The sequence below is a fragment of the Halichoerus grypus genome, chromosome 2 (genome assembly GCF_964656455.1).
Source record: "Halichoerus grypus chromosome 2, mHalGry1.hap1.1, whole genome shotgun sequence".
Classification (NCBI taxonomy): Eukaryota; Metazoa; Chordata; class Mammalia; order Carnivora; family Phocidae; genus Halichoerus; species Halichoerus grypus.
In genome coordinates this window covers 188,319,935-188,433,168 of record NC_135713.1, presented here as the reverse complement: position 1 = coordinate 188,433,168, position 113,234 = coordinate 188,319,935, and the positions used below count along the sequence as shown (strand labels likewise).

At 39.8% G+C, this 113,234-nt stretch overlaps 4 protein-coding genes and 1 long non-coding RNA gene across 6 annotated transcripts; 4 read left to right on the top strand and 1 right to left on the bottom strand.

Moving 5' to 3' along the window:
* Positions 1–14,491: 14,491 nt before the first annotated feature.
* Positions 14,492–24,006, top strand: KRT20 (keratin 20). Its single transcript, XM_036091484.2, has 8 exons — positions 14,492–15,492; positions 17,689–17,771; positions 19,576–19,732; positions 20,011–20,172; positions 20,304–20,429; positions 21,400–21,620; positions 22,642–22,679; positions 23,200–24,006. Exons 1-8 carry the CDS (start codon positions 14,857–14,859, stop codon positions 23,292–23,294), a joined length of 1,518 nt encoding a protein of 505 aa, XP_035947377.1. The 5' UTR covers positions 14,492–14,856; the 3' UTR covers positions 23,295–24,006.
* A 14,870-nt stretch (positions 24,007–38,876) lies between these two features.
* Positions 38,877–43,942, top strand: KRT12 (keratin 12). The gene is made up of 8 exons (XM_036100645.2): positions 38,877–39,434; positions 39,820–39,902; positions 40,865–41,021; positions 41,899–42,060; positions 42,159–42,284; positions 42,423–42,643; positions 43,298–43,368; positions 43,851–43,942. The coding sequence occupies exons 1-8, from the start codon at positions 38,877–38,879 to the stop codon at positions 43,940–43,942; spliced, it is 1,470 nt and encodes a 489-aa protein (XP_035956538.1).
* An 11,834-nt stretch (positions 43,943–55,776) lies between these two features.
* Positions 55,777–93,923, bottom strand: LOC144381020 (uncharacterized). The gene is made up of 3 exons (XR_013445422.1): positions 93,641–93,923; positions 69,986–70,118; positions 55,777–55,947 (listed from the first exon to the last, which is right to left on the bottom strand). It is a non-coding gene; the product is annotated as an uncharacterized LOC144381020 (long non-coding RNA).
* On the top strand, positions 83,700–88,169 carry KRT10 (keratin 10). Of its 2 annotated transcripts, none has more exons than XM_078065712.1 (8): positions 83,700–84,368; positions 85,161–85,243; positions 85,612–85,768; positions 85,858–86,019; positions 86,110–86,235; positions 86,525–86,742; positions 87,102–87,452; positions 87,803–88,169. In XM_078065712.1, exons 1-8 carry the CDS (start codon positions 83,739–83,741, stop codon positions 87,807–87,809), a joined length of 1,734 nt encoding a protein of 577 aa, XP_077921838.1. In that variant the 5' UTR covers positions 83,700–83,738; the 3' UTR covers positions 87,810–88,169. The 2 variants fall into 2 exon arrangements, with proteins under 2 accessions (XP_077921838.1, XP_035937372.2); XM_036081479.2 differs by having other exon boundaries at positions 87,102–87,472.
* Positions 93,924–95,708: 1,785 nt separating the features above from the next.
* On the top strand, positions 95,709–103,947 carry KRT28 (keratin 28). The gene is made up of 8 exons (XM_036081476.2): positions 95,709–96,158; positions 96,599–96,681; positions 97,747–97,903; positions 98,637–98,798; positions 98,883–99,008; positions 101,967–102,184; positions 103,222–103,277; positions 103,549–103,947. The coding sequence occupies exons 1-8, from the start codon at positions 95,709–95,711 to the stop codon at positions 103,689–103,691; spliced, it is 1,395 nt and encodes a 464-aa protein (XP_035937369.1). The 3' UTR covers positions 103,692–103,947.
* Positions 103,948–113,234: the final 9,287 nt, after the last annotated feature.

The following is a 113,234-nucleotide window of genomic DNA, read 5'->3' as shown; positions in this document are numbered from 1 at the left end:
TCTGTAGCTTTATTTTAATTTCTTTGCAGTCAAATCTCTGTGTGTGTGTGTGTGTGTGTGTGTGTGTGTGTGTTACCACTGATGCTACTTTCTCCTCTCAAATGATTGCAAAGAAAAAGTGGTGTATTGTCTATTCTGTTCATTTAAAATCAGTATTTATAAAGTGAGGTCTATACGTCTCTTTTTAAAGATAATAGGGGATTACTCCACGGGCAAAGTTCACTGGCTGCCCGTATTACACAGAGGAAAACCAGAGTCCTTGCAGGACAAGGTTGTCTGCACACCATAGCCATTTACCTCTGGCCTCCTTTCCCCTGGTCTTGACCCTTCCATCCCTCAGCATCAGCTTGGGTTGTGAGGGGCCACTGCTCCACCCACACTGGAAGGTCCCTTCCCCAGATTTCTACACAGCTCATGTGGACATTGCTGCTATAAACATTGGGGTGCACGTGCCCCTTTGGATCCCTACATTTGTATCTTTGGGGTAAATACCCAGTAGTGCAATTGCTGCATTGTATGGTAGCTCTATTTTTAACTTTTTGAGGAACCTCCATACTGTTTTCCAGAGTGGCTGCACCAGCTTGCATTCCCACCAACAGTGTAGGAGGGTTCCCCTTTCTCCGCATCCTCGCCAACATCTGTTTCCTGACTTGTTAATTTTAGCCATTCTGACTGGTGTGAGGTGGTATCTCATTGTGGTTTTGATTTGTATTTCCCTGATGCTGAATGATGTTGAGCACTTTTTTCATGTGTCTGCTGACCATTTGGATGTCTTCTTTGGAGAAATGTCTGTTCATGTCTTCTGCCCATTTCTTGACTGGCTTATTGTTTTTTGGGTGTTGAGTTTGATAAGTTCTTTATAGATTCTGGATAATAGCCCTTTATCTGATAAGTCACTTACAAATATCTTCTCCCATTCCATAGGTTGCCTTTTAGTTTTTTATTTTTAAGATTTTATTTATTTATTTGAGAGAGAGAGAGAGAGCACAAGCAGGGGGAGCGGCAGAGGAAAAAGCAGGCTCCCCACTGAGCAGGGAGCCCGATGTGGGACTCAATCACAGGCCCCTGGGATCATGACCTGAGCTGAAGGCAGAAGCTTAACCATCTGAGCCACCCAGGCGTCCGGTTGCCTTTTAGTTTTATTGGCTGTTTACTTTGCTGTGCAAAAGCACTTTATCTTGATGAAGTCCCAATAGTTCATTTTTGTTTTGTTTCCCTGGCCTTTGGAGATGTGTCTAGCAAGAATTTGCTGTGGCCGAGGTCAAACGGATTGCTGCCTGTTTTCTCCTCTAGGATTTTAATAGATTCCTATCTTACATTTAGGAATCTTTCATTCATTTTGAGTCTATTTTTGTGTATGGTATAAAAAAGTGATCCAGTTTCATTCTTCGGCATGTGGCTGTCCAATGTTCCCAACATCACTTGTTAAAGAGACTATCTTTTTTCCATTGGATATTCTTTCCTGCTTTGTCAAAGATTAGTTGACCATAGAGTTGAGAGTTCATTTCTGGGCTCTCTGTTCTGTTCCATTGATCTATGTGTCTGTTTTTGTGCCAGTACCATACTGTCTTGATGATGACAACTTTGTAATAGAGCTTAAAGTCCAGAATTGTGATGCCTCCAGCTTTGGTTTTCTTTTTCAACATTACTTTGGCTATTCGGGGTCTTTTCTGGTTCCATACAGATTTTAGGATTGTTGGTTCCAGCTCTGTGAAAAATGCTGATGGTATTTTGATAGGGATTGCATTGAATGTGTAGATTGCTTTGGGTAGCATAGACATTTTAACAATATTTGTTCTTCCGATCCATGAGCATGGAATGTTTTTCCATTTCTTTGTGTCTTCCTCAATTCCTTTCATAAGTGCTCTATAGTTTTCAGAGTACAGATCCTTTACCTCTTTGGTTAGGTTTATTCCTAGGTATCTTATGGCCTTTGGTACAATTGTAAATGGGATCAATTCCTTAATTTCTCTTTCTTCTGCTTCATTGTTAGTGTATAGAAATGCAACTGACTTCTGTGCATTGATTTTATATCCTGCGACTTTGCTTGAAACCCTGTTATCAGTTCTAGCAATTTTTTGGAGGAGTCTTTTGGGTTTTCTACATTGAGTATCATGTCTGCCAAGAGTGAAAGCTTGACTTCTTTGCCAACTTGGATGCCTTTTATTTCTTTTTATGTCTGATTGCTGAGGCTAGGACTTCTAGTACTATGTTGAACAACATACAGTGGTGAGAGTGGACATCCCTGTCTTGTTCCTGACCTTAGGGGAAAAGATCTCAGTTCTTCCCCACTGGGGATAATATTCACTGTGGATCTTTCATATCCAGCTCCCAGGTGAGGCCAATGTTGCAGATCCATGGACCAAACTCTAAGTTTAAGCATTACAAATTATACCAAGTAGATTAGCATTAAAAATTGAATGAATTTCTTAGGTCTCAAAGTTTTGAGTTGGCTCAAAGCATCTGATTTTGGGTCTGAGCACTAAAACTACCAATATGTTTTTATACTTTATTATTTCACTTTATTGTTAAAATTCTGACAAAACAGAAGCAAGTCAGCCTTTTAACTTTCACCCATATACAACTTTCAACTCAGAGGAACCCAGCTGACTCACTGGCATGGCCCAGATGGACCTGAGCTCTGTACAAACAGTGTGGATGAATAATAGTAAACTTGGTGGAGATGGTTGGGAGGGTGGGGCTATTTATACATGTTGATTTAGGAACTTAATCTTTGTTCCATGGTGGTGTTTTGTTATATAGTCACAGCATTTAGCCTTCACTGACATCCAGTTCTAAAACATCATTATATCATGCATTATTGAGCCTAGTTCCCCCCAAGGCCTGGGTTCTCTCTTTTTATTTCTTGGGCTATAAAGAGACTGTGGTGATGGGGAAGTGAAAGAGATCATCAGCTCCTCCTAAACCCTACTTACTCTCTTACAGCTGCATACGGGTGAATATTAAGAACACATTTAAGGGAGAACAGAACAAGGTACATAATGTGCAGGGCCCAGTGCAAAATGAAAATTCAGGACTTCTTGTTCAAAATTATTAAGAATTTCCACACTGCAACAGCAGAGCATTAAAACAAGGGCCAGACAGCGGCACCAGAGAGTGGGTTAAGCATCTGCCTTCAGCTCAGGTCATGATCTCAGGGTCCTGGGATCTAGCCCCACTTCAGCCTTCATGCTTGGCAGGGAGTCTGCTTTTCCCTCTCCCTCTCCCCCACCCATGCATGCTCTCACATGCACGTGCACGCACACACACACTCTCTCTCTCTCTGTCTCAAACAAATAAATTAAATTAAAATTTTTAAAAAGCGCCAGACCCTTCTAAGGTCATATGCCCATGAAGCCAACCCTGGGGGAGAAGGACTCTGACATAATGAAAAACCCATGAATTAGGAAATTAACCAGACCCTCTCAATCCCTTTCCTCCTCTTTCTCCCTCTCAAAACATTTCATATTTCTGAAAAGAATAGCTATGATGATAATGGTAGCGTCATTGTTGAATAAAAAGTTGACCCTGTCTCATCTTTGGCCCTACCCTTCATTTTTCACTAAAATATCTCAACCTTCTGATTTAGATAAACCTAATGAGATGGCACTGATTCCAACAAGGGCTAAAATGAACCCTACCTTTGGTCTGGTTATGATAAGATAGTTTACCTAATCTCTGATAAGGAAATGTACAGCATGAATATGATTAGAGGTGAGGGTGTGTGTGATCTCAAATAATCAGCTTTTCAAGTCATCAGGCAGCACACACATCTCAAGCATCAGTGAATCACCAAGGATCTTGTTAAAACGTAGATCCTGATTCAGGAGGTAAGTATGGGACCCAGGGCACACCTATACTGTGAGACTGAGTAGCTGAGCTCTAGAACTGCCAGTAGGCAGCCATTAACCTCATGGACCTACTGAGGGCTTGTCTAAATGGAGATATGCTGTGAGTTTAAGTGGATACCACATCTCAAAGACGGTTCAAAAAGGGGGTGCCTGGGTGGCTCAGTCGGCTAAGCATCTGCCTTTGGCTCAGGTCATGACCCCCGCGGCCTGGGATCGAGCCCCACACCAGGCCCCCTGTTCAGCGGGGAGTGTTTCTCCCTCTCCCTCTGCCCCTCACCCTGCCGGCTTGTGCTCTGTCTCTCTCTCGAATAAATGAATTTTTTTTTTTTAAGTTCAAAAAAAAGTAAAGTATCTTGTTAATAATTTTATAGATTATATGTTTTGGATATACCGGCTTAAACAAAATAATTATTAAAATTAATCTCACCTTTTTTTTTTACCTTTTGAAATGTGGCCCTAGAAAATTTTAACTTAGATATGTGGTTGCTGTTGAGTAGCACTGTTCTAGGAGTGCTAATGGAGCTTACTTTATCTATCCTCTCCATTTGATTATAAACTCCCTGAGATGAGAACATGAGACCAGCCCTGGACATCATCCAAGGAGGGAACAACCTGATAGCTGAGTTTATCCCTCAACTTCTCACCACATTAAGTTTGCTTCTCTGGTTCCCTCCACCCCAACACACGCACACGCACACACATGCACACACACACACACACACACAACACACACACACCAGAGTGGAGCAGACTTGAGGACAGGACCTTTTCTTATGCATCTTTCTGTCCTCGGTGCCCAGCACAAGAATATCTGATGTGTTGATGCTCTATGTAAATCATTCATAGCTCCTCCCACTTATAATACTTCTGGGTCACTGTACATATTTCAAAGTTATCACATGCTGTCTCAATTACATTTTCATCCAGAAGGTTGTCCTTCAGCGTATCTAATACTAGCCACATGGGCTCAATCAGTATCAGTGACACAATGCTGCTAGTCTAGTGCACACTGAGTGGTAAATGTTAGCGGTCATTTTCTTGTTTCCATCACCAAGTTTACAACTATTGCACTTCTACTAGGCTCACTGCTGCTACTAGTAGCTACAACTCACTGAGAGCTTGCAACATGTCAGATGTTGTGCTAAGCATTTCAAATACGTCACTTCATTTAATTCTCACAACAATGCCATGCTAGGCGTCATTAACCATCCTGCACTTTACATAAGAGGAAAGTGAGGCTCAGAGAGGTTAAGAACCTTATCCACAGTCACACAGCAAGTAGGTGGCAGAGAGAGGATTCAAATCTAGATCTCCGAAGTCTGTGCTTTCAACCCTTGGTTATCTATAATACTAGCAGCAGGTTCTGGATCAGAGAGCAGTAAAAAGGCAAAAGTGATGTTGGATTGTTTTGAATAGTGCTTTTCAATATCCACACCAAGACAAAGATATTCTTTCTTTTTTTTAAGATTTTATTTATTTATTTGACAGAGAGAGACACAGCGAGAGAGGGAACACAAGCAAGGGGAGTGGGAGAGGGAGAAGCAGGCTCCCCGCTGAACAGGGAGCCTGATGTGGGGCTGGATCCCAGGACCCTGGGATCATGACCTGAGCCGAAGGCAGACACTTAACCAACTGAGCCACCCAGGCGCCTCTTCTTTAACTCTTTTACTGAGTCTATTTTTTAAATGTATGTTTCTCAGTAGAAAGCTGTCATCAACCTTTTATTCCTCCAAATCAGGGAATATGTAAATCTGACATTTCCTTTATAGCAGAATGTTGTAAGCACATGTGTATACACATTTATGAATTGTGTACGATATGTGTGTATACACATACACAGCATTTCAAGTTTTAATATGAGGCATAGCAGAGCAACACTGGATAAATAGGCTTATAAGGAAAAATATGGAAGAATAAACTCAAATTGATTATAATGAATTGTTTTATGATGAAGGCACAAGTTCTGGGATGATCTTTGAAAGATGGATTTAAAATTTTTGAGTCAATTTCAGGTTTGCAGCCATTTTTTTTTTTTTCTGACTTTATTCTTTCCTCATCAAGAGAGCTGGTTTGGGGCGCCTGGGTGGCTCAGTTGGTTAAGCGACTGCCTTCGGCTCAGGTCATGATCCTGGAGTCCCAGGATTGAGTCCTGCATCAGGCTCCCTGCTCAGCGGGGAGTCTGCTTCTCCCTCTGACCCTACCCCCTCTCATGCTCTCTCTCTCATTCTCTCTCAAATAAATAAATAAAATCTTTAAAAAAAAAAAAAAGAGAGAGAGAGCTGGTTCATCCCAAAAGGTAGATTTTATGATGGTAATTTTACCTTGGAGATTATCACCTGTGTATATAAATATCTTAGTACAATTTTAAAGACTTATTGATTTGAAAGAGAAAGCACATGGGGAAGGGGGAGAGGGGGAGTCTCATGACCCTGAGATCACGACCTAAGCTAAAACCAAGAGTTGGACACTTAACTGACTGCGCCACCCAGGCGCCCCTCTTAGTACAATTTTAAAGCTCTAAAGCTATGATATGCAAACTACCTGCTGAATCCATTTTGACAGAACTGTAAAAAGGACAAAGTCCTTAAAGATTTCTTATAGTTCTAACAAAAAATTTCGTTCAAGTGGTCACACTAAGAACGTGAGCTAAAATTTCTGGAATTCTACAATGCAAAACGATGGAGACAAAATGTAATCATCGTGACAAAGTGGATTAAGGATAGTGGCTCTAACATGAGAGCGTGGCAGGCCAGAATAATTTGTTTCCATTTTAATCTATGACTAATTGATCATTAGGCTTCCAGGGCCAATTTGCTGTCTGGTATTTCCATGTTGACAATGCGAAGGCCCTATGTTGGTGTGAATCTGGGGTGTTGGGGCAGAGGATGAGTTAGAGATTAAAAACCTGACCTCTGGCTGAATGTCATACTTATTATGTTCAATAAACATAACTGGTGACTGAACACAAACCACAGTAAATCCTGTGCTTTTAAAAAGCCACCAGGTAAATCTTTAATAAAGCCTCCAATGACTTAGGAACAAAATGAGTCCTGCAGTAGGGAACAAAATGAATTACTGCTACAGATCAAATTGCCCAGAAACCTCATGTGTCAACATTAACATCAGTTCCTCAGAACCAATATATTGCTCCTTAATTACTCCGGGCTTCCAAAACCCGTAGTCCTCCTGACAGCTCATTTCACAGAGACGCATTTATTTTGAAGAAGTGTGTGTAGCTACCAGCCTATCCACTCTATCAACATAAGACTTGGCCATAAAATCCTGTTATATTTTGCCCCGGATTGCAATTACTAACTATCCCTCAACATACGTGTCAAACACATAAGAAATTGCTCCAGGCTTTCCAATGCTTAAAAAAGTAGAAAACACCAAACAAGGAGGCCTTTGTGGAACATGAGACATCAAAAATATTAGTAGCGTTGTGAGAGCTGAATGGTGGCAACTCGTTCTTGGAAAAAAATAGGAATAAACCAGGTCTCCACTGACACCTAGGAAGCCCCCAGAAAGGTGTAAAGCCCCTGGTTTCAAGGCTAGGAACACAGCACAGGAACAAAACGCAAAACTGTAAAAAAGCTCTACTATGTGCACTGGGTATTGTCGCTAGTGAATCTTGTTGCAGTGATGGTGGTTCTCTGCCTTCACTTTTCTAAATCAGGTTAAAGGGTGGGGTTGTTTCCTCCTGACCCTCTGACGCCCAAGCAGGATTACCTAAGGATTTATTACCTTATCATATGCTAGCATCCTAACTCAACAATTAATATATAACCTGGACCCCAGAGCCTGAAAGCTGACTTAACTCATCCAATTCTTTATCTTCAGGGCCCCTCAGGTCTCTATGTTCTATTCTCCCATCCCACCCTTGTTCATCTTTCTTATCCACCCACATTAAAATTAAAATTAAAGTTAAAATTAAGGGGCACCTCGGTGGCTCAGTCAGGCAGCCGACTCTTGATTTCAGCTCAGGTCATGATCTCGGGGTCCTGGAATCGAGCCCTGCGTCTGGCACCCCGCTCAGCAGGGAGTCTGCTTGAGGATTCCCTTTCCCTCTCCTTCTGCCCCTCCCCCCTCTAAAAATAAATAAAGAAATCTTTTTTTTTTTAAGATTTATCTATTCATTTATTTGAGAGAGATCAAGAGAGCATGAGGAGAAGCAGACTCTCTGCTGAGCAGGGAGCCCAAGGCAGGGCTTGATCCGGGACTCCGGGATCATGGCCTGAGTGGAAAGCAGACACTTAACTGACTGAGCCACCCTGGTGTCCCTAAATAAATAAATCTTAAAAAAATTTAAAGTTAAAATTAAAATCCATGTCAGTATTTCCTCTGCTAGATGCATTCCTTGAGAGCAGTGTCTGACTAATTGATCATTGCTTCGAGGGCCAATTTTACTATATGGTACTTCCATTTTGACAATGCTAAGACCCTATGTCTATGGGGTCTAGGGAGGGAAAACGATCTGAACTAGAGATTAAAAACCTGACGTCTAGTCAAACGTCATATTTTTTACATTCAATAAACATAACTGGACCTTCGGCTCAGGTCATGATCCTGGAGTCCCGGGATCGAGTCCCACATCGGGCTCCCTGCTCAGCAGGGAGTCTGCTTCTCCCTCTGACCCCCCTCCCTCTCATGCTCTCTGTCTCTCATTGTCTCTCTCGCAAATAAATAAAAATCTAAAAAAAATAAAAAATAAAAAATAAAAATAAACATAACTGGAGACTGAATACACCCTTCATTTATTCAACAAAGAATAAATGATTTGATTAATTTCTTTTTCTATTTTCAAAAGCCATTTTCATGCTTTGCCAACTGCCTAGTTCACAAAATATTGATCTTTATAGACATTTTCCTAAAACCTGTTTACAAATCCTTCCAAAATTAGATGTTGAAACAGCTCACTCTTTCTCAATCTGCCTCTCTTGCTCTCTTGCTCTGTCTCTATTTCTCTCTCTCTCCCTCATTTCAAGTTCTATCCTATTCCTTACAACATATTTTCAATATAAGCACCTAGAGCTTCCCTTTTAATCAACAATCTGCTTTCTACAGTTTTTATTTTAATTTTAATTTTTTTATTATGTTATGTTAATCACCATACATTACATCGTTAGTTTTTGATGTAGTGTTCCATGATTCATTGTTTGTGCACAACACCCAGTGCTCCATGCAGAACGTGCCCTCTTTAATACCCATCACCAGGCTAACCCATCCTCCCACCCCCCTCCCCTCTAGAACCCTCAGTTTGTTTTTCAGAGTCCATCGTCTCTCATGGTTCGTCTCCCCCTCCGATTTCCCCCCCTTCATTCTTCCCCTCCTGCTATCCTCTTTTTTTTTTTTAACATATATTGTATATTTGTTTCAGAGGTACAGATCTGTGATTCAACAGTCTTGTACAATTCACAGCGCTCACCATAGCACATACCCTCCCCAATATAGTTTTTTTTTAACTTAAATTGTGTGCACATTAAAAAGTAATGACATACCCAACCAAGCTGAAATGTGAACACATATGCTGTTTGTGTTCCAAAAGACTAATTAATAATACATCTCCTCATCTGGTTTGATGTATCCATATTATATTGTGCCTTGTTTGAGGAATATTCTAGGGCCAGTGATCACTGCCACATCATAGAGCATCTACTTCAGCTTTGTGTTATTAGGAGCAAATGAAGGAAGATATTGAAAGAGCAGGTCTTTAGCCCCAGGGTGGAAACTAGAACATATGGGGCATATAACTTATATTACTGGCCTCTTAAGCAGTAATTCAATCGGTGAGAGTTTTGTTTATTTATCAGGATGCTGTTTGCAGGGCAGCTTTCTTGGGTCAGGCAAATTTACTGAAAACCAATTTAGAAGGCAAACATTATGTTGATTAAGTTGACCAACTTTCTATATTTGCATTGTTGCTATAGGCAACAGATGCCCCAACAATTAATCTATGAACACCCCAGCTTTTTTGTTTATAAAATGAGAAACATAGGGGCACCTGGGTGGCTCAGTCGTTAAGCGTCTGCCTTCGGCTTAGGTCATGATCCCAGGGCCCTGGGACTGAGCCCCACATCGGGCTCCCTGCTCAGCGGGAAGCCTACTTCTCCCTCTCCCACTCCCCCTGCGTGTGTTCCAGCTCTTGCTATCTCTCTCTCTGTCAAATAAATAAATAAAATCTTTAAAAAAAATGAGAAACATGACCTACACAATTTTCAAGGTCTCTTCCAGACATGAGAACCTACAGTTCTTTGTATTTAAAAATAAGCACCATGAAATAAATACATACATACATACATACATAAATTCATAAATACATACATAAATAAATAATCTATCTATCTGTACAGAGGTTTGACTCTGGAGTTCTGAAAAGACTAAGTGAACTAGAGTTACGGTGGTAATTTGTATATGAGGGATAATGTGAGAACCAACAGAGTGGAGAAACCTTTCCTACTACTTCATTATACACCACCAACCCAGTTCTTTCCAGATTGGAGCATTCAACAGTCATCTTCATAAATATGGAAATACTTTATTCCTTTCCATATCATTTCACTTGTAACTATTTCATCAAATACAACAGGTTTTAAACACAGAGGCCATGATTTTTTTCTGAATTAACTTTGTATGGCATCTAGAACCACAATGCCCACAAACACCCACAGTTCCTACATGCCATCCTCCTCAACCAATGAGAGCAATATACCCTAACTGAGATGTCTGGGCAAAATGACCCCCATGCCCCGCCAAAGACTGCAGATTCTGTATGTATCACATCGGTCCATGTTGGGGGGAAAAGAGTTGAAAATCCTCTGGCTATGTAGTGCTTATAATAACTTTCCAAATTACCGGCCATACTAAATATTAATCATTAACACCCTCAGCGGAGTCTGTCTCAGAGGTCAAAATGTACCTCCTATTAGCTATAAGGAAGTGGGAATCTAATAAATATTCATTTGAGATGCTGTCATCCAACAACCTGGAATAGCAGGGGCTCTAAATTCTAAATGACTTGTATATGAACAAGAGTCAACAGGATCGGTATCTAGTCCTCAGGTATAATTCAGAAAAATTAATAGCTATGAAATACCAGCCTGGTTTCCTCTGGTCACATTACAAGTTATAATAATCTACCAGAGCATAAAACTCAATGCAGCAGAGGAGCTGGGAAATTCTCCTGCCCTGAAAAAAACATGTGGAAATCTTCCCAAGAATTTTTCTAAATTGGATGACTGAACCCCATAATAACAGAAGTCTTGAATCATTATGTTGTACACCTGAAACTAATATAACACTGTATGTTAATTATACTTCAATTAAAATTAATAATAGCCTTACTATATCATATTTTAGTTTAAATTTGAAATCTCAAAAAACCTACAAATACCAGCTAAAAACTACTGGAATAACATAGCTATTTTTCCAAAAAGTTAAAAAATGATATTAATGATTTTAATGAGACTTTAACTGTTTCATTTCAACATAACTGGGTCCATCCAGAAGGAATAATTATGCTAAAGAAGAAAAGAAAAATTATCATGTTTAATAACTGCACTGATATTCCTAGCTCTTAGAAAGCTAACTCTTGATTTAAATAATGCTTCTACACATCTTGATCATATGTGTTAATGTATTAAACTCTTAGCTGAAACTAACTCACTGCAAAACTTGTGTAATTTAAACAGTACAATTTTCCAATGACTTTAATCAAAAGACTTCCTTCTCCACAATGAATCATGGAACACTACATCAAAAACTAATTAAGTACTGTATGGTGACTAACATAACTTAATAACAAAAAAAAAAAGACCTCCTTCTCCCCCATTAAGCAACAACAAAAGATATTAATTTTGTGGAAATACATACATAAAAGAACACAGTTCATGTGTTTATTATAAAAGGTTCATTGAAGATTTTAGCTGTGACGACTATTTACAAAGTAATTTAAAGCTTTGTAACAAATAGCAAGGTCTGCTTATTACATGCTCAGTTACTGGTGGTGAACACTCAGTGAGTATTGGCTGATGCGAATATGAATGGATGAAAACACAAGTAAGAGCTATCCACACATATATCATAAAGAGCATGAAGTAGGTTTAACTCTCCCAATTTTTACTTTTATAATATAACTGAAGCAAAGTCTAACACAAAGTATTATTTTAAAGTACACTGTTTATAAGAGAGAAATAATATAGTCACATTATTTTAGAAGAAAGATGTTTGTAAAAAAAAAAAAAGTAACCAAAAAAACTCAAACTCAAAAGTAAAAAGCCATTGGTTTTCAGTGGAAGAACGACAACAAATTGAGGCACTAAAAAAGTAAATTCCAAATTCTTCAGAAAGAATGTGCAGAGATTTTGGATATGCCTTGTTTTAGATTTCCTCTTCTTTATTTTTTTGTTTGTTTGCTTGCTTGCTTTAATCGTATACAAACCTCAATTAAAATATCAAAATGAAAATTAATTTGAGGTGTTTTCAATAACTTCTCCAATCCTTTGAAATATGTAACCTGATTAAGGAAACGATTTAAATGTTTCAGTGAATTTTTTGGCCAAGGGGTTTGAATGAGGAAGAACAAATGAATAGATTCCATTCCATCGGTTCGACAATGTTTATCAGAGCTCCACTGGTGAGGTCACACCCAGAGCTCACCATGTGTCCAGATGTCTACACACCTGCAGAGGCTTCCAGCCCAATCACGGAGGCTGGGTGTAGTCCCAAAGCACCACACACACACACCCTGCCTATACATTGCTCCGCCAAGGCCATGAGCCTGTGGACCCGTAGGGAAGATCAGGCTTCCGTGAAAACTTCCGCCAGGGAAATCCATTGAGATTCTAGAAGGGAGCAGCTGTAGTTTCAGAATGGATGGAGCAAGCAATCTGTCTCACGGTGGGTGCTGAGCTGACCTTATAACAGGGGAGAGAGACTCCTCCATGCACCAGGTCAGGTGCAAAGCACTATGCTATTTATTTCGTTTGCAGGGAACAAGACCTAAAGCCAGGTAGTGACTGAAAAATTTAAATGAATTATCTGGTCTTAAAACATTAAAATTAGGGGGGGAAAATTCAAAATCATCTATCTACCACTCACCTAAATTCACTTAATTCACTTCCCCAAACTACATCTCCAAATGTATAAATGTTTCATTCCTGTTTCAAATACCTGAGGCTTTGTGTTTGTACAAAATATTTTAATAGTTATATAAAATATAACCTCTAAATAGGGATAAACTTAAAAACAAAAAAAAAAAATAAAACAGATTCTGAAGAGTGATTATCCATACTTAAAAGCCACTGTTCTTATGCAAATCAAAACCACAATGAGATATTATCTCATTGTGTTAGAGTGGTCATCATCAAAAACACAAGAGATAACAAATATTGGTGAGGATGTGGAGAAAAGGGAACCCTTGTGCACTATTGGTGGGAATGTTAAGTGGTGCAGCCACTCTAGAAAATAATATGGAGGTTCCTCAAAAATTAAATATAGAATTACCCATGATCCAGCAATCCCACTTCTAGGTATATATCCAAAGGAGATAAAATCACTATCTCAAAGGTATCTGCACTGGAGATCAGAGCATCCGCATCTCGAACTCCAGACACATGATGAACTATGGGAGTGATCTCACCAAAGGAGACCTGTTTGTTGGTGATGGGAAGATGACCATGCAGAACCTAAATGAACGCCTAGCAAGCTACCTAGAAAAAGTGCAGTCCCTGGAACAGTCCAATTCCAAACTTGAATGGCAGATCAAGCAGTGGTATGAAACAAACACGCCCAGCACCAGGGACTACAGTGCATATTACCAACAAATAGAAGAGCTGCAAAATCAGGTAAGGGATGACATCTGTGTTTTCTACTCCACTGTTGAGCTGCAGGATATATACCAAGAGGGCATATATGTTAGGTGGGTCCAAACGGATGTTATAAAGCAATTAGGCTGAAATGCTACATCTATAAAATGGTACATTCTACCATCTATCCTTAGTGCTGGAGTAGCTGACTACATAATTAGATGACTGTAAATATTTTTTTCACTTTTAAAAATCTGATTACATTGTGGCATTATTCACAATAGCCAAGATATACAAACAAACTAAGGTTCCACAAAAGGACGAAAGGATAAAGATCTCTCTCTCTCTCTCTCTCACACACACACACACACACACACACACATACACACACAGAAATATTATTGTGTCACAAAAAAGAAGGGAACCCTGCCATTTGCAACAATATAGATAGATCCCCAGGGGCATTATGCTACATGAAATAAGCCAGACAGAGAAAGACAAATACTACATGATACCACTTACATGAGGAATCTTAAGATAAGAAAAAACATCAAACTCATAGAAACAGTGGTTGCCAGGGCCTGGGGGGTAGGAGAAATAGGGAGAGATAAAAGGATACAAACTTTCAGCTTTAAGATGAATAAGGTCTGAAGATCTAATGTAAAATATGGTGACTATAGTTGATAATGCTGTACTGTACACTAAGAATTTACTAGAAGAACAGAACTTAAATGTTCTCATCAAAAAGGAAAAGATAAACTAAAAAAGACTTTTAAAACACTGTTCTTGATCACCAGTGTAACTATTATGTACCCACGTCTATCTTTTTTTTTTTTTTTTTTTTTAAGATTTTATTTATTTGCGAGAGAGACAATGAGAGACAGAGCATGAGAGGGAGGAGGGTCAGAGGGAGAAGCAGACTCCCTGCTGAGCAGGGAGCCCGATGTGGGACTCGATCCCGGGACTCCAGGATCATGACCTGAGCCGAAGGCAGTCGCTTAACCAACTGAGCCACCCAGGCGCCCCATCTTTTTAGGTACCTAAATTATTCACGGCATTTGCCAATATTCTTTATGTGTATATTAGGATGAAAAAAAAAATCTGCCAAGGCAGGTGCAAGGGCTAAAAGAATACATCTTCCTGTTTCCTTTTGTTGCCTCTGTTTAAAAAAAGGAATCGCCCCTGAGAAAAGCCTCTTAGAAATGCCTCTAGTGGTAATTTCTGGAATGAAACTAAACAGACTGCTGTACAAACGGGAAAAAGAAAAAAACAAAGCAAGCCACAGTGGACAGTGGTGTCAATCCAAAGGTGAGATATCAGCAGAGGAGGTGTCTCTTTCCTACGAACTCTATAAAAGGTCAGCTCATCCACCACTGGGAGACGGACTGCTCCAGCCATCCAGAAGCTACAGGTGCTCCCTCCTAAAATCCCCAATGGAATTCACTCGCAGAAGCCTCCGTAGAGGCTTGAGTTCCTCCTCACAGGGCTCTGCACTCAGCATGAGTGGCTCCATGTATAGGAACGGGGGCACACAGCACTTCACGGCTGCACCCAGCGTCTATGGGGGAGCTGGAGGTCAGAGCATCCGCATCTCGAACTCCAGACACATGATGAACTATGGGAGTGATCTCACCAAAGGAGACCTGTTTGTTGGTGATGGGAAGATGACCATGCAGAACCTAAATGAACGCCTAGCAAGCTACCTAGAAAAAGTGCAGTCCCTGGAACAGTCCAATTCCAAACTTGAATGGCAGATCAAGCAGTGGTATGAAACAAACACGCCCAGCACCAGGGACTACAGTGCATATTACCAACAAATAGAAGAGCTGCAAAATCAGGTAAGGGATGACATCTGTGTTTTCTACTCCACTGTTGAGCTGCAGGATATATACCAAGAGGGCATATATGTTAGGTGGGTCCAAACGGATGTTATAAAGCAATTAGGCTGAAATGCTACATCTATAAAATGGTACATTCTACCATCTATCCTTAGTGCTGGAGTAGCTGACTACATAATTAGATGACTGTAAATATTTTTTTCACTTTTAAAAATCTAATTACATGGAAAATATGAAAATATAATTTGTATTTTTGTCAGTTTACCAGGACAAGTCTAACTGGATAGTAAATATTTTTTTCTCTGAAAAGAGCTAAAATTTTTATGTGATTATAAATCTCAGGTTTTTTTCACCTGGTTCTCATTAACTTTTGAATTCCCAGTCAACTTAGAGATGTTCCTCCTTTAATTTATGTAAACATTGTAATATAAGTATTAAGATACTATATCATAAATTTCAATGACAAAGTGAGTCAGCATGGAAATAAGGGGAAGGGATGTAAGTATTAATGGCATCCAGATTTTTTTAAAGATTTATTTATTTGAGGGGCACTTAGGTGGCTCAGTCGGTTAAGCATCTGCCTTCGGCTCAGGTCATGATCCCGGAGTCCTGGGATCAATCCCCACATCGGGCTCTCTGCTCAGCAGGGAGTCTGCTTCTTCCTCTCCCTCTGCCTGCCGCTCTGCCTACTTGTGAGAAAGAGAGAGAGAGAGAGCAGGAGGAGGGGCAAAGGAAGAGAGAGAATATCAAGAAGACTCTCTGCTGAGCTCGGATCCCTATGCAGGGCTCAATCCCAGGGCCCTGAGATCATGACCTGAGCCAAAATTAAAGAGTCAGCTGCTTAACCGAATGAGCCACCCACATGCCTGAACGACATCCAGATTTTTAAATGCCCTGTTTAATGATATCATCATCATCACAAGCAGTTCACAAACCACTTCTACAGCAGCAAAATGTTCTATTGCCCCCAATTCAAATTTGTTGCAATCATATCACAGCCCACTCCCACGGAAGGTGGAGTTCTGTTTTATCAATTGTGTGCAATAAAGGAAGTGGACTTTGCTCCTAACTGAAAAGTTCAGATATGACAGGAGCACTTGCTCTGCTTTCAAATTCTTATCTCATCAAGGAAAGAATCCCTTTCCAGCAAGTCTCTTTTCCTTGCGTTTTTATTAGACATCAGTGCAATTTGAACCAGATTCCACTGGAAGTTACTTTGGGGCTTTCAGGAACTATGGGGAGGTGAGGCAAAGGTGTCTAAATTGTCTTTCTGCCAAAAGGTCATCCTTCTCAGGCTCCCACTAAAAACATTCAAAATCAGCAAACCATTCTTCCCTACCTGTCTCATGATTCATGTTTCTGAGTCTACTTTGGATCAGCCCAAACACATAGACACAGCCATCTATTCCATTCAGCAGGGCAGACTCAGTATATGAAGGCAGCTCTCTCTGGGACTGGATCTGCTGAAAGAGACATGTCATTGTAACATCTTCTACAAGCAGAGAAGATCCACATACATCATAGAGAACTCACCCTTAGGTAACCCTGTTTTTAAGATCGAGAGCTTATCCATCCTGACAGCTCCAGTACCTAGCACAATTCTCACATAGCAGTTGTCCATTCATTCAGCCAATATTTAGTACATACCAAGTGCTGGGCCCCATGCTGGGCATTGGGGAATATGATGGTGAACATAATGTGATTTAGGGGGGAAATAGGCACAAAGGCAACATACCTCCCACACAGAGGGATAAATTCTAGCAAGGAGGGCTGTGTAGAGCACTGAAAACACAGGCAGTTCATCCAGTTCTGCCTTGAGGAATTCACTGAGGCTTCCTTGAAGCAGATATCTAAGGCAAAATGTGGAAGAGAAGTAGTTCACCAAGCGAGAAGGGCTAACAAGAATATTCTAAGCAGGAACATCAAAGGGAAGGCACTCAGTAGGGTTTGATGGCTCAAGTTGAATGAAATTTTCCTTTTGTAAAACCGTAAGAAAGCTCACCAAACCCTGGAGACCAGAGGTACATTTTATGACTCAATTATGTTAAATGGCCGTATCATCACTCTTCCTATTTTCATGTGGAAATTCTTGAAATAAACATCATCTTTGATAGAATAATGTTTGTATCTGATACACTCAATCATTTGAAACTCCTGTCCAGTTGAAAATGTCATTCTTTCTCATATATTTTCCAGATTAAAAACGCACAACTGGAAAATACACGTTGTTTCCTGCAAATTGATAATACCAAACTGGCTGCTATGGACTTCAGGCTGAAGTAGGTTCTAACACCATGGTAAACCTTCCTGAAAAGGGATTCCCTGTAGTAGTCCTTCATGACACTCAGCTTTCCACATTCTTGTTGGTAAAGGAGCTACCTTGAGTAATTTCAGAATCTGGGAGTTTGAAGGGTGTTAGGAGCTATCTGGTCTAGCCTAGCACTCAGGGCTACACTTTCCTCTCCCACATTCCTAAGATTTTGTCACCCAGCGTGTAACTGAACACCTCCAGTAACTACTACTGTTTTCGCTGGTTAGCTCTGGCTGCTAGACCACTCTTTTTTAGTAACCTCACATCTACCTTTTCGCCCACTGAACCTAATTCTGCCCTTTGGAGTAATACCAAAGTGATATACAACCCCCCCGTCTGCAGTAGTGCCCTTCTGTTATCTAAAGCGAGCCATGTGTCTACGTGTGGTGATTCTCCAAGTGAGTCATCCATGCTCCTTCAAGTGCCTGCCAAGGGTATGGCCCAAGTTCCAGGGGGCGACCTTTGATGCTTCTGAGTTTGCTGGTGTTTTATAATAGAGTCTGACAAACCAAAGAACTAAGACTATGATTAAACCAGCTCAGATTGTGTTCACTCTCTTGTAACCATATCACACCACATGTGATCACAGCTGTTCCTCATAAATGGCCCCTACGCTAGGGCTTTCTCATTCTGAATGTGTACAATGCGTTGGTACTAAAAAGTCTTTTGTGGTTTAGAAGGGTAGCATTTGAATGCTACGAGGGATCAAAAAGAAGGAAATAGGAAAGCAGATCTGAAGATTAAAGCAGTAAACATTCATCAATTCCAATTTTACTAAGTCAGCACCTGAATATTCCATTGCATTATCATTTTTTAAAGTTTTGCTACTTTAATAAAAATGAGAGTATGTAAGATTGTAGGGGAGAATCATGAATTCTTTACAATAATTCACTTTTGATGCATCTGCTTACAAAGTAATAAAAATAAATTGATCATGTGTATTCATTAAGTAAATATAACTGACCATTATTTAATATCTATAATGAGAATCCTTTGCTGACACATTAATTAAAGCAAAATATTTTTTATTTCTTTTAAAATATATTCTAGAATTTAGAAACATTTAAGAGTTATTTCAGATTGCTTTTTTACCAATCACTCCAAATTACAAAGATTATATTATGGAGCAAATTACCTGATTCCTAGGTTCTCATGAACATTTTTGGAATGTATAAAGAGGGACACATCATTAGTTTTTGATGTAGTGTTCAGTGATTCATTAATTACGTATAACACCCAGTGCTCATCACAACAGGTGCCCTCCTTAATACCCATCACCCTGTTACCCCCTCCCCTCTGAAACCCTCAGTTTATTTCCTGGGGTCCATAGTCTCTCACGGTTCATCTCCCTCTCTCATTTCTCTCCCTTCAGATTTCCCTCCCTTCCCCTATGGTCCTCCATGCTATTGCTTAAGCTCCACATATGAGTGAAACCATATGATAATTGTCTTTCTCTGCTTCACTTACTTGAATTAGCATAATCCCCTCCAGTTCCATCCATGTTGATGCAAATGATATGTATTCATCCTTCCTGACGGACACTACATCAAAAACTAATGAGGTACTATGCAGTGGCTAACTGAACATAATAAAAATAAATAAATAAATAAATAAATAAATATCCGGTAGAATTTAAAAAAAATAAAGAGGGACACAGTGTATTGAAATAGATCCTCATATACCACATAAAAACATCTCATTATATTAAGATTCTGTCTTCTATAATGGCTTCAAAAGGACTCAATTATCTCCGCATACCAATTAATTCACAGGTATGAGACTGAAAGGAAGCTACGCCTAACAGTGGAGAGTGACATCCAAGGCCTGAATAAGGTCTTGGGTGATGTATCCACGACTAGAACAGACTTGGAGGTTCAACTTAAAGAACTGAGTAAAGACCTGGATATCCTCAAAAAAGAACATCAGGAGGTGAGGAAATATTCAGAAGTGGTGTTGGGAATGACAGAATGACTCTAATAATGATAATGGTGGGGGGGGAGGCTGGTAAAGAAAATGACAATAATAATGGTGTGAGCGGTCAGGGTTCAATGACAGAGCAGTACCTAGACTAGAATAAGCCCTACCTAAGTTACTGTCTTTCTTTTTTACTCATCCCCAATGAAAGAAGCCATAAGACTTATGTCTTTTCTACTTAGCCTCATGTGAGAATGTGCTTCCGACTATAATCAGGATTTTCACTTTTGTAGGAAGTGGACAGCCTATACAGACACCTGGGCAATACTGTCACTGTAGAATTGGATGCTGCTCCAGGCCTGAACCTTGGCACCACCATGAATGAAATGAGGCAGAAGTATGAAGTGATAGCCCAGGAGAACCTTCAGAAGGCCAAAGAACAGTTTGAGAAACAGGTAATAACATAATTCTGACGGGTAAGCAAATGTGTAGAAGCTGTCCTTCAAAAAAAGATAACTCATTTTCTTTCCTTTCTCTTTCTCCTTACTCATTTATTTTTTTCATTTTTTCATTTTTGGAACCTTAGACTCAAACTCTGCAGCAACAAGTCACAGTGAGCAATGAAGAGTTAAAAGAAACTGAGGCTCAAGTAAAGGAGCTGAGACGCATCTACCAGAACCTGGAGATAGAACTCCAGTCCCTCCTCAGTCTGGTAAAACACGTCTAACTTCCTACTCTCAACGCAGTGTGGGTTTACTAAGTGCCTGTGTGAGGAATTCTGGAGATACAGAAACCTCTAGGAAATAACCCCTCTCCCTGCAGAGCTGGCAGGGAGACAGGCCAAGCCACTGACTATAATTGAAACACAGAAAGAAATCCAGGACAAGAGCAATGTGCTGCAAGGATGCAGAGGAACAAGTAGATCTGGAAGACTTCACACGGAAAGTCGCATTTCAACTAGATCGGAAAACTCGAGATGAATTTGTAGTTGGAGAATAGGGGTAAACAAATCAGTTTGCAGGCTAAACAAATCAGTCAGCTCCTGATAAAATTATGCTGTGTTAACAACACCCAAATTGCAGTGGCTTACAACAACACTACAACACTACATCCATCATCCATCCATCGGCTGCAGCTCTGCTCCATGACATTCCATTCCAGGGGTAAGGCTGAGGGAGGAGACCCTGGCCAGGGCATGCCAGTGTTATAGCAGAAAGAAAAGAGCAATAGCCGGACCATCTGATAGCTCCTAAAGCTTCTCCTCAGAAAAGGCACTTGTCAGTTTTACCTACCTTTCATTAGCCGAGGAAGTCACATGACCACATCTGATATCAGTGGGATGAGGAAATCTAATCCTCCCCTTGGAGGGGCACCACAAATCACAGGGAGAGGAGGTAAATACGGAGAACTAGAATACAATATACCACAGTAAGAGAACAGCGAGTGTGAAGCTAAAAACAAACAGAAGACCCTTAGAGGTCATAGCAGCTGGCTGGGGCTCAGGAGCTAGTGGTCCTAGCAGCTGGCTGAGGTCGCCTAGATGGAAAGAGTGGGAGATAAAGCTAGAAACATGAATTATGCCCACAGTGACTAGCTGTGGGAATTCTCCTCAAAAGAAATTAAAATTGAACCACCTCTTAAGTCTTCAACTAAGAAACATCCACTTTTTCTTGTGCTTATAGAAAGAAACTTTGGAGCGTACACTAGAGGACACCAAAGATCGTTACAGTGGCAAATTGGTCACCATCCAGGCAGTACTGGACAACCTAGAAGGCCAACTGAAACAGATTAGGACCGATACAGAACGCCAGAGCAACGAATACAATATCCTCCTTGACATAAAAACCCGACTTCAGCAGGAAATTGCGACTTACCACCGCCTTCTGGAAGGAGAAGATGTCGAGTAAGGCTCTTAGAATCAAGGAATATGTGCCGCCAGTGTCTACATGCTGTGCATTAAACCCTGTCACTCATTCCCCAGCACCAACGCAATCCCTAGCACGAAAGCAATTACACACACCAACCACCAACAACAAAACAAAAATATACCAAAAGTACCCCCATCCCCAAAATACCAGGTACAGCCTTTGTACTTGAGGTCATGTGTAGGGCTGACTTAGAAGATGGTTATACAGTAAACAGTACAGATTATGCTTTTGCTAATTTTTATGATTAATACATAATTGGAAGTACAATGACTTTTTTTTTTTTTTTTAAGATTTTATTTATTTATTTGAGAGAGAGAGAGAATGAGAGACAGAGAGCATGAGAGGGAGGAGGGTCAGAGGGAGAAGCGGACTCCCTGCCGAGCAGGGAGCCCAATGCGGGACTCGATCCCGGGACTCCAGGATCATGACCTGAGCCGAAGGCAGTCGCTTAACCAACTGAGCCACCCAGGCGCCCGGAAGTACAATGACTTTTAGAAATTCTCCTTGAGAGGTCATGAAATGAACAGGCCACAGAGGTCTGTGGGAACCAGTTTGAGAATCATCACTGTTGCCACAGAAACTGTCTTCAACTACCACACCCAAGAAACTCAATAAGAGAACACAAGATTTAAACTTCCACTGTAATTTTGTTATTTTAATTACAAAAGCTTCTAGTATAGTGTAAATAGGTCAGTTTTGAAGAAATAGATAGATAGATGATAGATAGATAGATAGATAGATGATAGATAGATGATAGATAGATAAATAGATAGATATAAAATAATATGTCAAGTTGAAAAGTAAGAAACTCAAGTTCAAAGTAACAAGCATGGTAAAAGCAGAAAAAATACAAACACAGCATTAAGACACACATCACACAGACTTTATTTTGAAACAGAAAATGCAGGACAGCCCTTCATTTTCAACATGGCAATAACACCTTTTCCTGTTTCTTTTTCTCTTCTTAAAAAAAAAAAAAAAAAAAAAAAAAACCAGAACTCCAGAACTTGCGATAAGCATCCCGGAGGAGAGAGGTAAGTGTTCTAATCTCACGTGTTTCCTGTGAGACTGACTCCTCACTCGGTAACTTACCACTTATTAAATGCCACTGATGAAAAGTAAATAGAGATCAGTTCTCAAGGGAGCAGATACTACCCTAGGGATTCTGAAAATCAGGCACATTACATAAAGAAACCCCCAACATGGAAAGTTTGTCACACTCCCACAACAGGGTGATTTTCTCGGCCCAAGCTATTGCAGTCCTGAGACATCCTGGGATCCTGAAAAGAAAAAAAATAAGATGAAAAAGTGCATTTGGCTTAATTCAATATTGTATATTTCTCTTTGGGGGTGGGCATAGAAAATTTGTGAATTTGGGGACAGTGGCATATTTTCTGCATTTGTTTATAAATTGGACAAGATTATTTAAGAAAAAGAATGGGTTTCTTTTTCTTTTAGGAAAAAAAAGTATAAAATAATGATTTAGAGTTGAATGTTATAGACCCGCAGAGTCATGTTCCTGAGTTAACATTTCATACTTAAATCTAAACTCAGATATAAAGAGAAAAAGGAAGATTATGACAGTCGTGGAAGAAGTGGACGGCAAGGTTGTGTCATGTAAAACCGAAGAGGTGGAAGAAGATTTGTAAACAGCTACCCAGAGATGCTGCTGAGGGTGTAAAAGAAATGTAGCTATAATTTTTGCTCCCTATAAGAAAGCAGCCATCAGACAGCACCATTAGTGCTTTGTGGTAATCAGAAGGGGACAAAAGCCCATTTATCAGTCTCTGTAACTGAATATAAATTGTTTTACTCAGAGGAGCTGCAAATCACCTACAAAAATGAAATCCAGTGAGCACTAGGACATTTAAAATATCATTACCACCATCTTTTTATGATGAAACACATTAATTATAAGCTAGAGACCACCTAATATCAATTCGTTAATGTTCCTGAAAATTACAGCACATTTGAATTACACTAAACCTCACGGAGCAGAAGAATCCCTGAAAATTGCAAATAAACTGCTCTCTCTAATTTTTCCTGTTTCTGAATTGCAAAATCTCCTTTCAGGGGCCCTTGGATTCTTAAATGAGCCAATTTCTTGGTTAATTTCATTGGATTTTTGATATTTGTATAATCCTGCCAGCTTTAAGTTATATCTGCATTTTTTCCATTGTTTTTTAAAACTCAACTCAGCTCTTCGAATAATTTGAGAGTCAGGCTCCACTCACAAATGCTGAGCAGAATAAGAATGAAGCACATTATGCTTGAAGCGGGAGTAGATGAAATGCAAAATTAGTGAAACCCTTCTCAAGGCAGAATGCCTCTCCTTATGACAATAAACTGCATAAATCATCAGGTGTTCTCTTTCTTTATGGGGTAAACGTGTTATGATATGTTTCTCACCTTTTAATAACAGCTTTAATGAGATATAATTCACACACCGTAAAATTCATCCTTGTAAAGTGCAAAATTCAGTGGTCTTCAACATATTCACAGGATTGGGCAACCATCACACTGTCTAGTTTTAGAATGTTTTCATCACTGAGAAAAGAAACCCAGCAGGAGTCATCCCCCCATTTCCCTTCCCCCTCGCCCAGCCCTGGCCACCACTAATCCACTTCTTCTCTCTATGAATTTGCCTACTCCAGACATTTCCTACAAATGGAATCATACAATATGTTCTTTTGTGCAGAAATGTTCATAGCAGCATTATTCATAATAGCCCCAAAGTGGAAACAACTCAAACGTCCATCAACTGATCAAAGGATAAACAAAATGGGGTATGTCCATACAATAGAATATTATCTGGCAATAGAAAGAACAAGGTACTGATACATAATGCAACAGGGATGAACCTTGAAAACACTATGCTTACTGCGGGAAGTCAGACACAAAAAGACACAGACTACAGACTGTATTCTCACCCATTTTGCATTTCAGTGTGCAGTAATGCCTTGCAAATGTTTACAAGAAAAAATCATTTTGCCCTCTCTCATTGTATTCTTGTAAATTAATAGCTTGGATTTAAATTTTGATATGTAAGTTTGTAAGTAAATAGGATTTTGAGTGTGATTATATTGAAAATAATAATGTGATTCGCTTAAGGATAATAATATCCACCATCTACTGAGCACTTACTATGAGCTAAGCAGTGTGCCAGGCATTTTATATGCATTTCTCATTTAATCCTCACAATAACCCCATGAAGTAGAAGCTATTAGGTTGAATCATATGAACTTGCCAATATGTAATCATTTTTTACCTTTAAAAAAATAGCAATTTCATCTGGTTTGACCTTATTCTATTCTCCCCATTTTACGAATGAGGATTATATATGAAGACATGAAATAGGTACTCTCCCAAAGTCACAGTTACCAAGTAATGGAGCAGGACTGAAACTTAGGACTGTTTGTCTGAAGTCATGACACTCTTTTAAGCAATTAATTACATGACAAACAATTGCAGAGTCACACCTGAAATGAGCATTTGCCTGTTCTTAGTTGTTTTGCTCTTTTCTGCCATTTTCACTAGCCAGACACTTACAACAGCCAAATGTCACAAATGTGGTCCAGCCAGCATCCCACATGACTGGATTTACCACAACTTTTGTCAGAAAAAAATATTATCAAAACTAATGATGTAATGTATGGGGATTAACATAACAATAAAAAAATTTAAAAAAAAAAAGAAAAAAATATTTTTTCTCATTTTTTCTTAATTTCCTTCCAAGTCACTCAAGTTAGTAAACTGCTTTTAAAGATGTTAAGAACTTTTAGAAGTAAATTCTTTTTCTCCTACTAAAATACATTCCAGAACAGTCTGTAACTTCAACATGCAAATGCCAGAGACTGAGTCTGATTAGTAAAAACCCCGCAGGAGGTGGGTTTGAAATTCACTAGGCATGGCCATCGTCAATATGACAATTATTGTCTCTTGCCATAGACAATAATGACACTTTGTTCAAAAGTAGGTTATTTTTAACTGAATTTCCTATCATAAAAAATGAAAACTAATCCTTGCCTTTTGGTCAATCTCTAGTTTCTTCCAAGTAATCATTCAAAGAAAGTAGGAGAAAACATATATACATGTGGAACCAGATGCTTCTACCACCGGTTCTACCAGTAGTGACCGTGTGAAAGTAAAGTGTTAATCTCCATATTTATATTTCTTATACGAGCTAGGAAACAGAACAGCATGATCCTATTTCTGGCAGGCATACAGATCCAGAGAAGATTCGTAGTCCTTAAATATAGGTCTCTTTATCACACATTGAATCATTATCAATAAATTTCATGACCTTATACAAAATCATCAGTGTCCAAGTGGACCCAACAAACTCAGAGAGAAACCCTAGAGGTGATGCTAGGTTGGAGAGAGCTACTTTTCCTGGCCTTGGGGAATTACATCTACACAGAGCTTTATAACATCTAAAAAGAATGCCATGGAATGATATAAAATCAAAACTTGACCAGTGGACACCCTCTGCTCTCACCCTCACTAAGTTGGGGGCAGTCTCAAATAACAATTCCAACTTAAAGCATTGGCTAGTGATTTCTATTTTTTTTAATTTCCCTTCAAACATTTGTTTTCTCTCCCCTAGACTCACTTCTAAGACTTGCCTTCCCACGAAAGGGAAGATTCCAAGATTCCTTCTCCTCTCTCTCACCATAGGCAACCCTCCCTGCCTTTGAGAACACTGAGCTCTGGAGTCCAGAACTCATCCTCAAGCATGACCACCAGGGTCTTTTTTCATCCTCATTTCAAAATCACAACATACAATGTCAGTAGCCCAATACTCTTTTACTCACTCACAGGATCTTCAAATGTTATTCAAAGCAAAAGTGAAAAGTGTTAGGGACCCAGTGATCAGTGAAATGCAGGAAGTGCAAGGTCTGTCTTTAATGGAAAGAACCCAGGTGGAAAACCCTGCAATCAAAGACCAGGAAACTAACCAATGTGACATGAGAAGATGGGCATAAGTTTTACTTAATAAATCAAAAGATTTACAAATACCACGTAAATAACTGTCTCTATCTTGAGTATTCCCTAAACTCTACAGAAAAGGAAGTCATGACTCTTTTGAGCAGTTCCCCCTTTCTCATCATTTTCCTCTGTGTCTCAACTTATATAATCACTTTGCCACCAAAGCCCAAGATTGTTTCTGTTTTCTATATTCCCACCCTCCTATATTTTCATAGCTGTCAGAGAAAATTATTTTTACTTCTAAAACCTCTAAAGTACATGCTTTATTATTTAACTTAGCCCTCCCTCCCAAAAAACAGCCACTGAAGAAGAAAGAACTCTCTTTTCAACTTCTGAAGTTCCTCCCCATTCATAATTGGATTCAGAATAAATCTTGGTCAAAGCATACCAGCAAATTAGAGCAAAGTCACTCTCAGATGAAATGAATTTTAAGTGACATATTCAAACATATTAAGGATTAAGTTCTTTCAAGTGAAATAAGTCCAGAAGTGCAAGGATGAAGCTTAGCCAAACACTAGGCTAAGACTCAGGATAAAAAATTAATTAGACATAGTCCCTAGCTGAGAAAATTGCAGTCTAGGATAATAAATAATATATATAGAAACACAAAGGTATAATATGTAAACATAATGTATAGACACTGAGCAAAATTATTTAAAATTTACATATAGGCATTCGAGATGGAAAATATACATTTCAGCACAAAATTCAGCATGGTTCCAAATCCAAGAATTCAAGTTAATCATATTCCCATATTATGTGATCATATCACTAAGCTACATCCCCTCAAGTCTGTAAGCAATTAACAGCCTGTTTCATTTCTATGGCAATAATAATGGAATCACCCTTGAAGGCAGGTGAAGGGGGGAAATGCTGCTTATAACTAATTATTAATGACCATAATGTCAAGTTCCTGTGTAGGAAGTACAAGTTGAACTAGTACTTCACATGATCTTTGACAATGTGGTTACATGTCAAAAGTATAACTAAAACTACATTTGTAAGGTGCTAAATGAGAAGAACATGCAGCCAAGAATGCTTTATCCAGCAAGGCTGTCACTTAGAATGGATGGAGAGATGCAGAGCTTCCAAGACCAGCAGAAACTGAAAGAATATGTGACCACTAAGCCGGTCCTGCAAGAAGTACTAAGGGGGTTTCTATAAAAGGAGAAAGACCCCAAGAGTGATATACAACAGAAATTTACAGAGACAATCAATAGAAACAAGACTTCACAGGCAACATGATGATAATAAATTCATATCTTTTAATAATCACTCTCAACATGAATGGCTTAAATGCTCCCATAAAATGGCACAGGGTTGCAGATTGGATAAAAAGACAGGACCCATCCAGATGCTGTCTACAAGAGACTCATTTTGAACATAAAGATACATCCAGACTGAAAGTAAAGGGATGGAGATCCATCTTCCATGCCAATGAACCTCAAAAGAAAGCTGGGGTAGCAATTCTTATATCAGACAAATTAGATTTTAAACTAAAGACTGTAGTTAGAGACACAGAAGGACACTGTATCATTCTTAAAGGGTCTATCCAACAAGAAGATCTAACAACTGTAAATATCTATGCCCCCAACATGGGAGCAGCCAACTACATAAGCCAACTGTTAACCAAAATAAAGAGTCACATTGATAACAATACGTTAATTGTAGGAGACCTCAATACTCCACTCTCAGCAATAGACAGATCATCTAAGCAGAAAATCAACAAAGAAACAAGAGCTTTGAATGACACACTGGACCAAATGGACCTCATAGATATACACAGAACATTCCACCCTAAAATAACGGAATATTCATTCTTCTTGAGTGCACATGGAACTTTCTCCAGAAGAGACCACATACTGGGTCACAAATCAGATCTCAACCGATACCAAAAGATTGAGATTATTCCCTGCATATTCTCAGACCATTATGCTTTAAAACTGGAACTCAATCACAAGAAAAAAATTTGGAAGAAATTCAAACACTTAGAAGCTAAAGACCACTCTGCTCAAGAATGTTTGGGTCAACCAGGAAATCAAAGAAGAACTTAAACAATTCATGGAAACCAATTAGAACAAAAACACATTGGTCCAAAACCTATGGGATACTGCAAAGGCGGTCCTAAGGGGGAAATACACAGCCATCCAAGCCTCACTCAAAAAAATAGAAATATCCCAAATTCATCAACTACCTTTACACCTTAAAGAACTAGAGAAAAAGCAACAAATGATGCCTAAGCCATGCATTAGAAGAGAAATAATTAAGATTAGAGCAGAGATCCCCCCGGCTTCAGGTCTTTTCTGATCTGTTTAGAGTATATTTTCTGGGGACGTTGTTACCCTGTTAGCATTTTGTTCTCTCATTCATCTGTTCTCCTCTGGACAAAATGACAAGACAGAAAAAAATCACCTCAACAAAAAGAACAAGAGGTAGTACCAACTGCCAGGGACCTACTCAATATGGACATTAGTACGATGTTGGATCTAGAGTTCAGAATCATCACTTTAAAGATACTAGCTGGGCTTGAAAAAAGCATGGAAGTTATTAGAGAAACCCTTTCTGGAGAAATAAAAGAACTAAAATCTAACCAAGTCGAAATCAAAAAGGCTATTAATGAGGTGCAATAAAAAATGGGGGCACTAACTGCGAGGATAAATGAGGCAGAAGAGAGAATCAGTGATATAGAACACCAAATGATGGAAAATAAAGAAGCTGAGAAAAAGAGAGATAAACAACTACTGGATCACGAGGGCAGAATTCAAGAGATAAGCGATACCATAAGACGAAACAACATTAGAATAATTGGGATCCCAGAAGAAGAAGAAAGAGAGAGAGGGGCAGACTGTATATTGGAGCAAATTATAGCGAGAACTTCCTTAATTTGGGGAAGGAAACAGGCATCAAAATCCAGGAGGCACAGAGAACCCCTTTCAAAATCAATAAAAATAGGTCAACACCCCAACATCTAACAATAAAACTTACGAGTCTCAGAGACAAAGAGAAAATCCTGAAAGCAGCTCGGGAGAAGAGATATGTAACCTACAATGGTAGAAACATTAGATTGGCAACAGACCTATCCACAGAGACCTGGCAGGCCAGAAAGGACTGGCATGATATATTCAGAGCACTAAACGAGAAAAATATGCAGCCAAGAATACTATATCCAGCTAGGCTGTCATTGAAAATAGAAGGAGAGATAAAAAGCTTCCAGGACAAACAAAAACTAAAGGAATTTGCAAACACGAAACCAGCCCTACAAGAAATATTGAAAGGGGTCCTCTAAGCAAAGACAGAGGCTAAAAGCAACATAGACCAGAAAGGAACTCAGACAATATACAGTAACAGTCACCTTACAGGCAATACAATGGCACTAAATTCCTATCTTTCAATAGTTACCCTAAATGTAAATGGGCTAAATGCCCCAATCAAAAGACACAGGCTATCAGATTGGATTAAAAAACAAGACCCATCGATATGCTGTCTGCAAGAGACTCATTTTAGACCCAAAGACACCCCCAGATTGAAAGTGAGGGGGTGGAAAACCATTTACCATGCTAATGGACACCAAAAGAAAGCTGGGGTGGCAATCCTTATATCAGACAAATTAGATTTTAAACCAAAGACTGTAATAAGAGATGAGGAAGGACACTATATCCTACTTAAAGGGTCTATCCAACAAGAAGATCTAACAATTGTAAATATCTATGCCCCTAACATGGGAGCAGCCAATTATATAAGGCAATTAATAACAAAAGCAAAGAAACACATTGACAACAATACAATAATAGTGGGGGACTTTAACACCCCCCTCACTGAAATGGACAGATCGTCTAAGCAAAAGATCAACAAGGAAATAAAGACTTTAAATGACACACTGGACCAAATGGACTTCACAGACATATTCAGAACATTCCATCCCAAAGCAACGGAATACACATTCTTCTCTAGTGCCCGTGGAACATTCTCCAGAACAGATCACATCCTAGGTCACAAATCAGGTCTCAATCGGTAGCAAAAGATTGGGATCATTCCCTGCCTATTTTCAGACCACAATGCTTTGAAACTAGAACTCAATCACAAGAGGAAAGTCAGAAAGAACTCAAATACATGGAGGCTAAAGAGCATCCTACTAAAGCATGAATGGGTCAACCAGGAAATTAAAGAAGAATTAAAAAAATTCATGGAAACCAATGAAAATGAAAACACAACTGTTCAAAATCTTTGGGATGCAGCAAAGGCAGTCCTAAGAGGAAAGTATATAGCAATACAAGCCTTTCTCAAGAAACAAGAAAGGTCTCAAGTACACAACCTAACCCTACACCTAAAGGAGCTGGAGAAAGAAGAACAAATAAAGCCTAAACCCAGCAGGAGAAGAGAAATAATAAAGATCAGAGCAGAAATCAATGAAATAGAAACCAAAAGAACAGTAGAACAGATCAATGAAACTAGGAGCTGGTTCTTTGAAAGAATTAACAAGATTGATAAACCCCTGGCCAGACTTATCAAAAAGAAAAGAGAAATGACCCAAATCAACAAAATCATGAATGAAAGAGGAGAGATCACAACCAATACCAAAGAAATACATACAATTATAAGAACATATTATGAGCAACTCTATGCCAGCAAATTAGACAACCTGGAAGAAATGGATGCATTCCTAGAGATGTATCAACTACCAAAACTGAACCAGGAAGAAATAGAAAACCTGAACAGACCTATACCCACTAAGGAAATTGAAGCAGTCATCAAAAATCTCCCAACAAACAAAAGCCCAGGGCCAGATAGATGGCTTCCCAGGGGAATTCTACCAAACATTTCAAGAAGAATTAATACCTATTCTTCTGAAACTGTTCCAAAAAATAGAAATGGAAGGAAAACTTCCAAACTCGTTTTATGAGGCCACCATTACCTTGATCCCAAAACCAGACAAAGACCCCATCAAAAAGGAGAATTACAGACCAATATCCTTGATGAACATGGATGCAAAAATTCTCACCACTATACAGCCAATAGGATCCAACAGTACATTAAAAGGATTATTCACCACGACCAAGTGGGATTTATCCCTGGGCTGCAAGGTTGGTTCAACATCCGCAAATCAATCAACATGATACATTAACAAAAGAAAGAACATGAATCATATGATCCTCTCAATAGATGCAGAAAAAGCATTTGACAAAGTACAGCACCCTTTCTTGATCAAAACTCTTCAGAGTATAGGGATAGAGGGTGCATACCTCAATATCATAAAAGCCATCTATGAAAAACCTACAGCGAATATCATTCTCAATGGGGAAAAACTGAGAGCTTTCCCCCTAAGGTCAGGAATGCGGCAGGGATGTCCACTATCACCACTGCTATTCAACATAGTATTACAAGTCCTAGCCACAGGAATCAGACAACAAAAAGAAATCAAAGGCATCCAAATCGGCAAAGAAGAAGTCAAACTCTCACTCTTTGCAGATGATATGATACTTTCTATGGAAAACCCAAAAGACTCCACCCCAAAACTGCTAGAACTCATACAGGAATTCAGTAAAGTGGCAGGATATAAAATCAATGCACAGAAATCAGTGGCATTCCTATACACCAACAACAAGACAGAAGAAAGAGAAATTAAGGAATCAATCCCATTTACAATTACACCCAAAACCATAAGATACCTAGGAATAAATCTAACCAAAGAAGCAAAGGATCTGTACTCAGAAAACTATAAAATACTCATGAAAGAAATTGAGGAAGACACAAAGAAATGGAAAAATGTTCCATGCTCATGGATTGGAAGAACAAATATTGTGAAGATGTCAATGCTACCGAGAGCAATCTACACATTCAATGCAATCCCCATCAAAATACCATCCACTTTTTTCAAAGAAATGGAACAAATAATCCTAAAATTTGTATGGAACCAGAAAAGAACCCGAATAGACAGAGGAATGTTGAAAAAGAAAAGCAAAGCTGGCGGCATCACAATTCTGGACTTCCAGCTCTATTACAAAGCTGTCATCATCAAGACAGTATGGTACTGGCACAAAAACAGACACATAGATCAATGGAACAGAATAGAGAGCCCAGAAATGGACCCTCAACTCTATGGTCAACTAATCTTCGACAAACCAGGAAATAATGTCCAATGGAAAAAAGACAGTCTCTTCAACAAATGGTGTTGGCAAAATTGGACAGCCACATGCAGAAGAATGAAACTGGACCATTTCCTTACACCACACACAAAAATAGACTCAAGATGGTTGAAAGACCTCAATGTGAGACAGGAGTCCATCAAAATCCTAAAGGAGAACACAGGCAGCAACCTCTTCGACCTCAGCCACAGCAACTTCTTAATAGAAACATCGCCAAAGGCAAGGGAAGCAAGGGCAAAAATGAACTCTCGGGACTTCATCAAGATAAAAAGCTTTTGCACAGCAAATGAAACAGTCAACAAAACCAAAAGACAACCGACAGAATGGGAGAAGATATTTGCAAATGACATATCAGATAAAGGGCTAGTATCCAAAATCTATAAAGAACTTATCAAACTCAACACCCAAAGAACAAAGAATCCAATCAAGAAATGGGCAGAAGACATGAACAGACATTTCTCCAAAGAAGACATCCAAATGGCCAACAGACACATGAAGAAGTGCTCAACATCACTCGGCCTCAGGGAAATCCAAAACAAAATCTCAATGAGATACCACCTCACACCAGTCAGAATGGCTAAAATTAACAAGTCAGGAAACCACAGATGTTGGTGGGGATGCGGAGAAAGGGGAACCCTCCTACACTGTTGGTGGGAATGCAAGCTGGTGCAACCACTCTGGAAAACAGTATGGAGGTTCCTCAAAAAGTTGAAAATAGAGCTACCATACGATCCAGCAATTGGACTACTGGGTATTTACCCCAAAGATACAAATGTAGGGATCCTAAGGGGTACATACACCCCGATGTTTATAGCACCAATGTCCACAATAGCCAAACTGTGGAAAGAGCCAAGATGTCCATTGACAGATGAATGGATAAAGAAGAGGTGGTATATATATACAATGGAATATTATGCAGCCATCAAAAGGAATGAGATCTTGCCATTTGCAACGACATGGATGGAACTGGAGGGTGTTATGCTGAACGAAATAAGTCAATCAGAGAAAGACATGTATCATATGACCTCACTGATATGAGGAATTCTTAATCTCAGGAAACAAACTGAGGTTTGCTGGAGTGGGGGGTGGGGTGGGAGGGATGGGGTGGCTGGGTGATAGACATTGGGTAGGGTATGTGCTATGGTGAGTGCTATGAATTGTGCAAGACTGTTGAATCACATATCTGTTCCTCTGAAACAAATAATGCAATATATGTTAAGAAAAAAAAAAGAAGATAGTAGGAGGGGAAGAATGAAGGGGGGGAAATCGGAGGGGGAGACGAACCATGAGAGATGATGGACTCTGAAAAACAAACTGAGGGTTCTAGAGGGGAGGGGGGTGGGGGGATGGGTTAGCCTGGTGATGGGTATTAAAGAGGGCACGTTCTGCATGGAGCACTGGGTGTTATGCACAAACAATGAATCATGGAACACTACATCAAAAACTAATGATGTAATGTATGGTGATTAACATAACAATAAAAAATTTTTTAAAAAAAGATTAGAGCAGAGATCAATGGATTAGAAACCAGAAACACAGTAGATCAGATCAACAAAACTAGAAGCTGGTTCTTTGAAAGAATTAATAAGATTGGTAAACCACTGGCCAGACTTATCCAAAAGAAAAGAGAAAGGACCCAAACTAATAAAATTATGAATGAAAGGGGAGAGATCACGACTAACACCAAGGAAATAGAAACAATTATTAGAAATTATTATCAACAACCTGTGCCAATAAATTAAGCAACCTGGAAGAAATGGATGCCTTCCTGGAAACCTGAAACAGGAAGAAATTGACAACCTGAATAGGCCAATAATCAGTAACGAGATTGAAGCAGTGATCAAAAACCTCCCAAAAAAACAAGAGTCCAGGGCCTGATGGATTCCCTGAGGAGTTCTACCAAACATTCAAAGAAGAAATAATACCTATTCTCCTGAAGCTGTTTCAAAAAATAGAAACAGAAGGAAAGCTTCCAGACTCATTCTATGAGGCCAGTATTACCTTAATCCCCAAACCAGGCAAAGACCCCATCAAAAAGGAGAATTTCAGACTGATATCCCTGAAGAACATGGAGTCCAAAATTCTCAACAAAATCCTAGCTAATAGGATCCGACAATACATTAAAAGGATCATCCACCACGACCAAGTGGGATTTATCCCTGGGATGCAAGGGTGGTTCAACATTTGCAAATCAATGTGATAGAACACATTAATAAGAGGAGAGAGAAGAACCATATGGTCCTCTCAATTGATGCAGAAAAAGCATTTGACAAAATACAGCATCCTTTCCCAATTAAAACTCTTCAGAGTATAGGGATAGAGGGAACATTCCTCAAGTTCATAAAATCCATCTATGAAAAACCCACAGCGAATACCATCCTCAGAAACAAAAATGAACTTTTGGGACTTCATCAAGATAAAAAGCTTCTGCACAGCAAAGGAAACAGTCAACAAAACAAAGAGGCAACCCACAGAATGGGAGAAGCTATTTGCAAATGACACTACAGAAAAAGGGCTGATATCCAAGACCTATAAAGAACTTCTCAAACTCAACACCCAAAAAGCAAATAATCAAGTCAAAAAATGGGCAGAAGACATGAACAGACACTTCTCTGAAGAAGATATGCAAATGGCTAACAGACACATGAAAAAATGTTCATCATCATTAGCCATCAGGGAAATTCAAATCAAAACCACATTGAGATACCACCTTACACCAGTTAGAATGGCAAAAATTGACAGGGCAAGAAACAACAAATGTAGGCGAGGATGTAGAGAAAAGGGAACCCTCTTACACTGTTGGTGGGAATGCAAGTTGGTACAGCCACTTTGGAAAACAGTGTGGAGGTTCCTCAAAAAATTAAAAATAGAGCTACTCTATGACCCAGCAATTGTACTCCTGGGTATTTACCCCAAAGACACAGATGTAGTGAAAAGAAGGGCCATATGTACCCCAATGTTCATAGCAGCCATGTCAGCAATAGCCAAATTGTGGAAAGAGCCGAGATGCCCTTCAATAGATGAATGGATAAAGAAGATGTGGTCCATATATACAATGGAATATTACTCAGCCATCAGAAAGGATGAATACCCAACTTTTACATCAACTTGGATGGGACTGGAGGAGATTATGCTAAGTGAAATAAGTCAAGCAGAGAAGTCAATTATCATATGGTTTCACTTATTTGTGGAACATAAGGAATAGCATGGAGGACATTAGGAGAAGGAAGGGAAAAATGAAGGGGGGAAGTCAGAGGGGGAGACGAACCATGAGAGACTACAGATTCCGAGAAACAAACTAAGGGTTTTAGAGGGGAGGGGGATGGGGGGATGGGTTAGCCTGGTGATGGGTATTAAGGAGGGCATGTACTGCATGGAGCACTGGGTGTTATACAAAAACAATGAATCATGGAACACTACATCAAAAACTAATGACATACTGTTTGGTGACTAACATAACATAATAAAATAAAATTAAGTTTTAAAAAATAATAATAAAACTACATTTGTCCATGTGTCTGCAAGATTTCATGTGTGGTGTCATTCTCTGGGTCTCAGCCTGTATACTGAGAAATGAAATTCAAGGAGAAAAGCTAAAGCTCCTGGTTGATGTGTAGGGCAGAAACCCAGTCTCACCACTGGGGAGTCAGAGTGACGCTCTGCCCTTTCTGTTTTCACTGTAAGAAGCAGGGTTGTGTTCCATGAGAGACGATGGACTCTGAAAAACAAACTGAGGGTTCTAGAGGGGAGGGGGGGTGGGAGGATGGGTTAGCCTGGTGATGGGTATTGAGGAGGGCACGTTCTGCATGGAGCACTGGGTGTTATGCACAAACAATGAATCATGGAACACTACATCAAAAACTAATTATGTAATGTATGGTGATTAACATAACAATAAAAAATTTTTTTAAAAAGCAGGGTTGTGTTGTCTGTAAAAGGCACTGCAACCTGAATCCTATCTTTGCCACTTCCCAGCTGTGTGGTCTTGTATAAGTCACTTAACCTTGTGACCCCCAGGTTGCTCATTTGGAAAAATGGGACAAAAGTATCCAACTTAAGAGGTTGCCACAAGGGTTAAAAATAATGTCTGCAGTTTATCTGACCCGGTGTCTACAACATAGTAAGCACACTATCACTATCAACGATTCAAACAAGGACAAGCTCAGACAAAATGCTTGTAATATACATTAAAGGAATCCTTGCTAAAAATTTCCATATGAGGCCAAGGTCCCTGGCATTTCCACTTAACACATCTCCACCCTCTCAAGAAATGAAACAAATGGATTATGGCATCTCTCATCAAGCTGAGTCTGCATTTGATTGCTGCATCCTTTCTATAGCTATTGTGAGTGAGAATACAGTTTCTGTAAATGTCTTGCTTAAGACCCCTTTATTTAGAATTCCCATTGGTGGGGCACTTGGGTGGCTCAGTCGTTGGGCATCTGCCTTCGGCTCAGGTCGTGATCCCGGGGCCCTGGGATCGAGCCCCACATCAGGCTCCCTGCTCAGGGGGAAGCCTGCTTCTCCCTCTCCCACTCCCCCTGCTTGTGTTCCCTCTCTCACTGTGTCTCCCTCTGTCAAATAAATAAATAAAAAATCTTTAAAAAAAAAAAAAAAAGAAAAGGAATCCCATTGGCCTGCTCCTTGTGACATGTATAGGCTGGGGAAAAATATGTCCCTTCACATGTGTCCCTTCTACAGTAAGGTAAAAGGAAGCTGGAATTGGATTTCACCCTGGGTTCATCATTCCTGTCCCTGGGAAAGTAAAGAAATAAATAAATAAAAAGGGTCACACAGTCCTTCTCCTTGCCAGAACTGACACTGAGTATTCCCTATAGAGGCCTGACATGGGCTTCGGGTGAAGTCCTCCGCATTTGCCCCCACATCACCCGGGGCACTGCTGGCTCCAGCTCAAGGACCGTGCACAGGCTTAGAGAACCTCACTTTCTGGGAAGCTAGAGTCAAGGCAGAGAATATCTGGATATTAGAGTGGGGGGCAGGGGTTGAGAGTGCAAGCAGTGACAGAATTTTAATATACAAAAAATCAATTGTATTTTGATACATTAGCAATGCTGGAGGTTGAGCAGCAAGCAATCAGACAAGGCTCCTGATTCCACAGAGTTTACTAAGAAGGTAATTCTTATGTAAAGGAAGAGCTGCTGAAAATACTGTAATACTCTACTCAAAAATAGCATTTTTCAATGTTTAAGGGGTCCTCTTTCTGAATTAGAAAGAAAGAAACCATGTAACATCCCAATCCTAATCTGAGATTTTAAAATCCTTGAGAGTTCAAATTCCTGTATCAATCTGGAAAACGCATTTTTTTTTTAATTTTAAAGATTTTATTTATTTATTTGACAGAGACAGAGAGATAGAGAGCGCACAAGCAGAGGGAGCGGGAGAGGGAGAAGCAGGCTCCCCACTGAGCAGGGAGCCCAATGCGGGGCTCAATCCCAGGACCCTGGGATCATGACCTGACCCAAAGACAGACACTTAACTGACTGAGCCACCCAGGCGCCCCCTGGAAAATGCATTTATTCCCCACCTTCCACCAGTGCATTTCACAACTGCTTTGAAACTATATTCCACTAGAAGATAGACTAGATCGTGGTCAGATGGTTTACATTTAGTTTTCTAAAGGAAACAAGTAGGAAATATAAGTGAAGAACTTTAAGAAGCTCAAGGCTGAGGGTGACGAACGATTAATTTATCCACTCAACAATCACTCATTGCTTTCCTACAGTGCATAAAACACTGGACAGTGCAGAGAATCCAAGCAATGGAATAATCTGGAAGAGAAAATATCTTGTGACAACCTATCTCCACTCCACCCCGATTTCTTTTTCGTATAACAAATATGTAATGGGCACAATTATTCAATTATTTCTATACTAATGAGTTTTCAGTATGCATAAATCATTTACTGGTTGAGCTGGTCAAAAAAGGGGGGGGCATGATATTTTGAGTGAAGAGAGTGAACTTTTCAACTGCAACACCCATTTCATGACCTATAAAAGGCCAGCCTTTTTGCCTTACTGACACTGCTTCTTCTCAGGTTGTGGCCCCCATCCCAGGGCTGTGGATCTTTCCAGCAACACCATGTCTCTCTCAGTGCACACCTCTGGGCTGTCCCGGCGGCTGTCTTCCCAGAGCAGAGCCAGGGGCACGTCTGCTTCCATTGTTGGCAGTAGCTATGGGGGGAGCACCTTTGGCTTTGGAGACAGCTGTGGGGGAGGCTTTTCTACTGCTTCCATGTTTGGTTCTAGTTCTGGCTTTGGTGGTGGCTCTGGAATTTCCCTTGCAGGAGGACTGGGCACTGCTTACGGGGGAGCCCTGGGAGGTGGCTTTGGAGGTCTTGGAGGTGGCTTTGGTGGCCTGGGAATTGGATTTGGGGGAAGCCCAGGAGGTGGCTTTGGAGGTATTCTCTCTGGCAATGATGGAGGCCTTCTTTCCGGATCAGAAAAGGAAACCATGCAAAATCTTAATGACAGATTGGCTTCCTATCTGGATAAGGTTCGAGCTCTAGAAGAGGCTAATACTGAGCTAGAAAACAAAATTAGAGAATGGTATGAAACACGAGAATCTGGGACTGGAGACCCCGGGTCACAGAGTGATTACAGTAAATATTATCCATTGATCGAAGACCTCAGGAATGAGGTAAGAATATGGTTTTTGAAGGGGCTTTGGGGATTATTTTTTATTTTTCTTTTTTGCTATTATAATATTTTACAATGACAAACTGCCTAAAACTTAAGGTATTTCTCAATTTGACTGTATTGGGAGCAATTTCTCATCTCAAGATACTTAGTTTCATTTTATCATTTATCATAAAAAGTGTATTTCCACTACCTTTCTGCAAAAAAATGTTTCTCAATTTTTAAATAAAATGTTATAAATATGTTTTCTTTTAAAAAGTTAAACTGTCTTAAACTCTTAATAAAATAGCATGTTAACATCACCTAAAAATTTCTTTTCAGAAATGCACTCACATAATACTAGTATTTTACAACTTCATCTTTTGTGTTTTCCCCTATTTTGCCAGATCATTTCTGCCAGCATCGGAAATGCCCAGGTCATCTTGCAGATCGACAATGCAAGACTGGCTGCCGAAGACTTCAGAATGAAGTGAGTACAACAAAAGAAAGACTAATGATAATTGATATGTCTCATCATTTCTTCTTATTCCCTATTTTCCTGCCTTTGTTGATGGCAAATGTTTCAAACCCTCTGCAGTACTCATGCTCCACACATTTGTTGTTTTGGTAAATTTACACTGGGCATTCTAGGAAGAAAGCAGATTCAAACACAATTCACATTCACGTGCTTAATTATAAGCTACTTAAACCTAGGGCTACAATCACCACCATGCTTGTAATTTGCTTTTGGCTCATAATGCAACATGATATTTACACCAATGTCCTAAACCTCAATCTTCCATGTATCAAAATGAATTAATAATGTTTTTACCTGCAAGTGAAATTATCTTTTTCCTAATGACACATACCACAAAAATATTAACCACACACCTATTTTTATATTCTTTCCTCTTCTCCCATATTCCACCCTCCCACACATAAGAGAGAAACACTAACGCTTGTTTTGCTCCATGAAATCTCCATGCAGGATGTTGCAGTGGTGAATGATCCTGATAAAAGCTATTAGAGAAGTACCAATGTCCTAAATTAAATCATGAATAAAAGTTAAGCAAAAAAAATTACTTTTTTATTTTCAACTGCTTTTAGGATTCCATCAGAAACTCCACCTGGAGACGGGCTACTACTGTTTATAGCCAGGGCAGCCAGCCAAAAGGGGAAACTGTTCCCTCGGATGCAGGGCTACTGAGGTTCATTGCTGGGAGAAAAGTCTCACCTCACAATTTTCTCGCTTCTTTCCAACTGAGCAGTAAACTATTATGAAAAAAAAGGAAAGAAAAATGTTAAAAAGTAAACAGAGCATCATACGTTACAATGCTACCACCTCTACATAATCACTTCCACCAGGACACAAAACAGCCCTGAAGATGATGGCAGAGGCCTTATTCAAATGGGTACGTTGACTCCAGAAACTGTTTTGCGCTTGGTTTTCAGGTATGAGACTGAGCAGGCCCTGCGCCAGAGTGTGGAGGCCGACATCAACGGCCTGCGCCGGGTGCTGGACGAGCTGACCCTGGCCAGAGCTGACCTGGAGATGCAGATCGAGAGCCTAACAGAAGAACTGGCCTACCTGAAAAAGAACCATGAAGAGGTAGGCAGATTTCTAAGCTGCTTTTTTTCCTCCCGAATCCAAAAATTACAATTTCAAATTTACAATCCAGAGTTAGAACAGATATGGATGATACATGATACCCCTGTTAAATTGGCTATTTGTTTTGAATTTCAGGGTGTATGTGTATGTGTGGTGGTGGTGGTGGGATTGATGGTGGTTCCTGTTGAAGTTTAACAGATTAGAGGTGCTTTCTGATTTTGTCATTTTCATCATTAGATAAGGACAACCAGAATTTTAATTGTCCTAATTTAGTGATTTTTAAAAATATAGTATTTTTGAAGTTCAAAAACAAAAGTCTGCCAATAATACATAATGCTATATACGTTTGAGAAACTGGTTATGCCCAGTGTAAAACACACAATAAACTCTAGTATGCCGCATAGTATATCAAAAGCTGGTGTATAAACAGACATTAATCAGGACCCCGGCAATGGCTTCCAAAGAGCCTTCTATTGAAAATCAATGACTATGGTACAAACAGTGTGCAAGCCTTGGCCCTGTCTGCAGCCCCAGTTTGGCAGCTGTGGTTGAAACCCCGCTATAACTTTTCCACCAGGCCTTCCCTTCTTTGTAAAGGCCCTGGACCCCCAAGAAGCAGGGCCAACTCATCCATTTGCCATGGTAGGCACAGCCCCTAGGGCCCATGGTAAGTTTAGGGACCCAAGACAAGGTCTTAAGTTCTTTCAAGTTAAAAGAAAAATATGAATTTGTAGGTTAAAAAAAAAGTTTTAATATATTGTATTATTTCGGTCGCCAACATGGTCATAAAATATACGTTTAATGTCTTCTCTGTTGGAAGAGCCCCACGAAAGTTGTAACGGGCCTCTGCGCCCCTCTTCTCATTCGCTGTCCCCAGGAGCTCCAAAGCTTCCGGGCAGGTGGCCCAGGGGAGATCAGCGTGGAAATGGACGCTGCTCCGGCGGTGGACCTCACCAAGCTCCTCAACAACATGAGGGCGCAGTATGAAGCCATCGCTGAGCAGAATCGTAAGGATGCAGAGACCTGGTTCATTGAAAAGGTACCACAAACAAAAACAAAAGGCTTTGCCACATTTGCAGAAAAGATCCACGGGAGCAGCGCGCGCTCACGTCCCTTCGCCCCTCTTTGCCGTGGCAGAGTGGGGAGCTCAGGAAGGAGATCAGCACCAACACCGAGCAGCTTCGGTCCAGCAAGAGCGAGGTCACCGACCTAAGGCGCGCAGTTCAAAACCTGGAGATCGAGCTCCAGTCCCAGCTGGCCACGGTAGGGCGTGCACACGCAGCATCATTTCTACTTCCAAAGAAAACGTGGCATCCGCGTTGGTAAGGTCATTGGCCGGCTGCCTTCCTCTGAACGGTCCCCTCCATTGTTCTGTCTCTGCCATTTCCCTCCCACGTGCAGAAGAAATCCCTGGAGGTCTCGCTGGCCCAAGTGGAGGGCGACTACTGCGGCCAGCTGTCCCAGGTGCAGCAGCTCATCGGCAGCCTGGAGGAGCAGCTGCTCCAGGTGCGCGCCGACACCGAGCACCAGGACGCCGACCACCAGCGGCTGCTGAACGCCAAGGCCCGCCTGGAGCTGGAGATCGAGACCTACCGCCGCCTCCTGGATGGCGAGGCCCAAGGGTGAATAGACAGGTTCAAATAGGTTGAAAATAACTTCAGTGGCTGACCAACAGTGGCCACCTGATGTGTTTGGGGCGATAGAAGGAAGGGTTCTTTCGTTGATGGGAAACACCACATCTCCTAACAGTGTGCCTTGGATTTATTCAATGTTCTACACTTTGCAAAGTGTTGTCACGAGTTATCTTATTTGATCATTCATAAAATCCTGGGATAATGGCACCACAGACAGAGGCATACCGAAAACGAGCACTAGAGAAGTCACCCAGTAGAGTTCTGATATCAATGCCCCAATGCAAAGAATGACACATCAAACAACAGCCACCCAAATCACCTCACAACGCTACTGCAGTGAACTTTCCAAAAGCAGCAGCCTGGACTAGTGGGAAGAGCCCAAGGCTGTAAATCAGGAAATCTAAGTTCTGCCAGTTTGCTTCACTTTGAGAGCCCGTTTTAGGCAGGGTTTGAAGATAAAAGTCCACGGCACTAACTGATTACTCTCAGGGTGCATTATTCAATCGTTGTTCATCAAGAAATTTAGACTACCTTCTCTATTTAACCATAGTTTTATGTACATTTTCAGCTTAAATAGCTAACTCTTTATTTCTCCTCCTCCCAGAAAGCATCATGTGGTATCATCTCTTGTTTTCTTTACAGTGATGGTTTCGATGAAACTTTAGATGTGACAGACTCCAAACCTCAAACACAATCGGTCGACTCCTCTAAAGGTATGTAGATTCCCTAAGAATCACTTAGAATAAGTCAGAATCACACTTATGAATGACTAAAATGATAAGATCTCTTGAATATTGCAGTATTATTAATTTAAACTATATTTGCATTCTGAGCCAAGGAAAAATATTTATGCATTCCTGCAGAAAAATGAGTAGATTATACTGTATTAAAACTTCTGGCAAGCCCAGAAGGAAAACAATCTACTCTACAAAGAAGTGTTATGAACATTATAACCACTTTTTAAATTTTTAAAAAGAAAAATATTTTCATTTGTGCATAAGACGACACTATTGAATACATTTCATTTTCACTGAATAAAATGCATTGCTTGAATGCAAAAGTCACTTTTGAAAGTTTAAATTAGATGGACTCTATCTGCCAATATCTCATTTAAGGTTTAAGTTAAACAACGACCAGCTTTGGTTGAATATGTGAAACACTAACTCTTGCCCCTTTATTTCATTTTTATCTTTAGACCAAACTAAATCCCGGAAAATCAAGACAATTGTGCAGGAAGTGGTGAACGGTGAAGTGGTCTCATCTCAAGTTCAGGAAGAACTAATGTAAAATTTCACAAGATCTGCCCCATAGTTGTTCCTCAGGAACAGGAAATTTACAAGTAGAAATTATCCCTTTCTGAGTAAGATACTATATTAGTTCAATTCTACTTTAGTCTGTTTCATTCTCCTTGGATTCCCTATTCACTTTGAGTCCCTTTTGCTCTTTAATTACAAGTCACTGTGGCCATGTTGGTCTTCATAACAAGCCAAAATCGCCTTATATCTTTCTGGACCTGGTATAGTCTTCTAATAAACTTTCTTTTGGTGACCTGGAACATATTTTAATCACAGGATTTTGATCAAGTAGTATTGTTTTAATAGAGTTAAATAAAAGATAAATGGTAATAATGTGAAATATGTACCTTCTTGATTACAACAATAACGTCAAGAGCATAGAGAGAGGTTTGTAAAATACTACTAGTAAAGTAGACAAACACTGAGATGAAGATGTGGAGGTTGGAAATTAAGTTAAGAAGGTTCTTTTAGAAGTTCTGTCCTTTTTACATCAGCCCATCAAGGTTATAGCAAAATTACATTGTCCACTATGGGGGATAACAGTTGTCCTGTTCATTTCCTAGGACCTTCTTTCATTCAGTCAAGAAACACTTATGGAACCCCTACAGTGTGCAAGACTGGAGACTCAAAGACGAATAAGATAGGGTCTCTCCCTGGAGGAGCTCACAATTGAGGGCAGAGATAGATATCTACTAGGAATGGTGATACAGAGATATAGGGCACATAGAAGTTCAAAGGACACATGGAGGAAGAAGTGAACAATTTGTCAGGGGGCAACTAATTGTTTCATACAACAATCAACCATACAACAATTTGTCAGGGGGCAACTAATTGTTTCATACAACAATCAAACTGGGTGGCTTAGTAGGTTGGTCATCCGACTCTTGATTTTGACTCAGGTTGTGATCTCGGGGTCTTGGAATCGAGCCCCGAATTGGACTCTGTGCTCAGAGCGGAGTCTACTTGAGATTCTCTTTTTCCTTCTCATTCTGCCCCTCCCCCCACTCTCTCTCTCTCTCTCTCTCAAATTAATTAATTAATCTTTAAAAAGAAAATAAATCAACCAGGCAGAGAAGGGAAAAAGGGAACAGAGGAACACATGTAAAAAAACACAAGGGTATAAACAAACATTGCTTCGATGTCCTTTCTCCTATCTGGCACTGGTGAGGCCCAGGGTGGGGTTTCTTTTGGGGCGGATCAGACCCACAAGTCAATAACAGATATCATGTTCTGGGTTGTGGCAGGAGGTGGCCAAAGTCTAAGCCTGAGTAGATGGGGGTTCAATCTGGATTGCCAAATTCAAAACCCTAAAAGGAAAAATAAGAGCAGGATTTAATGATTAAGAGCCTGGGCTCTGAAGCCAGACTGGCTCTGCCACTTCATAACAAGTAACCTAATCTCTGTGTGATTCAGTTTCCTGATCTTTGAAGTGGGTGGGTTTTGTGGAGATTAAATGAGATAACATACATAAAGCACTAGGAGCACTCTCTGGCACCTAACAAGTACTCAGTATTTGCATTCTATTATTATTAGTGTATGGAACCAAAATGGGATGCAGAAACCAGGGGAACTGATGAGCAAGGAGTGTCAAGGGGAGCAGAAGGGAGAGGGAAGAGTCATGCAAGCCTGGAGGAATTCCCTCGCTGAGTGCAAAAGCCCATGGAAGGTTATTATGCCATTTTAGCTGACTTGCTTCAGCATGCAGCTTTCTGAAGTCACACTTCCTTTTAATATTTGCTAGTGGTTTCCAGTGCTCCATTTATCTCCCTGTATTGTGCACAGCAATTCAACTCTCTGCCTAGCTCTCCCCTTCTAGAACATGTCATAGGAAAACTTTACCTTTTAGACCCAAAGAGATTATCAAGGTCTTTTCCTCAACAAGGTCCACAGCCCCACATAATACAGGATGCCCCTTTTCTGGTCCTCAAAAGTGGCTGTAATAGTTACTATTCAAATAACATCTGTTTTCCTTATAACTACATTTGAATTGTGTGAGACTCAAAGGAGAAAGGGGTTTTGCACAAGGATAAACCCAGTTTATTGGTTCTTAGCTACTATCCTAGTTTCTCAGCATTCCTTTCTTTTGGAAGCATTTCTCCACTGGGCTCCCTTAGACAATACCTCACTTGCCACTTTTCTCAGACTCTTCTTTGTGACCTCTGAATGTTGGCCCAATCTTCCTGTCCTCTCTCTCTATACTCGTTCCCTAGGTGATCTTAACTAATCCTGTCGTTCTAAAATAACCATCTATAGCCTTATTGTGGTGATCATTTCACAATATACACAAATATTGATTCATTACGTTGTACACTTGAAACTAATAAACATTATGCTTCAATTATACCTCAATAAAAAAACAAAGTAACCTATGCATTACTGCTTGTGGTAGCATCCAAGATGGTCCCAGGGATCCCCACCTCCTGGTACTCATGCCCTCAGCTATAGTCCCCTCCCACAATGAATGATCTACTGAAGAAGTGACCATGTGTGATTTCCAAGGTTAGGTCACAAAAAGCATTTCAATCGTGGGGTGCCTGGGTGACTCAGTCGATTAAACGTCTGACTCTTGATTTCAGCTCAGGTCATGATCTCAGGGTGGTGAGATCAAGCCCCATGTTGGGGTCTACGCTCAGGGTGGAGTCTGCTTGAGAGTCTCTTTCCCTTCTCCTCCTCACCCCATCCACACCTGTGCACTCTCTCTCAAAATAAATAAATCTTTAAAAAAAAAGAAGAAGAAGAAGAAGAAGAAGGGGAGCCTGGGTGGCTCAGTCAGTGAAGCATCTGCCTTCAGCTCAGGTCATGATCCCAGGGTCCTGGGATCAAGCCCTGCATTGGGCTCCTTGCTCAGCAGGGAGCCTGCTTCTCCCTCTACCTCTGCCTGCCGCTCCCCCTGCTTGTGCTCTCTCTCTCGCTTGCTATCTTTCTCTGTGTGTGTCAAATAAAGAAAGAAAATCTTAAAAAAAAAAAAAAAAGCATTTCAATTCTGGCTTGGTCTCTTGGATTGCTCACTCTGGGGGAAGTCAGCTGGCCTTAAAGTTATATTATGGGGGGGAAAAACTACCTGAAAAAAATCAGTGATATCACAAAATTTCCCACTTAAGCTCCAGTGGCGAGGATCTCATGGAACAGCCATCAAATCCAAAATTGCAGTCCTTTTCTGGTAATATCTCAGAATACTCTATAGTCTTCAGTTGGCAAAGGACACATTAGGTTTATTATTCACTCTGCCCTATTCTCACTGCTAAGAAATCCAATTAGCACAGCATCCTTATCATGAGATTCCAGCCCTCATTCACTAGACCACAAGCCCTAATTCAACACAGACATAAAAGGTCCTTTTGGACTCAGGAATTAATGAACTGAAGAAGTGAAAGGTCTATCTTTAGAGAAAATAACTTATAAGAAAAATTCCAAGTACAGGATCAGACAACAAAAGACAAGCATATTGTTCATGATTATTTTAAAATCTAAACCTTCACAAATTAAAATGTTTACTTTTTATATGCATTTGTTGTATGTACAGGCCACAGAAAGATCTGGAAAATATTGTACATACTAAGTTGTTACAGTGGTAATCTGGAAATTACCAACAACTCTGAAGACTATTTTATTTTTTCTTGTGTACATTTCTTAAAACGCTTAACAAAGAACATGTATAACTCTGATATTAGGGAAACCATGAATTTTAGTTATCCAGAACAAATGGGTTTGCAAGCATGTCTGAGCAGGAAGGAAACCATCCAGAAGACATCCTAGGTTGCCAAAGCAGTCACTTCTTTAGGCTTTGTAAGAGTGCCACCTACTGGAATCTCAGGAACTGAACTTTTAAAAAAAATTAACCCTGCTTTTCAAGCCCCTTGAGGTATGTTTGATACTAGAAAGTTTTTGTTTTTGTTGTTGTTGTTGTTTAAGGGGGGAGGAAGGACAGAGCGAGAGAAGAGAGAGAATCTCAAGCAGGTTCCATGGTCAGCACAGAGCCCAACACAGTGTTAGATCTCACAACCCTGAGATCATGACCTGAGCTGAAACCAAGAGTTGGATGCTTAACCTACTGAGCCACCCAGGGGTCCCTAGGAATTTCACTTTTAAAAAAAATAGAGAGCTAGAGAAAAGACAAAAAAGCAAACTTTTTTTACAAGCATCAACTTAATAAATTAAAACGTTCTTACTTAAATAACGAGTGGCTTTAGTTTCCAGAAAGTCCACCAGTAAGGAGGCAAGTTGTCTCAAGGCATAAAGAAGAAAGGTTGTGATTATTCAGAACCAGACAGACAATCTGAACTACTCAAGCTTTTAAAAATATACTCAAACATCAACTGAAAAATATACTCACATAGCTGAGAAAATGACTTTTTAATGGGCTAATAAATGTTTCTTAAGACTTGGAGCTGGACCTAAGATTTAAATGTCATTTAATATTAGTATCATAAACTCAAAATCAAACTAAAAAATATTAGTGTCCTAACTGAATATATCCTCTTCATCCCACGCCACTTCCCTGGCTGAACTTGGCTGGTCAGAATATGTGCATTTAAGGTGTCAACTTGGAACGTACCTCCTAAAGTTATATACACATTAAGTTTCTGCTAAGTGTATCCATCTGGGGATATTTCATTTATTTGCAAATACCATGGGATTTTTTTTTTTAATCATTAAGGCTGCAATTTCATATTTCAAATGAACAGAGCTGCAAATACAACTTTTTTAACCAGTTGTATAATTTTTAATTTTTTAAACAATGATCAGTTGGTATATTTATGTATACATGCAAGGAATCACATATTTTTATTTGTATGTTCATTCATTCAACCAATATTTATTTAGCACCAATTATATGTAAGTCTTAATATATTGAAAATAACCAGCTTTTATGAACTAAAGGTAAATACATGATAAAGTTTCATACATTATTCTCCTTGGTCGCACTGGTGCAAACAGAATAAGGCAAGTTGCCTTCAACTTAACTGGCAAGAGTGTCATTGCTCCATACACAGTAAATGTGATTATTTAACAGAAGTATGAAGAGACTTAGTCAATTCCTGTTGGAAGATAGGACACCTCTTCATTCATTTTTAGGAGTTTTATACGTTTTTTAAGGGGCAGCTTACACTGTTAAACAGGTATTTTCAGGGTATTTTTTAAATTTTTATATTTTAAGTAATCTCTACACCCAAGACGTGGGGCTTGAACTTACAACCCCAAGATCAAGAGTCGTATGCTCTACCAACTGAGCCAGCCAGGCGTCGGGGCATATTTTTAAATTATGATACTCTTAAATATTTAATTATATTCTACATTACATTTTTCATTATTTTAAGCACTTTCAAGGTACTTTAAGATGTTTTCACCAGACACCCATTTTACACAACCTCATGTGCTGATTCTGGAATGACAGAGTAATTTTAATGTTAAACTTCCCTATCTTATCTGATAAGTAACTCAGTAGGTTGATAAATAATAAGGTAAATTTTCATCATTGTTTTAAAAAACAAACAAACATATATAATAGCATCTAATCAAGAGAGAATCCTGGAACAAATACTGCAGAACTAGATCCAGACTAACACAGAATTCACCGTCAGTGTGCTATAGATAAAGCAGAACAATGAAGTCCAGTTTCCCTATCTCATTAATCAGAGGTTGGGGGTAAGGAAAAGTCACCCAAGGGATGAGGACGGTGGGAGAATCTGACTCGGTTCCCCAGCCGAGTCTTCAGTAGTAGCTTCCTCTACGTGACTCTGGAAGGTGGTGTGTGTGTGTGTGTGTGTGTGTGTGTGTGTGTGTGTGTTGGGGGTTTTTTTGTTTTGTTTTTTATTTACAGCTTGCAGAGCTGGAAGGAGCAAGAACTGAATGCTAACCAGTGGGAAGATGAGAATCGCTCTAGGGGAAGGTAGGTCTCAGCAGGGAGGAGAGCCCTATGAACATTTTAGTCATCATTATCATCATCATCTGTCACCTCCAGGGTACACAGCAAACGTGCATGTCAGAGGAGATAATTTCTGAGGAGTTAAAGAACAATATAACATTGCAATTGCCCAGATAAAAAGCTAAAGCAGCAGGTTACACAATTCTTTCCCGATTTCTCCGGACAGAGATTGTTTAGCTGCATTTTCCAATGTATCAGCATTCGGAAAACCTAATCATATAAAACCACATTCCAAAACTTCATGCTATGTGTCACAAAACACTTGCTGTACAAAAATATATCCAAACACCTTACATCATCATAACTTGTCTATGTTTAGAATGTTTGTGGGTCATTTATGTTTGGTTTAGTCAGAAAAATCATGAAATAAGGGTTATTTTAACAAGTTTATACATTTAAGTCAAACTGTACTTTGGCTAAAGTGTACAAGCCAAGAAAAGTTATTCCATCAATATTGGTCTAAAAATCCTTCCATTATAACTTCTTAACTAGGTCAAGCTCCGTGTCTCCTGGGTCCATCGATTTATTTATTCATTCAACAAATATTCTAAGCACATCCTGGCCACGTCTGGCATTCTTCCTCCTAAATATCTATGATCCAGTTACTTTCCTCCATCCCCACCACCACCGTCCCGGTCCAGGCCACCACTCATCGCCCCTTGCCTGAAAACCACACAGCTTCCACATGCACCTCCCTCCCTTCTATTCCTCCCGCCACAGTCAGGGAGAGATTGTTTTGAAAAGACAAACCTGACCCTGTCACCCTATTGCTTAAAACCCTTTGAAGGCTTCCTATACTCGTTGGACCAAAATCTAGCAAGGTCTGGCCTGGCCCCCTTTCCCTTCTCTCAAATTGTGTGCCTCCCCCTGCCTTCACCTCCCCCTGCTGGCCTAGTTCAGCTTTTCTACACCCTGCTCCTTCCCACTGGCTTTCCCCTCATTGCCTAGAATGTGCTTCCTCTCCATTTTGGCCTGGCTAACTCCTACTCACCTTGCCAGGTTTGAATTCAGATATCACCTCCTCTGAGAAGCCTTGAAAGTCTCTATCCCTCCCCCTCCCCCCACCATGATAACCACATTAGGCTCTCCTATTGTGTACTCTCATAATACACTGTAGTCTTCTTTTGCATGACTACTCAATTAATGCCTGCCTCTCCCACTGTAAGATCTCTAAGCTCTCTACTGTTTTGCCTTCTACTGTAGCCCGGGTGTCGAGCCCAGTACATAAAACAGCAATCTAGCCCATTGTATAGGAAAAAATCAGTATTTGTTGAATATGTGTGCACGGAATTGTGTACAAGTGCTAGACTATTCACTCAATAAAAGTTGGAACAACACTACTGTGGAATCCGCAGGACTTAGCATTGGACTACCACATAAGAGGCACTCAATAAACATTTGTTGCATGAATACTGAAAAGTGTTGATATGTTTTGTCTATTATTTTCTTGAAACATTCAACAGATTTTTCTCTATTTATTAACTCTAAAATTTATTTATTAACTCTAAAATTTATTTATTAACTCAAATTTTCCACAACTTATCTTTGGTAAGACTGAATAAACAAACCCAAATTTATCAATGCACAGCAGCTAAGCAGTATCCATCATATGGGGGGCATTAAGAGAATGCTTTGCTGGATTATTTACAATAGCCAAGATATGGAAGCAACCCAAGTGTCCATCAACAGATGAATGGATAACCATGAGAGACAATGGACTCTGAAAAACAAACTGAGGGTTCTAGAGGGGAGGGGGGGAGGATGGGTTAGCCTGGTGATGGGTATTAAAGAGGGCATGTTCTGCATGGAGCACTGGGTGTTATGCACAAACAATGAATCATGGAACACTACATCAAAAACTAACGATGTAATGTATGGTGATTAACATAACAATAAAAAATTAATTAAAAAAAGATGTAGTATATATCTACACTGGAATATCCCTCAGCCACCAAAAAAAAAAAAAAAAAAGAATGCAATCTTGCAATTTGCAACGTCCCCTCTAACATGGACCTAGAGGGCACAATGCTAAATGAAATAAGTCAGTCAGAGAAAGACAAATACCAGATGATTTCACTCATATGTGGGGTTTAAGAAACAAACAAGCAAACAAACAAAAAAAGAGATAAACAAAAAAAAAAAAAAGACTCAAAGACAGAGAACAATCTAGTGGTTGCCAGAGGGGAGGTGAATAGGGGGAAATAGATATAGGGGATTATCTTGATGAACATTGAAAAATATACAGAATTGTTGAATCATTATATTGTATACCTGAAACTAATAGAACACCATGTATTAATTATACTTGAATAAATAAATAAAGAGGATGCTTTGAATATATTTAATTTGAATCTACTGATTTTGGTTATTTTTTAATAATGTATGAGTCACATGGAAAGGAATTCCACTTACTTTATTCTCCTTAAACCTTAATAAAAAAAAATTAGGCTGTCAGGGACTAAAACACCATGAAGAAGTTGTCTGCATTTTACTGAGAAATTTGGTGAATTCAATTAATATTTTCAGAAAACCTTCAGGATACTTGTCACTTTGTGGAGACATAACTTTTTTATCTAGAATACACAAATTCCCACTCAGTAATTTCACAAGGCATATTGATATAAATCATATTGCTCAACACAGTATCTGATGACTCAGTAGAAAGTGATCTTCAGTTTCAATAAGCAGTCTTTACATTAATGATGCTGTTTTTGTTTTTTTATTTTTTTGTTTTCGTTTTTGGGGTTTTTTGTTTAGGAAATTAACCTGAGGACTTCTTCCCATATATCTGAAGAGTGCCAGGAGTTGTTTTCACAAAATACGGTCTCGTCTCTATGAAGTCTTCATAAGAAAAAAAACAAAAACTGTATCCATTAAAGTTCACTTATGAAGCAACCCCAGAGTCCTCTTACTCATCATTAGAGTGTGCTTTGTATACAGGCAATCAACTCACTATGGATACAAAACTGAGTTCTCCACCGAAAACTAATGATGTAATGTATGGTGATTAAAATAACAATAAAAAAAGTAAAAAACACAAAAACAAAACAAAACTGAGTTCTCTTAAAGCAACTGATGGAAGACAGATTGGCTTTCCATGTAAAAACTGAGTCTGAAACCTTAATACTCCTGGCAATCTAGACCAAAATAGAACTTGTTCCTCCTTCGTTAACCAGGGTGGTCTAACTAAAATAGATTTTTCTCTCAAATATTTACTGGCCATTACAGAAGCAACTGTGAGCAAACATAGACATATATGCAAATAACATTACCTTGACGTATAAAGACACCTGCCTAGACCAGGAAGAAAATGCAGATGAGGTGCCACAGAAGTTGGTAGAGGGAGAGAATATATAGGGCTGGGGCATGAAAACCAGGGGCACTCTTATGGCAGAAAAGCATTTGAGGATATAAAAATCTCAACGTATGGTGTTAAATGGAAATGGGTAGGCAGGAACAGAACCAAAAAGCATCTCCCTCGGAATGCTTTCCCACAAGACTAAGTGACCTTCTTCTGAGAATCCTATGTTCTTTGACCATGCTAGTCTGAACTTTATATTATAGATGAGTTTGTGTGTCTGATTCCTCTTCAAAGGCAGGACTATGTATTATTGACCATCCAGAAATACCTTCCCAGCACTTAATGCAGCATCTGGCAGAATGTAGGTATGTCAAACATGTTGGTTGGAGTGAGGTTTAGGAACATCACAGTCAGTATATACCTTGTCAAAATGATTGAAAAATTTAGGGGAAAAGATTGGCTGAAATCCAAAGAAAACTATTTGTTAAGCCCATCATTTAGCACAGTTTAAAATAAAGCATATGTTGACTGAATTTTTCATTTTGGCACCAATCATGCTGTCACGCAGGTATGGTTCTATTATGAGTCACTCAAAATTCTGTAATCTGGGAATAATAATCAGTGTATTTTAATCACTATATTACAGCAAGTGAGGACACAGGAAAACAAAATCAACAATACTGCAAAGTGCCCACTGATCAATTTGTTTTAGGAAGAATGTCCTACTCAGCAGTGCTATAACAGTAACACCTAACAGCTAAACAACCTGGAAGAAAAAATATGTATTGTCAGGGAAAGTCTGCTTAGAGTGAAATAAAAATCCAATGTGTATCATGAGATTTTGCAATAGCTCATGTTGTAATATAGAAATATGATTTTAACTAAAGGAGGAAGATAATTATAGCTTAGGAGCCAACTAGCTAATCAACACTGTAATCAGAAATGTCTGAGTGACAAGCCTTGGCCTCACACCCAAGAGGGTGAACCCAAAATGTTAGTGAAACAAGTTTCCATTGCAAATGTGTTCAAGACACCTGAGCCATCCTGAAACCAAGATGGGGGCAGGGGTGGGGAAGGCAAGGGTGTTAGGTTACTAATGACTAATTATTAAATTTAAATAATTTCTCTAAGAGGAAAACAAGAAATTCTGTGCTGTATTCTATCTCTGGAAGTACTATTATGCTGGAGACTGATTGCAATTTAATAAAACACAGCATGCATTCCTTAAAAAAAAAATAGTCCTTTAACTAACACTGCGAGACAGAAAAAAAGAAGGTCAATCGATCCTACGTATTTAGAAGTGATCCAAGTAATGGTAACCTAGATGATAATGGAAGTGAAAACCATGTCCTCCAAGGAGCAATTGAATGAACTGACGACCCCTTAGCTTAGGAAAGAAACAATTTTGGAGGGTAGAGTAACACTCTTTAAATATCCAAAAGACTCCAAAGCTAAGTTTTATGTGGCAGAGAGCACACTATATTCTGTGTGGCAGATTTCAGTTCAATGTCATGAGAGAGTTTTTAGTAGTTAGAGCAGCTCAGAAATGGAATGCCCAATAAGATAATGAGCTTCTCTTTACTAGAAATATTTAAGGAGAGATGGGAGATATTTGATTAAGGCAGTTCTGCTTGGTGTTGAATATCATCAACAAGAGAAGCAAGAAGGGAACTAGCATCTGTAGGTACCTACCATTTGCAAGACACTTTACATGTGTTATCCAAATGGGCAGTCTCTACCTAATTAATTTTTTGTATTATTTCCCAGATGAGGATACTAGGGCTCAGAGATGTTAAGTAACTTACCACACACCCAGGAAGAGGGAGAGCTAGGATTTGCAACCTGGGAACATCTAAGGTCCCTCGCAAATTGTGTCTTGGTTGACACCATGACAGTCAATGTGTTAGTGGCCTAGATGATTCTATTCTGATCATTTCTATCAATCTTTCTAGTCTGGTATTATTTCTGTCAGAATATCTAGAGGCTTTTGGTCAAAAGGCATAGTAGTTTCCCCATGACATCAAACTCAAAAGATAAACCATCCTTTAGGTCCTTTCCAGATGAATTCTGTAATTTTGATGACCAATCCCTAACAACGCATCTAAACTAGAAAGGGCAGAGAGTTTTAGCTCACACGGATCCAATCTAGGCAACTGGTTGGGGCTTCTTGGATTAAGATTATTAATAAGAGTTCCACAGCCAGTCTAGAGTCAGCAGGAAAGAGTGTCATTATCAATTAGTAATGTCTGCTATGAGTACAGGACAGAAGAGTAGCAGCATGAATGTTTCATTTTTGTCATTTCTAATCTACACATTTCTTAAACTATTTTCTATTTTCCATCCTCAATTCTTGAATGGATACAAGCTCCACTTTTTTTAGTAATGCTTCCTGCTATTATTCCTAAAACCATTAATGGAGGGTATAGGAATATATAATGAGGCAGACAGAAAGCAGCCCACAAGACTGACTATCAAAGTACTTTTTTAAAAATATAAATTAGAATTATGGAAAGCTTACCCTGGTCCAGAATCTGTTCCTCTCAGCCTTTCATGTCCAGAGACTGGACTTTACCAGTATATTCAGACGTGACGTGGAACTTCATGACGACTTAAAATGACTGTATTCACACAACACTAATGTACAGATTAGAATGCCAGCTAATTAATTAACAATAAGGGACATGTCTTTCCAGGTATTCAAGGCCACTCAGAACACTGACTTTCCTGTTGTACATGTACTTGCCAGGATGAATTAGGAATCAGGAAGTTGCTGCAGATGAACAGAATTTGAACAGAAGTTAACAGAAAGACTTGAGGGACATTTCCTCCAGATCCCCCCGAGGCCAGGTACGATATCCCTACCACACGTTAGCAGCTCCCCTCTAGTGGCTGGACTGACCAGGTACCCAAATTCAGCATCTCTCTCCTTAAGATGAGGCCAAAGGAAGCTTCCCAGACTCCCCTTTTGATATCCCCTGCTGACCACACTCCTTACCCAGTTGTTGGCCCTGGGAGATAGATTATATTTTGGTTTTATTAGTTCAGTTAGGAAGGCAACTATATTTCCTTTTCTCCCAAGTTCATGGGGATACCTCACTGTCACATCCATATTTATAGCTGAGACTACCTCTTTCAAGTAGCAAAGGGCAGCCCCTTGGTTCACTGTACATAAGAATGAAGCCTTATCATTTTAAAAGTACAAAAGAGATTGATACCTTATAGGCTCCATGCATGTTTACCACCGTGACTCTCCTAAAATGTAGAATTTTTCCAGTCATTTTTTTAATACCATGTGTCTGTTCTTTAAAAGTTCCCTGTGATGAAGCTGAAATTAGTCATCCAACATGTCATTTCCTACATCACTGAGGCTTCACTGTGTCTTGGATCACTATTATTTCTTTATTAACTTTTAAATTTTAGGGGCACCTGGGTAGCTCAGTTGGTTAAGCATACAACTCCTGGTTTTGGCTCAGGTCATGATATTGGGGGTCATGGGATCAAGACCCAAGTCAGGCTCTGTGCTCAGTGGGGAGTCTGCCTGAATATTTTCTCCCTCTGCCCGCCCCCCTGCTTTCTCTCTCTCTCTCCACCCCCCAAATAAATCTTTTTTAGAATAGTTTTAAATCTTAATTCCAATATAGTTAACATACAATGTTACATTAGTTACAGGTGTACAATACAGTGATTCAACAGGATCACTATTGTTTCTGATCACTCTTTCCTTCCAGATACCTAAGTGCTATTTCACTTCTTGGTTCTTTGCATGTTCCCCTTTTCTTGCTTTCCCAAAAGCCCTAAGGAGCTACGAAATTCTACTTGCTTCTGTTCTCAAGTGCATTCCATACCCAATAATCTTCACTCCACCCTTGCTTCCCTCCTCACAATTCTTTTGTCTTCTATGCCCACTCAGGATGCTGCAGCAATACAAGACACGATGGCTTCATTCCATCTCCATCCTTTCTTCCTGATGACAGACGGTCTGGCTTCTGTGCCCTACATTGTCCAGAAAATTCTGGCTTTCAGATCTCCAAGGATCTAGTGGCAATATCATGGACATTGTTGTAGCCCTCACCTCCCTGATCTCTCTTGCAGATTTTGAAACTCAAGACTTGGAAGAACCCCTGGGAGGTTCTAGAAACCCCAGCAGGTGAATCATTCATGCTTCAATCCATGATGTGACTTCCGGGGGCTCTTCTAGCTTTCCAGATCACTCCTTATTCACTCCCTTTACCAGGTACTTACTTTTCCCTCTATGCTAAGCCTAACTTTGAGGGTTTCCTCATCAGTCTTAACCTTCTACTCTTCTCTCCCTTAAAAAACTCAGTTGTTCTCAAGGCTTTGACTATCACCCTGATATGGATGACACCTAGCCTTATGCACTCTCCTAAATTCTTCTATTAATTTTCTTTTTAAAGGGAATTTAAATTTTCCTTTAATTTGAGCAAATGGTCAGGTTATATAATCGACAAACTATAAAGACTGAGAATATGTATGTATTTTAGTTAGTAGCTTTCAGAGAGCTCACTCCCCAATACTTATATGATCTTTTCAGCAGCCAAACTGAAAAGTGACTTTGCAGTCCTAGTCCTACTTGCCATCTCTGAACTACTGAAATCTTCCAATTTGCTGATCACTCCACCTTCTTGAAATTCTCCTCTCCCTTGGCTTTCTTGAAACTTCTGTCTCCTAGCTCTCTCCTTTTTCCTTTGAGTGTTACCTTTCAACCTCTTTTGTTTCTCCTTAAATGTTACAGTTCCTCAAGGTTTTATCCTTGGTCCTCATCTCTACCAATTCTCCGTGCAAAATCTCATCCAGGTTCATGGTTGCTCTTTGCCAGTAACTTCCAAATCTAGCCACAATTTCTGAATCCCAGACCCACACTGCAACTGCCTTTGGAATATCTATACTTGGATGTTGACAGGTGTTTCACCTCCAATCTTCCCTATCCTGAACTAATTATTTTTCCTACAAAACCTGTTCCTCCTTTGCATTCCCACATCAGTTAATGATACTTCTCAAAGTCCAAAATTAACACTCCCTCCTTCTCCTTCATCAACCCAAAACTAAGCAATAATCAAATGCAACCATTCCTATCTTCTATCTTCCCCTTCCTTCCACTCCCTGCTACTTTCTTGAAGTTCTCATTGTCTCTTCCCCTCCCCCCAAACTCTTGCAAATCCTCCTATCTCATCTCCCGGCCTCCAGTTTCCCTGTGATCCATCTAGTATGCTGGCAACAATGTTATCTTTCTAAAAATTAGGGTCATGTTCATCCTCTGCTTAGCAACCTTTATTGGTCCACCCCCTGATTATAGGACCAAGTCCAAATTCCTTAAGATGGTATTAAAGGCCCTTCCCCAACTTGTTCCAACCTATTTTTCCAGTCTTATCTCTTGGAAGTCACTCATACAAACTTTATACCTCAGCCAAACCAAACTTTTCAGTTCTTCAAATATGACATGCATATTTACACCTCCTTTATACACACCGGTCCCTCTGCCTCGAAATTTTCTCCCCACTCATTTTTTTAAGATATCATTCAAATGGCATCTCCTATGTCCTCCAGAGACTGGTTTCTCTTTCTTGGTGTTTCATATACTTACATAAATCTGTATTATTAAAATCATCCTATTCTGTAATTATTTGTGTCTTATCCCCTACCCTCCACCCCCTAAGATATGGTTTCTTTGAAAGCAAGGACCACATCTTACTTATCTTTGCATCTTCAGAACCCCATAAAGGGTTTCTGGTATATAATATATATTCAGTGAGTGACTTGTATAAAAATGGGGAAATCAGAGCCAAAGTGCCTGACCTTTCCCTACAGAAGGTGAAGGGAAAGGCCTAGAGACAAAAAAAGAACTCTCTTTACCCTCTTTTCTGCTTCACCTGATATAATAGTCAGTTGTACTAACTGAAAGAATACAGAAAAGTCCTTCCTGCAAAATTTTTATCACCACAATGCCTGAAATTCCACTTAGGTAAAAGATACATTTTTTAAACGTAAATAGCTTTGGTGAACACCTCTCCGCCCCTACCCACCTTTGTCAGTAAGTCACACCTTAGATGAATTAGACTAACCAGATGGTCATTCTCCTAGTACCTATTCCCAGAGCAGGCTGAAAAGTACCTATTACCTATTCCCAGAGCAGGCTGAAATGGAGCATATCAGGGGAGGACAAACTAAACTGGGACATGGCTTTAGCATGCTGGGGAGCCCCTCCAAAGCATGGGACACTGGAGAGCTGGAGGCGGAGGGCTGCTGAGAAGAAGAGAGCAGCAAAACAAAAATTCGAATTCAGTGATGGAAACTTTGGTAGGTACTCGTTCTTCTACTCCTCCCCAGAGATGGGGGAAACACCCTCTCTCACACTCAGCAAAAGCAGCCCCACCTCTGAATGCAGGTTTGGCTCTTCAGGGAAAGAACTCACCTTCCATTGTTACTTCACTCCTGCTAACTCTTGTAACCGCAGTATTATTCCCACCTACTGCCCGCCTTATCTTGCCTTTCATCTAGGGAGGAGGAGAGGAAGAGAGGGGTGAGCCGGTTTCTGTAGTCCCAGGACATAGGCTGCCACAGGGGATCGGATCTCATCTGATTCTCTGACCTGAGACCTTCTCTTTGTTCCTCCCTTACCTGCAGCACCAAGCAGGGTTTCTGAGAGGAAGGTTGGAAGGACGAAGCCCAGAATGTTTCCATACAGCAAACGTAACAAGTAACCAGGACCATTTTCAGTCCTGTGTAACATGTGGCAACATACCTTAAAGAAACTAGAAGTCAAGAGCTGTCTGGAAGGATGCCCAATTCATACTGAATGTAGACTTATGTTGGGGTTTCAGTAAACTAGCCTTCCAGAGCACCCCAGTTCCTATCCTCCAAGCCCTGTTCTCTGCCTTCCTTTGATTCTAGAAGCCATTGATATTCTTCCAGTGAATTCCCTTGCTTGATGCGACCAGTCTTTTTCTGATTGCCACAATTAGCTACACTGTGAAGCCTACCTGGATCCTCCTGGAACAGATGCTCAGCTCCATCCTCCGTTCCCCATACTCTAGGCGTAAACCTACCACCCTGTTCTCTACCTAGAATTATGCTAAGTGTCAGGAAAGAAACATGAATAATATAGGGTCTCTGCCTTCAAAGAGCCTGTACTCTGATAAGCGTGTATTTCATGGTATTGCAATCATTCACTTTCCTATTAACCTCCTGGCCTGACATACAGTAGAACCCAAGCAGGAAACAGCAGGCACACTGGCGTTAGGAAAAACTAAGGAGACTCTAATACATGGACTGTTTGCAAAAGTGTGGGCATGGTGTAGGGAAACCACCAGTAGCTATTATTAAGCTATTATTACCCCCATGCCCAAAAAGACAAAGGAAAGGCATTCAGAATGGGAAAGTCAAATAAAGAGGGTCATCTCGAAAGGAGCTGTGGCTCTTAATGAAGGGCCACACCCAACTGGTAGGGGCCAGGGGAATAAAGACCCCAAACTCATTCTCCTCCCTCTCTTCCTCCCATTTACTGATTGGGTCCCCACTGGGCAAACCTAATGAAAGCCTGAGAGCAGCTATCTTCCTGGAGCAGGAGAGCAGGAGGAAAAAGGGAGAAGGCGGATCTAGAGAGGCAAATGGCTTTGCAGGGCTGGCACTCGGTACACGTTTGCTGAATTAGATGATTACTACTACATGTATGCAGACAGTTTCTAGGTTCGCTTTTCTCTTATTAGTTCTCAAGTAGCTACATTAGTGTCTTACTTGACAGTTTTCCTGATACACACAAGTTTAATTCTCTTCTTCCTCCCTGCTACAGAAATATATATACCTACATTAAAAAGACAATTGTAAAAAAAAAAAAAAAAAAAAAAAAAAGACAATTGCCTTGAATCTAACTTCCCAATAATCAGCATCCATTCTTGAAACCCTGATGAAGGCTCAGACTCTTCTGTCTTTCCCTGCATTCTCACCCCCTCCCTCCTGTGCACCTAAGTGTAACAAAATCACGGGCCCTTAGGGGAAGACATGAGAAGGCAGAACAATCCCCATGCTCTGGGGAGGGGGTGCAATAGACAGACGTGGAGATCACGGCATGAGGGAGTGGGCTGGCACAGAGCTGCCCCTTGCTGACATTTGGGATGCTTAGGACAGACCAGGAGATAAGGAAGGAAGAAGTGCCAGAGAGAAAGTCGGAAGAAGAGGTGACTTCCAGAAATTAGGAGCAGACATCTGGAACAGAACTCTGAGAAATGGGCATGGAAGCAGGAAGAGACCTGTGCATAGATTAAGAAATAAGAAAGTTTGTGCCTTCTCATCAGCCTATTCCCCCACACACATCTTGACAGATTAAATCACATTTTTGCTTAAGGCTGCCCTTTTAAGTGCAAAACTGTGCTTTCAACAGATTTCTGCCAAAATAACCTCTCTTCTCCTTAGCAAGAACTGAAAATCCTATCATGGGGAACAATTTCTCATTTCTCAATTGAAGAACAAGCTCAAAATGCAAATGCTTGGGTATCTGGAATAGCACAGTGAATAAGGCTCTATTTCTACTTGTGTAAATGAACACTATCATATCTTTTCCTTAGACAGAAAAGGGGGTTAAAACACAAGAAAGCCCATGGCTGGGCGCCTGGGTGGCTCAATCCGTTAAGCATCTGCCTTTGGCTCAGGTCATGATCCCAGGGCCCTGGGATGGAGCCCCGCGTCGGGTTCCCTGCTCGGCGGGAAGCCTGCTTCTCCTCTGCCTGCCGCTCCCCCTGCTTGTGTGCTCTCTCTCTCTCTCTCTCTCTCTGAAATAAATAAATAACATCTTTTTAAAATTTTTTTAAAAGAAAGAAAGAAAGCCCTTGGCTTCAGATGAAGGGCAGAGAGATTTCAACCCAGAGAAGAAAGGGTGAAGAAGAAAGAGAGCCAATGACAAAATTTAACAACTCCACAGTTCTGTCCAAAGGAGTTTGAGATATGCATGGATATCTGGAATCAGCACATGCTCAGTTGCTGAACTTAGGAGGAACTCTGGTCAAGAGGCATGCACAACAACTGTCAAAAATCTAAGGCCCATAACTGTCCCGTGAGGGCCCCTGGCACATACTTCAGCATTCAATAAGTATGTCTTGAGTAAATGTATGATATAATTAGGGTTATGAGTTTTAAAGACCACTCTGGATTAAAGTGGGGGAGTAGGGAGAAGAGGGTAAGGGAGAGAACAAGCACTTACTGAGTGCCTACCATGTGCCAGGCATTAATACTTGTTTCTCATTTGTTTTCCCAACATCTTTTAGAAGTTATACAGATGAGGAAACTGAGACAAACTCATAAGTAACTTTTATCCAGGTTGGAAAACAGTGAACGCACATCTGTTTGATTCCTAAGTATATACACTACCCCGCACAGACTCCCTGGAAAGAGACTGGTAGTTGGCTTGCAAAGCTACACAAAGAAGAAAGAAAACTGAGCCAGGCTCAAGAGCATGAGAATGTTATGAATACAGGGGTCAGAAGGAAACAAAGTGTTTCTGTGAGAGGCAGGCCTGCAGGGTTTCAATAAAAAATGATCATTTATCATGGTTCAAAACCAAAGTCATGAAATGATCTCTGTTTTTTCCAGCCTCACATAGTTTCCCGTCATACATAACCAACACCCTGGGGAGGCATCATTTGAGCATATATGGCCCATCAATCTCTAAATTAAGTAGAGAAATTAAGCTGATGCCTAAAACTAGATATTTTTTACAAACTGTTCTGTAAAGATGATGCAATGTTACACCGTTACATATATAAAGCTCTACAACATCTCCACCGAGCACTGACTTGGAGGCTATATACTTCGACCTTAGACCTCTGCTACATTTGCACACAATGGCTTAAGGCTCCGGGTTCTGACAGCATAGCAGTGCTGGAAGTGGCTATGGATCTGTTAAGGCCTTGGGGGAAGCTATGACATTGTAGGGGGCTCAGAGAATTAGAGGGCAGTAGGCTCTCTTTTCAGCAGGGAGTCTGCTTCTCCCTCTCTCACTGTGCTCTCTCTCTCTCAAATAAATAAATAAAATCTTTTTTTAAAAAAGTATTCATTGTTTATCTGAAATTTAAATTTACTTAGGCATTCTGTATCTTTATTTACTAAATCTGATGACACTGGTAATTTTGTAATCTCCTGGAAATTTTTTAAAACCTTAACAATGATTTCTAAAATCTACATTTCCAGTTTTATCTTTTTAATCTATTTGCATTATCATATTCCAGATGCAAAAACCAAGTAACCTGGGGCGCCTGGGTGGCTCAGTCGTTAAGTGTCTGCCTTCGGCTCAGGTCATGATCCCAGGGTCCTGGGATCGAGCCCCGCATCGGGCTCCCTGCTCCGCGGGAAGCCTGCTTCTCCCTCTCCCACTCCCCCTGCTTGTGTTCCCTCTCTCGCTGTGTCTCTCTCTGTCAAATAAATAAAATCTTTAAAAAAAAAAACAAGTAACCTGTGACATTTCAAATTATTTTATTTTGGATCAGTACATGAAGGGTACCATGAAAAGTACCTCATGTTGAAGTTAATGTAGAAATCAGTGTGTCCCAGGAGTGGACATGACTGCCCTGCTGGACCAGATGATGAGGCAGTATGAGGTCTTGGCAGGACAAAGCCATAGAAAGGCTGAGGCCTGGTTTATGGAAAGGTTAGCCAATCAACATGAAAAAAAAATAATCCAGCACTAAGCTGATACCAAGTGTTTATATTTTTATTCCACTCTCAGGCTTCAGAGTAAAGAACTGAATGGGCATGCATTTGCTTCTGCTGACAAGTACCAGCAGGAATAAGATGGCTGAGTTGCAGCAAACTCTCCAGACACTGGAATTAAAGCTTCAGGCCCAACCATCCCTGGTAAGAATGTTGCAATGTGTTCCGAAAGTCCAAATTGTTCTCCACATATGACAGTTACAAGACTGATCACAGATTTCTCAAACCATTTTAGGTCTCCATAGAATAATCTCTTCACTGTAAAAACTAACAGCGATTCTGTTTAAGGTTAAACAATAGAGGAACAGTAAATCAGAAAAAGAGAGGAAGGCACGGTGCCAAGAACAGTTTATTTAAAATTACAAATCAAGTTCTGTCTGGTAGTAGTTTTAGATTATGTTCTGTTTTTCTACATTGCTCTGTTTTTCTACAATGCTCTGTTTTTCTCCACTGTAATTTTTAGTGAATCATCTTTTCACTTTTATTGTCCATTCCTGCAGGACCAATCTTTTGAATCCAGTTTGACAAAAACTGAAAGTAACCAACTACCATGGTCAACTTTCACAAATGCAAGAACTGATGAGCAATCTGGAGGGTCAAGTTCAACAAATCAGGACTCGAGTAGAGAGCCAGATGTTGACTATGAACAACTCCTGAGATTTAACTGGTGAATGAGATTGAAAAGTACCATAAACTAATGAATGGAATGTCTAGGTAAGTGATAAAATAATCCACTAAAACCCTAGCCCTCTATTAAATACTCAGTTCTTAAATTGCTTGTGTATATATGCTAAAACCTAAAATATCAGGCCAAACAGCCCTTGCCATGAAATAATTTACCACTGTGACTGACCCACTCCTACATAATCAAATCCATTACCCTCAAAACATACCCACATCACAAGGTGTTTGCAGAACACCTGTGAAAATAATATTTTAAAATCACCTAAACAAAAAGGAATATTCTTCAAATCTGCTTACTTTTTAAAAATTCCATTTAGCTCATTTACAAGTAGGAAATGTAAGCCCATCCTAAAACAGGCCTGCTTATAATAAAAAGGTCCCCTCCTCACCACTGTTTCTGGGACGGTCTTTGAAACCACAAAGCAAAGTTTAATTGAATATCTGACAGTGAAAGGTAGGGGTTAAGAGTGTAGGATCTAGACTGTTGAATCACAGATCTGTACCTCTGAAACAAATAATGCAATATATGTTAAGAAAAAAAAAAAAGAAGAAGATAGCAGGAGGGGAAGAATGAAGGGGGGGAAATCGGAGGGAGAGACGAACCATGAGAGATGATGGACTCTGAAAAACAAACTGAGGGTTCTAGAGGGGAGGGGGGTGGGAGGATGGGTTAGCCTGGTGACGGGTATTAAGGAGGGCACATTCTGCATGGAGCACTGAGTGTTATGCACAAACAATGAATCATGGAACACTACATCAAAAAATAAATAAATAAATAAATAAATAAATAAATAAAAATAAAAATCATTGCCTCGGGGCGCCTGGGTGGCTCAGTCGTTAAGCATCTGCCTTCGGCTCAGGTCGTGATCCCAGGGTCCTGGGATCGAGCCCCACATTGGGCTCCCTGCCCCGCGGAAAGCCTGCTTCTCCCTCACGCACTCCCCCTGCTTGTGTTCCCTCTCTCGCAGTGTCTCTCTCTGTCAATAAATAAATAAAATCTTTAAAAAAATAAAAATTAAATTAAAAAATTAAAAAAAAAAAAGAGTGTAGGATCTAGAGAAGACAGAGTTGATTTCAAATCTGGCTCAGATACTAATAACTGTATCACCCTGTGCCCGAACATGTAAGCACTATACATATGTTTCAGTTTCCTCCTCTGTTAAAAAGGGTCTAAAAATAGTATCTGCCATACAGGGTTGTTCCATGAGAAAATGTACATAGAGCACTTAACAGTGTCTGGCACAGAGTAAATGTTAAATAAATGTTAGTGATGAAAGTTCTTGCTATTCATAATATTCTTATGCTTAGCAGCTTAATGGCTATCAGTGTGACTGACTATTATAGCAGTTATCCCCATAGGGTTACAGAGTCCATGTCACTGGATAGTTCATGTATGTTTTTGTTTTTGTTTTTTTAAAGCAATTCTACTAGATTATATTTAGATTGTAGCATTTATATTCCAAATGTCAAAGAAAAAAAAAATACATCTTATGGTTCTATAAATATCCACTCATTTATATGTAAGCTCTAGGACTAAAAAAATTCTAACCTTAGCTCCACATTTTAATCAAAATGATCAATATAGGAAATATTAGTGAGTCACCAAAAAATTTGGTACCTTTTGGATTATGGAAGTTGGAAAATCCCAAAGCAACAGAATCCCTTCATGGCACAGTTTACTTTCAAATTAATTTAGATAATACACCACTTGCTCAAGACTTAGAGTAAAAACCTTATTAAAAGCAGTTAATCTCCATAATGGGTGTTAGCTGTCCAGAAAAGCCAGCGTAATAAAAGGATTAGCACTGCAATTATGCATGGTAGCTAATTGCTCTGATTTGTTATTTTAATGACTGGTCTGGCGCTGAGGACAATCCTGCAAAAGAAGTAGGAACCTCCAGAAACCCAAGAGGAAGGACCCTCAGAAAGTTAAGGCTGAGTCTAGCCAGGGTACAAGACAAGTCTGACCCTTCAAGAGCAGAATTCTTGCCCCATTAATTCTTTATTAGTCTGTTTTTTCCATCACAAATGAAATGATATTAAAGAAGGCTTATCTAATCTGAGAAAGAAAATAGAATCCCTATATTCTTGTTAATTTTCTAAGTTACAAGACTGGAAAATACAATTCTAGGTCACCTCCAGAGTTTTAAGTTACATGCTACGTTAAAGTAAAAGCTCTAAAGATAGATCTGTATTCAAATCCCAGCTGAGTCCTTTCACTGAACAATTTTGGGCAAGCTACTTAATTTTTCAGTTAAAATAAAAGCTACCTCATACAATTGCTGTCAGGATTTGATGAGACAAAAATTCAGGTCAAGTGCTTGGCATGGGTTCTGGAACCTAGAGTAAGTCTCAATAAGCTTTAATTATCTGAGGACTGACTTTACAAATGTTACTTACATATTTATTTAATTATTTTAATCCAAGAAATTAAAAGTTCTTTGGGCGTTATTTCTCATCAACCTTGTAGAGGGAGGCCACAGAGTGGTCATGGTAAATTTTCTCCATTGCTATTATGTGTTACATTTAAATAATAATTTAAATCTATCCCTTACCATTCCCACCACACACACACACACACACACAAGTGATTTGGACAAAGAGCTATTCTCAATTTGTTATGAAACTGACAAACTGTTCGATTTTTTTTTTTTAAAGATTTTTTTTATTTATTTGACAGAGAGAGACAAAGCGAGAGAAGGAACACAAGCAGGGGGAGTGGGAGAGGGAGAAGCAGGCTTCCCACTGAGCAGGGAGCCCAATGCGGGGCTCGATCCCAGGACCCCGGGATTATGACCTGAGCCGAAGGCAGATGCTTAACGACTGAGCCACCCAGGCGCCCCAAACTGTTCGATTCTTTAAAGTATTTTAGGGGCACCTGGGTGGCTCAGATGGTTAAGCGTCTGCCTTCCGCTCAGGTCATGATCTCCAGGTTCTGGGATCGAGCCCCGCATCGGGCTCCCCACATCGGGCTCCCCGCATCTGGCTCCCTGCTTGGCGGGGAGCCTGCTTCTCCCTCTCCCTCTACTGTTCCCCCTGCTTGTGCTCTCGCTCTCTCTGTCAAATAAATAAATAAAATCTTTAAAAAAAATAAAGTATTTTTAAAATCTCTAAGCAATAAAATTAAGAGATTAACTTCATAAGATTTTTTAAATTTAAGCACACTACATATATTCATTTAAAATTACTAGAGTGGGGGATTACTGCTTATTATATTTTTAACCTCTTTGTGTACCATTTTGAATTCAAAATGTTCTCTATTTTTTCAGGATCTGCCCAGATTCCCTAAGTAAAAATTAACAAGATTTGATAATAAAGTTACTTTCCCTCATTACCAGCCATCTTTGAGATGATCAATTTTGATAAACTACCACAACTGGACCTAAAGGAATTTTCTTGGATTTAGGAATGAGGAAAAAAACAGCCACTGTATTTTTTACAGTGTTCAGTTTCGATATCTTCAGACTGGAGCCTGTAGAGGTTGGTTGGTTTGTTGGTTGGCTTGGTACTTTCATCTTTACTACTTTTTATGAAAACCAAAAGGGATATTATGTTTCTGTTTTCTGTTCTACATTGGTAAATTCTCCTCCTAATGCAGGTAATTCATAGTGACCAATTGTCTTTCATGGAATGAAGTCAAAAGGAAGAAACCTATGCCATGCTAACAAAACATAAAAGCTAAGTCACATAACATTTAATCCTTACATAACATCAAATTCATGGGCTATCTAACTAGAAAACCAACTAAAATAGCCAATTCTCCTCATAAAAAGTTTGAAATTTTAGACTAAAAGTACAAATATATTTTTAGCAGTTTGCCAATGTCAAGATCATCTCAACAGATCCAAAACCAAAAAGGGGCTCTTTAATGAAGAGGAAAAAGTGAGGACCAAAATGTTTTCTTAATATATATTAAATATATATACAATCTAAGATATATATCTTTATATGTTTTAAGATATCTTAAAATTCCTATGCAGAATATTGAAGTTCTTATCATTCTTATGCAACATTCTCACATCTAAAAGTATTATAAATTACTTTAAAGAAAAATTAGTTGTCTTCAACTAGCCTTTATTTTATTGTGAACTTGCACCATTGCCAAAACATACGGAAAGAGTTTAAAGAACAAAATGAAGTCAAAGAAAAGAAAGCAGAAAAAGGCACTGGGGTGATATGAAAACATTCAGAGAACAGTAAGTATCTGCCAGGTACCGACCTTCTCTAAAGGGACTTAAATGCCTTATCTCATTGGGAACAATAATAACATAGCATATTATAAAATACTAGGTTACACACACAGGAAATGAAAGAGACAGGCATGACTATATTAATGGTGAGAAACCTCATGAAAGAGAGGGCATTTAAGTCAGAGCTTAGAGTTGAGGTAGAATGTTTGAATAAGCAGTCAAGTGGAAGAAAGACATTCCAAACCAAGAGCAAGAAAGGAAGGCCTTCAATTTATGGATTAAAGCATGGTATCTTGGCCAAGATTAAAAAGAAAGGCTTGCTTATAATTAAAGAATTTTTTAATGGAAATGCTTTTCATTGGATCATGGATTATTATAACTATTTTAATATTTACTAGTACAGGCATCCCCTGCTTTTTGAAAGTTCACCTTTATGCAATTTTGCCTTTTTTTTAAGGTCTTATTTATTTACTTACTTATTTATTTTAGAGAGAGAGAGAACAGGGGGAGGAGCAGAGGAGGAGAGAGAGGGAGAGTGAATCTCAAGCAGACTCTACACTGAGTGCAGAGCCTGACTGGGGGCTTAATCTCACAACCCTGAGATCATGACCTGAGCTGAAACCAAGACTCAGACACTTAACCAACTGACCACCCAGGCAGCTCTCTGTGATTTTGCTTTTACAAAAGATCTACATTAGTACCCATTTTCCTTAACTGACAAAAATCCGAAGAGGATTTTCACTTTTACAAAAAAAGGCACAAAGTAAAAATAGCAGTCAGTGTTTCCTGCAGTGAGCCATTATTGTGGTAGCAAGAATGGTACCACCAAGCTCCTTCCCTGAGAACTACATTCAGCATTTCAGCATCTCAGCATCAAGCCGCCATAGTTTTGAACTGGATCTATGAGCACCTGTGCTTTATCTCAATCTGTTTTGTGTACCCATTAGCAAGATGTGTCCCCCAGTATCAGAAAAGTCTATGAGAGATTATTTTGGGGATCTGGGGATGCTCAAATTTTTTTTCATATAAATTAACAGTAATTGCTTCTTCGCTTCACAGGAACACTCTACTTTCAAATAGCAGGGAAACCTACATTATTACCCATATTTTATAGGGTAGTAAAATGAGACACAGAGAGGCTGAGTGTCTTGCCCAAGACCACATAATTACATCATGAGGAGAATGCAGCTCTCCTTCCACGCCACCATCCTTACTCACCACAGGGAGCATGAAGTTGGACAGAGTCAGGCAAGGCTGTTGAGAAGACTTAATCCATCCACAAGAGAAATCCATCATAGGTGCTTGAGTACGTTGATGAAGTCATGACAATACTTTTTCAAGAACATTAATCCTGCAGCAGTAAACAGGAAAGATCTTAAGTGACACAGCACTAAGCCAAGAAAATGTCATCAAAAGCTGGTGATGTAATATCCATGACAGAAGTGCTGAAAGCCTGGACAAGGGCAGCTGCAGTGGGACCAGACAGAAAGAAACAAATACATCAGCTATGATAAAAGAAAGAGTGACAAAACGTGATATGGTGGGTGTAGGAAGTAAAGAAAAGAACGAAGTTAAAGACGAAAGCACGTATCCTGTAGAGAAAAACAGACGACATAGTTTATCACGAAGTTATCAATAAAACACACCTTTCCAAATAGTCTTTGACAAAGCAGGAAAAAATATGCAATGGAAAAAAGACAGTCTCTTCAATAAATGGTGCTGGGAAAATTGGACAGCCACATGCAGAAGAATGAAACTTGACCATTCTCTAACACCATACACAAAGATAAACTCAAAATGGATGTAAGAGATGGGGGGGGCAGAGCAAGATGGCAGAGGAGTAGGAGACCTGGATTTCGTCTGGTCTCAGGAATTCAGCTGGATAGGGATCAAACCATTCTGAACACCTACAAACTCAACAGGAGATCGAAGAAAAGAATGGCAACAACTCTCTGAACAGAAAAGCGACCACTTTCTGGAAGGTCTTTTCTGATTTGTTTAGAGTATATTTTCTGGGGAGGTTGTTACCCTGTTAGCATTTTGTTCTCTCATTAATCTATTCTCCTCTGGACAAAATGACAAGATGGAAAAAAATCACCTCAACAAAAAGAACAAGAGGTAGTACCAACTGCCAGGGACCTACTCAATACGGACATTAGTACAATGTCGGATCTAGAGTTCAGAATCATCACTTTAAAAATACTAGCTGGGCTTGAAAAAAGCATGGAAGTTATTAGAGAAACCCTTTCTGGAGAAATAAAAGAACTAAAATCTAACCAAGTCAAAATCAAAAAGGCTATTAATGAGGTGCAATCAAATATGGGGGCGCTAACTGCTAGGATAAATGAGGCAGAAGAGAGAATCAGTGATATAGAACACCAAATGATGGAAAATAAAGAAGCTGAGAAAAAGAGAGATAAACAACTACTGGATCACGAGGGCAGAATTCAAGAGATAAGCGATACCATAAGACAAAACAACATTAGAATAATTGGGATCCCAGAAGAAGAAGTCTGCCCCTCTCTCAAGATCTCTCTCTTGAGAGAGGGGCAGACTGTATATTGGAGCAAATTATAGCAGAGAACTTCCTTAATTTGGGGAAGGAAACAGGCATCAAAATCCAGGAAGCACAGAGAACCCCTCTCAAAATCAATAAAAATAGGTCAACACCCCGACATCTAATAGTAAAACTTACGAGTCTCAGAGACAAAGAGAAAATCCTGAAAGCAGCTCGGGAGAAGAGATATGTAACCTACAATGGTAGAAACATTAGATTGGCAACAGACCTATCCACAGAGACCTGGCAGGCCAGAAAGGACTGGCATAATATATTCAGAGCACTAAACGAGAAAAATATGCAGCCAAGAATACTATATCCAGCTAGGCTGTCATTGAAAATAGAAGGAGAGATAAAAAGCTTCCAGGACAAACAAAAACTAAAGGAATTTGCAAACACGAAACCAGCCCTACAAGAAATATTGAAAGGGGTCCTCTAAGCAAAGACAGAGCCTAAAAGCAACATAGACCAGAAAGGAACACAGACAATATACAGTAACAGTCACCTTACAGGCAATACAATGGCACTAAATTCCTATCTTTCAATAGTTACCCTGAATGTAAATGGGCTAAATGCCCCAATCAAAAGACACAGACTATCAGATTGGATAAAAAACAAGACCCATCGATATGCTGTCTGCAAGAGACTCATTTTAGACCCAAAGACACCCCCAGATTGAAAGTGAGAGGGTGGAAAACGATTTACCATGCTAATGGACACCAAAAGAAAGCTGGGGTGGCAATCCTTATATCAGACAAATTAGATTTTAAACCAAAGACTGTAATAAGAGATGAGGAAGGACACTATATCCTACTTAAAGGGTCTATCCAACAAGAAGATCTAACAATTGTAAATATCTATGCCCCTAACATGGGAGCAGCCAATTATATAAGGCAATTAATAACAAAAGCAAAGAAACACATTGACAACAATACAATAATAGTGGGGGACTTTAACACCCCCCTCACTGAAATGGACAGATCGTCTAAGCAAAAGATCAACAAGGAAATAAAGACTTTAAATGACACACTGGACCAAATGGACTTCACAGACATATTCAGAACATTCCATCCCAAAGCAACGGAATACACATTCTTCTCTAGTGCCCGTGGAACATTCTCCAGAACAGATCACATCCTAGGTCACAAATCAGGTCTCAATTGGTAGCAAAAGATTGGGATCATTCCCTGCCTATTTTCAGACCACAATGCTTTGAAACTAGAACTCAATCACAAGAGGAAAGTCAGAAAGAACTCAAATACATGGAGGCTAAAGAGCATCCTACTAAAGCATGAATGGGTCAACCAGGAAATTAAAGAAGAATTTTAAAAATTCATGGAAACCAATGAAAATGAAAACACAACTGTTCAAAATCTTTGGGATGCAGCAAAGGCAGTCCTAAGAGGAAAGTATATAGCAATACAAGCCTTTCCCAAGAAACAAGAAAGGTCTCAAGTACACAACCTAACCCTACACCTAAAGGAGCTGGAGAAAGAACAGCAAATAAAGCCTAAACCCAGCAGGAGAAGAGAAATAATAAAGATCAGAGCAGAAATCAATGAAATAGAAACCAAAAGAACAGTAGAACAGATCAACGAAACTAGGAACTGGTTCTTTGAAAGAATTAACAAGATTGATAAACCCCTGGCCAGACTTATCAAAAAGAAAAGAGAAAAAAAGAGAAATGACCCAAATCAACAAAATCATGAATGAAAGAGGAGAGATCACAACCAACACCAAAGAAATACAAACAATTATAAGAACATATTATGAGCAACTCTATGCCAGCAAATTGGATAACCTGGAAGAAATGGATGCATTCCTAGAGATGTATCAACTACCAAAACTGAACCAGGAAGAAATAGAAAACCTGAACAGACCTATAACCACTAAGGAAATTGAAGCAGTCATCAAAAATCTCCCATCAAACAAAAGCCCACGGCCAGATGGCTTCCCAGGGGAATTCTACCAAACATTTCAAGAAGAATTAATACCTATTCTTCTGAAACTGTTCCAAAAAATAGAAATGGAAGGAAAACTTCCAAACTCGTTTTATGAGGCCACCATTACCTTGATCCCAAAACCAGACAAAGACCCCATCAAAAAGGAGAATTACAGACCAATATCCCTGATGAACATGGATGCAAAAATTCTCACCAAAATACTAGCCAATAGGATCCAACAGTACATTAAAAGGATTATTCACCACGACCAAGTGGGATTTATCCCTGGGCTGCAAGGTTGGTTCAACATCCGCAAATCAATCAATGTGATACAATACATTAACAAAAGAAAGAACAAGAATCAAATGATCCTCTCAATAGATGTAGAAAAAGCATTTGACAAAGTACAGCACGCTTTCTTGATCAAAACTCTTCAGAGTATAGGGATAGAGGGTGCATACCTCAATATCATAAAAGCCATCTATGAAAAACCTACAGCGAATATCATTCTCAATGGGGAAAAACTGAGAGCTTTCCCCCTCAGGTCAGGAACGCGGCAGGGATGTCCACCATCACCACTGCTATTCAACATAGTATTAGAAGTCCTAGCCACAGGAATCAGACAACAAAAAGAAATCAAAGGCATCCAAATCGGCAAAAAGAAGTCAAACTCTCACTCTTTGCAGATGATATGATACTTTATGTGGAAAACCCAAAAGACTCTACCCCAAAACTGCTAGAACTCATACAGGAATTCAGTAAAGTGGCAGGATATAAAATCAATGCACAGAAATCAGTGGCATTCCTATACACCAACAACAAGACAGAAGAAAGAGAAATTAAGGAGTCGATCCCATTTACAATTGCACCCAAAACCATAAGATACCTAGGAATAAATTTAATCAAAGAAGCAAAGGACCTGTACTCAGAAAACTATAAAATACTCATGAAAGAAACTGAGGAAGACACAAAGAAATGGAAAAACGTTCCATGCTCATGGATTGGAAGAACAAATATTGTGAAGATGTCAATGCTACCGAGAGCAATCTACACATTCAATGCAATCCCCATCAAAATACCATCCACTTTCTTCAAAGAAATGGAACAAATAATCCTAAAATTTGTATGGAACCAGAAAAGAACCCGAATAGACAGAGGAATGTTGAAAAAGAAAAGCAAAGCTGGCGGCATCACAATTCTGGACTTCCAGCTCTCTTACAAAGCTGTCATCATCAAGACAGTATGGTACTGGCACAAAAACAGACACATAGATCAATGGAACAGAATAGAGAGCCCAGAAATGGACCCTCAACTCTATGGTCAACTAATCTTCGACAAACCAGGAAATAATGTCCAATGGAAAAAAGACAGTCTCTTCAACAAATGGTGTTGGCAAAATTGGACAGCCACATGCAGAAGAATGAAACTGGACCGTTTCCTTACACCACACACAAAAATAGACTCAAGATGGTTGAAAGACCTCAATGTGAGACAGGAGTCCATCAAAATCCTAAAGGAGAACACAGGCAGCAACCTCTTCGACCTCAGCCGCAGCAACTTCTTCCTAGAAATATCGCCAAAGGCAAAGGAAGCAAGGGCAAAAATGAACTATCGGGACTTCATCAAGATAAAAAGCTTTTGCACAGCAAATGAAACAGTCAACAAAACCAAAAGACAACCGACAGAATGGGAGAAGATATTTGCAAATGACATATCAGATAAAGGGCTAGTATCCAAAATCTATAAAGAACTTATCAAACTCAACACCAAAAGAACAAAGAATCCAATCAATAAATGGGCAGAAGACATGAACAGACATTTTTCCAAAGAAGACATCCAAAGGGCCAACAGACACATGAAAAAGTGCTCAACATCGCTCAGCCTCAGGGAAATCCAAATCAAAACCTCAATGAGATACCACCTCAAACCAGTCAGAATGGCTAAAATTAACAAGTCAGGAAACGACAGATGTTGGCGGGGATGTGGAGAAAGGGGAACCCTCCTACACTGTTGGTGGGAATGCAAGCTGGTGCAACCACTCTGGAAAACAGTATGGAGGTTCCTCAAAAAGCTGAAAATAGAGCTACCATACGATCCAGCAATTGCACTACTGGGTATTTACCCCAAAGATACAAATGTAGGGATCCAAAGGGGTACCTGCACCCCGATGTCTATAGCACCAATGTCCACAATAGCCAAACTGTGGAAAGAGCCAAGATGTCCACTGACAGATGAATGGATAAAGAAGAGGTGGTATATATATACAATGGAATATTATGCAGCCATCAAAAAGGAATGAGATCTTGCCATTTGCAACGACATGGATAGAACTGGAGGGTATTATGCTGAGTGAAATAAGTCAAACAGAGAAAAACATGTATCATATGACCTCACTGATATGAGGAATTCTTAATCTCAGGAAACAAACTGAGGGTTGCTGGAGTGGGGGGTGGGTGGGAGGGATGGGGTGACTGGGTGATAGACACTGGGGAGGGTATGTGCTCTGGTAAGCGCTGTGAATTGTGCAAGACTGTTGAATCTCAGATCTGTACCTCTGAAACAAATAATGCAACATATGTTAAGAAAAAAAAAAAAGAAGAAGATAGCAGGAGGGGAATAATGAAGGGGGGGAAATCGGAGGGGGAGACGAACCGTGAGAGACAATGGACTCTGAAAAACAAACTGAGGGTTCTAGAGGGGAGGGGGGTGGGAGGATGGGTTAGCCTGGTGATGGGTATTAAAGAGGGCATGTTCTGCATGGAGCACTGGGTGTTATGCACAAACAATGAATCATGGAACACTACATCTAAAACTAGTGATGTAATGTATGGTGATTAACATAACAATAAAAATTTTTTTAAAATGGATGAAAGACCTCAATGTGAGACAGGAATCCATCAAAATCCTAGAGGAGAACATAGGCAGTAACCTCTTTGACATCGGCCACAGCAACTTCTTTCAAGATACATCTCCAAAAGCTAGTGAAACAAAAGCAAAAATGAACATTTGGGACTTCATCAAGATAAAAAGCTTCTGCACAGCAAAGAAAACTGGCAACAAAACAAAGAGGCAACCCACAGAATGGGAGAAGATATTTACAAATGACACTACAGATAAAGGGCTGGTATCCAACATCTACAAAGAACTTCTCAAACTCAACACCCAAAAAACAAATAAGTCAAAAAATGGGCAGAAGACATGAAAAGACACTTCTCTGAAGAAGACATACAAATGGCTAACAGACACATGAAAAAATATACATCATCATTAGCCATCAGGGAAATTCAAATCAAAACTACATTGAGATACCACCTTACACCAGTTAGAATGGCAAAAATGGACAGGGCAAGAAACAACAAATGTTGGAGAGGTTGTGGAGAAAGGGGAACCCTCTTACACTGTTGGTGGGAATGCAAGTTGGTACAGCCATTTTGGAAAACAGTGTGGAGGTTCCTCAAAAAATTAAAAATAGAGCTACCCTATGACCCAGCAATTGTACTCCTGGGTATTTAACCCAAAGACACAGATGTAGTGAAAAGAAGGGCCATATGTACCCCAATGTTCATAGCAGCTATGTCCACAATAGCCAAAGTGTGGAAAGAGCTGAGATGCCCTTCAATAGATGAATGGATAAAGAAGATGTGGTCCAGGGGCGCCTGGGTGGCTCAGTCGTTAAGCGTCTGCCTTCGGCTCAGGTCATGATCCCAGGGTCCTGGGATCGAGCCCCGCATTGGGCTCCCTGCTCGGCGGGAAGCCTGCTTCTCCTTCTCCCACTTCCCCTCTCTCGCTGTCTCTCTCTCTGTCAAATAAATAAATAAAATCTTTAAAAAAAAAAAAAAAGAAGAAGATGTGGTCCATATATACAATGAAATATTACTCAGCCATCAGAAAGGATGAATAACCAACTTTTACATCAACATGGATGGGACTGGAGGAGAATATGCTAAGTGAAAAAAGTCAAGCAGGCATCCAAATGGCCAACAGACACATGAAAAAGTGTTCAATATCGCTCGGCATCAGGGAAATCCAAATCAAAACCTCAATGAGATACCACCTCACACCAGTCAGAATGGCTAAAATTAACAAGTCAGGAAATGACAGATGTTGGCGGGGATGCGGAGAAAGGGGAACCCTCCTACACTGTTGGTGGGAATGCAAGCTGGTGCAGCCACTCTGGAAAACAGTATGGAGGTTCCTCAAAAAGTTGAAAATAGAGCTACCATATGATCCAGCAATTGCACTACTGGGTATTTACCCCAAAGATACAAAAGTAGGGACCTGAAAGGCTACGTGCACCCCGATGTTTATAGCAGCAATGTCCACAATAGCCAAACTGTGGAAAGAGCCAAGATGTCCATCAACAGATGAATGGATAAAGAAGAGGTGGTATATATATACAATGGAATATTATGCAGCCATCAAAAAGGAATGAGATCTTGCCATTTGCAACGACGTGGATGGAACTGAAGGGTATTATGCTGAGTGAAATAAGTCAAACAGAGAAAGACATGTATCATATGACCTCACTGATATGAGGAATTCTTAATCTCAGGAAACAAACTGAGGGTTGTTGGAGTGGGGGTGGGGTGGGAGGGATGGGGTGACTGGGTGATGGACACTGGGGAGGGTATGTGCTCTGGTAAGCGCTGTGAATTGTGCAAGACTGTTGAATCTCAGATCTGTACCTCTGAAACAAATAATGCAATATATGTTAAGAAAGAAAAAAAGAAGAAGAAGAAAGTAGCAGGAGGGGAAGAACAAAGGGGGGGAAATCGGAGGGGGAGAAGAACCATGAGAGACGATGGACTCTGAAAAACAAACTGAGGGTTCTAGAGGGGAGGGGGGTGGGAGGATGGGTTAGCCTGGTGATGGGTATTGAGGAGGGCATGTTCTGCATGGAGCACTGGGTGTTATGCACAAACAATGAATCAGGGAACACTATATCTAAAACTAATGATGTAATGTATGGGGATTAACAACAATAAAAAAAATTAAAAAAAAAATAAAATGAAAGAAGTCAAGCAGAGAAAGTCAATTATCATATGGTTTCACTTACTTGTGGAACATAAGGAATAGCATGGAGGACATTAGGAGAAGGAAGGGAAAAATGAAGGGGGGGAAATCGGAGGGAGATGAACCATGAGAGACTATGGACTCTGAGAAACAAAGAAGGTTTTAGAGGGGAGGGGAGTGGGGGCATGGGTTAGCCCGGTGATGGGTATTAAGGAGGGCACGTATTAGGGAGGGCATGTACTGCATGGAGCACTGGGTGTTATACGAAAACAATGGATCGTGGATCACCACATCAAAAACTAATGATGTATTGTATGATGACTAACATAACATAATAAAAAACAAAAAACAACAAACAAAAAAACACCTTTCCTTTGTCCACACCCTCCCTGGCCATTTCTTTCCTCTTCGGTATACATTTTCCAACTTCTAACCATCCTTTCATTCTCTCATGTTTTGCTGGCCTACTGTGGGTTAGACAGCAGCTTAGGCTCTGAGAAGCAGATCACAGTAACAGTAATCAAAACACACATGTCTTAAGCACTTATTCTATGGCTATCAAACACTGTTCTAAATGCTTTACATTTTTTAACTCATTTAACTCCCACTACAACACTGCAGGGTAAGCAAAATTATCATTCCTTCTTTAGAAATGAAGAAACCGACATAAAGCCACACAGTGAGTTGTGGGGCGTGGGTTATAACCCCAGCAGTCTGGCTCCAGAGCCCACCCACTTAACCACTCTGCTACATTCACTGAAAAGCCTGCATGCAGTGGCCATATTTTTGTGGCTTCCATCACAGTGCAGTCCCAGAAGTTTCAGGAAAATTGTGTGACATGGGAGTGTCTGCAGATTTTAGAGCCCTGAATTTCAGATGTTTTCCAATGAGAAGCCATGGGCTTTACCAATATCTTAGCTAATTACTAATTACTGCCTAGTTACTTGGCTCTCTGGGAGGAGGGTACCAAATCCACCAGACAGTTGTACAACTTTCCACTTGGCTTTGACTCTGTGGGTGGTAATCACAAAGGCACATTCAGCAATTTACACAAAGTCACAGATCATTCAAGCAAAATATGTCTAACTTTCAAACTTTATGTGATAAACAGTAGAAAATTCTAAACATTTAGGTCATCAATCCTGCCATCTTGAGACATAACCTGCATTACCAGAGTCATCTTTCTGTAACTACCTAAATTACTCATTATATCTCAATTAATCAGAGAAAGAAACTTGCAAATCGAATTTTCAACTAGAAACTTCTAAAGAGAATTTTACTTGAAGCAAAATAAGGAAGAAACAGGAAAGATCCAAATCCCAACAGTGAGACAAGTCAAGCTGGTAACAAAGCTGAATCAACAACATGCTTTAAGAGCCCCAACCAAATTAACCCCATGAGCATAGCATTTATACCCGCCGTAACCATGATCCCAAATCCAGAAGCAATTAAAGAAGAAATTAATACACTGGATTACATGAAAACAAAATACAATAAGCAAAGTGGTCAATTCTAACATTGGGTATACATTGTGGACTACCCCCACCAAACTCCACTAAACCTCCCCCATGGAAGGATGCCAGTAGTTCCTAACTGCCAAATCAAGTCTTTCTTCAATCTCCTTTCTCCTTGACCACTCTGCAGACCAGCCCACTTATCTGGGTTCCCTCCTCCCTTGGCTTCCATGATCCTTCTTCGTCTTTCCCTATTACAGGTGCCCTCCTTCTCAGTATTATTCTCTAGCTCTTCTTCCCAGCCCCTAAAGTGGCCATCCCTCAAAGTTCAGGCTTAGACCTTCTGCTCATTTCTTTCTAAATTCCTTCCTACCTATCCTGAAGTCTGCTCTGATCTCTCTCCTGAACTGTAGTCCTATGAGCCTAACTGCTGAAAGACATTTTTACATGAATATCCTGGTATTAATTCAAATTCCCATCTTAAAACTAACTTCTCAAACTTCACTCTTCTTTCATTACGCCCTCACATACATCACACATCACACACACACACACACACACACACACACACCCCACAAGACTGCTGGAACCCCTCCTTACACTACTTCAACATCCTATCCATGCCTCAAGTGTAGCCCAGATTACCCTAGATTATAATCTCTGATTTGTGGGTATGTTTGCTTCCCTCTCCAAGTAGACTGCAAACTCCTTAAGGGGCAGGAAATGTATCTTAATCACCTGTGTATCCCCAGGGAATATTGCAGGTGCTCAATAAAATCTGTTAAGAGAAATTAATAAATATAGATGATCTGTTCCGGCCAAACTGGTCCATTAAGAGTCTCCACCTGTTTGGCATTTTCATAGTCCCCACTCCCCAGAAGTGTCCTCTCTCTGCTGCTGCACCCATGGAAAAATCCTATCAATCCTTTACAAGACTCAGCTTAAATTCCACTGGCACCATGAAATCTCATCAGATGACCCTATTCCAATAAGACTCCTTGCTCATCAGTCTTAAAACGACAGCTCAGTGTCATGAAAACAGGATCTTTGAAGCTACATAGGTCTGGTTCAAAACCAGCCTCTAGCATATGCTACTCTGGGCAAATTCCTAAAGCTTTCTAAAGCTTAATTTTTTTCAGCTATAAAATGAGGTAAATGATACCTATCATAGAGAATTTGGGGAGGATTAAAGAAGAGTAAACCATCTCAAACACAGGAGATGTTCAGGAAATGTTAACTCCTTTTCTCCACCCCACCTCCCTTTCACTTCATTTACCATTCACATGGTGTTTAGGTTGATAATGTATGTTTTGTCTCCTCAATTAGATTGTAAGGATTAGCAAAATCCTTAAGGGTAAGAGCTGAATCTCACTCATCTCTCTGTCTTCTAACTACCTATCAATGTGCCTTACAGAGACAAAATAAAAATCAACAGCAACAAAATTACAGTTACAGTGGATTATGGCAATCAAGTATAAATGGTGCCAAGACTAGAACTGACAGTCATAAATTTTCACCCAATTTAGCTGTAGAATTGTTACATGGCACCTCTGTAATTTTCACTCCTGCCAAGGGCAGATTTCAACAAATGACGGTACAAATTAAAACAGATCATTTTCTAGAGTATGCAGGTTAGTAAGTAATCTTCGATAATAACCTTAAAGGTGATTTAAATTAAATATTACAGTCAGTATTAAAAGAGTCTCTATACATGTATTTATCCCCATGTACTTTCATGCAACTGTTTCCTTTTACATACTCTTTAATATGATTGTAACAGATTTCTTCATACCACTTGTTAAATAACTGAAAATAGATTGAAATTCTGTCCTACCAAGGTTAAAAAAAAAAAAAGTAAAAGCTAATACTCAAGCAAAACTGGTAAGATCAAGATCCAAAATTTGTGATAATTGCAGGTAAAATCTATCAAAATCTCTCTTTAATTAAAATGGTTTCTTTCTGAATTGCTTTCATTAATATCAAGGCTTCAACATCCTTTCTGAACTTACTGGAATGCTTTTTTTTCTATCCTGATTCTTCCTCTACTACATGCTATCTTCGACAGGCATCAATTCCCATGGTTGGGTTTCATTATTTCTTTTAACCACTGCCCCACTTGCATGTGCTAACAAGTTGGAAGAGCTGCAGTGTGCTGGGTAGTAACCTCTAACAATCGGCTCTTCATTAACACTCCCAACCACATTCCCTTTCCCTGAAGAAACTATTTCTACAGTTTTCATAGACTGTGCAACTATAAATCTAATACAAAAAAGCAATTAGTAAGAGAAGAGCATGTGCCAAATACTACACAATTTCAATATTTTCTTGCTTCCAAGTACTTTTTGTTTTGTTTTGTTTTTTGCCCTATGGAGAAGCTTATGATAAGAAACAGAGGCATTCAATTCCATCAGATCAAATCCACCAGAGTAGAGTATATAGACACTTTGGTAGAGGAGGAAAGAGCCAAAAGCCAGGCATCAAAAGACCAAGTTTCTAATCTCAGTTCAACCACCTATTTTATATTATTAGGCAAAACCATAACCTCTCGCAGCTTCAACATCCTCTTTTATATACTAGAGATAATAATCACCATCCCTATTTCAGCAGCTTGTTTCAGAGATTATAAAATCACAGGATCACAAATGGCACTGTGTAATTATAAAATGTGTATATGATATACATGAACATATTTTTGAATAATAGCAATGTCATAGCCTATGGGTAGATAAAAAATAATTTTATATCATGTATTAAAGTCCTAATTAAATACTTCACTAGACAAACTGTTACACCAAATTCTACATACGGTGCATCCAAGGAAATTTTTTTTTTTTTTTTTGAGAAACAGAATCTAGCTTGGATATATATGTTCACAGTCCAGATCATAATTGTTGGAGCAAGTATCATAGTATCATTCTCCAATCTGATGGGCATTGAGGAGGGCACTTGATGTAATGAGCACTGGGTGTTATCTGCAACTGATAAATCACTAAACTCGACCCCTGAAACTAACACACTAATTTAAATTTTTAAAAATCTGGATTTACATTCTTGCAAGCAAATTTTTAATCACAATCATAACATACCTAAACTCTCCCTTCTGGGATCAATCAAACTGAGAGTAAAGAAAGTACTGGAGGTTAGTTTTTCATGCTAAGAATTTCTGCATTATGGTCTTCAAATAAGCCTTCACTATGATGAACTTAAAAGTTAAAAAAAATCCGGAATAACTTCATGATTTTAGATTTTTTTTTAAGGTTAAAAAGAATAGCACCATTAAATTAGCGGATTCCTAAATCATTACTCACTTCCAACTCCCTAAGCAAAGTATCAATATACTTCCATTCTCCAAATAAATTAAAAGATTCCTTATAAATATATACACACACATTTCCTAATTGTGTTTTTATGGCTTTAACTTTTTATATGTGGCAACTTTTGAACTTTTGAAATTGTTTAGCATACGTTTTTTTCTTTTCTTTTTGGTTGCTTGCAATTTTCTACAAGATCTCCATTAGAGCATGATTCTGGCAGACTTTATGTTAATTGCTGTTCCAATTCATGAAAACTGTTTAAAACATGAATTTGAAAAAAAAAAATCTTATTTCAACTATAATTCTGTAGCTAAAATTCTTTTTCTAAACTTTGCAAACATTCTGTGCAATCTAGGTTAGTGCTGAGAAAAAAACTGGATTTAAGTTGCTCAATGTTCTTCAAAAGGTGAAAAAGCATAATGAAACATAAGCTCATCTGAACAACACCCATTTTCAATTTCAACATAGTAAAACTCCTGTTTGTTCTTAGGGCAAATTCAAAACCATACATATTGGAATTGGTTATTACTGAAGATAATGTATGCAATCATAAGTAAAGATGCTAAATTGGCAAAAAGAAAACCATGCAAGTAAGCAAACCCTAACAACATGTGGGACACACCCTCTCAGTATATAAAGGCTTGTCACTGTCCTTGGTAGCAAGCATTCCCTGGGCTAAACAGCATCACCATGTCTGTTCGATACAGCTCAAGCAAGCAATACTCTTCCTCCCACAGTGGGGGAGGAGGAGGTGGAGGAGGAGGATCATCCCACAAAATTTCGAGCAGCAAAGGCTCCATTGGTGGAGGATTTAGCTCAGGGGGGTTCAGCGGTGGCTCTTTTAGTCGTGGGAGCTCTGGTGGAGGCTGCTTTGGTGGCTATGGAGGATTAGGAGGAGGTTATGGTGGAGGTAACTTTGGTGGAGGCTATGGAAGCAGCAGCTTTGGTGGGGGCTGTGGAGGAGGCAGCTTTGGAGGGGGCAGCTTTGGAGGTGGCAGCTTTGGAGGTGGCAGCTTTGGTGGGGGCAGTTTTGGTGGGGGCGGCTTCGGTGGAGGCGGCTTCGGTGGAGGCAGCTTTGGAGGCTATGGGGGTGGATTTGGAGGAGATGGTGGACTTCTCTCCGGAAATGAAAAAGTAACCATGCAGAATCTGAATGACCGCCTGGCTTCCTACTTGGACAAAGTTCGGGCTCTGGAAGAATCAAACTACGAGCTAGAACGCAAAATCAAGGAGTGGTATGAAAAGTATGGCAACTCAAGCCAGAGAGAGCGCCGTGACTACAGCAAATACTACCAAATCATGGAAGATCTTAGACATCAGGTAAGGTTCATATTAAAAATCCAATTTTAAGCCTATTTTTTATCCATGTAATTCAAACAGATGAATCTAAATTAACCACAATGTAGCTATTCACTGTGTTTGCCTATGTTACTTTCTTGCTTCCAAAAACAATCCAGTCTTATCAAAGGTAAATATTTGTGATGAGATGGTCATTGAAATCTTCAGCACATGTGTTGCATATCTTACAGGATGGCGGATTACTGAGAATTTTTTAGGTTTTAATGAGTATATGAGTCCATAGCTAAAATACTAGATCATTTACAAATTCAGGAACTAAAAGAATTATTAAGTGAATCAAAACAAAATATTATTCAGATTGATAACAAAAAAAATATTCATTACCAATGACAAGTAACATGAATTCTCCAGGATGGAAATGGGATAGTTTGCCCCTAGAGAATTTGTGAGTTGTACCTACTGTGAGCCAGCCCAGAGTGTATTCCTTTAGAATATGTATTTAAAACAAATTAAACCGAAAGGTATGAGTCAGTCAAAAGTTGGCTGAAATACATGGAAATCACCCAGGATAAAAGTAGGGGAACACACATGCAGGAACACAGCTTATAATTGCAGTTAGTTTTCAGAAAAGGACAATACAGAAATAGCAAAGTATAGAAACTTCAAGAGAACGAATGACTCAAATTTAAGTATCTGGGTAATCCTGCAATATTTTATATTTTGTAAGATTTTGTAAGAGAACATAAAAATGCAGGTCATCTCTGCCACCATAAAAGCCATATCTGTATCTGATTTCTTTGCCTCTCCCTCCAGATCTTCCAGCTAACAAATGATAATGCCAATATCCTGCTTCAGATCGACAACGCCAGGCTGGCAGCTGATGACTTCCGATTAAAGTAAGCTAAGTGAACACGGCACAACACTGCTGTAACAGATACATGAGTTGCTTTTAACAATGACTTTGGACGCCCACAACAGCATTTACATTTTCTTGAGTTCATGCAAAGTTAAACGGTACTGGAGTCGTCAGAAAATGTTTCAATCTCAATATTACCTTTTGGGCAATATTAAAAGAAAAAAATGCATTTTAAAGTAACTGCTAAGCTTCTTTGCATTAAACCACTAATATCCCTATGTGAATTGGTATACAATAAATGTTGCCATGATAGGAACTCAACTCTATATTTGCTTCTTAAACAGTCTCAGCCCAAGTATACCTCCCATATGTAAGTTATATCCAGTATTTGTACTATGCGTTTTTCAGGTATGAGAACGAGGTAGCCCTGCGCCAGAGCGTGGAGGCCGACATCAACGGCCTGCGCAGGGTGCTGGACGAGCTGACCCTGTCCAAGACCGACCTGGAGATGCAGATCGAGAGCCTGACTGAAGAGCTGGCCTACCTGAAGAAGAACCATGAAGAGGTGATGCAAAAAGTTATACTTCCCCCAGCCAAGAAAAGGGTTCATTGTGGTCATGGTGCAGTCATTAAATTTTTCTGTTCCTCAAACAGGAAATGAAAGACCTTCAATATGTGTCCACTGGTGATGTAAACGTAGAAATGAATGCTGCCCCAGGTATTGATCTGACTGAACTTCTGAATAACATGAGAAACCAATATGAACAACTTGCTGAACAAAATCGCAAAGATGCTGAAGCCTGGTTCAATGAAAAGGTAATTCATCTTCCTTCATAATGAGGCCAGTGGACGTTTGGTTATCATTTCAGATTTTTCTCATCTTTTCCCCTGTTTTTAATACTCTAGAGCAAGGAACTGACTACAGAAATCAATAGTAACATTGAACAAATGTCCAGCTACAAATCTGAGATTACTGAATTGAGACGAACGGTTCAAGGTCTGGAAATCGAACTACAGTCCCAACTAGCCCTGGTATGTTAATAATTCTCTCTCTTGAAATAACTTCTATGCAACTCAAGAGAAAAGAGGGGGTAAGAAAGTAGAAATAAAATTGGAGCTCTTTGTTAACAGGAGAGAAGTCTTAGCGGCCCTGCTCTAAACATGCTTAAGTTAAAATGTTGCCATTGAACATAAAACACAAATTCTATTAATTTTCTTTATTCTTCTATTTGATGTCTTATTAAATGATTAAATAATCTTCACTGTATTTAATTGAAGAGTGAGGTCGCTAAGTCACCATCTATGCTCTCCTCTTTTTCAGAAACAATCCCTGGAATCCTCCTTGGCAGAAACAGAAGGTCGCTACTGTGCGCAGCTCGCCCAGATTCAGTGCCAGATCTCCTCTCTGGAGGAACAACTCCAACAGATTCGAGGTGAAACCGAGTGCCAGAATGCTGAGTACCAACAACTCCTGGACATTAAGATCCGACTGGAGAATGAAATTCAAACCTACCGCAGCCTGCTAGAAGGAGAAGGAAGGTGAATCATTAACATGTTTAAATTATCCCAATTGGTTTTATTGAATGTTCTAAATCGCCAGGTTTTTCCAAGACCCAAAGAAGTGCCAGAGGATGGGAGAAAGGGAGGAGAAGGGAGAAAGCAAGAAAAGGGCGTATGAAGCCACAGCTTCCACCCCCCATGGATATGATTCTTAGGGTCATGTGCAACATAAAACTGTTTTTAAGTAATGGGTTTTAGAATCCATACTTGACAGGGTTTTGGGGTTTTTTTCCCTCTCGAAACACGTTTTGCTTATTTTTAAAGTAACAATAACATGGAAAGCGACCCACCCTTTTTCAAAAAGTTAGTTAACCGAACGGGACCCTTCCTCCTGGTAGTTCTGGGCCCGGCGGCAAAGGCGGTCACGGCGGCCAGATCCCCGGCGGTCACGGCGGCCAGTTCCCCGGCGGCCAGTTCCCCGGCGGCCAGTTCCCCGGCGGTCAGATTCCCGGCGGCCAGATGCCCGGCGGCCAGATCCCCGGCGGCGGCAAGGGCCCCGGCCACGGCGGTCACGGCGGCCACGGCGGCCACGGAGGCCACGGCGGCGGCCAGAGCCCCGGCGGCGGCCAGAGCCCCGGCGGCAGCAAGGGCTCCAGCGGCGGCCAGAACTACGGCGGCGGCATCGCCAACGGAAGTTACAAATCCTCGTCTTCTGGGTCGGTTGGAGAATTCTCTTCTAAGGCACCAAGGTCAGCAGAAACTAGCTGGGGTAATCAGAATTAGTTTTAACTTTCGGTGATGGTTTTGTTGCTTTTTTACGCTCTAGAGCTTTCTAAAAAATTAAAATCTCAAAGAAGATTCCCACTTGCATTTTTTAGCAAACTGTACTCTTGACATCCATCTTGAAGGAAAAATGTCATAGTCCAAGATGCTGTTGCTTAAACGTTGTTCGGAATTTTTTTTTAAGAACGTAAAAAATGAACTTTCTTTTTTTTAATGTAGTTGTTTTGTTTTGTTTTTTTTAGAAATTTTGATTAATTAGTAAGGACCCCACAAATCGCTTAGTGTAAATTCTTTTTTTTTCATGATTCACATACAGATACTAACAAACCCAGAGTAATCAAGACAATTATTGAAGAGGTGGCACCTGATGGTAGAGTCCTTTCATCTATGGTTGAATCGGAAACCAGGAAACACTACTATTAAGCCGCATCAAGAGGAAAGAGTCTCCCTTTACACAGATCATTATGTACAGATGCATGAAAAAATCACCAAAACACTTCAGTCTTAATGGTCTATGGAAATAGGTTCACTCCTTGAAAATAAGGTGTCTAAAAGGTGTTTTGTGGTTTCTGTATTTCTTCTTTTCTCTTTACCAGAAAGTGTTCTTTAATGAAAAAAAAAAAAAACTTTCCTATTCTCATTCACTAATGAATTTCAATAAACTTTCTTACTGATGCAAGCTATCCAATCTGGTCAGAATTGTCTTTATTTAAATTAATTGATATTTTTAACCTTAAAGATTGATGAGCTATAGCCTTTGAAATTTGACTTATCCAGAAATTCTGAAGACAGAATTATTATCATTATGATTTCTCTATTAAATGTTTTAATCTTGTGGGTATGTTGGATCAATGTCAGTAATCTCACAGAGTGGAAAGTCTCTGAGACAGTCTTACTGTTTCTTAAAGATACACAATATATGGAAAACTCCCAGTGCTCTGGCTTTGAATTATTTCAATCCTGAAAATTCTAAAATATCTCAGACCCCAAAGGCAGTTATCGGAAGTTTCACATTTTCTGATTACTTGGCTTCTCACATTTACCTACCCTCATTTTCTTCCCATTCATTTCTGCCCAATGGCTATATAGCTTAAGAGATATCATCCACCACTTACCAGGCCAGTAAAATCGTATCACCCCAACAAAATTATTTGGTGTATATCAGATGAGCAGGAGAAACACTGTCAAGACATGATGATGCTAGTTTTACCAAAGGGACAACTAAGGTCCCTGCCTTCGCCAAACTCTGTCTAGTGATAAGGGCCAAAGACCTGGTACTTGTCAACCCAATCACATCCTTCAGCCACTAAGAACCCAACTGACATTACTTAGTACTCTGCTAGTATATGGAGTAGATGGATTTATTAAAGGCTGGATTTATTTGTTGCCCCTAAGATTACCTTGTGTTCCCTGGTAAATTCCTAGATTACCCATGTCTACCAAATAGCAGCCTTCCTCTGTATCCTTACTGATTTGAGCTTGTTTCCCCCAAGACCTGAGCCTTGGTCCCCAGGTCATTTACTTGGGACTCCCGCTGGGTAAACCCTACCCTCTACTCCAGACTGATGACCAGAGCCATATTTCAAAATGAATGGACTTCCGTATAGTCAAGGCTCCATGACCTGTCTAGCACCAAATATTACCGTAGTTTAGAAACTGTCCACTGTAGTTGGCATGTCTTTTTATGTGGATACCAGCCTCCCTTCTTGGGAGCCAGTCTCCTAAGCTTCACTGTTGGAAGTCCCAACATGCCACACTGCAAAACCCTAAAACAGAGATGATGCTGGGTAAGGCCTCTGGGCTGCCACTGTGTATATACTGACTGCTCTTCAGAAACACTACCTTTTCAAAATATCTAACAAAGTTAGCCAAGTCCTAGGATTTAGAGTAGCATTAATAATCTGAGATGGCCATTCTCCTTATTCTGAAGAAATAAGTGGTTACATATTCAATGATAAATATAAATATGTTACTGTGAGATAGTTGTGTTTGTTATTAAACTTTGTCTTTTTTCACCCATTCCCACCACCACCACCTGCCTAGCCCCCCACCCCAAGCCACGATCTCAGCTGGTCACAGTTTTTCATCTGGTTGGGTGGTAACCCAAACCTTCATTTCTGAAAGGTCTAAATCATGGTAGTCCTGCTTCTTACCTTTCCGTCTTCCAATACCTTCTTAAACAATTATTTATATTACATTTTCTCTGATAAAGAACTACTTTTGGGGCACCTGGGTGGCTCAGTTGGTTAAGCAACTGCCTTTGGCTCAGGTCATGATCCCGGAGTCCCAGGATCAAGTCCTACAACAGGCTCCCTGCTCAGCGGGGAGTCTGCTTCTCCCTCTGACCCTTTCCCTCTCATGCTTTCTCTCACTCTCTCAAGTAAATAAATAAAATCTTTAAAAAAAAAGAAGAAGAAGAAGAACTACTATATGAATGTAAACTTATTGCAGTAATCATTTCTCTGTATAGGTAAGTCATTATACACCTTAGTGTGATATGTCAATTATATCTCAATAGAACTGAAAAAAATTTTAAATAGAACTTTCTGAACCGGACTCAAACTATAGTTTAATAAAGACAGTCTGTCTAAACAAGTTTAATTTTAACAAGGACATTGGTATTTATAGTTTAAAAAAATTATTGTTATAACTATACAGATCACTATTCTTACAACATGGATTTATCATGTAGCTGCTTAAAAAATCCTGTACACATTCTTACAAATTCTAAAGTTGTTACAGAGTCCCGCTGTTTAAGCAGGACAGCGTCCAGTGAGACTAGCAGAGCCAATTCTGGTACTCATGTGGAATCCTACTAAACAGCAAAAGTTTGTCTCACCAGAAGGATTTGCATCATGCTGCTTAAAGCTTTGCACAATGAGTCTGATGTCTGTGATGGCTCAATTTTGCTAGGGCATGGCGAAGTAACTTAGTTACGGTCAGGTTTATAAGGGAAATAGCTTGAGTAAGGTTAACTAAATAAGGTCCACCTAGTATCCCATCTACATTGCATCTGGAGAGTGAGAATTAGGGAAAGAGGTCATTTCTGGCTTTAAGCATCCATTTCAAAATCAACGGTTCCTGTTCTTCATATCCTGGCACTGGCATTTACAAATCATGTAATGTTTGGACAAGTTACTTCAACCCTTCTGAGTCTCAGTTTTCTTATCTATACAATAGGGACAACAGCTACTTAGAGATTATTGTGGGGATAAAATGAGTTAATGCCTATAAAACCCTTAAAAAATGCTCACCATGGAGTAGACACTGAAGAAACAGTATGCTATTTTCCACAGCGAAGAAAACCATCAACAAAATGAAAAGGCAACCTACCAAGTGGAGAAGATATTTGCAAATGATATATCTAATGGGAGCTAATGTCCAAAATAGATAAAGAACTTACACAACTCAAAACACAAAAAATCCAACTAAAAGTGAGAGAAGACATGAATAGACCGTTCTCCAAAGACATATGAGAAGATGCTTGACATCACTAATTATCAAGGAAATACAAATCAAAACCATAGTGAGATAGCATTTTACACCTGACAGAATGGCTAGAATGACAAAGAGAAATAATCAGTGTTGGCAAGGGTGTGGGGAAAAAGAACCCTTGTGCACCATTTGCAGGAATGTAAATTGGTACAATCACTGTGGAAAACAGTATGGAGTTTCCTCAAAAAATAAAAAATAGGAAAACCATATGATCCCGTAATTCCACTACTGGAATATTACTTGGCCATAAAAAAGGATGAGCTACCTTGCCATTTGCAACAACATTGATGGACCTAGAGGGTATTATGCTAAGTGAATAAGTCAGACAGAAATACAAATACCATATGGTTTCACTTATATGTGGAATCTAAAAAACAAAAAGCAGAAACACACCCATAAATACAGAGAACAAATTGATGGTTGCCAGAGGGGAGGGCAGTGGGGAGATGGGTATACTGAGTGAAGGGGAATAGGAGATACAGGCTTCCCAGTTATGGAATGAATAAGTCACAGGGATGAAAGGTACAGCATAGGGAATATAGTCAATGCTATTGTAATGGCATGGCATGGTGTCAGATGGTAGCTACACTTACGAGCACAGCCTAAGTATTGAGTTGTCAAATTGCTACGTTGTATACTTGAAACTAACATAATATTGTGTGCCAACTATACTTCAATTAAAAAACAAAAAATACTATATATTTTGAAAAATATTTTCAAAATATTATCAAAAAAACTGAAAAAGACAGTCCTGAAATTTGGTAATTGCTATAAATTTTTAATTGTGTTCCTTCAATGTATCTGCTTTTATTCTGCCTTTATAATGTGTGCTTCTGGTATGTATTAAATAAACCCAAATAAATGAGGGTTTTATAAAGAAAAAAAAAACCAACAGTATTCTGTTCATCCTCAGAGAAATATGTTTATTGACTAAATAATCTAGTTTCTCCAAAGATGGACATGAGCATCACAATAGGTTGTCAGAGTAGGTGATCATTAACATGGTCTGCCACAGGGTAGAAATCAAGGTCAGGTTGCTGTCCTGGGGCTGCAAAACAAAATTCCAGACAGCAGGAATAGTGGCGAGAGTGTGTCACAAAGGATTAGGACAAATGTAGTCCTACGAACCTGAGGTTCAATAAAACAGAGCCAGAGGTGGAGGTAAGTAGGAAGGACCAGATAATTGTCCCAAAGGTTTGAGAGAGTTGACCATCCCTAAAAGCTACAGCTGTGGTCACCCTCATCATGAGGCAAATGACCCATGCTGCATCTTTGAGTGACAAAGAGAAACAAGTTATCACAACAAAAATAAATCCAGTCTGGAAACCAGGTATGAAGTGTATATATATATATATATATATATATATATATATATATATATACATATACATATACATATATATATATATATATATATATATATTTTTTTTTTAAGGATACTTTTTGAACCAGATTGTCCCACAGAAATTCTGGCCAAAGGAGGAAGGACTCTGAGTTGTCACATTGCTTTTCAGTGTCTCTAAAAATAAAACATCATCTCACACCCCAACACTGAATAAAAGATCTTTGCAGCCTAGTACCAGTTAGAAAGGGAATTATTGTGAGTTAGTACAAATATTAGACATTACCTAGGGGAAGAATTTGAGTAGTGCTCTGAAAATAGGTTTGTCCTTCAGGATTTTAGCAAAGAAAAAAAATCTCATACTTAAGCTTCTAATTTCCTACTCTGAATAAGTTACCTCAGGAGAAAGGCTTAAAAAGCATGAATAAATAGGTTCACAGGCTAGCTGAGCCATGACAAAGCTAATGACCTTTTTGGAAGAAGAACTCTCATTCAAGTTTTGATCTATAGAGCCTCTGGAAGGTTTTCTAAAGTAAGAAATTTGAAGAGAAGACTAGAAAACAAAATGGTACCAAATGCATCTCAGTAGATTGAAAACAGTTGTAAAGATAAAAGCAAGGGGTATGCTAATAAGCACATAAAAGGATGCTCAACATCACTAATCATTAGGGAAATGCAAATCAAAACTACTGTGAGATACCACCTCACACCCATTAGGAAAGCTACCATTAATAATAATAATAATAATAATAATAATAATAATAATAATAATAAAAGAAAACAGCAAGTTTTGGAAAGGTTGTGGAGAAACTGGAATCTCTGTGCTCTCTTGGTGGAGATAAATGGTACATATGCTGCAGAAACCAGTATGATGATTCCTCAGAAAATTAAAAACAAAAGTCCCATATGATCCAGAAGTTTCACTTCTGATACTAAGGTCTCGAAGCGATATTTGTATGTGCCATGTTCACAGCAGCATTTTCCACAGTAAAAACTTGAAGGCATTTGTTTTCTTCCCCTCTGTATGCCCCGCTACTAAAACAGTGCCCTGTGCATAGTAGGTGCTCATTAAATACTTCTTGAACGAACAAAAAACGAATGAATGACACCTCATAGGCAGCATAACTGTAGTCAAAAGTTTCATTTTGCTACTAACTAGAAATTCTGAAAAGAATTTTGTAAGAAATATGTTTATGTTTTTCATTAAAGAGAGATTTTGGCATCATTGAAGTTGCTTTTCTATCTGACTTTAAGATAACTGTATTTAACAAAAGGACCGCCACACTGAATCCCAAGGCCCATTCTGGCCTGACTCACCCTGCTTCATGCTGTGTGTCCCTGAACAGTGCTTGTCCTCCGTTTTCTCATCCTTAAATCAGAAGAAGGAAATCTTTCTTCCAAATTCCCAGATTCTTTGTAAGCTTCAAACGAGATAATGTACAAGAAATCCCTTTGGAAGCTGTAAAGCACCATATAAACGTAAGGAAATCTTGTCTTCATACTCATTGTGCTCTGGAACGTTGAGAAGATAAATGTTGAGGTTGCTTCTTACTAGGGGCTTAGTAATTTCCAGCTGCGGGCTTGCAGAACCCAGGCTGAAGTGGCGAGTCAGCCCCAAGCAACATCCATTTGCAGGCGAGTCCTGCCCCCTGGTGGAAATAGAAGGGCAGGGACAATGGCGGTGAACAGTGTGGGATCACCAGGGGCGATGCTAACCAGGGAAACAAGTTATTTCAATTTAAGTTTTTTTTAAAAACACCTTCTTTCCCTTTTTTTGTCACAAAATGTCCTTTGGAAAATTTTTTTTACATATGCAGGATGCATACACATTACACCAATAACTTGTCTAATTACTATTTACAGTTAATCAGGCACTGACAATTTACAATTCTTCAGATATTTTAATATTCTAATTCCTATTTCAATTTCAATAATTCAATAACTTAAGAGAATAATTTCACAATTAATATAACATGTTAAGACTACTAAGGGCAATATATAAAATAGGTATTTGTATGGGCATGGATCATTTAGAGAAATTATTTGTATCTAAAATACACTCATGGTGACAGAATCTCTAGGCTATCTAGAACATATGCCAAGTCTTCACCCAGCATGTTCCTGGTGACTCTGTACAAATCATTTAACATTTGTGGGTCTCGGTGGCCTCATCTGACAAAGAGGCTGAATTAGGTAATGTCTAAGGCCCTTTGCTGCTCTAAAAAAAAAAAAATCCTACAACTTTGCCCAGAAAATGCATTTAAAGACCATGCGGATGACAGCCACAGAGCCAGCTAGCCAGGCTTCAGAATGCTTGTGCCAGCCCAGTTCCAGGAGACACCTGACTGATCTGGAGGCAAAACAATTTTATACCTGTCTTCTCCACAGAACCAGGAACCAGTCAAGCCCAACCAAATCCCTCCTATCTCTCTTTTTCCTGTCCTCTCCACCTTCTTCACCCCCACCTTCCTGGCCACTGCCTCACAAGGAGGCTCCTCAGGTCACTTCCGGCTCACCTCTCCTGCCCTCTCAGCTGGGACCCCCCACCCCCACCCCGCTCCCTTCCACACACATACCCAGTCATTCCAAACTCTTTGACACAGAAGGCTAAACATGATCCAGCTTCTGCCTGATCCTGACCATACATTTCTTAAAGACTGGACCCATATCTTTTTCATCTTTGCATTTATTTACCATCATGTCTTCATTTTTGCATTTAGCTTTGAACACCAGCCATAGTGGCCATATATGTTCAACAAAGGAATCAGTTAATACTTACTGTTATTGTTCAAGGTAATACATAGATGTCACAATCATGGTCAGACCAGAGAAGTTACCAGGATCATATTTTTTTAAATAACACAATTTTTTTTTTCCCTGGCAGGATAAAATATGTGTTTCTTTAGTAAATGGTTCTTTATATACCTCTCTGGTAATTAAGACCCTACTGTAGCTAGCTGATGGTACCCTATCACAATCTTACTTAACTTTTAAAACTTTATAATATCTGGTGCCAGATAATGATGGTATATTCCTAGGGTCTAGATGAAAGTAAAGGATTACTCACCCAAAATTAGAAGTTAAAATAATTAACTTAATATAGAATGAACCCTGTTATATTTAAGATAACAAATATCCTGAAGCAACAGCCAGAGATGTTAGACATCAATTTACAAAAAAAAAAAAAAAAAAAAATCACCTAATTATACATAATTTCATGCTAATCGGAATGATGCCATTTTTCTTCTGGCATGCATAACTCAAATAGAAACACCCCAATAATTGTGTATAAAAGCCCAAAGAAACCATCAGCCCATGATATTCTGTTCTCCTTTGAAGTTACAGCTATCTTGTTACAGACAAGGTGAACGTTGCTCATTCTATCATGTCTCTCCAATTTTCTAGTGGGTCCAGGCATATCTGGTTATGGTCTGGAACTGGATCTGTCAGACCATCCAGTGGAGGCTCGGGCTTTGCAGGCAGCAATGCATGTGGCAGCTCTGTTGCTGGAAGCGGATTTTCCTGTGCCTTGGGAGGGGGCCTGGGCAGTCTTCCTGGGGGGAGCCATGCTGGTGGTGTCCTTGGAAACGCTGCTTGTTCTGGCTTTGCTGGAAGTGAAGGGGGACTTCTGTCTGGGAACGAGAAGGTGACCATGCAGAATCTTAATGACCGCTTGGCATCCTACCTGGATAATGTGCGAGCTCTGGAGGAAGCAAATGCTGAACTAGAGAGGAAAATCAAGGGTTGGTATGATAAATATGGACCAGGATCTTGCCGTGGACTTGATCATGATTATAGCAGATACCACCTAATCATCGAGGATCTTAAGAATAAGGTGAGAAATCACAAATCTGAAGATACTCAAAGTATTTAAAACTAAGATTGACCTAGCAAAAGACACAGAACATGAACAGGAAATGCTTCGTAACTATTATCTGTCATTTATGTTCATATTTATTTATTATTTATTTTCATAAATCATTCTATTAGTCAAAAATAGGCACTTTGATGCATGAATTTCAAGTAGCTTAAATGTTACTGGTTTTGAAATATATTCATCGATAAGAAAATGTTGCATTCTAAAAGTTAAGTGAGTAGACGAGAAGAAATAACCACATTTGTAATTTTTAAAAATTAACACTTTAAATATTTTGGTTGTCACTTAAGGAAATAAAATTTTTATGCAAAAGTGAATCGTGTCACATTTTTTATTTCCCCAAGATAAATTATGAGAGCGGGCTTATTTGTTGTGTCCTCCCTTTTGGTTTCTCCTAGATTATCTCTTCTACTACTGCTAACGCTAATGTAATTCTGCACATTGACAATGCCAGACTGGCTGCTGATGATTTCCGGCTAAAGTAAGTGATAGAAAACAATCACTCTCTAGAAAAAGTTTCCTGTCTATTTTAATATGCTATATAAAATTTCAATTTCATCCCAAGTAGAATAAACTATAAAAGATTAAAGGAAGTAATGCATGTTATAATATGACAATACCCTATGACACAAGGCATGTTCTTACAATCAGCTACACTCACAATTTGTATATATTTATTACATTCTTGGGACAAAATATCACTGTATTTCTATGCCTGCCTGGAATAGTGCCAAGCACAAAGTAATAGCTCATAAATATGCATCAGGTAAGGAAAAATAGTCACTAAGATAAAATTCTAAAATGGGGGGGCACCTGGGTGGCTCAGTCAGTTAAGCATCTGCCTTCGGCTCAGGTCATGATCCCGGGGTCCTGGGATCAAGCCCCAGATCCAGGCTCCCTGCTCAGCTGGGAGCCCACTTCTCCCTCTTCCTGGCTTGTTCTCTCTGTCACTATCTCTATCTCTCTCAATCTCTCTAATAAATAAAATCTTTTAAAAAAAATCTAAAATGGCGTATTTTTAATTAACTGGGATCCTTTATCAGAATTTGTGTCACTAAATAACCGCCAATTTCCTTGCACAGAACTGGGTAAAAGGAGTGGAGGAAGGCATTCACTGCATACTTTTATAACATTCTGGGGGCACCTGGGTGGCTCAGTCGTTAAGCGTCTGCCTTCGGCTCAGGTCGTGATCCCAGGGTCCTGGGATCGAGCCCCGCATCGGGCTCCCTGCACAGCAGGAAGCCTGCTTCTCCCTCTCCCACTCCCCCTGCTTGTGTTCCCTCTCTCGCTCTGTCTCTCTCTGTCAAATAAATAAATAAAATCTTTAAAAAAAAAAAAAAAAAAAGAATTTGTGTCACTAAATAACCGCCAATTTCCTTGCACAGAACTGGGTAAAAGGAGTGGAGGAAGGCATTCACTGCATACTTTTATAACATTCTGAGTCCCATTTCAATTTCCGATGTGCTGCTTAAAGCGACTGAGGTTTTATTTTTCTGCCTCTTGAGGTTGTCTAACTGGTGCTGAAATTCATTTAATGCCCGCCAAGGTATGAAAATGAGCTCGCCCTTCACCAAAACACGGAAGCTGACATCAACGGGCTGCGGCGAGTCCTGGATGAACTAACACTCTGCAGAACTGACCAGGAGCTGCAGTATGAATCCCTGAGCGAAGAGATGAGGTACCTCAAGAAGAACCATGAAGAGGTAGGAGAAGCTGTACTTCTAGTCAAATCGTGATTCTGTACATTTTAAATACTTTGGGGGGGACTTTAAATTATAACAGTGTTTTGTGCTCATTATAATAATTTAAACAATGCCAAGGCATACAGAGAAAGAATTTTCTTTCTCCTGCTCTCTGCCCTTCTAATCTCATCCCCCAAGGCTATAAATATTAACCATTTGATCTGTACCCTTCCATTTTTTAGGCGGATAGAACAGCCTATCCTTTTGAAAATGGTGCATTGCTTTTGCATTGATACACCCGTCTTTGTTTGCACTAGATTACTTCTTTCATTCATAAAAGCCTATCCTGAGGTCCACCTTCTCCTAAAGACCTCTCTGACTAGGAAAACATGTTTTCTCCACTTAATGAGCCTGGCTTTGCTTGAATGATGAACCCTGCACAATAATAAACCCATTACCTGACACGTTATACCAGCCCGCTTCAAACCCCCTAGGGGGGGAAAAAAAATGCCTATCCCCCAAATAGTCTCCAAAACGATGGATGAAAAATTTTCGGAAAACACCCTAAGACAGGTTAGAAAAGCCTAAAACACCAGCTCTACTTGCCCCCAAGGAGAGAATTATGGGGGACGGAAAGGCCAGGAAACATGAAAAGAGAAAGAGGGCAGAGAGCTGGAAAGGCAGGAACGAGGCAGAGCGATTTTGTGCACTGACCATAACCTGCCCCTCGAGTCCCGCTCACGTTTCCCTGCAGGAAATGAAGGCGCTGCAGTGCGCGGCCGGAGGGAACGTGAACGTGGAGATGAACGCGGCGCCCGGGGTGGACCTCACGGTCCTGCTGAACAACATGCGGGCGGAGTACGAAGACCTGGCGGAGCAGAACCGCAGGGACGCGGAGGCCAGGTTCAACGAGAAGGTGAGGCCGCCCACCCAGCCCCCGCCTCCCCCCGCCCGCCCGGTGGGTGCAGGCCCGCTCACCCCTCTGCACCCCACCTTGCAGAGCGCCACCCTGCAGCAGCAGATCTCCGACCACGCGGGCGCGGCCACCTCGGCCAGGAACGAGCTGACCGACACGAAGCGCACCTTGCAGACCCTGGAGATCGAGCTGCAGTCCCTCCTGGCAATGGTAGGCGAGAGAGCGCGGGTCAGCCTGCATTTTGTGACTCTCGCGGAAACCCTCCTCTTCTTCCCTGTTAGAGCTTTACCTCCAAAAAGAGAGCTGGGAAGACAGAAGACACTGAGACACTCAGACAGACAGACAAAGCATTTCTTCCTCCCTGAGGTCACTGAGGATTTCCTTCCTGGCCTCTGCTCAGTGTCCCTTTCATGAAAATAGCTCACGTTTCACACCGTCCCTTCCTCAGGCCGGAGAGCAAGCAGCAGGGGTATTACCCCGCCTGAAAATTAAGTGTCACGCCAATGTCAGGTGGCCACACAGGTAGACCTAGCATCATCAGCATCTCCTTGTACTGATGAAGGCCAATTAAAGCCACTTGGTGCTTGTCATCAGGCAGAGGAAAAGAGGGTACATATGTGAATCGCTATGAGCCCTGTCAGCCCCTTCATCCCCACCCACCTCACAGAGCTGGGCATTCAGCCAGCTTGGCACCTATTGCCAATTATTTCAGAGGTTACCATGGAGATAATCCAGGACTAAAAATGGCTTCCCTTCTGGTGTATGAGCTGGCAGCACCCAAAAAGCTTGATTTTGAGAATTACCACATACCTGTGGTAACAAGGGTTCCCATCCTCATCAGGGGTTTCATGCTTCCTGAGGACTGGAAGTTGTAACCCAAAGAAAAGAGCCATTATTATACAAATGAGTGCAGTGAGCAGAGAAGGTAAGGATGACTCAAAACTACAGGAAGACCATTTTGATTTAGCCACCCTAAAAAGGTACAGTGCTCTCTTACCATTATAAGGTTTAGATTAGAGACTTGTTTTGACCACTGACTAACCCCCAACTTAACCAGGGTGCCCCTCTCGTCCTGACCCTGGTCACCACTGCTGGCTGGTAACCCAACCCTCCCGCTGCCACTCTGGGCTCCTGGAGCCCTGCTCTCTGCCCCGTTCCCTTCTTCCCTGCGACTAGGACCCCGAGGACCTGTGCCAGCTGCTATATCCCTGAGCACAAATCTGCCCTCGCGTTTCTGAGCTACGTTGAAGCAAACGAACTCCCAAGTTCCCAGATCAAAATGGAAGCATTTTCACGTAGGAGATGATGTTAGAAAGTAGTTAATTCTGTGCAACCGGGAGTACCATGGTTTGGGCTCCAGAGATAATCCACACAACATAACTGAATTCTAGAATAACAGTGAACCTAACTACCGTGCTTGAGATTCTTTTGTCACAGATGGATTCTAAGCAGGATCTTCTGTAGTTTAGTACACAAATCACGTGTAAGTTGGGACTGGTCTAAATATGTAAACTTTTCCTATGCTTCCTGTAGTATGCAAACTTGCAAGTTCATCCTGTCCTCCTTCCGTATCTACAAGCTAACCTTTACAGGGAACAGCTGTAGAGATAGGGATGCTGTGCCCTTTGATTAAGAGGAGTATTAGCAACCTTAAAAAGGGATGCCAGGGGCACCTGGGTGGCTCAGTCGGTTAAGCATCCGACTCTTAATTTTGGCTCAGGTCATGATCTCAGGGTTGTAAGATCGAGCCCCTCATCAGGCTCTGCGCTGGGTGGGGAGCTGGCTTGAGATTCTCTCTCTCCCTCTCCCCTTACCCCACCCCCTCTCTCTTCCTCTCAAAAAAAAAAAAAAAAAAGGAATAAAATGAATACCATATGAGAATACATCAGGGAAATTAAAGTTTTGAACAGCTGAGCACACACCTCACTGATGTCTTGCCACTTGGTGCCTCCTCCTCCCCCATTACCATGCTGTTCACCTTCCACTCCTTTGCCCTGGAGAGCCCAGCACCACCCATGTAATGCACCAGTTGGCCAATTTATTAAGTCAGTGGTTCTTAGCCCCATCAAACCCCATGTCCGCCTGTTATGATGAATATTTTATAACTCCCTCTTTATCCTAGAATGAAGTCAATAGAGGATATATTTAGCAATACAAAAAAATTTTAAAAACCACGATAATGCCATAACTGCAATAAAAAGGAAAACTAAAAGTATTTTTAAATAAAATCTATTTAATATGTAAACACTTGGGCCCAACGACCCCCAGGACATGTAATGAGAGAGACAGAGGCTTACCCTTCCCTTGATAAGTAAATTTTTATGTTAAACAAGGTAAGATCAGGAGTGGCTCCACACAAGAAGGACAGGAAAATGAAAGAGTGCAAATGGGGCTGGACCCTCAGATAATAACTAATATCAGGAGAAGTAATAACCACCCAGAGGTACTTACCTATGATAAGGGGAGAGGAAAATTACTTTAATTGAAGTAGACATCTCATGATGAGACAGATGACAGGCTGTGCAAGAGGAAATGAGGAGGTATAATATTCATAAGAGTAGTGGGGAAATAACGACCTGGAGCATACTGTGAAATATATCTGTTGTGTTGAAAGCCCACCCCTGGTAAGGCATTCATTCTATCTCTAGTGCTTCATGAAAAGGCCTCTGAATAACAACAAGCAAAGCCCGGACAGATCAGAAAAACAAAAAGCAGCGTGCAAGGCCTTGGAGCAGTGGTGGGGTAGGTCTCTGGAGACAGGAGCAGAATGAGATTGAAAAACAAAAACGAACCCAAAAATAAGTATGTAACTTCAATCTATAAAATTTCCAATATGATTTCTTACTGCGCTGTCCCCCAAAAAGAGTTTTAATGTGTAGGTTGACCATGATAGGAAATATTACCTAAATATCATGAAAGTCCGTTGGAACAGTCAAAAGTCTCGTGGGCAAGGGTCATTTATGCCACATCAGGTCCTCCAGCGTGCCGGGCCCCCACCCGGGGAAATGCCTGTGACTTCCCCTTCCTCTGCACCTCCCCTGTTGTTGTGACGAGCCCCATAGATCTCCAAAACTCACCTAGGAAGCCATGCTGCTGTTTGCTGAGAAGCTCTGGTCTGCATAGTCCTCAAAGTGGCTTCATCCTTGCTGTGACATCCCCTGTCCTCAGAAACACTCCCTGGAGTGCTCCCTGACCGAGACCGAAGGCAGCTACTGTGCACAGCTCGCCCAGATCCAGGCTCAGATCGGGGCCCTGGAGGAACAGCTGCACCAGGTCAGAACCGAGACGGAGGGCCAGAAGCTGGAGTACGAGCAGCTGCTCGACATCAAGGTCCACCTGGAGAAGGAAATCGAGACCTACTGCCGCCTGATTGATGGAGATGGGAAGTAAGTAACACCATTTGAAAATCCGGCATTTTACCGGATAGGTTTTTACCTCTTTTAAGCCACAGCTATGGACTGTCCATCCATGTTCCATGCCTCCAAGCCTCTTCTTCTTCATTCCCACTGCAGAGACGTGTGTCTACCTCTTCCCTCTGCAGTCATCCCTTCCATATTTTATACATCACAGCCCCTTCCTCATCTGCTTTGGATGACCCCAGTCGTCCCTGCAGAAGATCCCATTCGGTATCCATGTTCATCATTGTAGGTCTCAAGATTACCCCCCACCAGGCTTTACCCATCTTTCACTCCGTTCCTAATATCATCAATGTTCTGAAATAAATGTACTCTATACAAACCCCCAGGATCTATATGCTCCCCCAGGAGCATGCAATTCTTGATCTCAAGGTTGTGAGTTCAAGTCCCACATGGGTGTGGAGATTACTTAAATAAATAAAACACTTAAAAGAAAAAAAGAAGTAGGTGCGCCTGGGTGGCTCAGTCAGTTAAGCGTCCAACTCTTGATTTTGGCTCAGGTCATGATCTCAGGGTTGTAAGATCCAGCCCCTCATTGGGCTCCCCACTGGACAAGGAGCCTGCTTAAGATACTCTCTCTCCCTCTCCCTTCGCCCCTCCCCCGCCTCTCTCCCTCTCTAAGGAAAAAGTATTATTTTCATTTAAAAAAGTATATATTCACATATGTGTATATAGAATATATTACGTATGTATATGAATATGTATATATATTCTCTGTAGGTTTTAAATTCTTGAGTTTAAAAAAAATCAAATGAAAACAAAGTAGTTTTATATCCTTTCTTTAGAAGACATTTAATTATTTTCACCTCCTAGACACAAAAATTTTAATATTTTCCTTTACAGAAAACTAAGATCTGTTTTTGGCATACAAAGTTCCCTTGAGTTCATGTTCATCATTTGACTCAATGAATATTTCTTAAGTGATAACCCGAAATATTAAAGAATAAACTGGGGTGGGTTTTTTTGTTTTTTGTTGTTTGTTGTTTTTTGTTTTTGTTTTTTTGCAGCTCATGCTCCAAATCAAAGGGCTTTGGATCAGGAGGCTCAGGGAATTTACCTAAAGGTAATAAAATCTAGTTCTGTTTCTGCTGTAAGTACTTTCACATTAATGGCAATCATATACTGTGGCAACATCTGTATTTAAGTAATTTTAACTAAAGTGCCCTGAACTTAAAGTATTATTTTAAGTGGATAAAATTATCCCAAACTATTATAATAAATCTGTACATGCTCTCTCACCGAAGTGTACATAATATGTTATAAACAGCACTGGAATTCTTCCTCATGTAATCTTTTAGCTGGAATATGTGTATTCACAGGCGTTTTATTTCTAGAATTACCCAAAACCACATTGGTAAAGACAGTGGTTGAAGAGATAGATCAACGTGGTAAAGTTCTTTCATCGAGAGTTCACGCCATTGAAGAAAAGACATCTAAAATGACCAGTGGCAAAACAGAGCCAAAGGTTCCATTCTAGCCGCCATCGAGAAAAAACAATCTGGGGAAAAGGATCCTATACAACTGCATTATTCTAAATATCAAGGAAATTAAAAAAAAAAAAAAAAAAACTTTCTACCCTTACCAATAATTTACTTAGCAAAAATACTTGTTTTCTTAGTTAACTTTTACAGGGTCTTGGGCATTTGTTTTCAAATAAATAAAAAAGTAGATGTGCACTTATTTCCATTCACCCATAACTAATAAACAATTATTTAAGATTTATTTTTTTTCTACATCTCATTCACGGGCATTCATTTATGGAATCTATTTTCATTGCCTTTCACTCTAGTTTTAAATAATAGTCAATACCATATGGCATTTAAATATTAATATTCACTAGGTATAATCTTTAAATATCTCACCATTTTGCATGGGCAAATAATCTGGGAAAAAAATCAGAAATTCTTCTGTGATTGAAAAATCCCATCACTAGATGGCGCATTCCTGGTATTTTACCAATGACCTTACCAAACTCTTCTGGAGATCTGCATACTTCCCAGGATACTGTTCCCCATATAATCAGGATTAACTCTAGAAAGATCCACAGCAATGAGCCTCATGTGAATGACTTTTTTCCTAGAGCAAACTCCGTCGAGCCCCAGATAGCAACTAGTTCAAGCTTAGCAGGCCATAACGTCTCTATTTCAACTTCTTGGCCAAGACATTGTAGCAGAAAACAGCACAGACAATAGGTAAATGAATGAGCATGACCGTGTTCCAATAAAACTTTATTTATGGACACTGATACTCGAATTGCAACTAAGTTTGATGTATTATGAACTATTATTCTTCTTTTGATTTTTTTCCCAACCATTTAAAAATGTGAAAACCATTCTTAGCTCATGAGCTGTACAAAAACAGGTGACAGACCAGATTCAACCCACCAACACCTGGTCTAGAACTTAAAATCTCATGAGGTTGATGAACATTATGGTTATTGTGTCTTTCTATGTTTCTGGCTCAAAATGTATGGTAAGGAGTCCTAACAAACATTAAATTCCCTAAAAGGAGAGCAGCTCTCCTATTTCTGTAATATGTGGCCTGATTCTAATAAGAAGCTCCAGTGAAGGCGGGACTTCTACCCAACAAGGCAACAGCCACATGGGAGTTCAAAGAAGTGGCAAAGGATGGGATGCTTTCAAAATCTTGAGCCAAAAGGTATCAAATGAAGCAAATACTAGAAATTCATGGGGAAATAATCTCCCAAATATACAGTGTACAGGAGCAGCTGTATAATTTGCAGGGCTAAGGGCAGGATGAAAATGTAGAGTCCCTTGTTCAAAAATCAGGGGGAGAAAGTGTCATTAAAGGCACTAAAATATAAAGTTTTTTCCTTCCTTCTGCAGTCATGCACTCTGCTTGTCATGGTTTGTTTTTTCTTTTTTAATTTGTCATTTAATGTCATTGTAAGTAAATAAAAATTAAAATGTTAAGTTATTGGCATAATTTTTGCCATTCATTTTTATATTGGGAGATACCCATTTTAAATTCAAATATAAGAACACTTAACTTGTGTACAGAATCACCAAAATAACACAATCCATATTTTGTGGCTGATACATGTGAAGGGAAGGAAAAATTCTTCCTCGACTCTTCAAGGTCTTCCATCTAGACTAAGAATTAATTTACATGAGTCAGATTAATTGGAGAAAAAAATGAAGTCTTAGTACGTGTGCACAGAGACCCAATAATGAATTTGAGACCCAAAGACTGACCAAGGCAGGCAGTTTTTATACTTTTTAGACAAAGAGAAAATAAATCTGTGAGCAATTGACAGTAGAAAGAAAACGTAGCTTTGGGAACTTCAGTTAGTAAAGAATTCTAAACAGAATTCAGGCTGTGGTAGTAAATCAGTAAAAAGTAAGAAGAGTTGTTTATACAACCATCTTGGCTCTAAATTTTCCATCTTCGGTAATAAGGACATCTCTTTACCTCTTGGTATAGAGAGGGGAGGGTATGTTTCACATGGGAGATTTATTTCCTGCTTTCAGGGGGACAGAGGAGGTCTGAGTGTCCTTCTTGTACAGGCTATCCCTTAAGTAGCTTTTATTTAAAATAGTCAATATGCCAGGGGCACCTGGGTGGCTCAGTTGGTTAAGCATCTGCCTTCAGCTCAGGTCATGATCCCGGAGTCCCAGGATTGAGCCCCACATCAGGCTCCCTGCTTGGCGGGGGGAGTCGGCTTCTCCCTCTGACCCTCCCCCCTCTTGTGCTCTCTCTCTCTCACTCACTCTTTCTCAAATAAATTAATTAAATATTTTTTAAAAATTAAAAAAAATAAAATAGTCAATATGCCAAGGTGGCATATTTTGGGGCAGCCTGCCTTTGGTTGGCCCCTACACATGCATATGTATTTTGTTCTTACCAAAACAGTGGAAACACTGCACCAAACCAACTCAATGGGTTTTCTTTCACTCCTTTATCTGCTCACATTCTGCCAACACTACCCACCATTGGCATACCGATGAGTAAAAAAAGACAGGAAAAGATGCTGTGGGTTACCCTATTCTTCTATAGCACTGTTTTCAGCCTGAGTGGTTGGCTCATACAGGAATGTAACAGTATGTGATAAGGTTCCTTGGTAGTTCCTGTTCCTTAGAACACCATTGCCTTCTTTCTGCATTTGAAACAAATGCCATTTGAATAGAAAACCTCTCGGGGTTGTCAGAAACCCTACTTACTCAGTCATAGACATACTTACCTTGCAGTTGCTTTGAGTTTCAGCAAACTCCGCAGGATGGGTGCACCAGAATGCTGTGCACCTGGGCATTGCATATGCTACATGCTGCTGAGGCAGTAAGGAAAAACTGCAGACAAATGTTATTTCCATCCATACTCCTTTGCTCAAACGCTTGTCCCAGCAGGCTTCACTTACAAGACACAAGCTCAGGAAATAAAATTATTAAGAATACCAAGTTGGCAACAGAAGAGCATTAAACCAAGTGTGGGGTCCTTCTGAACAGGAGACCGTGTGTCCTGCACAGGTTTCACGCTGATGAAGCCAGCCCTGCTTATCAGGTGTGCTCATAACACATTGACTTTAAAAACACTGTCTTCATGGTGATCAGCTTTTCATGGTGTGATACTGTGAATTATAATAAGAAATATATTTTTGTCCCATTCCTGGCACAGAGTTCCTAAAACCCTTGGAACTGCCAAGATGTCCAGAGCTATCAAGGTTCTTTTGTGATATTAATGAGGTGACTTTTGGAAAGCTTATAAAGAAACTAAAGATGGGGGTGGCTGTCAGTTGAGCCAACCATGTGAGTAGAGGTTTAGAACTTTCAGTCCCACCCCCAACCCCACCTCCTGGGAGGGGAGAGGGGGGTGGAGTTTGAGTTCAATCACCAAAGGCCAATGATTTAATCAACCTCACCTATGTAAGGAAACTTCCATAAAAACCCAAAAGGACGGGGTTTGCAGGGCTTCCAAGTTGATGAACATGTGGAGATTTGGGGAGGATGGTGCACGTAGAGAGGGCACAGAAGCTCCACACCCTTTCCCCATACCGTGCCCTATGCATCTCTTCCATATGACTGCTCCTGAGTTCTATCCTTTAACAGTAAACCAGTGATCTAGTGAGTAAAACGTTTCTCTGAGTTCTGTGAACCACTCTCGCAAATTAATCAACCCAAAGAGGGGATCCTGGGAAAATCTTTGATCTACAGCCAGTGGGTTAGATGCATAAATGACATTCCAGACTTGAGATTGGGGTCTGAACTAGTTGGAGGTAGAGTAAGCAGTCTTACAAGACTGAACCCTTCACCAATCTCCAGGTAGACAGTGTCAGAATTGAGTGTGGGAGAATTGTTGCTGGTGTCAAAGAATTGCTTGGTGTAGCGGGGAGAAAACCCACACCCTGGAATTGAAATCAGAGTTGTACTCTCACGGTAGGTAGTATGGGGAGCACACATTGCACTTTGTGGTAAGGGTACTTTTGATGTGACAAGATTAAAAAGAAAAGCAAATAACTCTAAGTCATCATTTTGTTAAAAAAAAGAAAGAAATTACAAGCCTATAATGAAGTCATATGCTCCCCACAACAGCAGACCAAGAATTAACTACAGTTTCAACCTTTTCCAGGAATGTGACATTTTAACAGTCAATCTGAAATTTCCTGATCCGCACTGGTGAGGTCCTCTGCGTGATTAAAAAAACCCTGCCCTTCTCTTCCCCGCCCCCCCCCCAAAGAAGAAGTAACAATCCTTTTGTTTTTTCTGTTGCTAATAACCTCTGGCCCCACCCTCCTTCCTATAAAAGCCTTTCATTTTATACAGCTCCTCAGAGCATCTCACTGCTTGTAAAATGGGATGCTGCCCAATTCATGCATCGCTTCATAAAGCCAATTAGATCTTCAGATTTACTCCGTTGAATTTTGTTTTTTAACAATTTCTTGCCAAGAGAACAAACCAGAATTCCTGTGTATGTATTTAACAAAGGAACAGATGTAAAATTAAATGCTGGGTGTGTTTCCTTTATGTTCTGTTCAGTTCATAGGATCAAAGCAAAAATCCCATCCTCAGAATTTAGTCTTAAATCTATTCTTCCTTTAGAGGAGAGTAAGAATTCACCATGGCCTTTAGGTCTATGATTTTCCTTCACCCGGCAGAATTCTAGGGCTCCTGAGTTCTTCAAGAGTTCTACTAATAATTACATGTTTTTCTCCAATCCTTGAAGGGTACTTTTTGCTATGGGGAGCTTCCAAGGAATCGGTTGCCATCTGAAGGAGAAGGACTTCAGATACTGTGTTTAGGAGGTTGTTAAAGCAGAAGCCCCAAACTGATATCCCTTCTTTTAACAAACACCCAAGATTTGTGGATGCTCATTGCAAAAGAAGTGAATTACCATTTGTTGTTGGGTGTTGCTATTGCTGTTTCTCTTTTAATATTTTTTGTCGTCACACAGAATTTTATAATACATTATCATAAATATAGATAAATTTCCATCATAGATTCGGAGTTTTACATCTGCTGAGAAAGGTCTTTGTCATTCCAATATGATAAGTAAAATTGCCCATGTTTTTCTTTTAGTACTTTTGAGATGATCATAGGATTTTTGTCATATGACATTTTACGCATGTAATATTTAACCATCCTCATTTCCTATAAATCACTCCCTTGGAATAGTATATGCTATTTAATATACTATTGAATTGTATTTGCTAACATTTGACTTAAGATGGTGTATTACCAGAATACGTCTTTTCTCTGGGAACTGATTTCCCCTAAACTTTTCATTGCCTGTGTTTGGATCTTATTCAGTGTAATGATTTTGTTTGCTTGTTTGTTTTATTTCTAATCCTTTCCTAAGTTCTGTCTTCTCATTTCTAAGTGTCCTAATTATGGTTTATGTTGATTGTTTTTTCTTTCATCATTTTTAATGCATTTTGGATCACTTTGAAATGGTAAGTTATATCTTAATCTGTTTTGTGGACATGTCTTTCTGGCCTACTCTCATTTTCTATAGAGATGTAATTCAGCTCCTAATTTTTTTTGTTTTTGTGTGCTACCATTTCATGGGATTTTACCTCAATCCTTTTCTTCTGCTCATTTTTATAGGCAAGTCATGTTCCTTAACCTGTAGAATCAGTATAGTTCCACATGGCTTTTCTAACTTCACATAGATCCCTTTTCTCATTTTTCGTCTAGGGTTCAAAAATATATTGGCTTGATTTCAAATTTCTTGTCTCCTTTCCTCTCCTCCACTGTATCTGGACCTTCTCTTCCCTTCATCTCTACTGACCTTATTCTGATCAGTTTCAATTCTTCTTCCGGGGGTTTCTTCTCATGGTGGGGCACTCTCCTGGAAGGGAAACACAGCTGGTCGGTTTTGAGAATTCACAAGGTCTAGACTATTTCCGTCTGAGCTCATGCAAGACTCTTTACACTCACCTACTTCTGAATGGGCAAAACTCTCCCAGTTTTGTAGGTAGATAGGGTTAGTGATCCCCAGAAAAGGAAAAACGAGTCATAGCTTTCTTAACGTAAGAGAAGTCATTTTAGGTCCCCAGCCATTCTGTGGTCCGTACCTGACCAGGCATTTTGTGATCTATGCTTACCAGCAGTCCTTGCCCAAGCACATTTCTTGCAGAACTTCCTAGGAAGCGTTGGAATGACCAAAAATGCAAAAATCTCAGTAGTTAAGGATTTTAAAGGAATAACAGGAATGCAGAAACTAAGTCTCTACCAGGCCAGGAAATAGCCTAACCATATCAGAAACATCAAATCAAGGATAAGGCTTCCAGTGCTATTTCAAAAATAAAGATTGACCTAATGCACATCCTTGAGTTGTTTTTTACAGGACTTAAACCCTTTTGAGCACTCAAACACCAGACTCACCAGAGCAGAGAATTGGTGATGCTGACCCCGCCATGACTTCAATCAATTAGAACCTGGACTCTGTCCCCTTAGGATGACTTTTGCCCCAACTCTTTACTGAATTCTCCCTTACCAAGCCCCATCCGTGAATACACATGCACTCTTACCTTAAAACTTCCCTAATTTTGTTGTCTGGGGAGACACAGCTTTGGAAAATATCCAGGATGTTCTCCTGACTTATTGCAAGTAAAACCCTTTCTTTTCCTATTCTTTGGCTTGGTTGTGTCTTGGCTCCACACCTACCAAGAGGCAAACCCTGTTTCAGGTTATAGTTTTACCTGATCTTCTCAAATTCACCTGCTGTCCTTTTCAGTTGGCTTTCCATAATTCTCCAATAATCAGACCCTTCAGATGCCTCTGGATTCCCTCTTCTTCCCACAGAAGTCTAATGGCTAATGGTAATTTGTTCTACCAACTTACATTTTGGGTTTCATGGTAATACCTTGTCACCTAGATTTGTTATAAAAGTTGTACACAGGTCTCTGGTTTTGTGATATAAATGTTCTGTGTGATTTCTTTGTGAGGATTCAAAAATTCTGCAACCATTGCCATGATTTCCCAGAATCCATACCTTATTCTTGAAAGACCGCTTTGCTTGGTGCTCAGTTTTAATGTGATAATTATTTTTTCTTAATATTTTGTAGAGAGGCGCCTGGGTGGTGCCATTGGTTAAGCATCCAACTCTTGGTTTTGGCTCAGGTTATGATATCATGGGATGTAAGATCGAGCCCTGCATTGGGCTCTGCTCTCAGCACAGAGTCTGCTTGAGTTTCTCTCCCTCTGCTCCTCCTACCCCCTCTCTAAAATAAATAAATAAATCCTTAAAAAAATATATCTTGTAGAAGTCATTCCAGTAAGACACTGTTGTTGCTAGTGGAAGCTACTGACAGTCTAATTATGGCTCCTCTGTAGGTGATCGCTATTTTCTCTGGCTGCTTTAAGGTCTTCTCTTTGTCTTTGGTGTTCTTCCACATCACTACGATGTGACTAGAAGTAGATTCTTAAATTCACATTGCCTCTTCAATTGGAGGACTGTTTCTAATCTATTCTAGAAAATTCTTACCCTCTGCCCCATTAGTATTGTCTCTAGGGAGACTCCAATGAAAAGTATGTCAGAGTTTCTCTCCAATCCCCCCTCTCTCCCTCTCTCTCTTTCCCTCCTTCCCTCACTCCCTCCCTCTGTCTCATTCTCTTTCATTTAGAATAATAACCTTTTATTTTTCCTAAAATTTACTTATCCTCCTTAGTTGTGTCTTATCTGTTGCTTAATCCTCAGTTAAAATTTTTAATTTTAGTTATTATATTTCCCATTTCTTTTTCTTATTCAAGTATAATTAACACACAGTGTTATATTAGTTGCAGGTGTACAACATGGTGATACAACAGTTCTGGGATGCTCAGTGCTCATCTAGAAAAGTGCACTCCTCATCCTCTTCATCCATTTCTTTCCCATTTAAAATTTACCCAGTCATTTTTAAGAGTTATTCATTTGGAACACTTCCAGTTCTCTCTTTCACTTCTCTAAACACACACACACAAAAAAAACCACACTTTTTTTGCATACAATTTCTTGTAATCTCATTATCATTGGTCTTTGACATTCTATTCTGTAGACTGCAGTTAGTGTTGGCTCTTAGTCATATGTGTTTGTTTCCTCACATGTTTATTTTATATTATTATGACTGCATATGTGGTTAGAATTTAACTTTGGGAGTCCTGCAGGGCCAGGACTGAGATGATTTCTCCAGGATACTATGAAGCAGTACCAACCTGAAAACATCTTTTTAAATTTTTTTTTATTTTTAAGTAAGCTCCACACTCAGCGTGGAGCCCAACACAGGGCTTGAACTCACAACTCCGAGATCAAGACCTGACCTGATATCAAGAATTGGACACAACCAACCAAGCCAGCCAGACACCCCAACCTGAAAACATCTTAAATGAATTTCTTGGATTGGGGTTCTCAGACTAAGTGGCCATAAATTCAAATTGCAAGACTGTATCAGAGTAAGGCCATGATTATAAGTCATTATCAAATATTAATAATATTCATTGTATTGAATTTTTATTCCGTACCACTGGCAACAGAATGACCCGCTGATTTCTCCACTTTGCCAGCATGGAGATTTTTCTAACTTCATCCTTTCTACTGACAACATAGACTTTGGGGTATACAGCTTTAAGTGGGGTCTCAGGTTCAGCTATGACACTTGGTCAGGTCCAAATCTTATTCCTCACTGGGGCTCTTAACCAGAAAAATCTGTTTCTGTTCTGAGCATATCTCTAGAGCAGCTCAAGCTTCTGTGTCTGCTCACCACTCATGTTTCAGCTCTATGTTTTTTTTTTTAATGTCTTCCTTTATTTTCTTTTGAACTTAGATATGAATTTAAAAGGCATTTTACAATAATTTATCCAGCATTAGGGTATTTCATCTAGTCTTATTTAACTGCTAGACATGGAGATGCCATAGTGTCTATTTTTTAATTTTTTTTCTATTTTTTTATTATGTTATGTTAATCACCATACATTACATCATTAGTTTTTGGTTTTTTTTTTTATTTGAGAGAGAGAGAGACACAGCGAGAGAGGGAACACAAGCAGGGGGAGTGGGAGAGGGAGAAGCAGGCTTCCCGCTGAGGAGGGAGCCCCATGCGGGGCTCGATCCCAGGACACTGGGATCATGACCTGAGCCGAAGGCAGACGCTTAACGACTGAGCCACCCAGGCGCCCCACATCATTAGTTTTTGATGTAGTGTTCCATGATCCGTTGTTTGCATATAACACCCAGTGCTCCATGCAGAACGTGCCCTCTTTAATACCCATCACCAGGCTAACCCATCCTCCCACCTCTGTATCAACTTTATTTGTAAATTTTACAGTGAAACCTCCGACATGCATTTGGAATTTTTTTTTCTTGGCTAGTTTTAAATAAATTTTTACTTTTTATCAAAGTAATGAATGCACTTTGTTTTAACAGTTATATCATGCTAAAAGTAAAAATAAAAAACAACAGTGTCTTTTTCTCTGCCTTCCTCTACCTCAAGCCCTGCTCTCCACAAGCAACCATTTACAACTCTTTTAGCTATTCATTGTCATCTTTATCTCTAGACTTTTAAATAATAGGCTTTATTCAATATTTCTTG

What these genes read in the sequence shown, in the direction of transcription:
- KRT20 (XM_036091484.2), top strand. Translation starts at nt 14,857, where the DNA reads ATGCCTCTAGTGGTAATTTCTGGAATGAAACTAAACAGACTGCTGTAC. An exon ending in GCTATGGACTTCAGGCTGAA is followed by an intron (nt 17,772 to 19,575) that starts GTAGGTTCTAAC and finishes ATTAATTCACAG; the next exon opens with GTATGAGACTGAAAGGAAGC. An exon ending in AAGAACAGTTTGAGAAACAG is followed by an intron (nt 20,173 to 20,303) that starts GTAATAACATAA and finishes TTGGAACCTTAG; the next exon opens with ACTCAAACTCTGCAGCAACA.
- KRT12 (XM_036100645.2), top strand. Translation starts at nt 38,877, where the DNA reads ATGTCTCTCTCAGTGCACACCTCTGGGCTGTCCCGGCGGCTGTCTTCC. An exon ending in AGACCTGGTTCATTGAAAAG is followed by an intron (nt 42,061 to 42,158) that starts GTACCACAAACA and finishes TTGCCGTGGCAG; the next exon opens with AGTGGGGAGCTCAGGAAGGA. An exon ending in CTGGATGGCGAGGCCCAAGG is followed by an intron (nt 42,644 to 43,297) that starts GTGAATAGACAG and finishes TTTTCTTTACAG; the next exon opens with TGATGGTTTCGATGAAACTT.
- KRT10 (XM_036081479.2), top strand. Translation starts at nt 83,739, where the DNA reads ATGTCTGTTCGATACAGCTCAAGCAAGCAATACTCTTCCTCCCACAGT. An exon ending in GCTGATGACTTCCGATTAAA is followed by an intron (nt 85,244 to 85,611) that starts GTAAGCTAAGTG and finishes TGCGTTTTTCAG; the next exon opens with GTATGAGAACGAGGTAGCCC. An exon ending in AAGCCTGGTTCAATGAAAAG is followed by an intron (nt 86,020 to 86,109) that starts GTAATTCATCTT and finishes TTAATACTCTAG; the next exon opens with AGCAAGGAACTGACTACAGA.
- KRT28 (XM_036081476.2), top strand. Translation starts at nt 95,709, where the DNA reads ATGTCTCTCCAATTTTCTAGTGGGTCCAGGCATATCTGGTTATGGTCT. An exon ending in TCAAGAAGAACCATGAAGAG is followed by an intron (nt 97,904 to 98,636) that starts GTAGGAGAAGCT and finishes GTTTCCCTGCAG; the next exon opens with GAAATGAAGGCGCTGCAGTG. An exon ending in CTCAGGGAATTTACCTAAAG is followed by an intron (nt 103,278 to 103,548) that starts GTAATAAAATCT and finishes TTTTATTTCTAG; the next exon opens with AATTACCCAAAACCACATTG.